The following is a 144,179-nucleotide window of genomic DNA, read 5'->3' as shown; positions in this document are numbered from 1 at the left end:
GCTGCGCTTCCGCAAAATTAATGAACATGCTGTGGATTTATGAGCGCTGCAGAAACGCTGTGGAAAAATCTGCAGCATGTGCATTGACATTGCGGAATGCCATTGGGGACCATGGGGTGCGGATTACCAATGCGTTTTTGATGCGTTTCCGTTGCGGAAATTCCGCAGCGGAAACGCATGAAAAACGCATCGTGGGCACGCAGCCTTAGTGGGTGAGTATCCTGTATGGAGCATTATATGGTGCCCATAATACTGTATGGAGGACTATACTGTCCGGTCTGCACTGTGCGCTGTGAGGATTCGCCGGTTTCTGAGCTATTGTAGAATTTACAATAGATATCGCTCATGTAATGTAGTAAGTGAAATCCTTGGCCTTGTACTATATATATATATTTCTCTGCGGTATCTGTGCATCATGAATCGTGGTATGTGTTAAAGGGGCCCACTGAAACTCTGTCGCCCAGGGCCCACAAAAACCTGGAGCTGGCCCTGGGGGTAAGTATAACAAGTTTTATTTTTTTTAAATACAATTAATTAACTAGGAGTGGGGGGAATCAGAGATGCACAGGAGGATGAGAGATGCACGGGGGGGGGGGCCTTCATGCCCCCTATGAAGGGCAGGGGGGGGGGGCCCCCAAAAAATTCTTGCACAGGGGCCCACTACAGTCTGTGTCCGCTCCTGGGCAAGACGCAATGTAGTTTTCTGCTGAGCCCTGACCCTGGCTGGGGTGGGGAGAACCCAAAGTTAGGGGGAACCAGTAGTGGGTGTGGGTGGAGGAAGTAGTTCATGGGAGCACTCATACAGTAAAGATATAAAATAGGGAAGACATCTTAGGGTGGCAGTCTAGTGGTTGGAGAACAGTCTGGGGGCAGAGTCTCCTTAGGAGCTCTGCTCCACTACACGGGCCAAGGACTGAGGCCCAGGAGGGGAGCAGGGAGTAGGCTCCATTCTTCAGAGGGGATCCTAGGGGGTACGGTGAGTGCGGGTCTCACCCGTACACCCCGAACCTGCCAAGTGTCAGGAGGATCTAGGCCGCCAGAAGGGGACCGGCCACTGGCCCAGTCGTGCAGCTTCAAGCCTCGGCTGGAAAAACCGGAGGCTTCTGGCTTTTATACCCAGAAGCCAAACTCTCACTTCAATCCAAAAGTAAGGTCAAGCAGGTCTGTGCAACTCCGACGGACAGGGGGGACCTCGCAGCACCCGAACAGGATTCACAGTGGGAAGCGCAGGGCAGGAGGGAGTAAAGACCCAGCGTGAAGTCGGTCTAGGAAGGTACACAGGAAAGTGGGGTTCTGCCAGTACACCCGAACTGCCTGAGGAAGGACTGAACCCCTGCCTGATGAACGCAGCGCGACGTGGGAGGTTTGCACCAGTACAGTGCACCTGTGGACTGTCTATGAACTGTGAGTAAATCTTGGATGACTGCACTGAACTGCCTTCGCTCCTTTATTTCACCGTTGTCATTTCCCTCCCTGCACCACAACGCCCAGCGCACCTCAATCTATTCTACACTGCCCTGAGGCCTGCTCCACCTGTGGGGAGCCGTTCCATCCCAAGCTGCCCTATCATCTGCCTCAGTGGACTGTTGCAGCGCTGGTGATCCTCACCAGACACCACAGGTGGCATCACGAAAAATCCCAAAAACCCCATATAGAAGTTCCCTTTTTCACTGACCGCCCTGGGTCACGGACCGGGCCAGCCACAGTGATATACCCTGGCAACCAGAGGCCCGGCTGCCGAGTACCCCACGGCCGTGGGGGGCGAGTCACTTACATCCCCGGTCTTCTTCAGCACATCCCGACACGATGCCCTTAAAGATAGCAGTGTCATTATAATGCTCCTGAATAAAAATATCTGCCATACGCTGATCCCTTGAATAAATGATTGCCCCTCACTATATTCCCAGAACAAAATATAACCCCCACACTGTCCCTCCTATGGTACATGCTCCCTACACTGCCCCCCTCCTTTCCATTCTGGGCCCCCTCTTCACACTGTTCTCTCACACTGGGTCTCCCATATAGGGCCCACTCTCTATACTGTGCCCCCTCATCACACTCCCCCTCCTTGGCATACTGTTCCCTCCTGGCTGTGCCCTTACACTGTTCCCCCATGCTACCCCCCACTACTCAGTCTCTAATCTGTGCCCAGTCACACTCCCCCCGCATACTGTCTCCTCGCACTATTCCCCCAAATAGTCTTCTCACACGTTTCCCCCACCCTCCTCATACATTTACCCTCTCACTTTCCATACTGCCTCTCCACACAGGACAGGGAGTCCCTCTGACCCCCCCATACAGTGTCCGCACCCATCCCATCACCCCTTCCTATACATTTTTCCCTTGCTCCTCATACTGTCCGCAGCCATACCCCCACTCACCATACTGTATCTGCAGCCATCTCCCCATACATGCCCCCATCTCACCCCTTCCTCCTCATATTGTGTCTTCAAATTTCTCCCCAGACACACAGTAAATACCCCCCACACCTGGTAAATACCCCACACACACAGTAAATACCCCACACACAGTAAATACCCCCCATACACAGTAAATACCCACACACAGTAAATACCCACACACACAGTAAATACACCCCCCACACAGTAAATATTCTCACACACACAGTAAATACCCCCCACAGTAAATAACCCCACATGCAGTAAATACCCCCCCAGAAAGTAAATACCCCCCAAGCAGTAAATACACCCCAGCCCCATTACACCAAATCCCCCCCATCTTCGGTGTCTTCAGCTCCATTAATGTGGAGCACTTACCATCAATGCTCTCCGTGCCAGCAAGTGACGTCAGCAGCGTGATAACATGACTTGATCGTGCTGCTGACGACACTCTAACCTGGCAGTCAGAGCTTCCATTGTTCTTGCATCTTAAGACACGAGTACAATTGATCACAGGGAGCGGGTGCGCTGCAGCTTCTGTGAGCCGGATGTTAGCTTGACAGCCAGCTCAAAGAACTGCCGACTCCCAGTCCAGGGGGCGGCAGAATGCAGCCGCCGGGGGAGACACTTCGGACCACCGCATTAGGCGGCCCGACTGCGCCCCCATGCTGGCTGCGTCCAGGGAACATGCCCCGGCTGCCCTTCTCCTAGATATGCCTCTGGGTGATGGCAGTGATGGCTTAGGAGTGTAGTGATCTGGAGTCAGCCTGGTGGAGGTGTGACATGGTCCATGTAGTGAGTAATAAATTCAGGTGTTAGACTTGAGTTCTTTGTCAAAGACATGAACTTTCTTATCAGCTTGAATACCGAAATTATTCTCCATTTTTCTTAAAATGTCTTTTCAGGATTATCACTTTATATCTGTCATACTGCAGAGCAGTAGAAATGTGGCAAGGTTGGGGGAGATTGGTGTGGAAGAACCTGACGAGCCGCACCGAGTCCGGACTTTAACCCCATCCAACACCTTTGAGATGAACTAGAATGGAGATTGCTAGCCAGGACGAAACACTCTTCTGAATGAAGGGGCTAAAATTCCCACAGACGCCTCCAAAATCTTGTACAAAGAGACCAACTCCAAATTATTGCCTATGAATTCAGAATGGGATGTCATAAAATTCTGTATCCCTATACTTATGTCCCTATGGTGTATATGTATAGTAACAATACTGTAGAAGAAAACAATTTGATTATAAGACCCTTCTGCGTATATGTGTTCATGGGTCTGTATGTGATGTGTTGCTGTTTCTTATCATTTGTAACCATGTACTGTATCAGATTATTTACATACAATTATAAACCCTGCATAGACTTTATTATTATACATAGTTATATTGGATCTCATTGGCTGCAGGGCTTGTTCTAGAATGTTATGACATCACAGGATGGGCACCATGGTCACCTCTGCCTGGACATTATGACATCAGGACTATATAAGCAACTGCTCACCCAGAATTCCGTTGAGGGTTATAGTAGGAGATTTACAGTGAGTATCTGTGTCTTATACTCCTGTCCTGTCCTTATTATTTCCCATTTCCTATAGATATAAGTTTCTGATTTCTTATGACAAGCTTCCTCTACTTCCCAATTCTCATATCCCAGACATTTTTCATTAGAAAACCTTATATTTGTTAATTAGCTCGTTATGGCAATATGTACAATTGATACAATTGGTATTTAACATTAGGTTATTTATAAGGAAACCTCTCTCTTTATCCAATTCAGGTTTCTGTGATTATTTATTTTTGAAAAATGTCGAGCGCACACTGGACAAAGATTTTTGTAAGTCTGAAATAAGAAAAGTCATGTAATTCAGAATAGTGAATGTAATGATGTCTCTATACGGATATATAAAAATTAATTTCTGTTGTCTGATGTCCATTCTTTATTCACGGCCAAATGCCTGGACCAATCAGATCAGTACGATTACAACGATACCAAACTTGCATTGTTTTTTTTAATTTAAAGGAAATCTGTCAGCTGGTTTTTGCTATGTAAACTGAAAAGTGCATGCTGTAGGGGTAAACACAGATTTCAGCGATGCCTCTCTTATCAAGCCCCATGTTGTTTGCTTACAAGGATTGTGACTACCTAGTCCCATGAGCCCTGGTCCAACACGCCCCTTCCTGTGACAGGCAGCTCACTATCTATTGACATTGTAAATACAGAGCCTGGTGTGGGCGGGGATAGCTGTGGTGTGGGCGGGGTTAGCTTTCTCAGCTCTGCTTCGTTGCTAAATCTAAAAACTTTGATTGGTGTGAGAACTGCTGCACCCAGTAATCTATGTGATACACAGTTGGATTCAGCTTCTCTTTGCCTACATCAGGCTGCTCTCAGATGAGGTAGAAAAAAAACTGCTGACAGATTCCCTTTAAATGCTAAATAAAAAAATATGAATTTTGTAAAAAAAAAAAAGAAAACAAGAATTAACTTGAGTCGTCATTTTTGAATAGCAGTAAAATTAAAATTTTTAGGTGGATGGAGCTGTGTGAGGGCTTCTTTTTTTTGCATGGTGACCTGATGTTTTTATTGATACTATTTTGGGATAGTTATGAAGCTTTGATCCCTTCTTAATTCATTTTTTTTAGTTGTAGCATCCAAAAACCCGCAATTTTGGCATTTTGATTTTTTTTTTGCTTTACAGTTTTTACAGATTGGGTCAATTACTTTTATATTTTCATAGATTGCACTTTTCTGAACACATTGAAACCAAATATGTGTATTTTTTTATTTATTTTTTCCTTTAAATTTAACTGGGTAATTCGATTACATTTTTTTAAAAAAATGTCTTTACTGTTTACTTTATTTGTTAGGTCCATTACAGGACTTGAACCTGCGATTATCTGATCACTTGTGCAACATACAGTAATACAGCAGTATTGCGGTATATAGTAAAAATCACTGTGTTCTCTGACGCTCAACCACAGGATGGACATCACAGGAGAGATCACATACCAGGCACAGGGGAGTTTAGCCGGCCCCTGACTGTCACAGCAACCCATCCGCCCCCTGCGATCACGTCACGTCAGAAACTGACAGCGGCATTAAACAGGTTAACAGCAGCAGTCAGGGGTCACGCCAATTGCTGCTTTTAGAGGATGATGCTGTCTATATAATATAGCGACATCTGCCCAGTGTGGAGTGGACTCTGCTTCTGAGACCGCTCCAAAGTCCCTGACACGCTCCATGAGGAATATATTTCTCATGGGGCATTAAAGGGTTAATCTATGTAGTATACAGCACCCGGAATACACATAACTCTTACATTCATGCAGATTTACCAATGCAGCTCTGCCAGTCTGACCCCATCTATTAACACAAATGTGGAAAAATAGACACAGCTTCAGAGACTCATAACACACAGCTCATTTATAGATATTGTGGCAAAGCTGCTTGCTTGGCTGTACACGGAGGTAGACACAAGACACTGTCTCTTTAAAATTTTGGGTTAGTTTATTAAGCGTCATAAACTAACCTGGAGTCCATAAAGTAAACACAGCCCATTTGGCAAAAAATACAAAGTTGCAGCACAGTCCATATATCGGCCGAGGTCTGGCCACTCAGGGTTAATCACACAGGGTTCAGCACAATCCCTGCCAGCTGCTCTCTGGTGCAAGTCTCTCCAGATACTGAACAACACCTGAGTCAAAAGGCTGGCTATTTAAAGCCCAGAAGACTCCCTGGATTGGAGGTATGGTGGATGGCCTCCCACCTTGCACTTAGCAATCCACCAATAAAACATGCCCTTGTAAACCTGACTCATTAACCCTCTTTGCACCTAATATGCAGAAGCAATTTCCATGTTTTACATCACTGAAGCTAATAGCCTCAGTGAAACATATCTCCCCTCCCTCCAGTATTCCACCACTGTCACAATATATTCCACATATTTTATATTTGAATAAGTGGACAATAAAGTCAGATGTCACTGAGTTGTCAGCAGTTTCCGGGGTCACTTACCGGGCGTGCGGTTTATGGACTATATGAATGCTGCATGGGGCACGGACTGGCTCTCTGCTCATAGACTGCGCTAGTATTAATAAATCTATCTTGTGCGATAACTTAAAAACCCATTGATTATCCAGTGTAATAGGAAACCATGTACTTTATATATTTCTCTGTTTTACTATTACAGACGGCAATTTCCAACATGAGATGTAAGTACTGACATTCTCACACACAATTATAGCATTTATACCTCGCCGTGTTCCCCAGCGCCCTGCTCCGGGCTGTGCAGTGTGGGGACTGAGGCTTTGCACAGCAGGCGCCATCCAGTGACGTAATCGTGCCTGCTGAGCTGAGTCTCAGACGCACAGGGGCAGGCTGAATGGTGGAACATGAGCAGTAATATAGTGATGACGGTTGGGTGATGGGGGTACAGAGCCAGCGCTCCCCAGGACTCACGGCCGTGTGGTCTGCCGCTATGGATGTAACACCCCCGCACTGCAGTAGTTACAGTACAGCCGAAACCTGAATGCCAGATCAGATCCGATATTGTGTAAAGAAGTCTCTGTACAATAATGATGGAGAGGAAGGGTTCATTCACATGGTTGTGTCTGTACCAGGTGTATGGTGTGCAGTTTTCACTGGCCATTATATTCTATGGAGCTAGTAACATGTCAGCTCTGGGGAGAATTGTGGATCACACTCACCCATTGACTGACTACTAAGAAAAACTTCCAGCAGCTTTTTTCCTTTTTTTGCATATAAGAGAAATGGATGACATACTGATGGTAAAAATGGGCACGGACCCCAAAAAAAAAAGATGAAACTCGGATGCAGTATAATAGTGACAACTAGTTGTTTTGGTTTTATGCAGATGAGAATAAAATGAAGTTTGAATACGGCCTAAAAATAAGTCATTGACTGCAGCTGAGTGACTTTTATTATATAATTCAGTAAATCTAATTCTAACCTGTTGTTTGTCTTTCAGCCACAGACCTGATTTACAGGTAAGAGTCTTTCTTCTCATTGTATAGTGGTGGGGTGCGCAGGCGTCACCGCGGCTCCATCCTACAAGGGCATCTCAGAGCTGGAGGGTCCGGCAGATGGATCCCAGCAATCAGCAGCTTATTCCCTGTACTGTGGAGAGGGGAGAAATAAGCTAGGACATCTTTTTTAATAGTTCAAATCAATTACCAGTGTTAGGCTATGTGCCCACGATGCAGAAATGCTCCGGATTTTTCCTGAGCGTTTCTGCATCTCCCTGGCAGAAAAAACGCATGCGGAATTTACATGCGGATTTTACATGCGGATTTTACATGCGTTTTTCCTGCCAGGGACAAGCGTAAGTGAAGCGTTTTGATCATGCGATTTAGCATGTGGGTTATCAAGCGCTTTCCAAGTGATTTTAGCATCACTTGGAAAGTGCTTGACAACTTGGTCACACTATATAAATCCATGCAACCGGCATGGATTTTATATAGTGTGACCAAGTTAGTTAAAAAAAAGAATAAAAATGTTAAAAAAACACAAAAAACTTTATACTCACCTTCCGATGGCCCCCGGTCTCCTTATCCGATGCATCCGGTCTTCCCGGTGTCTCGCGGTTGTGTAAAATGATCTGCCATGACGTAATTTAGTCATGTGACGGGTCAAGCGGCAGCCGACATCAACGGTCGCGTGACCCGTCACATGACTAAATGACGTCATGGCCGGTCCTTTTAGACCATTGCGAGCAGCCGGGGAGCCAGGACGCATCGCTATGGAGACTGGGGGCATCAGAAGGTGAGTATAATGTATATTTTGTATTTTAATTCTATTTTTTTACAGGTACTATGGTACCCGGGTCTGGAGGAGAGTCTCCTCTTCTCCAGACCCGGGTACCATCCGCACATTGAATCGCTTAATATCCGCATGTGCACATGTAGTCATGCTGATATTAAGCACATTGATATGTTTTCCTCGTACTATAGGGTGGACCCCCTGAAAAAAATTCTTCAGGATCTCAGTAAAGACATTAAAAAGAAGTTCACAACAACGTAAGTGAAAAATGTAACAATTTAATACAAGTAAACCTTATAGATTATATAGTGATATAGATGTTTCCTTATCTCAGACGACTGATTCTTTTATTTAGGTAGAGAAGTTACATGTAAACCATTGTGAAAATTAAAAATTTGGGGCTCAAACAACATTTTAGCAGAAGAAAACATCATTTTCATTTTCACATCCACATTTTAAAAAGTTTTGTGAAGAACCTATGAGTTCAACATGGTCAACACAGAACACAGAATTTTTTGATGAGATAGTTTCCAAAAATGGGGTCACTTGTGGGGATTTCTGCTGTTTTGATACCCCAGGGGCCCTGCAAATGAGACATGGTGTCTGCGATCTATTCCAGCCAAATGTCGCTACTTCCGTTCCGTCCAAACAGAACTTTTGACTACATGTGGGGTGTCAGCACACTCAGAAGATAGTTGGTAAATTGCTGTGTCCACTATTTCATGTTACCTCTTGCAAGAGTGAAAAATTGGGGGCAAAAAGAACATTATGAAAAAAATGTAAGTTTTCAAAATGACAATCTAATGTTATCTATATCTGTGCAGTACCTTTGGGTTCAATACGCTCCAGATACCTCTGGATAATATCTTTGAGGGCTGTAGTTTCCAAAAATGGGGTCACTTGTGGGAGTTTTCTGCTGTTTAAGCACCTCAGGGGCCCTGCAAATGTGACATGGTGCCTGCAATCTATTTCATCCAAATTTGTGTTTCAAAATTCAAATGGTGCTTCTACCCTTCCTGGCCTGACATTTGTCCAAACTAAGGTTTCTGACCACACGTGGGTATCAGCCCCCTCAGAAGAAACTGGGTAACAAAGTTGTGAGGTCCATTTTCTTGTATTATCAGTTGTAAAAGTGAAAAAATTGGGTCTAAAGGGGAAAAATTAAAAGTTTTTTTACATTCCACTTTGCATTAATTCCTGTGTAGCACCTGAAGGGTTAAAAAAAAAATCTTGACAGCTGTTTTGAAGTATTTGAATTGTGCAGTTTTTAATATGGTATCACTTTTGGGGAGTTTCCAAAATATAAAAACCTCAAAGTCCATTCAAATCTGAATAGGTCCCTATAGAAACTGGTTTTGTTAATTTCTTGCAAAAAATGAAAATTTGCTGCTAAACTTTTAACCCTTCTAACACCCAAACAAAATCAAATGATGTTTTAAAAATTATGCAGATGTAAAGTAGACATATGTGAAGTGTTTTTTATTAATTATTTTGTGCCGCATGACTAATTGGTGTAAGGATACCAAAATGGAAAGTTTGAAAAAAGTGAATTTCTCTACGTCTTTACCGAAATTCAGATATTTTTACAAATAAAAGGAAAAAATTATTGACCTAAATTTACCACAATGTACAACATGTCACGAAAAAAAACGTCTCAGAATCACTAGGATACATTGAAGCGTTCCAGAGTTATTACCACAAAGTGACACTGGTCAGATTTCAAAAATGTGTCCTGGTCATTAAGCTATGTGCCCACGTAGCGATTTTGTAGCGTTTTTGTAGCGTTTTGCGGCGTTTTTACGGCCACGAAAACGCTTGTAAAACAGTCTGCCATGCAAAGCAATGTGAATTCGGATGTGCTGTGCACATGATGTGCTAATTTGCGTGCCGAATTCGCATTGCTTTGCAAAACGCAGCATGACCATTTCTACTGCGATTACGCTGCAGCGTAATCACGGTGCGTGTGGTACCTGGGATGAAGACGAGACTATAATTCCTCTTCATCCCGGCTACCACGCGGTGAAAAAAAGAAATAAAAAGTTAAAAATAAACAAAACCTATATATTCACCTCTCCGGCGGCCCCCGGTCTCCTCCGGTCTGCTCCCGGCCACGTCTTCTCTCTTCAGCGTCCCGCAGTGTACTGTCAGGACCTACGGTGACGTCATTTAGTCACCTGATGGTCATGCGACCGCTGACGTCGGCGGTCAGGTGATGGTCGCGTGACTATCAGCTGACTAAATGACGTCACCGCAGGTCCTGACACTACACTGCGGGATGCTGAAGAGAGAAGACGCGGCCGGGAGCAGACCGGAGGAGACCGGAGAGCAGACCGGGGGCCGCCGGAGAGGCGAGTATACAGGTTTTTTTTTTTTTAAACTTTTTAATTCTTTTTTTTTTTACTATAGATGCTGCATTTAAAACATCTAAGTTGTTCACACATTATAAATCCATGCCGGTTGCATGGATTTATATTGTGTGATCAACTTATCAAGCACTTTTCCAAGTGATGCTCTCAGGCTGTGTGCCCACGTAGCGTTTTTCAAGCATTTATGCTGCGGAATTTCCGCAGCATAAACGCTTGTAAAACGCTAGGTAATCCGCACCCCATGGTCCCCAAGGGGATTCCGCATGTTCTATGCACATGCTGTGGATTTTTCCGCAGCGTTTATGCTGCGTACAAAAATCCGCAGCATGTCATTTAATTTTGCGGAAGCGCAGCGGAACTCCCGCCATTGACTTGCATTGAGACGCACAGAAACCGCGACTGTACATTTTTACAAGCGGCTTCTATGCGTCTCTATGTGCGGATGGTACCCAGTTCTGAAGGAGACGAGACTCTCCTCCAGACCTGGGTACCATTGTACCTGTAAAAAAAGAATAAAATAACAAATAAAGTTTATATTCACCTGTCCGGCGGCTTCTCTCTGAATGCCAGCAGCGCTGAAGGACCTGCGGTGACGTCACAGTCATGTGACCGCAGGCCCTTCACCGCTCTGTCTCGCGATATGCCGGCAGCCGGGAACCAGCGCTGCAGCCACGCCGGGGCCTCCGGGGTGAGTATAGCTTTATTTGTTTTAATTTTTACGGTTCACACTGTATAAATCCATGCTGTTTGCATGTGTGACCTAGTTGTCAAGCACTTTCCAAGTGATGCTATCGCCTGGAAAGTGCTTGTCAATCTGCATGCGGAAACACATGTATTCTGCAGGAAAAACGCATGCACAATCTGCATGCGTTTTTTTCTGCCAGGGAGATGCAGAAATGCTGCAGAAATTTTCTGCTTCATTTCTGCATCGTGGGCACATAGCCAAAATCTCTTGGAAAAGTGCTTGAAAAAACTCATGCGAAAACGCATGTAATAACACTGAAAAAACGCTTCTCTCTGGCAGAAAAAATTCATGTAAATCTGCATGCGTTTTTTTCTGCCAGGGAGAGGCAAAAACGCTCTGCATCAAATCTGCTAAGTGGGCACATAGCCTTAAAGTCAAAATTGACTCAGTCACTAAGGATAATGGAAACCAGGAGAAAACACACACAAGCCACTATTGTAGTATGACTTCTTTAGAAAGAAAGGACGTATACTGCAGTGAACTGTATACAAGCTCATCTGACAGTGAACAGGATTGAGCAGCCTTAAATGTATTAGAATGTATGGAGGCTGCAGAAGACAAAATGCAAAACAACTGCAATATTGCTATTTTTTGCGATTAATATTTACAATATTCACTTTGTGGGGCATAGTTAGGAAATCACCAGTAAATTAAATATGTCTGGTATAATTGACTCGCCCCCTGGGCCTAGTGTGGACGCGTGTGGGTTACCCGGAGCCGGGTCTCTGGGGGTTGTAGTCTCCGTGGCGGCGACCCGGACCCGTGGCTCAGGGTGGTCAGGCTGATGGTGGTCTTTTATGGGGTTTTTGTGGTTTAATGTCCGACTACGCCACCCGTGGATTGCGGTCAGTGCGGACCGCCGCTGCAAGGCTGACCGCTGGGGCTGATGGTGTATGCAGCTTAGGTAGTGTGACTCCCCACGGGAAGAGTGCGGCCCCAGGGCAGTGTAGTTGATGGTGAGGGTGATAGTGCACGGGAGTCCCAGCACTAATAGTGCTGGTGCGGCGATGAAGCAGGAACGACTCAGAGTCTTAGCAGTGCAGTTTAGGGTCTTTACTGGTGATATTAATGCAGACCCTCCCGGGAGTGCTGGCTAGCATAAGGGGCCTGGTCAGTCTGCGAGCAAACAGGAGTTCCCCTGGCCAGGTGGAGTTGTAGGCCTCCCCTTCTATCTGCACTCTTTCTGGCTACCTTGCTGTAAGCGGGTAGAAGTAGCCCACGTCCCTGAGTATACCGTGTGGTCCTCACCCGTATGGCTGGTGACTTGGGGCCTTCTGTTAGCCTCCGCTCCTGGATGGCGGTGCTGGTCCCTTCCTTGTGACTGAGCCTCCGGGCTTCTAAGGCCAGAGGACCTGGAATCCCCTGTCGGCTGGTTTCTGCTGCTGGGTGGATATCAGTCCCCACAGCCTCGGACTCTGGTGTCCGGTTATCAGATTCTTCTGCCAGGGCGAGCTATATCTCTGCTTAGCTTCCAGCCCCTGGTCTTCTGCTCCTAGCTCCTACAGAGCTCCTGCTGTAACTTTCCCTCTCCAGGCTCTGACTCTCTGATCCTGCCCCAGACCCAGTTTATAAGGGCAGACTCCTCCCCTCCCAGGTCTGGGCAGGAGATGTTGCATGCTTAAGGGCTCCTGACCAGAGAAACCTCCCACTTGCCCTCAGACGTAATATTCCTATTACTGTGGCAACCAGACCCCTGGGGTGCCACATAATCATCTATTGTAAATTTAAAAAAGGGAAATAATATGGACAAGATGGACCACGGAGTCTTTTTCTGCCAATTATCTTCTAGGTCCTGGCAGCAACTGGCAGACAGAATTTTAGTAATTAGGGCGGCACCATCGTATACATTGGACGAGCTCTATCCGATTTTTTTATTGCATAGCATTCATACCAATGTTATTGAATAGGGCAGTGGTGATGACTGATTGCAGGATCTGGCAGTGAAAAAAATCACAGCATGCTGCGATTCATTCTGAAATCAGATGCCACTCACCCATTCAAGCCTATGGGTGCGTGGAAAACATCAGACTGCACTCGGTGACAACTAAGTGCAGTCTAATTTCCACGGACTCACAAAATTGAAAAAAGGGAGAAATTTTGTTCTCCATCTTCTACTCACGGATCACACTATGCCGACACCCTGAGCAAACTCTGATCAGATTGTCATTAACATAATGGACCTAATTCTCTTGGATGAGAGAATCTACGGTTGTCTGACCCTGGACTTAATGGAAATCTGTCACCAGGTTTCCCATCTAAAAGCACCGATTCCAGCAATGTGTCACTTACTGGGCTGCTTGCTGTAGTTTAATAAAATCACTGTTTTCTCTGCTGTAGATCTAGCTGAGCTCTGAATGCTGAGCTCTGTATAGCACCACTCATAGGGCCATAATTATCATTAGGCACTGGAGGGCTGGTGCCTAGGGCGGCATATTGTAGGGGGTGGTGCCACCTAGTGGTGATTTTTTCCCCACTCCCCTTTTTCTCCTTCCAGACTTGTAAGTTATTTTGGTGTTTTTCTGAGGGGGGAGGGAAGGGGTGTGTTTTTTTGCGGAGACGAGGGCAGACAGAAAGCAGCAGAATAATGTAGTGAAAAATAGAACGCTCAGCGCTGATTGGTGGAACGGAAGTCAGCAGGGGCTGCTGTGCGATGCTCCACCAATCAGAAGACAGATTACATCCAAGGACACTGTGCATAGGGAAGACTGATCCCCGGCTGCGCCATCAGATCATCCTGCATCAGGACAGTGTAAGTACATCGGTTCAGGGATGAGCAGGTCTGTTACTCCGCCCCCTGGACACTCCGCCCCCTGGACACTCCGCCCCCAGATCCTTTTTTTTTTTTTTTTGTTCACTGGGTAAGAGAAGCTTGGAGATTTTTTTTGTCTTGCTTACCTGGATAACAGATATGTAAAAAAAACTAGAGTGCATTAAAAATCACAGTGCCTAGAGCAGCATGAGCGCTAAATCTAGCCCTGACCGCCCACACCACTGATTGGGGAAATTGTACATTGACAGAAAGCTGCTGATCAGTGGTGGGGACGAGGTTATACAGAGCAGGAGAGAACTAGTCCTCTAGTGATCATCTCCTGCTGATAAATCACTGATTTTATTGAACCTACAGCAAGCAGCCCAGTAATTGACATCTTGATGGAATCAAGGTGTCCGCCCCTACATCATGCTGTTCTCAGATTAAATAGTAAAAACCTGCTGACGGATTCCCTTTAACTGTGGAATGTAGTCAGTGTAAAATGTTGGCAATGAAAGTACCTGGTCACTAGTGTATATCGTAATAAATAATGGCATTTGTATATTTCAATATGAGATATATTTTCCATGTACAATAGGAAGAGGAACATACAGCTTCTAGAAATGAAAATTGAAGAAGAGAACATGGCCCTGAAGAACATTAGCCTGACTCTGTAAGTGCTGAGATTTATTGAGCTAATAAAATCTAACGTTATAAATAACATAATGATTTATATTCTAAGGCTATGTTCACATGTTGCATTTTTGCTGCGTTTTTTTCTCTGCAGCCAAACCTGCTCTCTTGGCAGTAAAGAAGCTGCTTACAAATAGCAGGTTTTGCTGCGTTTTTCAGGATCCCAAAGTTCAGCTTTGTTTCCACCAAAGAAGCATTAACACAGGTCACCAATTCAAGACATAGGTGAAACCATAAAACCATTTTTGGGAAAAAGGGCAATTTGATCAAAATATTTAGTGGAAAAAGATTTTTATGCCTCAAAAAATAGTGACTATTCTGAAGAAAGAAGTTAATGAAAAATTACACAATTACAAATGTAACAGTGGGGTGAATTGGTCGGGAATAGTTTACCTAAGACATTGGCAGATTGTTGAGTTTGTAGGATATTGTTTACGTTCACACTTTGCTCAGCCTTTGAGTTGACCAAGTATTGTTCAATTTCACACCTTGGTCAGCCAATTTTTACTTTCTACATATCACTAATTTAATTAAACTGCACTAATCCTAAACTGGCATTATCAGGTGATGAATCATAGAATGTTAGCGTTTGAAGGGACCTCCAGGGTCATCGTGTCCAACCCCCGTGACCAAGATATTATGGTTTAAACTTGGGAAAATCACAAAAATAGATGGGTTTCACATCCTGCTGTACCTGCTTTTTTCACAAAAATGCAGCAAAACCTGATACCTGCGTTTTGCTGCATTTTTGCACTCACTCATTGCTTTCTATGGGTGAAAAAACGCTGAAAGAAGTGACATGCTGCAGTTTTCCAATTCAGTCAGGAAAAAAAACAATGTGTGTACATGAGATTTCTGAAATCTCATAGCTTTTGCTGGTACTGTAAAACACAGCTTACATTTTGCATAAATTCGTGTAAAAACACAGCAAAAACAGAACGTGTGAACATAGCCTTACAGGTTTTCCTCTACCCCCCCACACTGTAACTTAGTGTAAAGTTTAACTAAGCACCACACTAAGTTACATGGAAACTATGAGAATGTGACCGGGTGACACAATAGTTACCAGCAAGATTCAATGAAAATCCACCTACTATGCAGGAGCCACAGCACAGCTCTATGGAGGTGATGGGGGCAGCGCTGCACCTAATACAGACATGGCTGAGAGCACAGCGGTACATGGAATAACAGAGGGGAAGCGACACTAACCAGCACTGCGGACCCTTCACTCTCAGGATCTGTAGCACTGGTAGTCGGACCCCCACCAGGTTAGAAAGCGGAGACGTCCCCAGATTTGGTCCTAGAGTAAAATTATATAATAATGAATATTAATATTACCCAGTTATAAGGTGGTTATAAGACACACACAGGACTGGTGAATGCCTAGATGTAAACACATTAAAAGTGAATCTGCCACCAGGTTATTGCTGTCCCATCTCAGAGCAGCAAATGTAGGGGCAGAGATCCTGATTCCTGAGATGTATCACTTACTGGGTTATTTGCAGCAGTTTTGATAAAGTCACTGTTTTATCTGCTGCAGATCTACCAATTCTCTGAATACTGAGCTCAGAATAACCCTGTCCCCACCACTGGCAGTTTTCTGTGTACACTGTGCATAGGCAGAAAGCTGCCGATCAGTAGTGGGGGTGGGATTATACAGAGATTATGAGTATGGAGGACTAAATGGCAGCAGGATTACTAATCCTCTACTGATAATCTACTGCTGATAAAACAGCAAGCAGCCCAGTAAGTGACACATCACTGGATTTAGAGTAAAAAACCTGGTGACAGTTTCCCTTTACATCAGATGTATGTATTGTAATCTAGTGTATAATGAATGAGTCGTGATACGAGGCCTCATGGATGAAAACTGTTTTCTGTTACAGTCCTGAATAAGAGATGGCTTTGCTGGTGCCAAGCCATCAAATACGCACCGAATTTTTCAGATTATAAAACGCACTTTTTCCCCCCTATATTTCGGGGGGAAAATGGGGGTGTGCCTTTTAATCTGAATATAGCTTACAGTGGAGCAGGGTCCTAGAAGAAGCAGGGTCGCTGCTGCAGGAAGCTGGCTGCGGTGTCAGGAGTGGGGCGATGCTGTGGGCCCCGGGTTGGGAGGAGGGAGCTTTCGGTGGTGTGAGGGTTTGCTGCGAGCACGGGGCGTTCCTAAAATATCGGCGGAGTCCCTGCACTATCCATCCTTTTCACTGCGATGAGTTTGGGGAAAATGGCCGCTAGAGGCGGCAAATGCTCTGATTAAAATCTCGTGCCGATTCAGCATGAGAAAATAACAGCAGCAAGCTGTGAATGCATTCGGGAATCGGATTCCAATCACCCATACAAGTCTATGGGTGCAAAACATCGGACTGCAGTCGGATGTCATCCAAGTGCCGTGCGATTATTGAAAATGCCGGCAATTGAGGAGCCACCAGCTTTCAGTCATAGAGGAGTGTCCGGCACAGCTTCAGTCACCACTACGTACACAGTGAGGGCGGCTGTAACCGGACCCCGCCACTGACTGACAGCCGGCTCTGCACTGATGCACTTCTGAGCGACCAGTCAGTGTCGGGGTGTGGTTACATCCGCCGCTCTCAGTGCTGTGAGCCGTGACTGTAATTCCTCCGGGCACGCCTGAACGATTGAAAGCCGGCAGCTCCCAGAAGAAATGACATTTTCTCCCAGGTGCGGCACTTTCAGTGCAGCTGCCCGGCACCTTCATAACGCTAGTAACCTGCAGATTAACCCAATATCTGCAGGTAACAGCATTATAGGACCTGACAGGTTCACCTTAAACTGTTTTTTTAATTATTTTTTTGGATGGTGAGTTCAAGACGCTGGTGGGAGTAGAAGTGGCTCATAAGTGGAGAAGGAAGCATATTTCTCTGATAACCTATATTACAAAGCTTCTTACATTTGCTCGTACTATTGGGTTTGTGACCATTTAACATAAATTGATGGATCTTCCTTGTACAATAGTAAGGACACCCCTAAGAAAGAGGGAAAGAAGAAAATAAAATTGATCAAGAAGAGGATCATTACTATGTAAGTGCAGAGAATTACTGATGTAATAGAAGCAAACCTTATAGATCCCAATGATATAGATGTTTCCTTATCTCCAATGTGTGACTCATTGTCTCCAGGTACAGATGATATAAAACCTGTCTGCACATGATACACCGTATATCTACTACACAGATACAGTAAAGTCAACCTAAATATAGCCAAATAGATCCTATGGCACTTCCATATAAATAATAACCACCTACAAAGAATGGGAAGTCAAAGCAATCATACCAGAAAAACATCAATCTTTATTGTCAAAAATTATTTCTTTAAAAGCAAGTAAAAAATGGTGAAAAATACTAGCAGAAATAAATTCATTCAGTGGTCATACCAGGTTCCTCCACAAGAGGGAGCTCACACTCCATTTCATAGTGATAGATGTAAACTCTCATCATGATATATCAAATTCAGCAAGTTTGAAAGACAATTAATGACAAAAATAATTTGTATCTAGGTCAAGCAAGTAAAGTGAACTTGTGCTTAATAGGTACAAAGAGGAAGAAAAATATACCCCTCACAGGTCTAACTCCGGTGTTAATGTCAGATATGAAGATGATAATTAAAACATGTAGCAGTCCACCTCAAAGTGATTATATTACCAATTCAAATCATAGAAAATCCAAATCACGTAGTGGCCAAAAGGCCTAACATAGTGTAGGTGTATATTAGATAGAATTAGGATCACATAGTAGCAGAAAGTGCTTAAAATAGTGCAAACACGCAGAAAATATGCAGATCAAGTAGGCAGGTATAAAGGGTTAAGAGGTAGATAAGCATAAAGTGCTGGTAGTGAGAGATAAATAAATAGGAGTAGCGTATATGACCTGAGAGATGAATCACTAGCCCCGACGCGCGTTTCGTGATGTGCTTCTTCCTGGGGATAAGCCTGATACACAGATACAGTAGTTGCCATTTACTGGGTGTGGCTCATTTCTCATATTTTATTGTAGAAAGATGGCAGTGTTTTTTATGGGATACAAATATTAGTGGAATTGTTACTTGAATTGTGAGAAGAAAAGAAAAATGAGGCAATATCTTGATATGGCTTCTGTAGAAATATATCAGATATTATAGATGTTAAACCTATAGATAAAGTCATCTCACCGCTGGAGGGCTGAGGACTCCCAGATCACAGTAACATCTGCCAGGAGACACAGACTTCTCAATCCAAAATTTCAGTCCAGCAAAGCAGATCCCATAAGATTTAACATTTATTCCATCCTGGATAAAATATGGTATAAAATACAGGCGATAATGGATTATTCCACTAGGTACAGTAGGTCAGTGATTTTCAACCTTTTTTGAGCCGCGGCACACTTTTTATACTTAGAAAATCCTGGGGCACACCACCAACCAAAATAGCACAAAATGACACTAAAACAGTCATATTATACATATAGTTAATAATATAGATTCTAAATTTATTTTACTCACTCAGTGTGAAACCTGGGCCTGTTTCGATAAACACAAAAGGGATATCCTGGCAGGAATGGTGGAAAGACACACACGAAGCTCTTCCTCAACAGTTCTCAGTTTCTCCCTGTTTTTAGTTTTTATCGCAGTCAAGCTTGAGAAGCCCAGCTCACATAGATATGTGGTTGAAAATGGGAGCAATGTCAAAATAGCTTTGTTGGCCAGAATGGGGAACTCCTTGGCAACAGATAACCAAAAACTGTCCAAAGGAAGATCAGCAAACTTTAGCTTTAAACCACGATCTTGCTTCAGTTCAACGAGTTCCTCTTGCTCCTTTAAAGTCATGTCCTTTCCAGCAACGGATAATGAGCTGTATGGGTCCCTAACCCAGTCAAGGCATTCTGTGAAGGCTGAAGAGAAATAGAACGATAACTTCTCCTCAAGAGTTTTCAAATGTCTGCCAATCGCTTCGCACATTGCAGCAGTATTGTCATCATGCAGTTTCTCGGTGAGTGGGAACATCTGAAGGTTGCCACCCTGCACATGTTGTTGCCAGAGCTGCACCTTTAAACGGAATCCGTTCATTTTATCAGTGCTTGTAAGCAGGTTTTCATTTCGACCTTGCATCCGTGTGTTTAGTTCATTCAGATATTGAAATATATCAGCCAGGTATGCCAGCTTTGCACACCACTCATCACTTGCAAGCAGCTTTGAATAATCGGACCTCTCGTTTGTAAGAAATATTTTAAGTTCCTCTCGCAACTCATACACACGGGCCAGCACTTTGCCGCGTGACAGCCACCTGACCTCCGTGTGGAGCAATAAGATTTTATGTTCCCATTTCTGTACACAAAGACGCAAATAAGCGACATCTCAAAGGTCGCGTCTTCACAAAGTTCACTATGCGCACAACATCATCCAACACAGGAGCTAGATCTGCTGGTAAGGTCTTTGCAACGAGGGCCTCACGGTGCAAGAAACAGTGGGTAGCAAGAACATCTGGGTTTCTTTCTTTAACCCTACTTACAAAGCCTTTGATGCGCCCGACCATGGCTGCGGCTCCATCAGTGCAGACACCTGTGCAGTTTTCCCATGTAAGTCCACTTTTATCAAGATATTCCGATGTGACTTGGAATATTGCCTCTCCTGTTGATTTTTCTGTCAGTGCCTTGCAAAATAGGAAGTTTTCTCTAATGGCTTCACCATCCACAAAACGCACATTGGCCAACAACTGACAATGTCCACTGATATCCGTCGACTCATCAAGTTGCAAGGCAAATTTCTTACTGATGCGCACCTTTTCCAAAACAACTGTTTCAATGTCCGCAGACAAGTCATCAATCCGTCTGGCAATTGTGTTATCAGAGAGAGGCACTTTAGCTATCTCTTTAGCTGCTTCAGGGCCAAGCATCTCATTTACAATAGCTTTACAAGCTGGTAGTATTAATGTTTCTGCCACAGTGTGGGACTTTTTTGATTTAGCTTGGTTCAGCAACAAGGTAGCTAGCTTTGAGGGCTCTCTCATTTACCTTTGTGCTTTTTCTCAAAAAAAGTTGCCCCTTTCTCATTGTTTGTACGTAAGCGTACAAAATACTCCATCGGTTTATTTTGAACGGAAGGGTGTTTCGTTTGGAGATGGCGTTTAAGTTTGCTTGGCACCATAGCGCTATTGGAAAGCTTCTCACCACACACCAAGCACAGTGGTGTTGGTGCTGTCGCATCCCCAGTGGAAGTAAATCCAAATGAAAGATAGCTTTCACTGTATTGCCTTGAGCTCACCGTCTTGTCTTTTTTCTTTTGTCGAACTCTCATACTAGGGCCTTCATTTGGGTTAGAATTGTGTCCGGGGTCCTGTTCGGCATTTGCCTTTTCCATTCTCAAATACTTCTCCATCACTGCTGAAATAGTGTGCGCAGCCACACACTAAAATAGAAGAGTATTACATTATCTGCCACACTTAAAGGACCTCTGCTAGGCATATTTCATTCCTGAGGGCTTAAAAAGCAGCTCTCGTGGTGACAAGAAGCTGATTTAAACCCCCCAAGAGTGAACTTCGCGAGAGCTGTATGTGTGTGATAATAACTTATATTACTACGGTCTGCATTTCCTGCTTGAATTGACACTAGTGACGTAGAACTCAGCTTTCTCTCAGGATGACGCGCCGGCCTCGGTGACGTCATTAAGTCGCGCGAGGTTCAAAGCTTGCACATGTGTTATTGTACACGTCTCCTACATTGTAAGAAGGCGTGACTGCGCATCGAGCGCATTGCCGGGAAACAAAACACAGGGGGCACCATAGTTTGGGGAACTTTCCCCGCGGCGCACCCGACCATGTGTCGCGGCACACTAGTGTGCCGCGGAACACTGGTTGGAAATCACTGCAGTAGGTGACAAAACATTTTAGCATTTTGATTTCATTACAAATTTTGCACCATTTGCCTTTCACAGGCGCTTTGTTTCCCTCCACATTCAACTTTGATGTGGTCTGTGATTATAAATTGGCTGAGAGGAACTAAAAAAGACAGATAAAGTTACAAACTCTATCATTGGACCATTAGAACAAGTTCACTGACAGATTTTCGGTTAACTCGTCATGCAGCCAGCAATAGATATTGCAACACAGAAGCTATAGAAGGCAAACGGTGCAAATGAAGATTCCAAAATGGAAAATTTCCCAGTTATTAAAGCTTTAAATAAGTCTGGGATAGACATATATCAAAAGTATATAACAACCATGAGGTCTTTTTATGCCGCCAGCCTTCTAGGTTTCTTCCGTCCCTACACAGTGAGCGCCCTCTAGTGATCACTCCATGTAGACAAAATTGTATCATTTGTATGATGTAGATGGAAAATGTTGGGAATGTATTTGGGATGGAGGCCAAGGGGTGGAATGTGTTCACTACTCATCTTCAAATTGCTGATATTTATACATTTACATATGAGATGATGATATATGTTCCATCTACAACAGGAAAGAAATCAAACAAATCTTACAAGAGAGATTGGAAAAAGAAGAGGAAGAGATGAAGACAATGGAGAAAACTTTGTAAGTACTTTTTTTTTCAGGTAGAAATTATATAAAACCTGTCGACACATATTATATATATCTGTCTACGCTTATAGTTCTATTCTATTCATGACCCAGCATTTTTCTATGGCTCCTTTAGAAAGACACGAGTAATAATTAGAAGTATGTATACTTTCTATAGCATACCTCCTGTCTAGGGTGCTGGATTGGGGAAGCTGTCTCAGGAGGTCGGCACATGTCCAGTCTGTATCCTCATAGATATGGTTGTATATAGTAGTGGAGCAGGGAGCCGTCAGCTCCCTGCACCACCACACAGTCTATGCTCTCCGCACTGTATAAGGTTTGGTGCAGAAGACATAATGATGTCACTAGATCATGTCTGCAGCGTCCAGCCACACGACATAGAATAGAGCAAGCCTGTAGATTCATACTTATCATGGGAACAAGACTTTGTGAGGTTTTTTTTAGCCATTGCACTATTCTGCGTGCCGTGGGGTGGGCACTGGGGAGGGCATTTTGAGACATTGTACTGAGTGTGAAGGAGCACCTTGGGGCATTATACTGTGGGGGCATCATAGAGCGAGGGGGTTGCCTTGGGGCAACATACTGTGTGGTGGTGCAACTTTTTGGGGCATTATGTGTAGGTGCATAGTAATGTGTGTGTTAGGGGTATTATCCTATGGGTGGGAATACATCTCTGGGCTATCATACTATATGGAGGGGCATCGTGGGGGTGTCATACTGTGAAGGTTTTATACTGTGGGGCATATACGGGGGTATTCTACTGTCATAGAAGACTAAGTGCCCTCATAACACATCACCTTTTCTGTCTTTTAAAGTGCTGAAAAATATTTGTGCAACTCCAAGTTGTGCTAAAATTTAGCAATTTATCCCAGAATTCTGGTTAAATTACTTGGATAAATTCGGGTCTTAGACTATAAAAAATTAAAGGGTCCAGTAAAAAAACACATTACTTAACCCCCCATCATCCTGAGCTGATGAAAGAAGCTGTAGGGAAAGGAAGCTGCTGTTAGATAGTGGCGCCCCCTGCAGTCACACTACACCCTGAGTGGTGCGATCTCTCCGATATGTCACCTTTGTCGGATCATTGTGGCTCTGAGGTCGCTGTCATACATTTGCTGCTGTTAAATCTTTGTCATTACTTTTCTTTTACAACAGAAAGTTCCACAAAATCGCAAATGCAAGACTGATCTGGACGTCTGCATACGAATATAGTATGGAGAATTCATCTCTTGAAAACATCCCGTACGTATATTATTTCTGAAAATATACTATATGACCAGTCTGATATATTATACAAGGTTGCGTTTCCGCTTGACCCCCTGGTGGAGTACAGTACTTGTAGTGATCCTGCTATCTATTTCTCGCACCCGCTGGTCCAGTGCTTTCTATTACTCCCTAGTTATCCAGTAGATGTTTTACCACCACAGGCGATCCACCTGGCTGACTAGTGTCTCATCTTAATAATAGCATACCTGCTTTCTCAGGATTTATATTAAAGGGCCTGCATTGTAAAAAACACTTCCAGCTGTGGGTAGAGATACCTGGATATGGCATTCACATGGGATATATACTCTTCTACATCAATCGTTTAGATTCCTTTATCCCAGGGGTGGACAGTTACATTCCCCGAGGGTCCACATGAGAGACCGTTCACTGTTGTGGAGGGTCATATTGATGACATCACTTCCGGTTGCGCAAGTGCAGTAACCAGATGCATTCCCGAGTGGACTGCGTAGCCATCTTATATTACGTCACTCTAAGGCGCAGTGACCATGAAATAGTATTTTGTATGGCAGGGGTCTCAAACTCAGCTGGGCATATGGGCCGCACACGGAAAAACATTTAATTTGCATGACAAACTGACATTTTTAGTGATACCATTTTATTTTCTATACACCTTTTGAACTGGTCCTCATCTTGCAGACATGGTCTCCCCTCCAGGTCCCCCATATTGCAGACATGGCCTCCCCTCCAGGTCCCCCATATTTCAGACATGGTCTCCCATCCAGGTCTCCCATATTGCAGACATGGTCTCCCATCCAGGTCCCACATATTGCAGACATGGTCTCCCATCCAGGTCCCCCATATTGCAGACATGGTCTCCCATCCTGGTCCTCCATATTGCAGACATGGTCTCCCATCCAGGTCCCCCATATTGCAGACATGGTCTCCCATCCAGGTCCCCCATATTGCAGACATGGTCTCCCATCCAGGTCCCCCATATTGCAGACATGGTCCCCCATCCAGGTCCCCCATATTGCAGACATGGTCCCTCATCCAGGTCCCCCATATTGCAGACATGGTCCCCATCCAGGTCCCCCATATTGCAGACATGGTCCCCCATCCTGGTCCTTATCTTACAGACATGTCCCCCATCCAGGTCCCCATGTTGCAGACATGTCCCCCATCTAGGTCCCCCCCCATACTGCGCACAGGGCCGCCCCCCATACTGTGCACAGGGTCCCCGTCCCCCCATACTGCGCACAGGGTCCCCGTCCCCTCATACTGCGCACAGGGTCCCCGTCCCCCCCCCATACTTCGCACGGGGTCCTCATCCCCGTCCCATACTGCGCTCAGGGTGCCCGTCCCCCCCATACTGCGCTCGGGGTCCCCCCCCCCATACTGCGCTCAGGGTCCCCGTCCCCCCATACTGCGCACAGGGTCCCCGTCCCCCCCATATACTGCGCTCAGGGTGCCCGTCCCCCACCATACTGCGCTCAGGGTGCCCGTCCCCCACCATACTGCGCTCAGGGTCTCCCGTTCCCCCATACTGCGCTCAGGGTCCCCGTCGACCCCCCCATACTGCGCTCAGGGTCCCCGTCGACCCCCCCATACTGCGCTCAGGGTCCCCGTCGACCCCCCCATACTGCGCTCAGGGTCCCCGTCACCCCCCATACAGCACTCAGGGTCCCCGTCGCCCCCGTACACTACGCTCAGGGTCCCCATCGCCTCCCCATACTGCGCTCAGGGTCCCCGTCCCCCCCCATACTGCACTCAGGGTCCCCGTCCCCCCCATACTGCGCTCAGGGTCCCCGTTCCCCCCATACTGCGCTCAGGGTCCTCGTCCCCCCATACTGCGCATAGGGTCCCCGTCCCACCATACTGCGCTCAGGGTCCCTGTCCCCCCATACTGCGCTCAGGGTCCCTGTCCCCCCATACTGCGCACAGTGTCCCCCCTCATACTGAGCACAGGTCCCCTGTGGTGTATTTCACACGATAGAGAAAAAAAAAACCATAATGATCTTGGCTTTCTCCAGCAGCCGCCGACATCAGCGCTGTAATGTAGTGTATTGCCGCGCAGAGACCATCTCTCTGCACAGCAATAGCAGTGCCAGCCGCCGGCCTATCAGAGGCCAGCCGCTGACATCTGCGCATGGCAGTGACGTCATACGCCGCTGTGCTGGGACGCCAATGTCAGCTGCTGGCCTCTGATAGGCCGGCGGCTGGCACTGGTATTGCTGTGCAGAGAGATGGTCTCTGCGCGGCAATACACTACATTACAGCGCTGATGTCGGCGGCTGCTGGAGAGAGCCGCGATAGTTACGGGGTCTATGTGCCTGCGGGCCGCAAGAAGCAGCCGGAGGGGGCCGTGTGTTTGAGACCCCTGCCCTAGATTATGTATAGGATGTGGTAGATGATGGATTGATATCCCACCAAATATCATCGGCAATACTGATGCTCGGTCCAGCGGTGAAGCAGCGGATATACATGTTTGTTTATTCAATCATGCTGACGTCGCCCCCTGCAGTCTGCCGACCTAGACACCCGCTCTAAGGTGCCATGGGGTAAATACAGCCTTGTGTTACGCCCCATTTCCTTAATCTGTGACCCCGTATCCCTCGTGCAGCGACCTGTCCTGTCAGGATGATGTTCCGGTCTATCACATGGCTGCAGATGCAGCATTCCACAGCCAGCCAATCAGAGCGCTCGCTCACCGACATATGCAAATGAGCTGGTGGCAAAACCAACAACTTTTCAACAAATTTGCCCTAAATATTCAGCAGGGGCGGGACATTTTGCCGGCAGGGGCGGGGTCACTGTCAGCAGGGGCGGGGTCACTGTCAGCAGGTCACTTTAGATATGAGGTTTACCTGTATAATCGGGTGCAGTGCAGAGATCATGGTAGTGTTATAAAGAAAGCATCTGCCAGCGAGCCAGATATCTATCAGAAGATAGATAGGATAGATAGGCAGCAGATCAGAGAGTTCTCCTATGTGGCTTGCCCACCACATATGTAGCTGGCAGGACATTGCCAGGGACTCCAAGACATGAAGTGGTCTCGGCCAAAGCACAATTTTTTCCTACAGGTTTGGTGGCTCAGAGCTTAGTGACGGCGCGGCTCTGGGTTGTGGGTTCAAATCCCACCGTGGCCCCATCCACACAGTATTATAGGCTCGTGCTGCTTTTCTCCCATCTGTTGAATATTAATTCACAGGCTTAATAAATTCAAAGCAGGATTCGGTCATATGCGCTGACAGTGACATTGACTATAATGGTGAAGGTAGAGTCAATGGTCCTATCTGCACCATTATAGTAAATGGCCCTGTCGGCGCATATGCACGAATCCTGTTTTGCGGGGGGTTCGGACTCAAGCTCCGAGTGAACGTGGTGAAGAACGCAGTGTGAAACGGCTCTAAGGCTATATGGACCGTGATTTCCAGTCCGACTGTGAATCTCCGGACCCCACACTCCACATCCTCAGGCACATATGAAGCTGTTGGGTTCGGGTGAGGAGACTCGCAGCCAGTCCGGAAAATGCATTATGTACCCAGACCATAAAACACAGGCTTGGAATGAATCCTCAGTATAATTACTACTCTCTTTCATTACATGGTTGTTCTTGTTTTTGAAAAGGATCGTCCTGGTAGTATGTGTGAGGGAATAGGCCCCGACAGTCCCTCAGGTATAGACATCCATGCTGTGGACAGAAAACTACCTTGTGATATTACAAAATGTATCAACAGAGACAATTGGTGTATACACGGCACCACCCCGGAAGAGTAAATGCGGTACCCGTTATAACCTAACCGGGTGTCCTTGCAAAACACATGGAGACAGGTCTGTTTTTTCTGGCAGCACGGATGACAATGGCCAATACAAGTCTATGGGTCCGTGATAAACACGTACAGCTCATGGATGGAGTTAGTGTACCATCAGTGTGCTGTACGGGTTTAACCCCTTTATGACGTCTGCCGTAATAGTACAACACACATCACAACCCCCTGTTTATCGCGGGCTCTGGTGCTGAGCCCGCACCTTTCCGGGCACATGTCAGCTGATCTATACAGCTGACATATGCCCGCAACAGCCACGGGTGGAATCTCGATCCACCCACAGCTGTTAACTTGTTAAATGCCGCTGTCAATCTCTGACAGCGGATTTAACTCGCACTTATTGGAAACGCAACGTTGGCTCCGCCCATCGGTGACCCCATCACATGACTGCGGATCGCCGATGGTTTGGCATGACAAACCGGGGTCTGCAGGAGACCCCTGCGGTTGTCATTGCCAGATTGCTATGAGTGCCACCCAGCAGTCGGCGCTCATAGCCAGTGAGCAATTCTGCTGCACACAGTTGATCTGATGATCGCCTGTGTGTAGTAAAGGAGAACAGACAACTGCAGCTTCTAGTCTCCCATGGAGACATTGAATCGTGCAAAAGGTAAAAAAAAATGTTATTGAAAAAAAAGTATAAAAGTTTAAATTTTGAATTTCACCCCATTCAAAATAAAACAATAAAAAAAACAAATATATGACGCGCCCCCCTGGGCCTGTGTTGTGCAGGGAGTACCCGGAGCCGGATCGCTGGGGGTTGTAGTCTCCGTGGCGCTGACCCGGTCCGTGCCCAGGGTGGTCAATTCAGTGGCAGTCTTAGTGTAATAACAAGTGTCCGACTACGCCACCCGTGGATGGCGGTCAGTGGGGACCGCCGCTGCGCTGCAGACCGCTGAGGCTGATGCTGTATGCGCAGCCAAGTATGGGATGACTCCCCACGGGAGAAGTATTGCCTCAGGGCAGCTAGTGTGGATGATGAGAGTGATGGTGTGAGCATCCCAGTACTGATGGTGCGGCGATGAAACACAGAGACGTGTGGTTGCAGTTTCCAATGCTTAACTCACAGTTCTTTACTGGTCCTAGTCACCTCGGTACCGGCGGTGACTGCCCAAGCCGTGCTGCGTCCACCAGGCAAGGGGCTCGACCAACTCCCAGGCAATTCCAGAGCGTGGCACAGGGCTCCCTTCTCTTCCTTTCTCTGGCCATCCCCACCAGTGACCCACCTTTGTCCAGCTTCCTCGGGCCTTCTCTTGGCAAAACTTATCTCCGGTTTCCCTGACCCTATGTGGTATGCTTTCCTGGTGGATGTAGTGAGGGGTCGCACCAAGTTGTGGTCACAACCTCCGCTCTTTGGCTGAGGAATTTATTGCCTCCACCAATTTGGGTTCCGGTACCCTGTTCTGCCAACCCATCACCCGCAATCTCCTGGGCCTATGGGGTTCCTTCTTCTCTCGTGTCTCTGGGCCTCTCTTAAAGTTCCTTTTCTTCTTTCCTTTCTGTTCCTTTCTGTTCCCGTTCTCTCTCTCTCTGGCTCCGGCCTTCACCCTAGGCCTGCCTCGTGGAGCTGGGCCCAGACTGAGCCACAGCTCCCTGTCAGCCCTCTCTGGCTGAACTCCTTCTCTCCTCTGACTGTCTGTCTGAACAGAACCCCGTTCTAAGATGGTGCCCACCTTATATACTTCCCTCTATGTGTGAGCCCAGGTGACTAGCAACCAATGGGCTCCTACCTATGCCCAGAGACCCAACCCCTATCTGCTCCTACATCACTGGGTGTACTTTCCCCTCCCCACTCCAGCCAGGGACAGATGCTGTCGTGCCCGCACTTCTGTGGGAGCACCGTTGAGCTGTCCCTCGGAAATGGGGTGTGTGTGGTGCATGTGACGCGCCCCCTGGGCCATGTTCAAGGGATACCCGGAGCCGGATCTGGATAGGGGTAGTAGTCCTTGTGGCGGTGACCCGGTCCGTGCCCAGGGTGTCAGACTAAGTGGCGATGTATTAGCAGTAGATGTAGGACGACTACGCCACCCGTTGAATGCAACTATGGAGCTGCCGCTGCAGGGCAGACCGCTGAGGCCGGTGGAAGGATGGTGCAGCGTGGATGGTATAACCCCCAACGGGAGGGGTATGGCCTCAGGGCAGCCGACGTGGATGATGGGGGTAGCAGGAACCACTCAGAGACGATGCGGTGTAGTTCAGGGTCTTTACTGGTGGCAAAGATAGACCCTCCCGGAGTACTGGCTAGCGGTCGGGGCCTGGTCAGTCCTTGAGCAGATGGGATCCCCCTTGGCCAGGCGGAGTTGTAGGCCTCCCCAACTAACTGTACTCTTCTTGGCTACCTTGCTAGAAGCGGGTAAAAGTAGCCCACGTCCCTGAGTGTACCGTGTGGTGCTCACCCGTATGGCCGGTGACTCGGGGCCTTCTAGTGGCTTCCGCTCCACGACGGCGGTGCTGGTCCCATGCGTGTGACCGTGCCTTCGGGTTTCTTGGCCAGAGGACCTGAAATCCCCTGCCGGTCGGTTTCTGCTGCTGGGTCAAGGTTAATCCCCACAGCCTCGGACTCCGGGTCCGGTGGTAACTGTTCAATCAGGGCGAGCTCTTCAGCTGCCAGCCCCTGATTCCTTTTAGCACTGCTCCACAGAGCTCCTGATCTTTATTTCCTAAGCTGCTCCTCTTCTTCTCTACTCTTCTTCTCTCTAACCCTGCCTCAGCCCCAGTTTTATATAGGGGAAGTTCTTCCCCTCCCAGGACTGGGCAGGAGGTGTGGCATGCATAGGATTCCTGACCAAGAGACCTCCCACCTGCTCTCAGACATAACATTGCTATTACTGTGGAGACCAGACCCCTGGGGTGCCACATTCCCCCCTAGTGAAAGTTAGTACTCCGGGACTAAACATATTTTTGTAAAACATAACAGGTAAAAACAGAAACGGTACAATAAAGAAAAACACATTAGGTGGTCACGGCATGTCCGCAACCGGGTGTAACTTTTGAGGAAAACAAGGGTGTCCATTTCACCAACACAGGGAGACGTAACCAGGTAGGGGTCTGTCCTGCCCCGAGTCCTTAACAGTCTTTCAGTCCTTTCCTGGGTTATGCTCCAACTATATGCACAAAGGATTCCCGGTAAATCCACCAAAGACTCCTATAAATAACTAGAAACACATAATTATACACAAGCAACAATAAACAGGTAAACATTAATAAAATAGCTTGAACATTTAGATCCTCCACCGTATGGGCAGCTGGCCTCTAGTGACCCTAGTGGACCTACGGAGCTGGTTGATTGGTCCTGAGCTACAGGGTATAGGAGCTGTCAAGGGTAAACTGGGCAGCCGTCTACGGACTCTTTGGCTCACTAGGGGTATGGCAGGCTCACTATAAGCAGAGGGTTGATTTTCCTGGTCTGCTTGTGTGGGGCCTTCTGCCTCCTGGACCGGCTGTTCTTCCAGTTCTACCTGTGTCTCCGTAGGCACTTGGGATGCTGGTTGGAGGAACGTGAGGACGGGTACCACAACAGCACCATTGACTTGAGTCCAAGACCGAGGGAAGTCTCCGAGCACAGTACTAACCATATCTTCCCTTTCCTCTACGGGTCGAGGGTCCTCTTGTTCCTCTTCAGGGTTCCGTAGCTGTTCGGGACACTTCTTTAGGTGATCCCGGGATACAATGGCTGTGGTTTCCCCTCCGTCTTTACTGATTGTACAGATCTTTGGGTTGTCGTGGCTTGAGGGCAGTACGGTGTACGGGTCCTTCTCCCATTGGTCGTCCAACTTGTGGAGCCGTCTTTTCCTCTTCAAGACCTGCTCTCCGGGCACCAGGGGAACAGCGGGAGCATACTGGTTGTAAGTTTTCTCTTGTCTTTCCCTAGCTTGACAGAGACTACGCTCCACGCTCTCCTGTACTTTTCGGTATTGCTGCTGCCTCTCTGTGTCCCAGTCTGCTTCTGGTGAAGTGTCCTCGGGTGTCAGGACTCCCATCTCCAGATCAACAGGAAGCTTACCAGGTCTTGCCCTCATTAGGTAAGCCGGGGTACAGTTGGTGGAACCTACAGGGATGTGGTTGTATAGGTCCACCAGGTCGGGCAGCTTCTCAGGCCACAGACTACGTTCTTCCAGGGGCAAAGTTTTCAGAAGATCTATCACCACCTGGTTCATTTTCTCACAAAGTCCATTAGTTTGCGGGTGATAGGGTGTTGTTCTAATCTTCCGGGAGCCATACAGGGTGCAGAACTCCTGGAAGACCTCCGCTTCAAAGGCAGGCCCCTGGTCCGTCAGCACCTGCTCCGGGTATCCATGCGGACGGCAGAAGTGCTGCTGGAAGGCTCTAGCTGCTGTGTGAGCCGTTAAGTCCTTGACGGGGACGACAACCAAGAACCGGGAGTAGTGATCCACGATGGTTAACGCGTAGACGTAGCCACTTCTGCTTGGGGTCAGTTTTACATGATCCAAGGCTACCAGTTCCAACGGCTGTCTGGTGATGATGGACAGCAGGGGAGTCTTCTGGCTGGCACGGTCCCTCCTTCTTAGGTTGCATGGGCCACAGTCTCTGCACCACCTCTCGATGGTTCCTCTCATGCCTACCCAATGGAACCGCCCGCGCAGCAGGAACTCCAGCTTCTTCCATCCGAAGTGCCCAGCTCCGTCGTGGTATGCCTCCATCACCATAGCTGCGTCTCTTCTTGGCACCACTACTTGCCAGATTAGTTCATGCGTCCGGGAGTTAACCATTCTGCGGCACAACTTCCCCTTGTAAAGGAACAGTCGACTCTTCTCAGCCCACAGTTGCTTGGCTTCCTCCGGAGCGTCTGGGTCAAGGCATGCATCTGGCCGAGTCAGCATCTCCTTTACCAGACGGACGGCAGGGTCACTGTCTTGCGTCTCCACCCAGTTGTAATGAGGTAAGGGGTTGAACGTAGCGGTTTGCTTACTTCTTACACGGTGGGAATACTGGATAGTCCCATGACGGTGGAACGCGGGGAGCTCAACTTCTTCCAGTTCCTCTGAATCTTCCCCCTACGTCCGGTAGGTTTGGCATCCTGGACAGGGCGTCTGCGTTGGTATTGAAGCGTCCTGCCCGGTATTTGATTGTAAACTCATAGTTGGACAAGCGGGCCATCCATCTCTGCTCTAGGGCACCGAGTCTTGCAGTGTCCAGGTGTGTCAACGGGTTGTTATCCGTGTACACGGTGAACCGGGAAGAAGCGAGGTAGTGCTTAAAGCGTTCGGTGACTGCCCACACCACTGCCAGGAACTCTAGCTTAAATGAGCTGTAATTCTCAGGGTTTCTTTCGGTGGGTCGCAGTTTTCGGCTGGCGTAAGCAATTACCCGTTCTTTCCCCTGCTGGATCTGGGACAGTACGGCTCCTAGCCCGATGTTACTTGCGTCGGTGTAGAGGATAAAGGGCTGGCTGTAATCAGGGTACGCCAGGATTTCATCCCCCGTGAGGGCCATCTTCAGCTGGCGGAAGGACTCTTCTTCCAGCTTCTCCCATCTGAAGGGTGGCTTCTGGTTCTTGGCCTTCCTGGACTGGCCTATCAGGAGGTCCTGCATAGGAGCTGCCTTTTTGGTGAAACCGGGAATGAACCTTCGGTAGTAGCCTACCAACCCGAGGAACTGCCTCACTTCCTTTACGCTGGAGGGGCTTGGCCATTCCTTAATTGCGGTGATCTTATCAGAGTCGGGAGCCACTCCGTCAGCACTCACCACGTGTCCCAGGTACTGCACCTTTGGCTTCAGGAGGTGACATTTGGAAGGTTTCACCTTTAGGCCGTAACTTGCCAGAGCTTCAAACACTTCCGCCAGGTGCTTCAGGTGGTCCTCGTAGGTCTTGGAGTCGACGATGACATCGTCCAGGTATAACAGGACCGTCTGAAAGTTCCGGTGTCCCAGACAGCACTCCATCAATCGCTGGAAGGTTCCTGGTGCATTGCAGAGACCAAACGGCATGCAGGTAAACTCGCTAAGTCCCATCGGGGTGGTGAATGCGGTCTTCTCCCGATCCGCCTCTGCTACAGGAACCTGCCAGTACCCGCTAGTGAGATCCAAGGTGGAGAAGAAGTTAGCAGATTTTAAAGCAGCCAAAGACTCCTCTATTCTTGGTAAGGGGTACGCATCTTTGTGTGTGATACGGTTAATTTTCCGGTAATCTACACACATTCTCATGGTGTTGTCTTTCTTTTTGACCAAGACTAGTGGAGCTGCCCATGGGCTACAGCTATCCCTGATTACCCCAGCCTCCTTCATGTCTCTAAGCATCCCCTTGGCGTGTTGGTAGTGTGCAGGGGGTACGGGCCGATACCTCTCTTTTATGGGAGGATGGTCTCCCGTGGGGATGTGGTGTTCTACCCCCTTGACTCGCCCGAAGTCTAACGGGTGTTTACTAAACACTCTCTCGTACTCTTGAACCACCCGGTAGACTCCCTGTTTCTGGTGGGAGGGAGTAGAGTCAGTACCCAAATGTAGTTGCTGACACCAACCCTCCATTGTTTTCTCAGAGCCGTTACCTTCCTCCGGATGAGATGGAGGCAAGGGTTCCACAGACTGTATAGAATTTTGGTTGATAGTATATAATTTGGCTAGCGTAGCATACCGGGGCAGGTATACTTCCCTTTTCCCAATATTTATTATGCGAACGGGTACCCTCCCATGGCATACATCAACTACCCCCCGGGCTGTCAAAATGGTGGGCCTACTGTCTGAGTAGACTGGCTCTACCATGGCCTGGTAATCTCTACCTCTCAGACCAATAGCTGCCCGGCACCAAATCATCATTTCACTTTTCGGGGGTATGGCAATAGGGAAAGGGTCACACATTCTTACGCTACCAATCTCACCGCCGGAGAGTTCCACTTGTTGCCGTCGCATCAGTGCCCGGATCTCTTTCTGGAGCACTCGCTGCTGGCAGGAGCTGGCGTTCTTGGCAACCTGCTGTAAAATGAAAATCACCTCTGCAAGACAATTTTCAATCACATTAGTTCTTAGAGTTATCTTTTGGTGACTCTCGCGCTTGTCAATGTCCACAATGATCAGTCCCTGTGCTGCCAGTTCAACTCTACCGATTTTAATGGTCATCTCTTTAAATCCGATCTGCGGCACGGGTTGACCATTGCTGGCAATGATACTCAAGTCGTCGTCAGGGTAGCGGGTTATATCCGAGTCATTCCAGTACTGCTTGAAGAGCACGTACGGGATGGTGGTGACCTGTGACCCGGTGTCCAGTAGGGCACTCATAGGAATGCCATCCAGTACCACAGGCAAGACTGGACGTCCTCCCACATATTTGTCGCGCCAGTTCGATGGGCCTGGTGATCTTTTTCCTGGGGGTTGGCCCTCTACCCCAGGTTGTGCCAGTTTAAAGGACAGTACCTTGCCATATGTCCGGGTTGATTCCAGCGGCGGCAGATGGGTTGTCCGTCCTCGTTGTATCGGTCGCTGGGTCTTCCTCTGGCCGGTGGGGTCCTCCTTGGTCGACGCCACGGGATGTCCTCCGGTCCGGATGCCAGCTGGATCTTCCCTGGAGTGGAAACCTGTAAAGACTGCACAGTTCGGGTTAGCGCAGCAACGCTTTTAGCTAGCTCTTGGACCTGATGGTGCAGGTCTGGAGCCGGGTCATTGTTCAAAGCCTGCGCATCAGCCCCCACAGGCCCTGCCGACAAGGGCGCCGCCTCCTGGTGGTAAGTGATAGCTGGGCGCCTGTGGGTCACAACGCCACCCGGTGCCGGTTCTCGGAGCACCCGGATGGCTCTGTCCTTGAACTGTGCAAAGTCCAGATGAGGATCCTGTAAGGCTATGGCCCGCAACTGGGTTCGGTGGACATTGCAATATAGTCCCTCTATAAATTGTTCGGTCAACAGCCTGTCCTCGTTTCCCACGCTGTCGGGGTCGGTCTGCTTAATGGCTCTCAGGGCCTCTTGTAGGTTTAGTGCATAGTCCCTTATACTCTCATGTGCTCACTGCTTGCACCCATAGAATTTAAGCTTAATCTCGGCTGAGGTGCGGGTATCAAAGGTGTCCCTCAGCCGGGTTAGTATCCCCGCGACAGTCCTCCTCCCAGGTGGCCAGGACTTTACCTCCCTTTGGGCTGCCCCGGTTAGTTGGGCCACCAGGATGCTCACTTTTTGCTCTTCTGTGAGGGGGTACACCTGGAAGAGGCTATCCAGCTTTTCTCTAAAGTCATTCAGGGTATGTGACTCCCCTGAGTATTGGGGTAGCCAGTCTGCTCCCGGGATATAGGGCATGGTAAAAGGCATGACTGCAGCAGCGCTGGCGCTGGCGGGGGTTGAGGCAGTGAAGCTCTCCTCTGTATCCGACATCTTCCTCCCCCCTAGTGGACCGTGGCCTACCTTGCGATGATCCTCTTCCGTAGGCCGCGGCTCCGCAGTGGATCGTCAGGGTTGAGGACCTTCCGTCGCGCTCCTGTGACGTCAGCGTCTGCTGGGCTCCTTCCAGGACCTTACGCGACGTCTGGACGTGAGGCGGGGCTTCAGTTCTCGCGCGCTTTTGGAATCCACGCCCCTCTTCTTCCCGCGCGGCGTCTTCAAGATGGCGTCCAACGGCGGGAAAACTCCACGGAAGGCGGGAAGAAGGCTGAAAATGGCGCCGGATGGCGGGAATCTTCACCGATGGCGGGAAGAAGGCTGAAGATGGCGGGAATCTTCACCACAGGTAAGTTTAAAAGTCTCTTTTTTCAGGCACGCAGTACCCGGCGGTTGCGGGCACGAAATCCTGCCGACTACGCCAAAAGCTGACGCGCCCCGTGGGCCATGTTCAAGGGATACCCGGAGCCGGATCTAGATAGGGGTAGTAATCCTTGTGGCGGTGACCCGGTCCGTGCCCAGGGTGTCAGACTAAGTGGCGATGTATTAGCAGTAGATGTAGGACGACTACGCCACCCGTTGAATGCAGCTATGGAGCTGCCGCTGCAGGGCAGACCGCTGAGGCCGGTGGAAGGATGGTGCAGCGTGGATGGTATAACCCCCAACGGGAGGGGTATGGCCTCAGGGCAGCCGACGTGGATGATGGGGGTAGCAGGAACCACTCAGAGACGATGCGGTGTAGTTCAGGGTCTTTACTGGTGGCAAAGATAGACCCTCCCGGAGTACTGGCTAGCGGTCGGGGCCTGGTCAGTCCTTGAGCAGATGGGATCCCCCTTGGCCAGGCGGAGTTGTAGGCCTCCCCAACTAACTGTACTCTTCTTGGCTACCTTGCTAGAAGCGGGTAAAAGTAGCCCACGTCCCTGAGTGTACCGTGTGGTGCTCACCCGTATGGCCGGTGACTCGGGGCCTTCTAGTGGCTTCCGCTCCACGACGGCGGTGCTGGTCCCATGCGTGTGACCGTGCCTTCGGGTTTCTTGGCCAGAGGACCTGAAATCCCCTGCCGGTCGGTTTCTGCTGCTGGGTCAAGGTTAATCCCCACAGCCTCGGACTCCGGGTCCGGTGGTAACTGTTCAATCAGGGCGAGCTCTTCAGCTGCCAGCCCCTGATTCCTTTTAGCACTGCTCCACAGAGCTCCTGATCTTTATTTCCTAAGCTGCTCCTCTTCTTCTCTACTCTTCTTCTCTCTAACCCTGCCTCAGCCCCAGTTTTATATAGGGGAAGTTCTTCCCCTCCCAGGACTGGGCAGGAGGTGTGGCATGCATAGGATTCCTGACCAAGAGACCTCCCACCTGCTCTCAGACATAACATTGCTATTACTGTGGAGACCAGACCCCTGGGGTGCCACACATGCAGCCTACCGAGTCCTGGTCCATACTCCATCCTTACCCGGGAGTGGAATATCACACCTCTGGTTTGAGGTGCAATACCCCTGTAGCAGCCGAGCCCTCGGGGTGCTACATATACACATATTTGTTATTGCCGCGTTCAGAACCGCCCGATCTATCAATGTAAAAAAAGAATTAATCCGATCGGTAAACGGCGTAACAAGAAAAAAATTAAAAACCCCAGAATTAAGTTTTTTTGGTCACCGCAACATTTAAATGACATGCAATAACGGGTGATCAAAACATCGGATCTACCCCAAAATAGTATCAATAAAAACGTCAGCTCGGTGGGAAAAAACTAAGCTCACTCTGCCCCAGATCCTGAAAAATGGAGACGCTACGCGTCTCGGAAAATGGCGCCATTTTTCTGTTAACAAACTTTGGATTTTTTTTCACCACTTACATAAAAAATAACCTATATATGTTTGGTGTCTACGAACTAATGACCTGGAGAATTATAATGGCAGGTCAGTTTTAGCATTTAGTGAACATGGAAAAAATAACCCAAAAAAACAACTGTGGAATTCCACTTTTTTTTGCAATTTCACCGCATTTGGAATTTTTTCCCGTTTTAAAGTACACGATATGGTAAAACCAATGGTGTCATTCAAAAGTACAACTAGTCCCTCAAAAAATAAGCCCTCATACGGCCATATTGACCGAAAAACAAAATAAGTTTGGCTCTGGGAAGAAGGGGAGCAAAAAAACTAAAAAATGCTAAATCGGAAAATGGCCTGGTCAGTAAGGGGATAACATTGTGAAGTATAGGAGAAGCTTTGTCATTTCTTTATCCATACTGGAAAAACACTGATGACTACAATGATGGTAAAAACGGAGACACGGATGAATAACACGGATGGCACCAATCCAGTTATTTCACGTACGTGTTTAAACACTGATGTGTGAAGGGGGTCTAGCGCCAATATATATATATATATATATAAATATATATATATATATATATATATTATTGCCTAAGGCCTCCTTCACACATCAGAGTTTAAACACGGACGTGAATTAACGGGACTGGTGTCATTCGAGAAGTCTATACACACACGGGCCCCTGTGCTTTTATCGGTGGAAGTGGCCCTTGTGATCACCAATGATATGTCTGCCCCTGTGTATATTATATACCCTAGATCAGGGGTCTCAAACTCAGCTGGTCACACGGAAAAACATTTAATTTGGGGGGCCGCATTATTTGCATGACAAAGTGACATTTTTAGTGATACCATTTTATTTTCTATACGCCTTTTGAACTGGTCATCTTGCAGACATTGTCTCCCCTCCAGGCCCCAATCTTGCAGACATGGTCTCCCCTCCAGGTCCCCCATCTTGCAGACATGGTCTCCCTTCCAGGCCCCCCATCTTGCAGACATGGTCTCCCCTCCAGGTCCCCCATCTTGCAGGCATGGTCTCCCCTCCAGGTCCTTCATCTTGCAGACATGGTCTCCCCTCCAGGTCCCCCATATTGCAGACATGGTCTCCCATCCAGGTCCCCAATATTGCAGACATGGTCTCCCATCCAGGTCCCCCATATTGAAGACATGGTCTCCCATCCAGGTCCCCAATATTGCAGACATGGTCTCCCATCCAGGTCCCCCATATTGCAGACATGGTCCCCCATCCAGGTCCCCCATATTGCAGACATGGTCCCCCATCCAGATCCCCCATATTGCAGACATGGTCCCCCATCCAGATCCCCCATATTGCTGACATGGTCCCCCACCCAGGTCCCCCATATTGCAGACATGGTCCCCCATCCAGGTCCCCTATATTGCAGACATGGTCCCCCATCCAGGTCCCCCATATTGCAGACATGGTCCCCCATCCTGATCCTTATCTCACAGACATGTCCCCCATCCAGGTCCTCATGTTGCAGACATGTCCCCCATCTAGGTCCCCCCCCATACTGCGCACAGGGTCCCCGTCCCCCCCCATACTGCGCACAGGGTCCCCGTCCCCCCCCCATACTGCGCTCAGGGTGCCCATCCCCCACCATACTGCGCTCTGGGTCTCCCGTGCTCCCCATACTGCGCTCAGGGTCCCCATTGCCCCCCCATACTGCGCTCAGGGTCCCCGTCGCCCCCCCATACTGCGCTCAGGGTCCCCGTCGCCCCCCCCATACTGCGCTCAGGGTCCCCGTCGCCCCCCCATACTGCGCTCAGGGTCCCCGCCCCCCCCCATACTGCGCTCAGGGTCCTCATCTCCCCCATACTGCGCTCAGGGTCCCCGCCCCCCCATACTGTGCTCAGGGTCCCCATCCCCACCATACTGCGCTCAGGGTCCCCGACCCATCCCCATACTGCGCTCAGGGTCCCCGTCCCCCCCCATACTGCGCTCAGGATCCCCGTCCCCCCCCATACTGCGCTCAGGGTCCCCGTCCCCCCCCATACTGCGCTCAGGATCCCCGTCCAGTCCCCCATACTGCGCTCAGGGTCCCCGTCCCCCCCCCATACTGCGCTCAGTGTCCCCCCCCCCATACTGCGCTCAGGGTCCCCGTCCCCCCCCATACTGCGCTCAGGGTCCCCGTCCCCCCCCATACTGCGCTCAGGGTCCGTCCCCCCCCATACTGCGCTCAGGGTGCTCGTCCCCCCATACTGCGCTCAGGGTCCCCGTCCCACCATACTGCGCTCAGGGTCCCTGTCCCCCCATACTGCGCACAATGTCCCCCCCCATACTGAGCACAGGTCCCCTGTGGTGTATTTCACACGACAGAGAAAAAAAAAAAAAGATTCTCACCTGTCCTCCGTTCCCTCTGCGTCCTTTCTTCACCTGTGGCCCGCAGGCACAGACCCCATAATGATCTTGGCTTTCTCCAGCAGCCGCCGACATCAGCGCTGTAATGCAGTGTATTGCCGCGCAGAGACCATCTCTCTGCACAGCAATAGCAGTGCCAGCCGCCGGCCTATCAGAGGCCAGCCGCTGACATCTGCGCATGGCAGTGACGTCATACGCCGCTGTGCTGGGACGCCAATGTCAGCTGCTGGCCTCTGATAGGCCGGCGGCTGGCACTGCTATTGCTGTGCAGAGAGATGGTCTCTGCGCGGCAATACACTGCATTACAGCGCTGATGTCGGTGGCTGCTGGAGAGAGCCGCGATAGTTACGGGGTCTATGTGCCTGCGGGCCGCAAGAAGCAGCCGGAGGGGGCCGTGTGTTTGAGACCCCTGCCCTAGATTATGTATAGGATGTGGTAGATGATGGATTGATATCCCACCAAATATCATCGGCAATACTGACGCTCGGTCCAGCGGTGAAGCAGCGGAAATACATGTTTGTTTATTCAATCATGCTGACGTCGCCCCCTGCAGTCTGCCGACCTAGACACCCGCTCTAAGGTGCCATGGGGTAAATACAGCCTTGTGTTACGCCCCATTGCCTTAATCTGTGACCCCGTATCCCTCGTGCAGCGACCTGTCCTGTCAGGGTGATGTTCCAGTCTATCACATGGCTGCAGATGCAGCATTCCACAGCCAGCCAATCAGAGCGCTCGCTCACCGACATATGCAAATGAGCTGGTGGCAAAACCAACAACTTTTCAACAAATTTGCCCTAAATATTCAGCAGGGGCGGGACATTTTGCCGGCAGGGGCGGGGTCACTGTCAGCAGGGGCGGGGTCACTGTCAGCAGGTCACTTTAGATATATTTTTTTTTAAGTCTCCCTAAGTTAAAAGTTTCTGCCATCACGGGCACATAAATAGAGCTGAGGTTTACCTGTATAATCGGGTGCAGTGCAGAGATCATGGTAGTGTCATAAAGAAAGCATCTGCCAGCGAGCCAGATATCTATCAGAAGATAGATAGGATAGATAGGCGGCAGATCAGAGAGTTCTCCTATGTGGCTTGCCCACCACATATGTAGCTGGCAGGACATTGCCAGGGACTCCAAGACATGAAGTGGTTTCGGCCAAAGCACAACTTTTTCCTACAGGTTTGGTGGCTCAGAGCTTAGTGACGGCACGGCTCTGGGTTGTGGGTTCAAATCCCACCGTGGCCCCATCCACACAGCATTATAGGCTCGTGCTGCTTTTCTCCCATCTGTTGAATATTAATTCACAGGCTTAATAAATTCAAAGCAGGATTCTGTCATATGCGCTGACAGTGACATTGACTATAATGGTGAAGGTAGAGTCAATGGTCCTATCTGCACCATTATAGTAAATGGCCCTGTCGGCGCATATGCACGAATCCTGTTTTGCGGGGGGTTCGGACTCAAGCTCCGAGTGAACGTGGTGAAGAACGCAGTGTGAAACGGCCCTAAGGCTATATGGACCGTGATTTCCAGTCCGACTGTGAATCTCCGGACCCCACACTCCACATCCTCAGGCACATATGAAGCTGTTGGGTTCGGGTGAGGAGACTCGCAGCCAGTCCGGAAAATGCATTATGTACCCAGACCATAAAACACAGGCTTGGAATGAATCCTCAGTATAATTACTACTCTCTTTCATTACATGGTTGTTCTTGTTTTTGAAAAGGATCGTCCTGGTAGTATGTGTGAGGGAATAGGCCCCGACAGTCCCTCAGGTATAGACATCCATGCTGTGGACAGAAAACTACCTTGTGATATTACAAAATGTATCAACAGAGACAATTGGTGTATACACGGCACCACCCCGGAAGAGTAAATGCGGTACCCGTTATAACCTAACCGGGTGTCCTTGCAAAACACATGGAGACAGGTCTGTTTTTTCTGGCAGCACGGATGACAATGGCCAATACAAGTCTATGGGTCCGTGATAAACACGTACAGCTCATGGATGGAGTTAGTGTACCATCAGTGTGCTGTACGGGTTTAACCCCTTTATGACGTCTGCCGTAATAGTACAACACACATCACAACCCCCTGTTTAGGGCGGGCTCTGGTGCTGAGCCCGCACCTTTCCGGGCACATGTTAGCTGATCTATACAGCTGACATATGCCCGCAACAGCCCCGGTTGAATCTCGATCCACCCGCGGCTGTTAACTTGTTAAATGCCGCTGTCAATCTCTGACAGCGGATTTAACTCGCACTTATTGGAAACGCAACGTTGGCTCCGCCCATCGGTGACCCCATCACATGACTGCGGATCGCCGATGGTTTGGCATGACAAACCGGGGTCTGCAGGAGACCCCTGCGGTTGTCATTGCCAGATTGCTATGAGTGCCACCCAGCAGTCGGCGCTCATAGCCAGTGAGCAATTCTGCTGCACACAGTTGATCTGATGATCGCCTGTGTGTAGTGAAGGAGAACAGACAACTGCAGCTTCTAGTCTCCCATGGAGACATTGAATCATGCAAAAGGTAAAAAAAAATGTTATTGAAAAAAAAGTATAAAAGTTTAAATTTTGAATTTCACCCCATTCAAAATAAAACAATAAAAAAAACAAATATATGACGCGCCCCCCTGGGCCTGTGTTGTGCAGGGAGTACCCGGAGCCGGATCGCTGGGGGTTGTAGTCTCCGTGGCGCTGACCCGGTCCGTGCCCAGGGTGGTCAATTCAGTGGCAGTCTTAGTGTAATAACAAGTGTCCGACTACGCCACCCGTGGATGGCGGTCAGTGGGGACCGCCGCTGCGCTGCAGACCGCTGAGGCTGATGCTGTATGCGCAGCCAAGTATGGGATAACTCCCCACGGGAGAAGTATTGCCTCAGGGCAGCTAGTGTGGATGATGAGAGTGATGGTGTGAGCATCCCAGTACTGATGGTGCTGGTGCGGCGATGAAACACAGAGACGTGTGGTTGCAGTTTCCAATGCTTTACTCACAGTTCTTTACTGGTCCTAGTCACCTCGGTACCGGCGGTGACTGCCCAAGCCGTGCTGCGTCCACCAGGCAAGGGGCTCGACCAACTCCCAGGCAATTCCAGAGCGTGGCACAGGGCTCCCTTCTCTTCCTTTCTCTGGCCATCCCCACCAGTGACCCACCTTTGTCCAGCTTCCTCGGGCCTTCTCTTGGAGAAACCTATCTCCGGTTTCCCTGACCCTATGTGGTATGCTTTCCTGGTGGATGTAGTGAGGGGTCGCACCAAGTTGTGGTCACAACCTCCGCTCTTTGGCTGAGGAATTTATTGCCTCCACCAATTTGGGTTCCGGTACCCTGTTCTGCCAACCCGTCACCCGCAATCTCCTGGGCCTATGGGGTTCCTTCTTCTCTCGTGTCTCTGGGCCTCTCTTAAAGTTCCTTTTCTTCTTTCCTTTCTGTTCCTTTCTGTTCCCGTTTTCTCTCTCTCTGGCTCCGGCCTTCACCCTAGGCCTGCCTCGTGGAGCTGGGCCCAGACTGAGCCACAGCTCCCTGTCAGCCCTCTTTGGCTGAACTCCTTCTCTCCTCTGACTGTCTGTCTGAACAGAACCCCGTTCTAAGATGGTGCCCACCTTATATACTTCCCTCTATGTGTGAGCCCAGGTGTCTAGCAACCAATGGGCTCCTACCTATGCCCAGAGACCCAACCCCTATCTGCTCCTACATCACTGGGTGTACTTTCCCCTCCCCACTCCAGCCAGGGACAGATGCTGTCGTGCCTGCACTTCTGTGGGAGCACCGTTGAGCTGTCCCGCGGAAATGGGGTGTGTGTGGTGCATGCAGCTAACTGAGCCCTGGTCCACACTCCATCCTTACCCGGGAGTGGAATATCACACCTCTGGTTTGAGGTGCAATACCCCTGTAGCAGCCGAGCCCTCGGGCTGCTACATATACACATATTTGTTATTGTCGCGTTCAGAACCGCCCGATCTATCAATGTAAAAAATAATTAATCCGATCGGTAAACGGCGTAACAAGAAAAAAATTAAAAACCCCAGAATCAAGTTTTTTTGGTCACCGCAACATTTAAATGAAATGCAATAACGGGCGATCAAAACATCGGATCTACCCCAAAATAGTATCAATAAAAACGTCAGCTCGGTGGGAAAAAACTAAGCTCACTCTGCCCCAGATCCTGAAAAATGGAGACGCTACACGTCTCGGAAAATGGCGCCATTTTTTTGTTAACAAACTTTGGATTTTTTTTCACCAATTACATAAAAAATAACCTATATATGTTTGGTGTCTACGAACTAATGACCTGGAGAATTATAATGGCAGGTCAGTTTTAGCATTTAGTGAACATGGAAAAAATAACCCAAAAAAACAACTGTGGAATTGCGCTTTTTTTGCAATTTCACCGCACTTGGAATTTTTTTCCTGTTTTAAAGTACACGATATGGTAAAACCAATGGTGTCATTCAAAAGTACAACTCGTCCCTCAAAAAATAAGCCCTCATACGGCCATATTGACCGAAAAACAAAATAAGTTTGGCTCTGGGAAGAAGGGGAGCAAAAAAACAAAAAAACGCAAACTCGGAAAATGGCCTGGTCAGTAAGGGGATAACATTGTGAAGTATAGGAGAAGCTTTGTCATTTCTTTATCCATACTGGAAAAACACTGATGACTACAATGATGGTAAAAACGGAGACACGGATGAATAACACGGATGGCACCAGTCCAGTTATTTCACGTACGTGTTTAAACACTGATGTGTGAAGGGGGTCTAGCGCCAATATATATATATATATATATATATATATATATATATATATATATAAATATATTATTATTGCCTAAGGCCTCCTTCACACATCAGAGTTTAAACACGGACGTGAATTAACGGGACTGGTGCCATTCGAGAAGTCTATACACACACGGGCCCCTGTGCTTTTATCGGTGGAAGTGGCCCCTGTGATCACCAATGATATGTCTGCCCCTGTGTATATTATATACCCTAGATCAGGGGTCTCAAACTCAGCTGGTCACACGGAAAAACATTTAATTTGGGGGGCCGCATTATTTGCATGACAAAGTGCCATTTTTAGTGATACCATTTTATTTTCTATACGCCTTTTGAACTGGTCATCTTGCAGACATTGTCTCCCCTCCAGGCCCCCATTTTGCAGACATGGTCTCCCCTCCAGGTCCCCCATTTTGCAGACATGGTCTCCCCTCCAGGCCCCCCATCTTGCAGACATGGTCTTCCCTCCAGGTCCCCCATCTTGCAGGAATGGTCTCCCCTCCAGGTCCTTCATCTTGCAGACATGGTCTCCCCTCCAGGTCCCCCATATTGCAGACATGGTCTCCCATCCTGGTCCCCCATATTGCAGACATGGTCTCCCATCCAGGTCCCCAATATTGCAGACATGGTCTCCCATCCAGGTCCCCCATATTGCAGACATGGTCTCCCATCCAGGTCCCCCATATTGCAGACATGCTCTCCCATCCATGTCCCCAATATTGCAGACATGGTCTCCCCTCCAGGCCCCCCATCTTGCAGACATTGTCTCCCCTCCAGGCCCCCATCTTGCAGACATGGTCTCCCCTCCAGGTCCCCCATCTTGCAGACATGGTCTCCCCTCCAGGCCCCCCATCTTGTAGACATGGTCTCCCCTCTAGGTCCCCCATCTTGCAGGCATGGTCTCCCCTCCAGGTCCTTCATCTTGCAGACATGGTCTCCCCTCCAGGTCCCCCATATTGCAGACATGGTCTCCCATCCTGGTCCCCCATATTGCAGACATGGTCTCCCATCCAGGTCCCCAATATTGCAGACATGGTCTCCCATCCAGGTCCCCCATATTGCAGACATGGTCTCCCATCCAGGTCCCCAATATTGCAGACATGGTCTCCCATCCAGGTCCCCCATATTGCAGACATGGTCTCCCATTCAGGTCCCCCATATTGCAGACATGGTCCCCCATCCAGGTCCCCCATATTGCAGACATGGTCCCCCATCCAGATCCCCCATATAGCAGACATTGTCCCCCATCCAGGTCCCCCATATTGCAGACATGGTCCCCCATCCAGGTCCCCCATATTGCAGACATGGTTCCCCATCCAGGTCCCCCATATTGCAGACATGGTCCCCCATCCTGATCCTTATCTCACAGACATGTCCCCCATCCAGGTCCCCATGTTGCAGACATGTCCCCCATCTAGGTCCCCCCCCCCATAGTGCACACAGGGCTGCCCCCCCCTACTGCGCACAGGGTCCCCGTCCCCCCATACTGCGCACAGGGTCCCCGTCCCCCCCCCCACTGCGCTCAGGGTGCCCGTCCCCCATCATACTGCGCTCAGGGTGCCTGTCCCCCCCCATACTGCGCTCAGGGTCTCCCGTCCCCAGCATACTGAACTCAGGGTCCCCATCGCCCCCCCATACTGCGCTCAGGGTCCCCGTCGCCCCCCCATACTGCGCTCAGGGTCCCCATCGCCCCCCCATACTGCGCTCAGGGTGCCCGTCCCCCCCATACTGCGCTCAGGGTGCCCGTCCCCCCCCATACTGCGCTCAGGGTCTCCCGTCCCCAGCATACTGAGCTCAGGGTCCCCATCGCCCCCCCATACTGCGCTCAGGGTCCCCGTCGCCCCCCCATACTGCGCTCAGGGTCCCCGTCGCCCCCCCATACTGCGCTCAGGGTCCCCATCGCCCCCCCATACTGCGCTCAGGGTCCCCGTCGCCACCCCATACTGCGTTCAGGGTCCCCGTCGCCCCCCCATACTGCACTCAGGGTCCTCGTCGCCCCCCACACTACGCTCAGGGTCCCTATCGCCTCCCCATACTGCGCTCAGGGTCCCCGCCCCCCCCCATACTGCGCTCAGGGTCCTCATCTCCCCCATACTGCGCTCAGGGTCCCCGTCCCCCCCCATACTGCGCTCAGGGTCCCCGTCCCCCCCCATACTGCGCTCAGGGTCCCCGTCCCCCCCCATACTGCGCTCAGGGTCCCCGTCCCCCCCCATACTGCGCTCAGGGTCCCCGTCCCCCCCCATACTGCGCTCAGGGTCCCCATCCCGTCCCCCATACTGCGCTCAGGGTCCCCGTCCCCCCCCTTACTGCGCTCCGGGTCCGTCCCCCCCCATACTGAGCTCAGGGTCCCCGTCCCACCATACTGCGCTCAGGGTCCCTGTCCCCCCATACTGCGCTCAGGGTCCCTGTCCCCCCATACTGCGCTCAGGGTCCTCGTCCCCCCATACTGCGCTCAGGGTCCGTACCCCACCATACTGCGCTCAGGGTCCTCGTCCCCCCATACTGCGCTCAGGGTCCCTGTCCCCCCATACTGCGCTCAGGGTCCTCGTCCCCCCATACTGCGCTCAGGGACCCTGTCCCCCCATACTGCGCACAGTGTCCCCCCCCATACTGCGCACAGTGTCCCCCCCCATACTGCGCACAGTGTCCCCCCCATACTGAGCACAGGTCCCCTGTGGTGTATTTCACACGACAGAGAAAAAAAAAAAAAAGATTCTCACCTGTCCTCCGTTCCCTCGGCGTCCTTTCTTCACCTGTGGCCCGCAGGCACAGACCCCATAACGATCTTGGATTTCTCCAGCAGCCGCCGACATCAGCGCTGTAATGTAGTGTATTGCCGCGCAGAGACCATCTCTCTGCACAGCAATAGCAGTGCCAGCCGCCGGCCTATCAGAGGCCAGCCGCTGACATCTGCGCATGGCAGTGACGTCATACGCCGCTGTGCTGGGACGCCAATGTCAGCTGCTGGTCTCTGATAGGCCGGCGGCTGGCACTGGTATTGCTGTGCAGAGAGATGGTCTCTGCGCGGCAATACACTGCATTACAGCGCTGATGTCGGTGGCTGCTGGAGAGAGCCGCGATAGTTACGGGGTCTATGTGCCTGCGGGCCGCAAGAAGCAGCCGGAGGGGGCCGTGTGTTTGAGACCCCTGCCCTAGATTATGTATAGGATGTGGTAGATGATGGATTGATATCCCACCAAATATCATCGGCAATACTGACGCTCGGTCCAGCGGTGAAGCAGCGGAAATACATGTTTGTTTATTCAATCATGCTGACGTCGCCCCCTGCAGTCTGCCGACCTAGACACCCGCTCTAAGGTGCCATGGGGTAAATACAGCCTTGTGTTACGCCCCATTTCCTTAATCTGTGACCCCGTATCCCTCGTGCAGCGACCTGTCCTGTCAGGGTGATGTTCCGGTCTATCACATGGCTGCAGATGCAGCATTCCACAGCCAGCCAATCAGAGCGCTCGCTCACCGACATATGCAAATGAGCTGGTGGCAAAACCAACAACTTTTCAACAAATTTGCCCTAAATATTCAGCAGGGGCGGGACATTTTGCCGGCAGGGGCGGGATCACGGTCAGCAGGGGCGGGGTCACTGTCAGCAGGTCACTTTAGATATATATTTTTTTAAGTCTCCCTAAGTTAAAAGTTTCTGCCATCACGGGCACATAAATAGAGCTGAGGTTTACCTGTATAATCAGGTGCAGTGCAGAGATCATGGTAGTGTCATAAAGAAAGCATCTGCCAGCGAGCCAGATATCTATCAGAAGATAGATAGGATAGATAAGCGGCAGATCGGAGAGTTCTCCTATGTGGCTTGCCCACCACATATGTAGCTGGCAGGACATTGCCAGGGACTCGAAGACATGAAGTGGTCTCAGCCAAAGCACAATTTTTTCCTACAGGTTTGGTGGCTCAGAGCTTAGTGACGGCACGGCTCTGGGTTGTGGGTTCAAATCCCACCGTGGCCCCATCCACACAGTATTATAGGCTCGTGCTGCTTTTCTCCCATCTGTTGAATATTAATTCACAGGCTTAATAAATTCAAAGCAGGATTCGGTCATATGCGCTGACAGTGACATTGACTATAATGGTGAAGGTAGAGTCAATGGTCCTATCTGCACCATTATAGTAAATGGCCCTGTCGGCGCATATGCACGAATCCTGTTTTGCGGGGGGTTCGGACTCAAGCCCCGAGTGAACGTGGTGAAGAACGCAGTGTGAAACGGCCCTAAGGCTATATGGACCGTGATTTCCAGTCCGACTGTGAATCTCCGGACCCCACACTCCACATCCTCAGGCACATATGAAGCTGTTGGGTTCGGGTGAGGAGACTCGCAGCCAGTCCGGAAAATGCATTATGTACCCAGACCATAAAACACAGGCTTGGAGTGAATCCTCAGTATAATTACTACTCTCTTTCATTACATGGTTGTTCTTGTTTTTGAAAAGGATCGTCCTGGTAGTATGTGTGAGGGAATAGGCCCCGACAGTCCCTCAGGTATAGACATCCATGCTGTGGACAGAAAACTACCTTGTGATATTACAAAATGTATCAACACAGACAATTGGTGTATACATGGCACCACCCCGGAAGAGTAAATGCGGTACCCGTTATAACCTAACCGGGTGTCCTTGCAAAACACATGGAGACAGGTCTGTTTTTTCTGGCAGCACGGATGACAATGGCCAATACAAGTCTATGGGTCCGTGATAAACACGTACAGCTCATGGATGGAGTTAGTGTACCATCAGTGTGCTGTACGGGTTTAACCCCTTTATGACGTCTGCCGTAATAGTACAACACACATCACAACCCCCTGTTTAGCGCGGGCTCTGGTGCTGAGCCCGCACCTTTCCGGGCACATGTTAGCTGATCTATACAGCTGACATATGCCCGCAACGGCCCCGGTTGAATCTCGATCCACCCGCGGCTGTTAACTTGTTAAATGCCGCTGTCAATCTCTGACAGCGGATTTAACTCGCACTTATTGGAAACGCAACGTTGGCTCCGCCCATCGGTGACCCCATCACATGACTGCGGATCGCCGATGGTTTGGCATGACAAACCGGGGTCTGCAGGAGACCCCTGCGGTTGTCATTGCCAGAATGCTATGAGTGCCACCCAGCAGTCGGTGCTCATAGCCAGTGAGCAATTCTGCTGCACACAGTTGATCTGATGATCGCCTGTGTGTAGTAAAGGAGAACAGACAACTGCAGCTTCTAGTCTCCCATGGAGACATTGAATCATGCAAAAGGTAAAAAAAAATGTTATTGAAAAAAAAGTATAAAAGTTTAAATTTTGAATTTCACCCCATTCAAAATAAAACAATAAAAAAAACAAATATATGACGCGCCCCCCTGGGCCTGTGTTGTGCAGGGAGTACCCGGAGCCGGATCGCTGGGGGTTGTAGTCTCCGTGGCGCTGACCCGGTCCGTGCCCAGGGTGGTCAATTCAGTGGCAGTCTTAGTGTAATAACAAGTGTCCGACTACGCCACCCGTGGATGGCGGTCAGTGGGGACCGCCGCTGCGCTGCAGACCGCTGAGGCTGATGCTGTATGCGCAGCCAAGTATTGGGATGACTCCCCACGGGAGAAGTATTGCCTCAGGGCAGCTAGTGTGGATGATGAGAGTGATGGTGTGAGCGACCCAGTACTGATGGTGCTGGTGCGGCGATGAAACACAAAGACGTGTGGTTGTGTGACACCCCAGGGGTCTGGTTGCCACAGTGATAGAGATATTACGTCTGAGAGCAGGTGGGAGGTCCTTTGGTCAGGGATCCTGTGCATGCCACACCTCCTGCCCAGTCTTGGGAGGGGAAGAACTTCCCCTGTATAAACCCTGGGCTGAGGCAGGGTTGGTCAGTCAAGGAGAGTAGAGACAGAGAAGCAGCATAGGAAGAAACAGCAGAAGCTCAGTGGGAGCAATATTACTACGAGTCAGGGGCTGGCAGCTGCAGAGCTCGCCCTGACTGAGAAGCTTTCTTACCGGACCCGGCGTCCGAGGCTGTGGGGACTAACTCTTACCCAGCAGCAGAAGCCGACCGGCAGGGGATTTCAGGTCCTCAGGCCCAGAAACCCGAAGGCACGGTCACACGCGTGGGACCAGCACCGCCATCGTGGAGCGGAAGCCATTAGAAGGCCCCGAGTCACCGGCCATACGGGTGAGCACCACACGGTACACTCAGGGACGTGGGCTACTTATATCCGCTTCTAGCAAGGTAGCCAGAAGAGTACAGTCAGTTTGGGAGGCCTACAACTCCGCCTGGCCAGGGGAGATCCCATCTGCTCAAGGACTGACCAGGCCCCGTTCACTAGCAAGTACTCCGGGAGGGTCTATCGTTGTTACCAGTAAAGACCCTGAATTACACCGCACCGTCTCTGAGTGGTTCCTGCTACCCCCATCATCCACATCTGCTGCCCTGAGGCCATACCCCTCCCGTTGGGGGTTATACCATCTACGCTGCACCATCCATCCACCGGCCTCAGCGGACTGTCCTGCAGCGGCAGCTCCATAGCTGCATTCAACGGGTGGCGTAGTCGTCCTGCATCTACCGCTGTTACATCGCCGCTCAGTTTGACTCCCTGGGCACGGACCGGGTCACCGCCACGAGACTACAACCCTCAACGCAGCGCGACACAGGCCCAGGGGCGTGTCAACTTTGGCGTAGTCGGCAGGATTTCGTGCCCGCAACCACCGGGTACTGCGTGCCTGAAAAAGAGACTTTTAAAACTTACCATCCGTGAAGTTTTCCCGCCATTGGACGCCATCTTGAGGACGCCGCGCGGGAAGAAGAGGGGCGTGGACTCCGAAAGCGCGCGAGAACTGAAGCCCCGCCTCAAGTCCGGACGTTGCGTAAGGTCCTGGAAGGAGCCCAGCAGACGCCGACGTCACAGGAGCGCGACGGAAGGTCCTCAACCCTGACGATCCACTGCGGAGCCGCGGCCTACGGAAGAGGATCATCGCAAGGTAGGCCACGGTCCACTAGGGGGGAGGAAGATGTCGGTTACGGAGGAGAGCTTCACTGCCTCAACCCCCGCCAGCGCTACCGCTGCTGCAGTTATGCCCTTCACCATGCCCTATATCCCGGGAGCAGCTTGGCTACCCCAGTACTCAGGGGAGTCACATACCCTGCATGACTTTAGAGAAAAGCTGGATAGCCTCTTCCAGGTGTACCCCCTCACAGAAGAGCAAAAAGTGAGCATCCTGGTGGCCCAACTAACCGGGGCAGCCAAAAGGGAAGTAAAATCCTGGCCACCTGGGAGGAAGACTGTCGCAGGGATACTAACCCGGCTGAAGGACACCTTTGATACCCGCACCTCAGCCGAGATTAAGCTTAGATTCTACGGGTGCAAGCAGCGAGCGCATGAGAGTATAAGGGACTATGCACTAAACCTACAAGAGGCCCTGAGGGCCATTAAGCAGACCGACCCTGATGGAGTGGGAAACGAGGACAGGCTGTTGACCGAACAGTTTATAGAGGGACTGTATTGTAATACCCACCGAACCCAGTTGCGGGCAATGGCCTTACAGGATCCCCATCTGGGCTTTGCACAGTTCAAGGACAGAGCCATCCGGGTGCTCCGAGAACCGGCACCGGGTGGCGTTGTGACCCACAGGCGCCCTGCTATCACTTACCACCAGGAGGCGGTGCCCTTGTCGGCAGGGCCTGTGGGAGCTGATGCGCAGGCTTTGGACAATGACCCGGCTCCAGACCTACACCATCAGGTCCAAGAGCTAGCTAAGAGCGTTGCTGCGTTAACCCGAACTGTGCAGTCTTTACAGGCTTCCATCCCAGGGAAGATCCAGCTGGCATCCGGACCGGAGGACATCCCGTGGCGTCGACCAAGGAGGACCCCACCGGCCAGAGGAAGACCCAGTGACCGATACAGCGAGGACGGACGACCCATCTGCCGCCGCTGCAATCAACCCGGACATATGGCAAGGTACTGTTCTTTAAACGGGCATAACCTGGGGTAGAGGGCCAACCCCCAGGAAAAAGATCACCAGGCCCATCGAACTGGCGCGACAGATATGTGGGAGGACGTCCAGTCTTGCCTGTGGTACTGGATGGCATTCCTATGAGTGCCCTACTGGACACCGGGTCACAGGTCACCACCATCCCGTACGTGCTCTTTAAGCAGTACTGGAATGACTCGGATATTACCCGCTACCCTAACGACGACTTGAGTATCATCGCCAGCAATGGCCAGCCCGTGCCACAGATCGGATTTAAAGAGGTGACCATCAAAATCGGTAGAGTCGAACTGGCAGCACAGGGACTGATCATTGTAGATATTGACAAGCATGAGAGTCACCCAAAAATAACTCTAGGAACTAATGTAATTGAAAATTGTCTTGCAGAGGTGATTTTCCTTTTACAGCAGGTTGCGAAGAACGCCAGCTCCGGCGAGCAGCGGGTGCTCCAGAAAGAGATCCGGGCACTGATGCGACGGCAACAGGTGGAACTCTCCGGCGGTGAGATTGGTAGCGTAAGAATGTGTGACCCTTTTCCTATTGCCATGCCCCCAAAAAGTGAAATGATGATTTGGTGCCGGGCAGCTATTGGTCTGAGAGGTAGAGATTACCAGGCAATGGTAGAACCAGTTTACTCGGACAGTAGGCCCACCATTTTGACAGCACGGGGGGTGGTTGATGTACGCCATGGGAGGGTGCCCGTTCGCATAATAAATATCGGGGAGAGGGAAGTGTACCTGCCCCGGTATGCCACGCTAGCCAAATTATATACCATTAACCAAAATTCTATACAATCTGTGGAACCCTTGCCTCCATCTCACCCGGAGGAAGGTAACGGCTCTAAGAAAAACATGGAGGACTGGTGTCAGCAACTACATCTGGGTACTGACTCCACTCCCGCACACCAGAAACAAGGAGTCTATCGGGTGGTTCAGGAGTACGAGAGAGTGTTCAGTAAACACCCGTTAGACTTCGGGCGAGTGAAGGGGGTAGAACACCACATCCCCACGGGAGACCATCCTCCTATAAAAGAGAGGTATCGACCCGTACCCCCTGCCCACTACCAACACGCCAAGGGGATGCTTAGAGACATGAAGGAGGCTGGGGTGATCAGGGATAGCTGTAGCCCCTGGGCAGCTCCACTAGTCTTAGTCCGAAAGAAAGACAACACCATGAGGATGTGTGTAGATTACCGGAAAATCAATCGTATCACACACAAGGATGCGTACCCCTTACCAAGGATAGAGGAGTCATTGGCTGCTTTAAGATCTGCTAACTTCTTCTCTACCTTGGATATCACTAGCGGGTACTGGCAGGTTCCTGTAGCAGAGGCGGACCGGGAGAAGACCGCATTCACCACCCCGATGGGACTTAGCGAGTTCACCTGCATGCCGTTCGGACTCTGCAACGCACCGGGAACCTTCCAACGACTAATGGAGTGTTGTCTGGGCCACAGAAACTTCGAGACGGTCCTGTTGTACCTGGACGATGTCATCGTATATTCCAAGACGTATGAGGACCACCTGAAACACCTGGCGGAAGTGTTCGAAGCTCTGGCAAGTTACGGCCTAAAGGTGAAACCCTCCAAGTGTCACCTCCTGAAACCAAAGGTGCAGTACCTGGGACACGTGGTGAGCGCTGACGGAGTGGCTCCCGACCCTGATAAGATCACCGCAATTAAGGAATGGCCAAGCCCCTCCAGCGTAAAAGAAGTGCGGCAGTTCCTCGGGTTGGTAGGCTACTACCGAAGGTTTATTCCCGGTTTCACCAAAAAGGCAGCACCTATGCAGAACCTCCTGATAGGCCAGTCCCGGAAGGCCAAGAACCAGAAGCCGCCCTTCAAATGGGAGGAGCTGGAAGAAGAGTCCTTCCGCCAGCTGAAGATGGCCCTCACGGGGTACGAAATCCTGGCGTACCCGGATTATAGCCAGCCCTTTATCCTCTACACCGACGCCAGTAACATCGGGCTAGGAGCCGTACTGTCCCAGATCCAGCAGGGGAAGGAACGAGTAATCGCTTACGCCAGCCGAAAACTGCGACCCACCGAAAGGAACCCCGAGAATTACAGCTCATTTAAGTTAGAGTTCCTGGCCGTAGTATGGGCAGTCACCGAGCGCTTTAAGCATTACCTCGCTTCTTCCCGGTTCACCGTGTACACGGATAACAACCCGTTGACACACCTGGACACGGCAAGACTCGGTGCCCTGGAGCAGAGGTGGATGGCCCGTCTGTCCAACTACGAGTTCACAATCAAATACCGGGCAGGACGCTCCAATACCAACGCGGACGCCCTGTCCAGGATGCCCAACCTGCCGGACGGAGGAGAAGATCCGGAGGGACTGGAAGAAGTTGAACTCCCTGCGTTCCACCGTCATGGGACTATCCAGTATTCCCACCGGGTAAGGAGTAAGCAGGCTGCTACGTTGAACCCCTTACCCCACTACAACTGGGCGGAAACGCAAGACAGCGACCCTGCCGTCCGACTGGTGAAGGAGATGCTGACTCGGCCGGAGGCTCGCCTTGAACCAGACGCTCCGGAGGAAGCCAAACAACTATGGGCAGAGAAGAGTCGACTGTTCCTTTACAAAGGGAAGTTGTGCCGCAGAATGGTTAACTCCCGGACGCATGAATTACTCTGGCAAGTAGTGGTGCCACGAAGAGACGCAGCCATGGTGATGGAGGCATACCACGACGGAGCTGGACACTTCGGGTGGAAGAAGCTGGAGTTCCTGCTGCGCGAGCGGTTCCACTGGGTAGGCATGAGGGGAACCATCGAGAAGTGGTGCAGAGACTGTGGCCCGTGCAACCTGAGAAGGAAGGACCGTGCCAGCCAGAAGACTCCCCTGCAGTCTATCGTCACCCGGCAACCGTTGGAACTGGTAGCCTTGGATCATGTAAAACTGACCCCAAGCAGAAGTGGCTACGTCTACGCGTTAACCATCGTGGATCATTACTCCCGATTTCTGGTTGTCGTCCCCGTCAAGGACTTAACGGCTCAAACAGCAGCTAGAGCCTTCCAGCAGCACTTTTGCCGTCCACACGGGTACCCGGACCAAGTGCTGACGGACCAGGGACCTGCCTTTGAAGCGGAGGTCTTCCAGGAATTCTGCAATCTGTATGGCTGCCGGAAGATAAGGACGACACCCTACCATCCGCAAACTAATGGACTTTGTGAGAAAATGAACCAGGTGGTAATGGATCTTCTAAAAACGTTGCCCCTGGAAGAACGCAGTCTGTGGCCTGAGAAGTTGCCCGATCTGGTGGACCTATACAACCACATCCCGGTAGGTTCCACCAACTGTACCCCGGCTTACCTAATGAGGGCAAGACCTGGTAAGTTACCTGTTGACCTGGAAATGGGAGTCCTGACACCCGAGGACACTTCACCAGAAACAGACTGGGACACAGAGAGGCAGCAGCAGTACCGGAGAGTACAGGAGAGCGTGGAGCGAAGTCTCTGTCAGGCTAGGGAAAGACAAGAGAAAACTTACAACCAGTATGCTCCCGCTGTTCCCCTGGTACCCGGAGAGCAGGTCTTGAAGAGGAAGAGACGGCTCCACAAGTTGGATGACCAGTGGGAGAAGGACCCGTACACCGTACTGCCCTCAAGCCACGAGAACCCGAAGGTTTGTACCATCAGTAAAGACGGAGGGGAAACCACAGCCATTGTATCCCGGGACCACCTGAAGAAGTGTCCCGAACAACTGAGGAACCCTGAAGAGGAACAAGAAGACCATCGACCCGTAGAGGAAAGGGAAGATATGGTTAGTACTGTGCTCGGGGACTTCCCTCGGTCTTGGACTCAAGTCAATGGTGCAGTTGTGGTACCCGTACTCACCTTCCTCCAACCAGCATCCCAAGCACCTACGGAGCAACAGGTAGAGCTGGAAGAACAGCCGGTCCAGGAGGCAGAAGACTCCACACAAGCAGAACAGGAGGATCAACCCTCTGCTTATAGTGAGCCTGCCGTACCCCTAGTGAGACAAAAAGCCGGTAGACAGCTGCCCAGTTTACCCTTGACAGCTCCTACACCCTGTAGTTCAGGGCCAGACAGTCAGCTCCGTAGGTCCACTAGGGCCACTAGAGGCCAGTTACCCGCACGCTGGAGGATTTGAAGTGTATAAATTGTTTTATTTATGTTTATCTGTGTATTGTTGCTTGTGTATAATTTTGTGTTTCCAGTTATTTTTAGGAATCCTTGGTGGATCTACCGGGAATCCTTGTACAATTAGTTGGAGCGTAACCCAGGATGGACTAGAGACTGTTAAGGACTCGGGGTAGGACAGACCCCTACCTGGTTACGTCTCCCTGTTTTGGTGAAATGGACACCTTGCTTTCTTCAAAAACTGCACCCGGTTGCGGACACGCCGTAACCATCTTTATGTGTTTTCTTGTTGTATTGTTATTGTTATACCTTGTTATGTTTTTTCAAAAAAAAAAAAAAATATGTTTAGTCCCGGAGTACTAAATTTCACTAGGGGGGAATGTGACACCCCAGGGGTCTGGTTGCCACAGTGATAGAGATATTACGTCTGAGAGCAGGTGGGAGGTCCTTTGGTCAGGGATCCTGTGCATGCCACACCTCCTGCCCAGTCTTGGGAGGGGAAGAACTTCCCCTGTATAAACCCTGGGCTGAGGCAGGGTTGGTCAGTCAAGGAGAGTAGAGACAGAGAAGCAGCATAGGAAGAAACAACAGAAGCTCAGTGGGAGCAATATTACTACGAGTCAGGGGCTGGCAGCTGCAGAGCTCGCCCTGACTGAGAAGCTTTCTTACCGGACCCGGCGTCCGAGGCTGTGGGGACTAACTCTTACCCAGCAGCAGAAGCCGACCGGCAGGGGATTTCAGGTCCTCAGGCCCAGAAACCCGAAGGCACGGTCTCACGCGTGGGACCAGCACCGCCATCGTGGAGCGGAAGCCATTAGAAGGCCCCGAGTCACCGGCCATACGGGTGAGCACCACACGGTAAACTCAGGGACGTGGGCTACTTATATCCGCTTCTAGCAAGGTAGCCAGAAGAGTACAGTCAGTTTGGGAGGCCTACAACTCCGCCTGGCCAGGGGAGATCCCATCTGCTCAAGGACTGACCAGGCCCCGTTCACTAGCAAGTACTCCGGGAGGGTCTATCGTTGTTACCAGTAAAGACCCTGAATTACACCGCACCGTCTCTGAGTGGTTCCTGCTACCCCCATCATCCACATCTGCTGCCCTGAGGCCATACCCCTCCCGTTGGGGGTTATACCATCTACGCTGCACCATCCATCCACCGGCCTCAGCGGACTGTCCTGCAGCGGCAGCTCCATAGCTGCATTCAACGGGTGGCGTAGTCGTCCTGCATCTACCGCTGTTACATCGCCGCTCAGTTTGACTCCCTGGGCACGGACCGGGTCACCGCCACGAGACTACAACCCTCAAGAGATCCGGCTCCGGGTAAGCTCCCGCGTGCGCAACGCAGCGCGACACAGGCCCAGGGGCGCGTCAGTTGCAGTTTCCAATGCTTTACTCACAGTTCTTTACTGGTCCTAGTCACTTCGGTACCGGCGGTGACTGCCCAAGCCGTGCTGCGTCCACCAGGCAAGGGGCTCGACCAACTCCCAGGCAATTCCAGAGCGTGGCACAGGGCTCCCTTCTCTTCCTTTCTCTGGCCATCCCCACCAGTGACCCACCTTTGTCCAGCTTCCTCGGGCCTTCTCTTGGCAAAACTTATCTCCGGTTTCCCTGACCCTATGTGGTATGCTTTCCTGGTGGATGTAGTGAGGGGTCGCACCAAGTTGTGGTCACAACCTCCGGTCTTTGGCTGAGGAATTTATTGCCTCCACCAATTTGGGTTCCGGTACCCTGTTCTGCCAACCCGTCACCCGCAATCTCCTGGGCCTATGGGGTTCCTTCTTCTCTCGTGTCTCTGGGCCTCTCTTAAAGTTCCTTTTCTTCTTTCCTTTCTGTTCCTTTCTGTTCCCGTTCTCTCTCTCTCTGGCTCCGGCCTTCACCCTAGGCCTGCCTCGTGGAGCTGGGCCCAGACTGAGCCACAGCTCCCTGTCAGCCCTCTCTGGCTGAACTCCTTCTCTCCTCTGACTGTCTGTCTGAACAGAACCCCGTTCTAAGATGGTGCCCACCTTATATACTTCCCTCTATGTGTGAGCCCAGGTGACTAGCAACCAATGGGCTCCTACCTATGCCCAGAGACCCAACCCCTATCTGCTCCTACATCACTGGGTGTACTTTCCCCTCCCCACTCCAGCCAGGGACAGATGCTGTCGTGCCTGCACTTCTGTGGGAGCACCGTTGAGCTGTCCCTCGGAAATGGGGTGTGTGTGGTGCATGCAGCCTACCGAGTCCTGGTCCACACTCCATCCTTACCCGGGAGTGGAATATCACACCTCTGGTTTGAGGTGCAATACCCCTGTAGCAGCCGAGCCCTCGGGGTGCTACATATACACATATTTGTTATTGCCGCGTTCAGAACCGCCCGATCTATCAATGTAAAAAAAGAATTAATCCGATCGGTAAACGGCGTAACAAGAAAAAAATTAAAACCCCAGAATTAAGTTTTTTTTGGTCACCGCAACATTTAAATGAAATGCAATAACGGGCGATCAAAACATCGGATCTACCCCAAAATAGTATCAATAAAAACGTCAGCTCGGTGGGAAAAAACTAAGCTCACTCTGCCCCAGATCCTGAAAAATGGAGACGCTACGCGTCTCGGAAAATGGCGCCATTTTTCTGTTAACAAACTTTGGATTTTTTTTCACCACTTACATAAAAAATAACCTATATATGTTTGGTGTCTACGAACTAATGACCTGGAGAATTATAATGGCAGGTCAGTTTTAGCATTTAGTGAACATGGAAAAAATAACCCAAAAAAACAACTGTGGAATTCCACTTTTTTTTGCAATTTCACCGCATTTGGAATTTTTTCCCGTTTTAAAGTACACGATATGGTAAAACCAATGGTTTCATTCAAAAGTACAACTAGTCCCTCAAAAAATAAGCCCTCATACGGCCATATTGACTGAAAAACAAAATAAGTTTGGCTCTGGGAAGAAGGGGAGCAAAAAAACGAAAAAATGCGAAATCGGAAAATGGCCTGGTCAGTAAGGGGATAACATTGTGAAGTATAGGAGAAGCTTTGTCATTTCTTTATCCATACTGGAAAAACACTGATGACTACAATGATGGTAAAAACGGAGACACGGATGAATAACACGGATGGCACCAGTCCAGTTATTTCACGTACGTGTTTAAACACTGATGTGTGAAGGGGGTCTAGCGCCAATATATATATATATATATATATATATATATATATATATATATATATAAATATATATTATTATTGCCTAAGGCCTCCTTCACACATCAGAGTTTAAACACGGACGTGAATTAACGGGACTGGTGTCATTCGAGAAGTCTATACACACACGGGCCCCTGTGCTTTTATCGGTGGAAGTGGCCCCTGTGATCACCAATGATATGTCTGCCCCTGTGTATATTATATACCCTAGATCAGGGGTCTCAAACTCAGCTGGTCACACGGAAAAACATTTAATTTGGGGGGCCGCATTATTTGCATGACAAAGTGACATTTTTAGTGATACCATTTTATTTTCTATACGCCTTTTGAACTGGTCATCTTCCAGACATTGTCTCCCCTCCAGGCCCCAATCTTGCAGACATGGTCTCCCCTCCAGGTCCCCCATCTTGCAGACATGGTCTCCCTTCCAGGCCCCCCATCTTGCAGACATGGTCTCCCCTCCAGGTCCCCCATCTTGCAGGCATGGTCTCCCCTCCAGGTCCTTCATCTTGCAGACATGGTCTCCCCTCCAGGTCCCCCATATTGAAGACATGGTCTCCCATCCAGGTCCCCAATATTGCAGACATGGTCTCCCATCCAGGTCCCCCATATTGCAGACATGGTCTCCCATCCAGGTCCCCAATATTGCAGACATGGTCTCCCATCCAGGTCCCCCATATTGCAGACATGGTCCCCCATCCAGGTCCCCCATATTGCAGACATGGTCCCCCATCCTGATCCTTATCTCACAGACATGTCCCCCATCCAGGTCCTCATGTTGCAGACATGTCCCCCATCTAGGTCCCCCCCATAGTGCGCACAGGGCTGCCCCCCCTACTGCACACAGGGTCCCTGTCCCCCCCCATACTGCGCACAGGGTCCCCGTCCCCCCCCATACTGCGCACAGGGTCCCCGTCCCCCCCCCATACTGCGCTCAGGGTGCCCATCCCCCACCATACTGCGCTCAGGGTCTCCAGTCCTCCCCATACTGCGCTCAGGGTCCCCATCGCCCCCCCATACTGCGCTCAGGGTCCCCGTCGCCCCCCCATACTGCGCTCAGGGTCCCCGTCGCCCCCCCATACTGCGCTCAGGGTCCCCGTCGCCCCCCCATACTGCGCTCAGGGTCCCCGTCGCCCCCCCATACTGCGCTCAGGGTCCCCGTCGCCCCCCCATACTGCGCTCAGGGTCCCCGCCCCCCCCCCATACTGCGCTCAGGGTCCTCATCTCCCCCATACTGCGCTCAGGGTCCCCGCCCCCCCCATACTGTGCTCAGGGTCCCCGTCCCCCCCATACTGCGCTCAGGGTCCCCGACCCCCCCCCCATACTGCGCTCAGGGTCCCCGTCCCCCCCCATACTGCGCTCAGGGTCCCCGTCCCCCCCCATACTGCGCTCAGGGTCCCCGTCCAGTCCCCCATACTGCGCTCAGGGTCCCCGTCCCCCCCCATACTGCGCTCAGTGTCCCCCCCCATACTGCGCTCAGGGTCCCCGTCCCCCCCCATACTGCGCTCAGGGTCCGTCCCCCCCATACTGCGCTCAGGGTGCTCGTCCCCCCATACTGCGCTCAGGGTCCGTCCCCCCCATACTGCGCTCAGGGTGCTCGTCCCCCCATACTGCGCTCAGGGTCCCCGTCCCCCCATACTGCGCTCAGGGTCCCCGTCCCCCCATACTGCGCTCAGGGTCCCTGTCCCCCCATACTGTGCACAGTGTCCCCCCCCATACTGAGCACAGGTCCCCTGTGGTGTATTTCACACGACAGAGAAAAAAAAAAAAAGATTCTCACCTGTCCTCCGTTCCCTCGGCGTCCTTTCTTCACCTGTGGCCCGCAGGCACAGACCCCATAATGATCTTGGCTTTCTCCAGCAGCCGCCGACATCAGCGCTGTAATGCAGTGTATTGCCGCGCAGAGACCGGCTCTCTGCACAGCAATAGCAGTGCCAGCCGCCGGCCTATCAGAGGCCAGCCGCTGACATCTGCGCATGGCAGTGACGTCATACGCCGCTGTGCTGGGACGCCAATGTCAGCTGCTGGCCTCTGATAGGCCGGCGGCTGGCACTGCTATTGCTGTGCAGAGAGATGGTCTCTGCGCGGCAATACACTGCATTACAGCGCTGATGTCGGTGGCTGCTGGAGAGAGCCGCGATAGTTACGGGGTCTATGTGCCTGCGGGCCGCAAGAAGCAGCCGGAGGAGGCCGTGTGTTTGAGACCCCTGCCCTAGATTATGTATAGGATGTGGTAGATGATGGATTGATATCCCACCAAATATCATCGGCAATACTGACGCTCGGTCCAGCGGTGAAGCAGCGGAAATACATGTTTGTTTATTCAATCATGCTGACGTCGCCCCCTGCAGTCTGCCGACCTAGACACCCGCTCTAAGGTGCCATGGGGTAAATACAGTCTTGTGTTACGCCCCATTTCCTTAATCTGTGACCCCGTATCCCTCGTGCAGCGACCTGTCCTGTCAGGGTGATGTTCCGGTCTATCACATGGCTGCAGATGCAGCATTCCACAGCCAGCCAATCAGAGCGCTCGCTCACCGACATATGCAAATGAGCTGGTGGCAAAACCAACAACTTTTCAACAAATTTGCCCTAAATATTCAGCAGGGGCGGGACATTTTGCCGGCAGGGGCGGGGTCACTGTCAGCAGGTCACTTTAGATATATATTTTTTTAAGTCTCCCTAAGTTAAAAGTTTCTGCCATCACGGGCACATAAATAGAGCTGAGGTTTACCTGTATAATCGGGTGCAGTGCAGAGATCATGGTAGTGTCATAAAGAAAGCATCTGCCAGCAAGCCAGATATCTATCAGAAGATAGATAGGATAGGCAGCAGATCAGAGAGTTCTCCTATGTGGCTTGCCCACCACATATGCAGCTGGCAGGACATTGCCAGGGACTCCAAGACATGAAGTGGTCTCGGCCAAAGCACAATTTTTTCCTACAGGTTTGGTGGCTCAGAGCTTAGTGACGGCGCGGCTCTGGGTTGTGGGTTCAAATCCCACCGTGGCCCCATCCACACAGTATTATAGGCTCGTGCTGCTTTTCTCCCATCTGTTGAATATTAATTCACAGGCTTAATAAATTCAAAGCAGGATTGGGTCTTATGCGCTGACAGTGACATTGACTATAATGGTGAAGGTAGAGTCAATGGTCCTATCTGCACCATTATAGTAAATGGCCCTGTCGGCGCATATGCACGAATCCTGTTTTGCGGGGGGTTCGGACTCAAGCCCCGAGTGAACGTGGTGAAGAACGCAGTGTGAAACGGCCCTAAGGCTATATGGACCGTGATTTCCAGTCCGACTGTGAATCTCCGGACCCCACACTCCACATCCTCAGGCACATATGAAGCTGTTGGGTTCGGGTGAGGAGACTCGCAGCCAGTCCGGAAAATGCATTATGTACCCAGACCATAAAACACAGGCTTGGAATGAATCCTCAGTATAATTACTACTCTCTTTCATTACATGGTTGTTCTTGTTTTTGAAAAGGATCGTCCTGGTAGTATGTGTGAGGGAATAGGCCCCGACAGTCCCTCAGGTATAGACATCCATGCTGTGGACAGAAAACTACCTTGTGATATTACAAAATGTATCAACAGAGACAATTGGTGTATACACGCCACCACCCCGGAAGAGTAAATGCGGTACCCGTTATAACCTAACCGGGTGTCCTTGCAAAACACATGGAGACAGGTCTGTTTTTTCTGGCAGCACGGATGACAATGGCCAATACAAGTCTATGGGTCCGTGATAAACACGTACAGCTCATGGATGGAGTTAGTGTACCATCAGTGTGCTGTACGGGTTTAACCCCTTTATGACGTCTGCCGTAATAGTACAACACACATCACAACCCCCTGTTTAGCGCAGGCTCTGGTGCTGAGCCCGCACCTTTCCGGGCACATGTCAGCTGATCTATACAGCTGACATATGCCCGCAACAGCCACGGGTGGAATCTCGATCCACCCGCGGCTGTTTACCTGTTAACTCGCACTTATCGGAAACGCAAGGTTGGCTCCGCCCATCGGTGATCCCATCACATGACTGCGGGTCGCCGATGGTTTGGCATGACAAACCGGGGTCTGCAGGAGACCCCTGCGGTTGTCATTGCCAGATTGCTATGAGTGCCACCCAGCAGTCGGCGCTCATAGCCAGTGAGCAATTCTGCTACACACAGTTGATCTGATGATCGCCTGTGTGTAGTAAAGGAGAACAGACAACTGACCATGTCTGCAATATGGGGGACCTGGATGGGGGACCATGTCTGAAATATGGGGGACCTGGATTGGGGACCATGTCTGCAATATGGGGGACCTGGATGGGGGACCATGTCTGCAATATGGGGGACCTGGATGGGGGACCATGTCTGCAATATGGGGGATCTGGATGGGGGACCATGTCTGCAATATGGCTGGCACTGGTATTGCTGTGCAGAGAGCCGGTCTCTGCGCGGCAATACACTGCATCACAGCGCTGATGTCGGCGGCAGCTGGAGAGAGCCGCGATAGTTACGGAGTCTGTGCCTGCGGGCCACAAGAAGCAGCCAGAGGGGCAGCATGCAGCCCGCGGGCCGCGTGTTTGAGACCCCTGTTGTATGGTATCCAGTCTCCCTCTATGAGATATGAGGGAGAGACCCCCTTCTCCAGGGTAAGGGGGCTCACCACATCCGGTCCTGGACACACTTAAGGAACAGAGCTCCACAGTTGTGGCACACACTTCCTATGGGGCCATTCACCTTCGGAGGATATATTCTTTGATATGTGCTTCTATGAGGAGCCCACTCTCCATTGGACCTGTGGTTACTGAAATCCATTGAAATAAGTGAAGTCCTTTGGCCTTTATATCTCTACCTATTTTTGCTGCAGATCTGTTTCTGTGTTCTCTCCTGAAGATCCTCTGATGCTGGAGGGGAAACGCGTTGAGTGATTTGGTTACAATATGTTTAGTGCTGATTGGGGCTTTGTCATTTAGGCTACAATAATTTTTAATGCCATATATGAGAACTTGCTCTATACTGTTTGGATTTGCACAAATCAATCTAGTTCACCTTTATATTTAATGAGGATGTGACTCCATGTTAGTTTGCAGCTATCAGCATATCTGTCTGCCTGTGTGGGTAATATACCTGTATCCTGATATCACCCTTCTGTATTTTGACTTAACAACTGTGACCTGTTCCCCTTTGGGCCATTAGGGATTATTGGGGCCAGTCTTTGAGCAGGAGCGCCATTTGCGTTTTCTAGGGTGCCAACCCCCGTGGTTAGGTAGGATACATAATAGGGTCAGTTTGGGACCCCACATCGTCAGATGTTACACTTGTAGTTTTCCATTAGGGATCACCACCCGGCCCCTGGAGCATTTCTTGTTTGAGTACTGTGTTGGTTTTAAGTATTGCTCTTTTTAGTGCATATCTTATAAAGTATGATTTTATTGGTATATTTTCACTGTGAATATTGACCCTAATCCGCACCGTTACCTGCACATTTACATGAGATGTTTTATGTACTGTAGATATGAGATCACCGAAAATGATGATCAGGAGAAGACCACCACCCTGATCATGTAAGAGCAGAGATTTACTGAGCAAATGATGACATAATGATATAGATGATTCTTTACTACTGTATATTTCTGACTGCACATCTTATATACCTGATTTTTAAGAGGTTTTGGAAGAGGTTTTTTTCCTGAAGCGTTCAAAGTGGATTTTCCATAGAAATGAACTGGAATTGTTTTCCAAGAGTTTCTGGAATAATTTTTGAGGTGAATTTTGGAGAAGATCTGCTTGAAAAAAAAAACCTAAAAAAATATTTATGAGCACATACTCTCCGTGATGTAACCAATGTTTAGCTTTAGGGAGTGTTCACATTGATTTTTTTTTACTGAGTTTTTGGAACAGAAATTTCAAAATCCTCTTCAAAAATTCACAACTCCTCAAAAACTAGGAATTTCTGCTGTTTCCCCTCCAAGGACTGAGGAAAAAGACTCAGTATGAACATACTCTTAAAAAGAACCTGTCAGCAGGATTTTGCTAAATAAAATACACACATGGCCATATTGGCGCTGTGATACTGATTGAAACGATACCTGTGGTGAAGAAATCAGTTTTGTGGATTTTCCGCATAAAGGGTTTGAAGTTTGTTTTGTGCATCGGGGCAGGACTGGGAGTAGGGTCTTCGGCTCTGCCACGGCCCCTCCGCTACTCCTGTTGTCTTTATTGTCCTTTTGGTTTAGACTTTGCGCCAGTGCTGTCCTAGCCGCGGGCGTCACTTGTGCACATTGATCTCCTGCCAGTCTTCAGGGAAATGGTCCCGGTGGTGGCTCACTGGCAGATTTAGATCTCGGCTCAATGACTAGCCAAGATCTTAATCTGCGCATGTGCCACCACTGGCGCCATTTTACTGAAGACCACCGGGAGGTCAATTTTGCGCATGTGATACCACCAGCGCCATTTTCCTAAAAACTGCAAAGAGATCAATGTGCACCAGCACCACTTGTGGCTAGGACAGCACCGACGCGAAGTCTAAACCAGGAGGACGATAAAGACAACAAGAGCAGCGGAGGGGCTGTGGCAGAGCCGAAGACCCTACCCACAGTTCCATCTCACTGTCCCGCCCCGACGCACAAAGCTATGATTAGAAAAAAACTTCCACCGCTTCAAACACAAAATCCACAAAACAGATTTCTGCACCACAGGTATCGTTTTAATCAGTGTCACAGCCCCAGTATAGCCATGTGTGTACTTTACTTAGCATAAAAAAAGCAATTCTAACTTACAGTACAGACTAAAAGTTTGGACACACCTTCTCATTTAAAGATTTTTCTGTATTTTCATGTCTACGAAAATTGTACATTCACACTGAAGGCATCAAAACTATGAATTAACACATGTGGAATTATATACTTAACAAAAAAGTGTGAAACAGCTGAAAATATGTCTTATATTCTAGGTTCTTCAAAGTAGCCTCCTTTTGCTTTGATGACTGCTTTGCACACTCTTGTCATTCTCTTGATGAGAATCAAGAGGTTGTCACCGGAAATGGTCTTCCAACAATCTTGAAGGAGTTCCCAGAGATGCTTAGCACTTGTTGGCCCTTTTGCCTTCACTTTGCGGTCCAGCTCACCCCAAACCATCTCGATTGGGTTCAGGTCTGGTGACTGTGGAGGCCAGGTCATCTGGCGTAGCACCCCATCACTCTCCTTCTTGGTCAAATAGCCCTTACACAGCCTGGAGGTGTGTTTGGGGTCATTGTCCTGTTGAAAAATAAATGATGGTCCAACTAAAGGCAAACCAGATGGAATAGCATGCCGCTGCAAGACGCTGTGGTAGCCATGCTGGTTCAGTATGCCTTCAATTTTGAATAAATCCCCAACAGTGTCACCAGCAAAGCACCCCCACACCATCACATCTCCTCCTCCATGCTTCACGGTGGGAACCAGGCACGTAGAGTCCATCCGTTCACCTTTTCTGCGTCGCACAAAGACACGGTGGTTGGAACCAAAGATCTCAAATTTGGACTCATCAGACCAAAGCACAGATTTCCACTGGTCTAATGTCCATTTCTTATGTTCTTTATCCCAAACAAGTCTCTTTTGCTTGTTGCCTGTCCTTAGCAGTGGTTTCCTAGCAGCTATTTTACCATGAAGGCCTGCTGCACAAAGTCTCCTCTTAACACTTGTTGTAGAGATGTGTCTGCTGCTAGAACTCTGTGTGGCATTGATCTGGTCTCTAATCTGAGCTGCTGTTAACCTGCGATTTCTGAGGCTGGTGACTCGGATAAACTTATCCTCAGAAGCAGAGGTGACTCTTGGTCTTCATTTCCTGGGGCGGTCCTCATGTGAGCCAGTTTCTTTGAAGCGCTTGATGGTTTTTGCAACTGCACTTGGGGACACTTTCCCAATTTTTCGCACTGACTGACCTTCATTTCTTAAAGTAATGATGGCCATTGGTTTTTCTTTACTTAGCTGCTTTTTTCTTGCCATAATACAAATTCTAACAGTCTATTCAGTAGGACTATCAGCTGTGTATCCACCTGACTTCTGCACAACACAACTGATGGTCCCAACCCTATTTATAAGGCAAGAAATCCTACTTATTAAACCTGACAGGGCACACCTGTGAAGTGAAAACCATTTCCGGTGACTACCTCTTGAAGCCCATCAAGAGAATGCCAAGAGTGTGCAAAGCAGTCATCAAAGCAAAAGGTGGCTACTTTGAAGAACCTAGAATATAAGACATATTTTCAGTTGTTTCACACTTTTTTGTTAAGTATATAATTCCACATGTGTTAATTCATAGTTTTGATGCCTTCAGTGTGAATGTACAGTTTTCACAGTCATGAAAATACAGAAAAATCTTTAAATGAGAAGGTGTGTCCAAACTTTTGGTCTGTACTGTATATTGGGAATTATATTTATGGCAAACATTGTGTGGTAAGAAATGACCTGCCAATGTGATTCTCCTCATCAGTATGATTACGGCGATACCAAACTAGTAGTTTTTTCATTATTTTAGTGGTGAAAACAAAAACAGATTTTTGAAAAAAAAATAATTGGGGGGGATTGTGTCTCCATTTCCCAAAACTAATAATGTTTTCATTTTTGGGACTATAGAGCTGTGTGAGGACTTATTTTTTGCGGGGTGAGACAAAGTTTTTATCAATATAATTTATTGACAGATATGACATTTTTATTACTTGCAACATTTTTTTACAGTGTTGCTGCACACAAAAAAACACATTTTTTATCATTTTGAATTTTTTTCTGTTTATGATGTTTCCAAACGGGTTAATTATTTTTATGCTTTGACTGGACACTTATGGATGTAGCGATACCACAGATGTATATTTTTATTTTCTTTATTATTCACTGGGGGATAAAGGAGGTGATTCCAACTTTTATGCTTTTTTTATTCATTTTTTCATATTTTAACCCATTTCCGACCTGGTCAGTAATATTATGCACCAGCTCGGAAAGGCCGGTTCAGCGGGGGCTCCGGCGCTGAGCCCGCACTGAACCGGGCACATGTCAGCTGATTTGTACAGCTGACATGTGCCCGCAACAGCCACGGGTCGAATCGCGATCCACCCGCGGCTGTTAACCAGTCAAATGCCGCTGTCAATCTCTGACAGCGGCATTTAACTCGCGCTTCCGGGAAGTGCGTCTTAAGCCCCGCCCATCGGTGACCCCGTCACGTGATCGCGGGTCACCAATGGGTGGGCATGACAACCCAGGGTCTGCAGCAGACCCCTGTGGTTGTCATGTCTCAATTGCTATGAGCGCCACCTAGTGGTCGGCGCTCATAGCAAGTGAGCATTTCTGCTGCATACAAGCGATCTGCTTATCGCCTGTATGTAGTAGAAGCTATCAGACAACTGCTGCTTCTAGTCTCCTATGGAGACTATTGAAGCATGCAGAAAGTGTAAAAAAATGGTTTTATCTTGTGAATTGAATGCACTTTAACATTATTTCTTATATCTCCACTCTATATAGCAAAGAAACATCCGTCTAGCAACAGCAACCACCAGCCAATTCCACCTGGCGACCACCACCACCAGCAGCAGCCAATTCCACCTGGCGACCACCACCACCAGCAGCAGCCAATTTCACCTGGCGACTACCAGCAATAGCAAATTCCATCTGGCGACCACCACCACCAGCAGCAGCCAATTCCACCTTGCAACAACCAGCAGCACCCAATTCCACCTGGCGACCACAACCACCACCGGCAGCAGCCAATTTCACCTAGCGACCACCAGCAGCAGCCAATTCCACCTGGCGACCACCACCACCACCTGAAGTAGCTAATTCCACCTGGCAACCACCACCAGCAGCAGCCAATTCCACCTGGCGACCACCACCACCTGCAGCAGCCAATTCCACCTGGCGACCACCACCACCACCAGAAGCCAATTCCACCTGGCGACCACCACCACCGGCAGCAGCCAATTTCACCTAGCGACCACCAGCAGCAGCCAATTCCACCTGGCAACCACCACCACCACCTGAAGCAGCTAATTCCACCTGGCAACCACCACCACCACCACCAGCAGCCAATTCCACCTGGCGACCACCACCACCAGAAGCAGCCAATTCCATCTGGCACCAATTTAAGAAGGTTGTCAGACCGAAAAATAAAACTTTTAAGATAATCTGTGCTCTATTATAATTTATAACTCCCCTATAAATTTTGTGGTTTCTAACTTTCGTTCCTCCTGAATTTCACTACATTGCCTGCACCTGGTTTGTTTACATGCTGCTCTCCAGACTGGGAAACTCCCTGTGCTTTTTTCTAAACTCACAGCCAGAGCTCGCACTGCCCGGCCTAAGTGTCCAGCACTGCCCTCTGCCCATCAGACTCTGTATGACGCTCGTGAGTAGGGTCACATTGCGACCTCTGCGGTGATGTGACAAGTTATGATTTTTTTTAGTTGCTTGTTGTGGTACCTAGAGGATGTAATGTGACCCTATTCACTTTATTTCTGCTGCTATGTAATGTAGCAGGAGATTGCAATGATTTTGTGCTGCACAAACTGTGCCATGGCCAAAATCACTGTGTAAGCCATCATCAATATATAATACAGTGTACTGTAGAGCTGAATAAAAAGATCCACAGGACTCCATGGTTATCAGGTCAGGGTCATGCAAAATAATTAGGCCGGTCAGGAAATAGTGCACCCTTGTAAATGCCACATACATCCAGGATGCCGGGGTCCCAATACCAGCCGAAGACGTTTGTGGGACCTTGGTCCCACTACAATAGATCCTGTGATCGATTGGCTCGAGTCTGTAGATTATACATTTCATATACATGAGGACATCTGTGCAGTTATTGCTTTACATATAAAAAAGTAACCACATGATTAGAGATTGATACAGATACATATTTATTTATAGTGATATACGGCAAAAAATGTCAGCACTCCAGACTTGATAGTAAAAGAAACTGTGGCCTTTATTCCCCATGTACGGGCGACGTTTCGGCCCTTCTAACTGTGAGTTTATCTCAAACCATGAACATTCACAGTGCAGAAACAAGGTATATATAGGTAACACGCCATAATCAGTGATTAATATACATCAGGAAAGGATAGTGCACAAGTATACAGTGCAAGAATATCAATCTCCCCATGTGTCATTATAACAAGAATTCATTTCTATTCTGTGCCAGTTCACACGTATTCTGCATATAATACAAAAAAATACCTTAATTGCATCAATGATAATATGGTAACACTTATGTTGTAATTATATACTGCTCACACAACTGCTGATGTTAGTAGTATATAGAGATGGGCGACCCCGCGGATGTCGGCCATACAGAAGTTCAAATGGCGAGAGCCCAGTAGAGGCCTGTGGAACCTCTCGGATAGAGAACAACAGGTACGGCAGGAGACAGTCCCAGTCTCTATCGTCCTTTTCTATGGTCTTCCTCAGCATAATCTTCAGAGTTTTATTGAATCTTTCCACAAGGCCATCTGTCTGAGGATGATATACTGATGTCTTTAGTTGGGTGATTTGCAGGCCCTTACACACCTTACACATTTCCCTCATCACCTTTCTCCTAAAGGGTGTTCCTTGGTCAGTCAGGACCTCCCTTGGTAATCCTATCCGGGAAAAAAAGTGGACTAATTCGCAAGCTATACTTTTTGCCGAGGAGTTTCTCTGTGGATCCTCTTCAGGATAGTGTGTGGCATAGTCCAGGATTACCAATATATAGTGCTGCTCACGAGCAGATTTAACCAGGGGACCGACCAAGACCATGGCAATTCTCTCAAACGGCACTTCAATGATGGGCAATGGCATGAGGGGACTTCGAAAGTGAGAGGTGGGGGCTGTTAACTGGTACGTAGGACATCACCTGCAATACTTTAAGATTTCCCGGTGACATCCGGGCCAATAGAACCGCTGCATGATCCATTTCTGAGTTTTTTTCCACTCCCAAATGGCCACCCAAGACATTAAATGTGTCATGTCCAACATCCTCCATCTATAGGCTCCTGGTACCAATAACTGTTCCACAAGTTTAACCCTCATTTTCGTAACCTGGTACAATAACTCCCCACTCAACATAAAATAGGGAAATCTCGTGTCAGCCACCGGCGCAATAACATTTATGACTGTTACATTGTTCAATGCTTTCCTTAGAGTTAAGTCCCTATGTTGAGTGGACACAAAATTTTCGCTGGTCACCCCTAACTCAGGAAGTCAGTCCCAGGGGACACTACCTCCTCATCCCCCACAAGGACACAGAAGGGAAACCTGTCAGATTCTGGGTGTGGTGATACTTCTTTAGGTCCAACCGGCTTTTTATTCGAGCAACTAAGCCTTGATCTCTTCCCCCACAGATCCCAAAACAAACAAAAGTCCCGCTCTATAGTAATGGGGTGCAATAAGTCCTGGACGAAGCCTGGATGCTACATCCATTTGCTTGGAGGTCAGGGGACAACGGGCGGCTATATGACCTGGGCCGTGCCATCTCCAGCATATAATATAGCCAGCAGGGACCTTTGGCATGACCTTGGACGCCCCACCCTTTTTTGGGCCTCCGCCCCTGTTGGGAACCCCAGTATGGAGTGGGCTGCCTTCCCAAGGAACCCTCAACCCCCTGATACCTCTCGAACAATCCGATCAGTTCATCAGCGTTCCAGAGATCACCCTGGGCAACCCAAATCTGTATTGGCCTCAGAAGGGAGTGCACAAACCGGTCCATCATCACTCGCTCTACCATCTGCGCAGGGGAAGAGGATCCGGCTGCAACCATTTTTGGACCAGGTGCAGTAGGTCAAACAATTGGGAGTAAGGGGGTTTGTCACGATGATACGCCCAGCGGTGGACCTGCTGCGCCTTGACAGTCATCGTTACCCCCAAGCACGCCAAAATTTCAGTTTTTAGCTTGCCATATTCCTTGGCGTCTTGCAAATCCAAGTCACAGTAAGTCTTCTGGGGCTCCCCCGTCAAGTATGGCGCCAGCACCTCTGAGGTTGCTCTGGCGGAAGTTACCCCCTCTTGGAGACCCTTTCAAAAACAGGCAAAAAGGCCTCTGTATCATCCCCTGAGGTCATTTTCTGCAGGGCTCTGCTTACCGCCTCCCGGATGGAAAAATCATCCACTGACCTTGTCGGAGCTGTCGCCATGCCACGAATCGCCTCTGCGAGCAAATCAATTTGCTGCTGCTATTGACGGTGCTGGTCCTGTCGCTGCTGCTGCATAAGCAGTTTACTTGTCTCCAGTTGCGCCATTTGTTGCTGCTGCTCCCTGTGCTGCTGTAACAATTGCAGATGCTGCTGGTGCAGTGCCTGCTGTGCTTGCACGAGATGTTTAAGAATGTCCTCCATTTTGTCTGGTGTCACTTGCTGGCTTATGGCAAACTTCGCCCAGGACATGCAGTACGTCTTGTAGCAGTCACACGTACTGTATTTGCTGGTAACGCTGCCTGCACTTCTAACACCAATTGTGGGATTTCTATTCACTTGGGTGCGTCGGGAGGCAAAAAAAGAAGCGTTTCTGTTTAAATGTCCATGTCGGTTTATTGCTTCATAAATCATCCACAAGCAAAAGGAAAACAAACAGCCTTCAGTGCAGGCAAAATAAAGAAAACAGTCCTTTAGCCAAAGTCTCTGGTTAGCCAGTCCTGTGAGCACACAGGCTGGAGAGCATCTAGTACCCTGCCTCCGTCTTGATATCACACCGGAGGCCTTTTCCCTCCACACACAGTGTCCAATAACAATGTGTCAAATAACAGACTCCATTTTACCTTGTTAACCACACCCAGAGGTGAGGTATGTGGGTAACCAAATCCACCCATCTCTCCAGCTACCCGTAAAATCTGGGCCCGGACGCACCAAACAAACCTCTTAGCGCTATGTGCACTAGAGCAACACTTCAGGATTACATCACAGATGGCAACCATCTCGGTTATACATACCTCCCATCAACTATGTGTCCGTTAGCTTCCTTACAAGCGTTAGAAAGGTGCCTGACCGCTGTACTGAAAGTGCAGCTCATGGGGAAAAAATTGACTTTATTCATCCCAGGAACCATTGGCTTTCGGTCAATGATGCACTGCACTGGGAGCTGTCAATCAAAGTGCCAGGGCGTAATTACAGGCTGTAAGCTATGTGGGGGCTCATACTGTATATTGGGGACTATGTGAGGACTCATGCTCTATATAGGGGGTTGTGTGAGGGCTTATATTGTATGTAAGGGGCTATGTGGGGGCATAGTGTCTAGGCCTGTGAGCTGTTATCCTCATTGCAGTACGGCTGATGGTCTCTTTTTCTTGTCCTGATTGAAGGAATTGCCTGATGAACCCCTGAATTACTAAAAGAGGAGGGAAATGTGTCAGAAGAAGATGCCATTAAGCTAAGTGCACAACTGTTCAGCCATATAGGGTATATATATACTGTATACAGTATATATATATATATATATATATATATATATATACACTGCTCGAAAAAAAAGTGGAAAACACACTACAGGCTGATCCAACTTTGATGTAATGTCCTTAAAACAAGTCATAATGAGGCTCAGTATTGTGTGTGGCCTCCACGTGCCTGTATGACCTCCCTACAACGCCTGGGCATGCTACTGATGAGGTTGCGGATGGTCTCCTGTGGGATCTCCTCCCAGACCTACCTGGACTAAAGCATCCGCCAACTCCTGGACAGTCTGTGGTGCAACGTCACGTTGGTGGATGGAGCGAGACATGATGTCCCAGATGTGCTCAATCGGATTCAGGTCTGGCGAACGGGCGGGCCAGTCCATAGCTTCAATGCCTTCATCTTGCAGGAACGGCTGACACACTCCAGCCACATGAGGTCTGGCATTGTCCTGCATTAGGAGGAACCCAGGGCCAACCGCACCAGCATATGGTCTCACAAGGGGTCTGAGGATCTCATCTCGGTACCTCTGGCGAGCACATGGAGGGCTGTGCAGCCCTCTAAAGAAATGCCACCCCACACTATTACTGACCCACTGCCAAACCGGTCATGCTGAAGGAAGTTGCAGGCAGCAGATCGCTCTGCACGCGTCTCCCGACTCTGTCACGTCTGTCACATGTGCTCAGTGTGAACCTGCTTTCATCTGTGAAGAGCACAGGGCGCCAGTGGCGACTTTGCCAATCCTGGTGTTCTGTGGCAAATGCCAAGTGTCCTGCACGGTGTTGGGCTGTGAACACAACCCCCATCTGTGGACATCAGGCCCTCATACCACCCTCATAGAGTCGGTTTCTAACAGTTTGTGCAGACACATGCACATTTGTGGCCTGCTGGAGGTCATTTTGCAGGGCTCTGGCAGTGCTCCTCCTGTTCCTCCTTGCACAAAGGTGGAGGTAGCGGTCCTGCTGCTGGGTTGTTGCCCTCCTACGGCCCCCTCCACGTCTCCTGGTGTATTGGCCTGTCTCCTGGTAGCACCTCCAGCCTCTGGACACTACGCTGACAGACACAGCAAACCTTCTTGCCACAGCTCGCATTGATGTGCCATCCTGGATGAGCTGCACTACCTGAGCAACTTCTGTGGGTTGTAGAGTCCGTCTCATGCTACCATGAGTGTGAAAGCACAACCAACATTCAAAAGTGACCAAAACAACAGCCAGAAAGCATTGGTACTGAGATGTGGTCTGTGGTCCCCATCTGAAGAACCACTCTTTTATTGAGGGTGTCTTGATAATTGCCAATAATTTCCATCTATTGTCTACTCCATTTGCACAACAGCATGACAAATTGATTGTCAATCAGTGTTGCTTCCTAAGTGGACAGTTTGATTTCACAGAAGTTTGATTTACTTGGAGTTATATTCTGTTAAGTGTTCCCTTTATTTTTTTGAGCAGTGTATATATATATATATATATATATACATAGTTAGTCCATGTCCATAGAAACGTGATATGAGGTATATGGATGTTTTGTGGTTTAATTGCACTGCTAATTGACTGGCCATTTATGATCTGAAGGGTTATTGTTTGTTTGACAAGGACATCATATGTGTTTCTTTTGGACTTTGTTAGGGTTTTTCTGGCCAGATTGTTGAACAGTATTGATGATCGATCCCTCAGCCCACTAGTATCTATATTTTATATATTTATACATGTTCATTACATATTATCTGATTGAGGATGCCTGATCAGTTAGAGTATTGGTAAGGCCACATAGGGGTAGTCAACGAGGAGTGGGGGCGCCATACCGTTTCAAGTTAGTGTGCCAACCTCCACTGTCAGGAAGGGAATTGTAAAAGGTAAAACTAGTCCCTATATCCCCTCATTTCTGCTCTTTTTTTTAAATCCCTGTTTTTCTGTGCAAATGTATGTGCATTTATGTTTTTATGTAATGGGTTTTTAAAAGAAATAATGAAAGGGAGAATTTTTAAGGTGTCTTTTTTTGCTATGGTTTACATGTATAAGAGCCCCATAGGTTGATGGCTTTGTTTGTTGATTGAGGGGGCTATTTGGGGGCTCATATTGCATGTAGGGGGCTCTGTGGGGACTCATACTGTAGATAGGGTGGTGTGAGCATACTTAATTCTGCTCAATATTAAGTGATACAATTAATATAAAAAATAATTCTAATCAATATGTTAATATTAATATTGATCAGAATTACCAAAGTTAATTTCAGCATAATGGTTCGGCGTCCTCAACAGTCACGGTCTCTCATGTGGCTCCTCATGAAAATTATTCTCCCACCCCTGCTCTATTATGTATATCGCTATGTTATGTATAGTGCTGTATGTAAGAGATAAATTTGCGTGCCGCTATCTCTGCCGTTTTCCATCCACAGATCTGCACCAGAGCACCGCGTTTTACTCACATGACCTATCACATGATCTATCAAAGGGGATCATGTGGCATGTCACGTGATACATCAGGTACCTGGGGGAACCCACACCTTTTAAACTGCCTGGACCCTGGCTACTCCTAATCCACCCCTGCAGGTAATACAGTGATCACCAGTGACATTATACACAGGAGCTCTGTATATAGTATATAGTGTACAGGTAATACAGAGATCACCAGTGACTTTATACACAGGAGCCCTGTCAGGGCCGGCTCCAGGTTTTTCTGGGCCCCGGGCGAAAGAGTCTCAGTGGGCCCCTTTAACACATACCACGATTCATGATGCACAGATACCGCAGAGAAATATATATATGCAGTACAATGCAAAGATTTCACTTCTTACATTACATGAGCGATATCTATTGTAAATTCCATAATAGCTCAGAAACCAGCAAATTGCTCCACACAGTATACTGGCCCCCATATAACGCTCCATACAGAATACTGACCCCCATAAAACGCTCTGTATAAGATACTGGCCCTCATATAACGCTCCATACAGAATACTGGCCCCCATAAAACGCTCCGTACAGGATACTGGTCCCCATATAATGCTCCATGCAGGTTGTTCCCCCCACATAATGCCCTATGCAGACTGTCCCCCCCTTATAATTCCCCATGCAGGATGTCACCCCCCATATAATGCCCCATGCAGGATGTCACCCCCCCATATAATGCCCCATGTGGGATGTCACTTCCCCCATATATTGCCCCATGCGGGATGTCACTCCCCTCATATAATGCGCCATGCAGGATATCACTTCTCCCCCCCATATAATGCCCCATGCAGGATGTCACCCCACATATACTGTCCCATGCAGGATGTCACCCCCCTCCCCATATAATGTCCCATGCAGGATGTCACCCCCTCATGTAATGCTCCATGCAGGATGTCACCACCCCATATAATGCCCCACGCAGGATGTCACCCCCCCCATATAATGCCCCATGCAGGATGTCACCCCCTCATATAATGCTCCATGCCTCCATACATTAAAAAAAAAAAATACTCACCTCACTCCTCCTCACCTGCTGCCACTGTTCAGGTCCTGACTCCAGCATTGCCGGCGTCTTCCCGCTCTGCGCTGCCTGTGAAGGCTCAGGAGAGGGCGTGGTGGAAAGACGTCACCGCACCCTCTGACCTGAGACGTCACAGGGAACGCACAGCAGGAAGACAGCGCATCTGCAGTGGCACGGGGAGAGGTAAGTATCCGGCTGCCGGGGCTCTGAGCAAGCGGGGGAGAAGGGCAGGTGCTGGCACCGCTCTCCTCCGCCCATAGCCCGGCGGGGAGCCTGACCGCGAGTGGGCCCTCCTCCTGCTCAGGGCCCCGGCACTTGCCTGGGTGCACCGGGTGCTGACGCCGGCCCTGAGCCCTGTATATAGTATATAGTGTAAGTGTACAGGTAACACACTGACTCACCAGTGACGTCTCTAGTTGAAGTCCTTCATCTTCGCTTCTCTTCTTCATCCAGCACAGACCGCCATCACTTCTTCCAGCCAGGACTCGTCTCTGCAGAAAATAACAGTTATCTAGAGAACATTCCTCAATTTTTCCCTAACTTGTACACTACGCCAGATGAAGAAAAAGGCGACATAGTGCCGGCCTGCATCGTAACAGGACCCCCCTCACTGAAAACCGTATCCTCAAAAATAAAATACATCACAGCCGTAATAATGTTTCACATCCTGGCCCTTCCTGTAATGACGTGTCTCATTCCTGGCCCCCATTGTGTCTCATTCCTGGCCCCCATTGTGTCTCATTCCTGGCCCCCATTGTGTCTCATTTCTGGCCCCATGTTTTCCCATCCAGGCCCCATGTGTCTCCATGTGTCTCCATGCTGCCCCCAGGCTGCATATGATGTCCCATCCCGGCCCCAGGCCATATATGTTCTCCCATCCTGCCCCCAGGCCCCATATGATTTCCCATCCTGGCCCCATACAAAAAACCAAAAAAAATTTCTCCTTACCTGGCGGTACAGCGGCGTCCTCTCATCCATTTGAGGCGCGGACACGCTGGCGCATGGCAGTGACGTCGTTGCCGGCGATGTGCGTGCCGATGTCAGCTGCTAGCCTCTGATTGGCTGGAGGCTGTTAACTGTTGCTATCAGGGCCGACTCCAGATTTTCGTGAGCCTCAGGCGAAAGAGTCTCAGTGGGCCCCTTTAACACATACCACGATTCATGATGCACGGATAAAAAATATAGATGCAGTACAATGCGAAAGATTTCACTGACTAGTTGAAGTCCTTCATCCAGCGCAGACTGCCATCACTTCTTCCAGCCAGGACTCTTCTCTGCATAAAATATCACAGTTATCTAAAGCACATTCCCCAACTTCTACACTACGCAGCTGAATACAGACATGCACCCACCATTAATATATAAGTAGCTATTATGTAACCCACCATTCCAAATATAAATTGTAATCCACCACTTTGCCCCCACTGACTGTAAATAGCCACTTTCCCCACCTAATAAATATATCAATTAATTAGAACCTGTACTCTTTCCCCCAATTCATTACTAGTCACACTCTGTCACCCTCAATGCCCCCTCTCCCAATTAATTATATTTACATGCCCCTCTCCGCCCCAATTCATTTTTTCATGTCCTCTCTCTCCTACCCCCACTGCATCATCATTTATTCTCCCCCACCCTCAATTCATTATAATTTGCTCTCCCCACCCCCACGCTCAATTCATCATTATTTGAGCTACCCCACCCTCAATTCATTATTTACTAGCCCCATCCCCACTCCTAATTAATTTGCTTTCCCCACCCCCACACCCAATTCATAATTTGCTCTCCCTACCCCCATTCTTTATTTGCTCCCCCACTCCTAATTCATCATTAGCTCTCCCCACTCCCAGTTCATCATATGCTCTGCCCACTCCCCAGTCCATCATATGCTCTGCCCACTCCCCAGTCCATAATATGCTCTACCCACTCCCCAGTCCATCATGTGCTCTCCCCACCCCCCACTCCCAGTTCATCATATGCTCTGCCCACTCCCCAGTCCCAGTTCATCATATGCTCTGCCCACTCCCCAGTCCCAGTTCATCATATGCTCTGCCCACTCCCCAGTCCCAGTTCATCATATGCTCTGCCCACTCCCCAGTCCCAGTCCATCATATGCTCTCCCTACCCCCCAGTCCCAGTCCATCATATGCTCTCAGCACCAGCACGTGATAACCCGGGGCCCGGTGACCAGAAGCACAAGAGGGGGGCCCCGGCCCCTGCTCTTTACAGCTGTTCACCTGGCCCCATACAGCAGTAAGGGCAGTAATGACCTGATGGCGCCCCTGCCGCAAATAACAATGGCAAGAAAGATGCTTCAGGAGAAACTGCGCCAGCATTTTCCTGAAATATTTAACTTGACGCTGGTGTCTAAAAAATGCCATGTGTTCATACTCTTAAGACTATAAATAACACCTACTAAATTAGTTGTTATGAAAAGTATTCAAACTCATTGCAAATTAGGTTTATTAGTAAAATTTACAAACTTTCTGCTGTTTACAAGATTTTTGATCGCTTGTTACAGCATTTTTTGTGATATTGCAGCACCCAAACAATATAATTTTGTCGTTTTTAAAAAAATTTCTGTTTACAATGTTTGCAAATCTGGCTAATAATTTTCATATTTTGATAGATTGGGCTTTTCTGAACACGGCGATGCCACATATGCTTATTTCTTTTACTTTTTTTATTATCTTTATTTTTAACTTTCATGTTTTGTTTTTTTTCATATATTTTAAATATTTTTTTTTTTCTGACAGAGCCACTTTAAAGCATACATGTCAAACTCTGGCCCATGGAGTAAATCTGGCCCGCAGGGTGGTTTTATTTGGCCCGTGACACCAGAACAGCCACCCCTATGTGGGGCCATTATTCTGTATGGAGGATTATGTGGGGCCATTATTCATAGTTTTTACATAGTTACATAGTTTATAAGGCCGAAAAAAGACAAGCGTCCATCCAGTTCAGCCTATTTCTTGTGCACTGCAGCTATTCCGCAGCGTTGATCCAGGGGAAGGCAACAAAAAACCATGCGGTATAGGCCAATTTACATCATTGAGGAAAAATTCACTTCCCGACACCAATCTGGCAGTCAGATTAAATCCCTGGATTAATTAACTAAGCATAAAATGTAATTTTATTGTTCTCAAGAAAAGCGTCCAGGCCTCTCTTGAACTCATTAAGTGAGTTGGACATCACCACTTCCTCTCCCAGAGAGTTCCAGAGTCTCACGGCTCTGACCGTAAAGAATCCCCTTCTATGCTGGTGCAGGAACCTCCTTTCCTCCAGACGCATAGTGTGCCCCCTCGTCTTTGTCACCATCCTTGGTATAAACAGGTCATGGGAGAGATCTCTGTATTGCCCCCTGATGTATTTATACATGTTTATGAGGTCTCCCCTAAGCCTTCTCTTTTCCAAAGTAAATAGGCCTAATTTTGACAACCTCTCTGGGTATTCTAGTCCCTCCATTCCCTTTATTACCTTAGTCGCCCTCCTTTGTACCCTCTCTAGCTCCAATATGTCTTTCCTGAGCACCGGAGCCCAGAACTGTGCACAATATTCTAAGTGCGGCCTTACCAGCGCTTTATACAGAGGAAGAACAATGTTCTCATCATATGCCCCTATTCCTCTTCTGATGCATGCCATGACTCTATTTGCCTTCGCAGCTGCTGCCTGACACTGGGCACTCCAATTTAATTTGCTATTAACCAAGACGCCCAGGTCCTTCTCCATGTCAGATTTCCCCAACGGTTTCCCATTTAATATGTATGGGTGACTGCTGTTTTTCTTTCCCATGTGCATGACCTTACATTTATCGGCATTGAACCCCATTTGCCATTTTTTGGCCCAACTCCCCAATTTATCTAAATCCTCCTGTAGCTGTGCCCTATCCTCATCTGTATTAACTACTTTACAAAGTTTAGTATCATCTGCAAATATTGCTATTTTACTATGCAACCCTTCCACTAGATCATTAATAAATATATTAAATAATATAGGGCCCAAGACAGACCCTTGAGGCACCCCGCTAGTAACCCTGACACACCCTGAGCTTACTCCATTGATAACCACCCTCTGCTTTCTATCACTCAGCCAGCTATTTACCCACTTGCACACATTATCCCCCAGACCAAGCATTCTCATTTTATATACCAACCTTTTGTGTGGCACGGTATCAAACGCTTTGGAGAAGTCAAGGTATACAACATCCACTGACTCTCCCCGGTCCAGCTGTGAGCTCACCTCCTCGTAGAAGGCGATCAGGTTTGTTTGGCAGGAGCGATCCCTCATGAATCCATGTTGATATGGAGTTAGACAGTTATTATCATTAAGATATTCTACAATAGCATCTCTAAGAAATCCTTCAAACAATTTACCCACAACAGACGTTAAGCTGACTGGTCTATAGTTCCCAGGGTCACTTTTAGACCCCTTTTTGAATATTGGTACCACATTTGCTTGGCGCCAGTCTAGTGGGACAGTCCCTGTCCATAAAGAGTGCTTGAATATAAGATACAGCGGTCTGTCTATCACATTACTTAATTCTTTTAGTACCCGGGGGTGTATGCCATCTGGGCCTGGTGACTTGTCTATTTTGATATTATTTAGGCGTTTCTGAACTTCCTCCTGGGTTAGGTGGGTGATATTTAGCGGAGGGTTTACTTTATCACTCTGCATTTCCTCCGATAAATTGTTTTCTTTTGTGAAAACAGTGGAGAAGAAGCTATTGAGTAGGTTTGCTTTACCCTCATCGCCCTCCATGATTTTACCCAGGTTATTTTTCAATGGGCCAACTCCATCAGTTTTAATCCTTTTACTGTTTATATAGTTAAAGAACAGTTTGGGATTCGTTTTACTTTCCTTGGCAATTAGTCTCTCTGTCTCCTCTTTTGCTATTCTTATTTGTTTCTTACAGATTTTGTTTTTTTCCCTATAAGATATTAGCGCTTCCTCGCTGCCTTCTTGTTTAAGTTTACCGAAAGCCCTTTTTTTGTTTTTCATTGGCCTCTTGACTTCCTTATTCTGTATGGAGGACTATGTGGGGCATATTATACGGTATGGAGGAATATGTGGGGCCCATTATTCTGTATGGAGGACTATGTGGGGCCCATTATACTGTATGGAGGACTATGTGAGGCCCATTATTCTGTATGGAGGATTATGTGGGGCCATTATTCCGTATGGAGGACTATGTGGGCCCCATTATACTGTATGGAGGACTATGTGTGGCCCATTATTCTGTATGGAGGACTATGTGGGGCCCATTATTCTGTATGGAGGACTATGTGGGGCCATTATTCTGTAAGGAGGACTATGTGGGGCCATTATTCTGTATGGAGAACTATGTGGGACCCATTATTCTGTATGGAGGATTATGTGGGGCCTTTATTCTGTATGGAGGACTATGTGGTGCCCATTATTCTGTATGGAGGACTATGTGGGGCCCATTATACTGTATGGAGGACTATGTGGGGCCCATTATACTGTATGGAGGGCTATGTGGGCCATAATTCTGCATGGAGGACTATGTGGGGCCCATTATTCTGTAAGGAGGACAATGTGGGGCCCATTATTCTGTATGGAGGACTATGTGGCGCCCATTACACTGTATGGAGGTCTATGTGGGGCCCATTACACTGTATGGAGGACTATGTGGGGCCCATTATACTGTATGGAGGACTATGTGGGGCCATTATACTGTATGGAGGACTATGTGGCGCCCATTACACTGTATGGAGGACTATGTGGGGCCCATTATACTGTATGGAGGACTATGTGGGGCCCATTATACTGTATGGAGGACTATGTGGGGCCATTATACTGTATGGAGGACTATGTGGGGCTCATTATTCTGTATGGAGGATATGTAGGCACATTATGCTCTATGGAGAACTATGTGGGGCCCATTATTCCCCCAGCGGGCGATTTTCCTCTTATGGTTATGAATAATCGATGGGAGCCCACGATTTTTTAAAATTTAATTCTTGATTTTACACACAAAGTACACTGCGGGTACTGAATACAACTTCCATCATTGTCGCCTGATCACAGGGAGAGCAGACGACAATTATGTGAGCTGCATTCAGCACCTGGCGCCGGGGAACAGCGCAAACTGCAGTGTCCGGTAAGTGTCACACTGATGACACACGGATGTCATCAGTGTGCACGTGTGCGGGACATTTTGCGGCCTATACTGCGTTCACACGTACTGGAGACACGGACGTGGGAATGAGATCTTAGATGGTGTTAGGCGTTCCAGCTCCTCAACTAAGGATTATCTTGCTTGATAAAGCCCAGCTGCTTTTCCTGCGGTCTGACTGTGAGTTCTCCTTCCCGTACCCTTCCCTTTCTTTTATGTTTGGGGGATTGGGAGGTTTTTCGCTTAGTCCATTTATTTTTTTGCTTCTAGATATATATCCCTGTCTATCCTGTGTGAACGTGTTTAGTTTCTTACCCTGACTTCTTCTGTCTCCCTGCCTTTCCCTTTTGCAGCATTTGTGTTGCGGCCTCCCATCGGGTTCCTTAGGAGGTACAAGAAACCCCTCAACAGCCTTTTAGGGAGCCAGGAAGTGTTTTTGAGTTATGTGGTTAATGATTTTTCTAGTCTGTACAGGGACCAGTTGGGTGCAGGTACAGCGTCTCTCTTTCCTTTTTTTCAACCGTTACCTGTGTTAGAGTGTGAACATGGTCATAACAATGCAGTTGAGCATTACCAAAGAAGAGTTCTTGTTTGTACGTGAAAGTGGTATATAGTAGTTATTGCTATGAAAATACTCGATAACGCCGCTCGCAGATGTACTTTACTTATGGACATATATATTATTATTACACCAAAAATTAATGACAACAGAAAGCCGCCTATGTTACAACACTGGCCTTGCCCTTAATAGGAACATGCTTACAGAATGGTGACATCAATTATAAGTCATGATTGCTTTGTCTAAAATGACTGAAATATCAGCCATGTATATGAACTCTGAATAACAGCTGTTATAGATGTCTGTATCAAGTCTCCTCTGATGCAAGGTTTAACTGAGCCAACCTCACAAGGACTAAAATTCAAGACACCAATGTATTTTTTTAGTTTTCTTTTATTACTTACATCCCTAAGACATCACAGAGTCAGAAGACATGGAAGACACCGGAGCTGCGGTGGAACAGGGAGAAGTAGTTATTGCAAGGGCTGGGACCCTAAGCAAGCGGGGGGGCCCACTCGGGGGTGCTGGCACTGGGCTCCCCCAACTCAAGGGCCCCATAGCGTGATAGAGTTCCCGGTGGCGAGTGGGCCCCCCGCTTTCTCAGGGCCCTGGCACTTGCCTGGGTGCGCGGGGTGGTGACCCGGCCCAGTGTCTCCAGTGATCTATATGCCCCAGCCCAGCGTCTCAAATGATGTACAGGTACAGCTCACAAAATTAGAATATCATCAAAAATGTAATTTCTTTCAGTTCTTCAATCCAAAAAGTGAAACTCATATTATATAGTCATTACAAACGGAGTGATCTATTTCAAGTGTCTATGTCTGTTAATGCTGATGATTATGGCTTACAGCCAATGAAAACACAAAAGTCATTATCTCAGTAAAATACAATAATTACCAAAGAACACCTGCAAAGGCTTCCTAAGCCTATAAAAAGGTCCCTTACTCTGTTTCAGTAGGCTCCACAATCATGGGGAAGACTGCTGACTTGACAGATGTCCAGAAGGCAGTCATTGACACACTCCACAAGGTCTCAGAGTTCCAATATTCATTTGGAAATCAAGGCCCCAGAGTCTGGAGGAAGAGTGGAGAGGACACAATCTAAGCTGCTTGAGGTCTAGTGTGAAGTTTCCACAATCAGTGATGGTTTGGGGAGCCATGTCATCTGCTGGTGTAGGTCCACTGTGTTTTATCAAGACCAAAGTCAGCGCAGCCATCTACCAGGAAATTTTAGAGCACTTCATGCTTCCCTCTGCCGACAAGCTTTTTGGAGATGAAAATTTCATTCTCCAGCAGGACTTGGCGCCTGTCCACACTGCCAAAAGTACCAATACCTGGTTTACAAACAACAGTATCACTGTGCTTGATTGGCCAGCAAACTCGCCTGACCTTAACCCCATAGAGAATCTATGGGGTATTGTCAAGAGGAAGATGAGAGACACCAGATCCAACAATGCAGACGAGCTGAAGGCTGCTATCAAAGCAACCTGGGCTTCCATAACACCTCAGCAGTGCCACAGGCTGATCGCCTCCATGCCACGCCGCATTGATGCAGTAATTGATGCAATAGGAGCCCCGACCAAGTATTGAGTGCATTTACTGAACATACATTTCAGTAGGCGAACATTTCGGATTTTAAAAACATTTTTCAAGCTGTTGTTATAAAGAATTCTAATTTACTGAGATAATGACTTTTGTGTTTTCATTGGCTGTAAGCCATAATCATCAACATTAACAGAAATAAACACTTGAAATAGATCACTCTGTTTGTAATGACTCCATATAATATATGAGTTTCACTTTTTATATTGAAGAACTGATATAAATTAACTTTTTGATGATATTTTAATTTAGTGAGATGCACCTGTATATGCCCCAGCCCAGTGTCTTCAGTAATGTATATGCCCCAGCCCAGCGTCTCCAGTAATGTATATGCCCCAGCCCAGTGTCTCCAGTAATGTATATGCCCCAGCCCAGTGTCTCCAGTAAAGTATATGCCCCAGCCCAGTGTCTCCAGTGAAATATATGCTCTAACCCAGCATCTTTAGTGATATATATGCCTCAGTCAAGTCTCTCCAGTGATGTATATGCCTCAGCCCAGTGTCTCCAGTGATGTATATGCCTCAGCCCAGTGTCTCCAGTAATGGATATGCCCCAGCCCAGTGTCTCCAGTGAAATATATGCTCTAACCCAGCATCTTTAGTGATATATATGCCTCAGTCAAGTCTCTCCAGTAATGTATATGCCCCAGCACAGTGTCTCCAGTAATGTATATGCCCCAGCCCAGTGTCTCCAGTAAAGTATATGCCTCAGCCAAGTCTCTCCAGTGAAATATATGCTCTAACCCAGCATCTTTAGTGATATATATGCCTCAGTCAAGTCTCTCCAGTGATGTATATGCCTCAGCCCAGTGTCTCCAGTGATGTATATGCCTCAGCCCAGGGTCTCCAGTAATGTATATGCCCCAGCCCAGTGTCTCCAGTAATGTATATGCACCAGCCCAGTGTCTCCAGTAATGTATATGCCCCAGCCCAGTGTCTCCAGTGATGTATATGCCTCAGCCATGTCTCTCCAGTGAAATATATGCTCTAACCCAGCATCTTTAGTGAGATATATGCCTCAGTCAAGTCTCTCCAGTAATGTATATTCCCCAGCCCAGGGTCTCCAGTAATGTATATGCCCCAGCCCAGTGTCTCCAGTAATGTATATGCACCAGCCCAGTGTCTCCAGTAATGTATATGCCTCAGTCAAGTCTCTCCAGTAATGTATATGCCTCAGCCCAGTGTCTCCAGTGATGTATATGCCCCAGCCCAGTCTCTCCAGTGATGTATATGCCTCAGTCAAGTCTCTCTAGTAATGTATATGCCCCAGCCCAGTGTCTCCAGTAATGTATATGCCCCAGCCCAGTGTCTCCAGTAATGTATATGCCCCACCCTAGTGTCTCCAGTAATGTATATGCCTCAGCCCAGTGTCTCCAGTGATGTATATACCCCAGCCCAGTGTCTCCAGTGATGTATATGCCCCAGCCCAGTCTCTCCAGTGATGTATATGCCTCAGTCAAGTCTCTCTAGTAATGTATATGCCCCAGCCCAGTGTCTCCAGTAATGTATATGCCCCAGCCCAGTGTCTCCAGTAATGTATATGCCCCAGCCCAGTGTCTCCAGTAATGTATATGCCCCACCCTAGTGTCTCCAGTAATGTATATACCCCAGCCCAGTGTCTCCAGTGATGTATATACCCCAGCCCAGTGTCTCCAGTAATGTATATACCCCAGCCCAGTGTCTCCAGTGATGTATATGCACCAGCCCTGATGTTTTATAGTATAAGTGATCAAACAAATGCAGCTTCAAGTCTCTTAAGGGGACTAAAAAATAAAGTAAAAGTAGAAAACCGTTAAATAAATATAAAAATTTTAATCATTCAAACATTTTTGGTATCAGAAATAGCTCATCTACATTCTTATTCATAGGAGCCAGTATTCTAGTATACTAATTAAATATTGTTTCCTATGTAAAAGAAAAAAAATATTTTCTATGAAAAAAAAAAATTATTACTTGAATTATAAATGAAACACACAACTCAATATCACTGATATGAAGATTGTCTGGTACAGTATATTTTCTCTCACCCTAACAACAGTTAACTCTGTGACCACTAGGTGTCAGTGTATGGTTAATAATAATAATAATAATAATACAGAAATTCACCATTTATACTATGTTCTGATACTAAGAGCTTAGAGTATTTTTGAAAAACTCTTTCTGGATAACCCCTGCTATTATGTGATTGTAACATCAGCAATATATCTGTGGAAAACCAACAGAGAAAAGTAGATGTTCCCAATAATATTTAAATTGTGATAAAATGTCACACTTAAAGAGAACCTGTCAGCAGTTTTTTTTGCTATGTAATGTGAGGATAGCATAATGTAGGTGTTAAAACACTGAATTAAGCAATGTGTCAATTATCAGCTTGTGTACTGTTGCTTATTTACAATGAAGGTTCTATCACCAGGATATTATCATTGCTAGACTAGGTCTCACACAACTGCTAGTCTGACCACGCCCCCCTCCTGTGATAATCAGCTCACTGTCAATAGACTAGGTACATACAGAGGCTGGTGTGGGCGGGGTTAGCTTTCTAAGCTCTGCTACATTCTACATCTAAGAACTCTGATTGTGTCACAACTGCTGCACCCAGGAAACTAAGTGATACATCATTGGAATCAGGGTCTATTTTTCCACATTATGCTGCTCTCAGATGAGGTAACAAAAACCTGGTGACAGATTCACTTTAATAAATTTTACGTCTTTTGCCTTAAAGAAAGCAATATTCCTGTGGAATTAGGTCTCATTTATACAAACAGCCACTTCTGAGACATGCAGGGAAGTGGCTGATTCCCGTTTTGTCATCTCTATGAGTCTGGCAATTTTAGATCACGTGAGAATAAGCGGGTTCAGTGTTGTCACCTTGTGAGAATTTTATCTCATCACGATTACTGAGAAAATTTGTAAACTTTGGGAGTCAGACAGATTCTCCCTTTTAATGGCAATGAATTCTGAGAAATAATACATTATTGTAATCCAATGTTAATCTACGTTTATATTTTATTGTTTTTCCTACTATCCCCAAAAAATAACACTTCACCTGTCAAACGTCTGCCTGGGTTGGTGCTTTCTGACATGGCAATTTTTTTTTTAATCTCCACATTTTAAAGCTCATAACTTTGGAATACAAATAATATTTAACATAGTATTATTAGGAGGTGTTAAAGAATGCTGGTGTTCGGAGTTAAGAGGTTAAACCACTATCCCTAAAAAATAGTTGAGCACCTTATCGGGTATATGACCCATTAGGTTACCAACAATGTCGGACTGTGGTGTCTGGGGTCCACAGGAGGAATTGATCCTAAGGGCCCACCCTACAGCTATATGCAAATACCCGTTAGCTGTTATCCCCGTTATAGTGGAGTGTCGACTGTAAATCACAGGCGGCTCCTGCACAACTACTGTGCGCCACCATAACTGGGATGTACAATTACGATAGTTTGCATTAAAGGGGTTCTTTGGTTAAAACAAGTTATCATCGATCCATGGGCTCCACAGGATTAGTGACAACTTATTGATTGTTTGTGTTCAAACATTGGAAAACGCACTGATCGGAAGAATGGGGACATTTTATCCCTGACAGGATATTCATTCTCTTTGTGGCTTCCAGAAAAAGACAAGAACAGCCACTGAGGGAATGAATGGATCAGTGGTCAAGTCGCACATGAGCTCCAGTCTAATGGGATAAAAACTCCACATTCTACCAATCGGTGTGGGTCCCAGCAGTCAGACCCCCACTAGTCACTAATTTATCACTTATCCTGTGGAGAGGTGATTACTTGTTTTCCCTGGAGAACCCCTGTGAGTGCATCTTGTTCCAAGTATTTAATCACTAATGGAAACAAAGAATCTTCTAATTAATATCAGAGAGAACAAATGACCGCCATACACAACACAATCCACTATACCAACACCAATAGTACCACGTACAAGGGAGAAATACTGCCACACCGTGACCAGACCACATATTACCACCACATAGTGACCGAATAATACTACATACAAGGGAGAAATACAGTAACCCCGTGGCCAGACAACATATTACCACCACATAGTGACCAAATAATACTACATACAAGGGAGAAATACCACCACACCATGACCAGACCACATATTAACAGTATATAGCGTCCAAATAATCCCCCATCATTGCTCTCCCCTATCCCCATCATTGCTCTCCCCCATCCCCATGATTGCTCTCCCCACCTCCTCCATCATTGTTCTCCCCCACCTCCTCCATCATTTTCATATCTCCTCCACCTCCTCCATCATCATTGCCATATCTCCCCCATCATCATTGTCATATCCTCCCCACCTCCTCCATCAATGCCATATCTCCCCCCCACCTCCTCCATCATTGCCATATCTCCCCCACCTCCTCCATCATCATTGCCATATCTCCCCCCCACCTCCTCCATCATTGCCATATCTCCTCCACCTCCTCCATCATCATTGCCATATCTCCCCATCATCATTGTCATATCCTCCCCACCTCCTCGATCATTGCCATATCTCCCCCACCTCCTCCATCATCATTGCAATATCGCCCCGCACCTCCTCAATCATTGCCATATCTTCCCCCACCTCAATCATCGTTGCCATATCTTCCCCACCTCCTCCATCAACATTGCCATATCTCCCCCACCTCCTCCATCATCATTGCCATATCTCCCCCATCTCCTCCATCATCATTGCCATATCTCCCCCACCTCCTCCATCATCATTGCCATATCTCCCCCACACCTCCTCCATCATTGCCATTTCTCCCCCACACCTCCTCCATCATTGCCATATCTCCCCACCTCCTCCATCAACATTGCCATATCTCCCCCACACCTCCTCCATCATTGCCATAGCTCCCCCACCTCCTCCATTATAATTGCCATGCTATATCTCCCCCACCTCCTCCATCATCATTGCCATATCTTCCCCACCTCCTCCATCATCATTGCCATATCTCCCCGCACCTATCAATCATCATTGCCATATCTTCCCCCACCTCATTCATCGTTGCCATATCTCCCCCACCTCCTCCATCATCATTGCCATATCTCCCCATCTCCTCCATCATCATTGGCATATCTCCCCCACCTCCTCCATCATCATTGCTATATCTCCCCCACACCTCCTCCATCATTGCCATTTCTCCCCCACACCTCCTCCATCATTACCATATCTCCCCCACCTCCTCCATCATCATTGCCACATCTCCCCCACCTCCTCCATCATTGCCATATCTCCCCCACCTCCTTCATCATCATTGCCATATCTCCCCCACCTCCTCCATCATTGCCATATCTCCCCCACCTCCTCCATCATCATTGCCATATCTCCTCCACACCTCCTCCATCATGGCCATATCTCCCCCACACTTCCTCCATCATCATTGCCATATCTCCCCCACACCTCTTCCATCATTGCCATATCTCCCCCACCTCCTCCACCATCATTGCCATATCTCCCCCACCTCCTCCATCATCATAGCCATATCTCCCCCACCTCCTGCATCATCATTGCCATATCTCCCCGCACCTATCAATCATCATTGCCATATCTTCCCCCAACTCATCCATCGTTGCCATATCTCCCCCACCTCCTCCATCATCATTGCCATATCTCCCCCATCTCCTCCATCATCATTGCCATATCTCCCCCACCTCCTCCATCATCATTGCCATATCTCCCCCACACCTTCTCCATCATTGCCATTTCTCCCCCACACCTCCTCCATCATTGCCATATCTCCCCCACACATCCTCCATCATTGCCATATCCCCCCCACCTCCTCTATCATCATTGCCATATCTCCCCCACCTCCTCCATTATAATTGCCATGCTATATCTCCCCCACCTCCTCCATCATCATTGCCATATCTCCCCCACCTCCTCCATCATCATTGCCATATCTCCCCCACCTTATCCATCATTGCCATATCTCCCCCACCTCCTCCATCATCATTGCCATATCTCCTCCACCTTATCCATCATTGCCATATCTCCCCCACTTCCTCCATCATAATTGCCATATCTCCCCCACCTCCTCCATCACAATGCCATACATATCTCCCCCCACCTCCTCCATCACCATTCCCATATCTCCCCCACACCTCCTCCATCACCATTGCTCTACCTCATCTCCCTCCATCTCCTCCATAATTGTTGCTCTCCCTCATCTCCTCTCCACCTCCTCCATCATCACTGTATTAGTAAAAAAAAAAAAACACTTACCCTCTCTGCTCATTCCCCCGCAGCATCATCCTCGGCTTCCTGCCCGCCATCTTTCTCCCTGACACAGGCTCGCGCTGCATGGTGACGTCATCAAGCAGCGCGAGTCTGTGTCAGGGAGAAAGTGGCAGGCAGGAAGCACAGGACGGATCCCTCCGCTCCGCTGTTATTTTCCTCCCGTCAACAACGGAGCGGGAGGGATCACATCGCTCCCTGCCTGCCGCACACTATGAGGCCTGGGGGTCCACGAAGCAGGCCAGATTGCCCTCATCAACCGCACTGCAAGGGCCCCCCCTCCACCTTCGGGCCCCGGTGCAGGAGCACCAGCGGCCATGTTAACCAGCGGGCCCCATGAGTGCTGCTCAGGGGCCCGCCAAGGACGCGGGCCCACCGGAGAATTCTCCTGTGTCCCGGTGCTACTGTGTCCTTGGTTACCAATGTTATTTATTATTAACCTAAACCCAGGACCAGTTTTAGACAAACCTAACCGGGGCCCTAAATGCTAACAGATTGCACCATCACACTCAATTATTAAGGTTGCAATTACATGGGCTGAGTTTAGGCCGTTAAATGAGCGTGAATGACAATATTGAAGTCAGTCAGCGCTTCTTTCCCGGCCACTTTACACAGGTTTATGAAGAATGATGGGAACAGAATGGTCCCTGATAGATCAATCTGTCCCTATACAGTATCGTGTTATCAGCAGCACATCTACAGTTTTCACTGGGCGATGTGCTGCTGAGAACAATGTTTTCTATTCCAGCATAAACAATCCAATCACCCAATGAATGAGCGGCATTTTGATCGTTCGTTGGGAGATTGCAAACATGTTGGCCAGGACCAGATGTTGTAGAGTCTTTTAATGAGAGCACCACTCAAACATAAACTGTCTTTTACTGGACAATAACGTAGGGAGAAGTATATACTGTCCAAAAATCAGATGCGAGACCTCCAACGCCAGTCCCGCATCTGATTTTTCCTCAGGGGACCCAGTGGTCTTCTCTGTTTAGACCACCCGGCCTTAGCGCACCCTCAGGCTGCAGGCCTCGGGTTCTTCTTCCTCCATCGCAGTCTGTGAAAGAGGCTGACACGGCCCGCGATTATGTTCCCCGTGCGATCCTACCATTCTTCCCTTTAAGTGGGCGACCACCCCCTCCATTGTGTTATCCTCCCATCTCTGCTCCACCAATTCCATCAACTGCCACAGCCGGCCACATCCTCTTTCACCACCCGACTGTACGCTGCACGTGAGGCCTACTTCTACCATAATGGACTTTCGTTCAGTCACTACACGGTACTGCTCACTCCTTGACTTCCAGCAGACTAATGGTAGACAAGTCCCAACAGGTCACACATAAAATACAATGCAACAATACACGTGTCTTCAAGGGGAAATGTTGGCAATACTTCCATCTTCTTATACACTGTATGTTACACACATACATACAGTCATGGCCAAGAGTGTTAGCAGCCTTGAAATTGTTCCAGAAAATGAAGTATTTCTCCCAGGAAATTATTGCAACTCCACATGTTTTATTATACACGTTTATTTCCTTTGTGAGTATTGGAACAACACAAAAAAAAACAGAGAAATAAAGGCAAATTGGACATAATGTCACACAAAACCCATAAATGGGCTGAACAGAATTTGCTGGCACCTTTCCAAAATTGTGAGTAAACAACTCACCTGTGGCAAGTAACAGCTGAGGGCAAAATGAAAATCACACCTGAAACCAGATAAAAAGGGGATAAATTGACTCAATCTTTGCATTTTATGTCTGTGTGCAACACTAAGCATGGAGAGCAGAGAGAGGAGAAGAGAACTGTCTGGAGACTTGAGAACCAAAATTGTTGAAAAATATCAACAATCTCAAGCTTACAAGTCCATCTCCAGAGATCTTGATGTTCCTTTGTCCACAGTGCGAAACATAATGAAAAAGTTTACAACCCATGGCACTGTAGCTAATCTCCCTGGACATGGACGGCAGAGAAAAATTGGTGAAAGGTTGCAACGCAGGATGGCCTGGATGGTGAATAAGCTGCCCCAATCAATTTCCAAAGAAATTCAACCTGTCCTGCAGGCTCAGAGTGCATCAGTGTCAGCGCAAGCTATCTGTCGACATTTGAATAAAATGAAACACTATGGTAGGAGACCCAGGAGGACCCCACTGCTGACACGGAGACATAAAAAAGATAGACTGCAGTTTGCCAAATTGTATGTTAGTAAGCCAAAATCCTTCTTAAAAAGTGTCTTCTGGATAGATGAGCTGTTTGATAAAGCACATCATTCTGCTGTACCACAGTACCAACAGTCAAATATGGTGGAGGTTCAAATATGTTTTGGGGTTGTTTTGCTGCCTCTGGCACTGGGTGCCTTGACTTTGTGCAAAGTATTATGAAATCTGTGCTTTTTGGTAAAGCACATCATTCTACTGCTTAGCAAATAAAAAAGGAGGTGCCAAGATGTTTTGGGTTTGTTTTGTTGGCTTTGGCACTAGGTGCCTTGACTGTGAACAAGGCATCATGAAATCTGAACATTACCTATGGATTTTGGGTTGCAATGTAGTGCGCAGTGTCAGAAAGCTGGGTTTGCTTCCTAGGTTATGGGTATTTCAGCTGGAAAATGACTCCAAACATACTTCAAGAAGCACCCAGAAATGGATGGAAACAAAGCGCTGAAGAGTTCTGAAGTGGCAGTAATGAGTCCGGATCTAAATCTCATTGAATACCTTTTGAGATATCTGAAAATTGCTGTTGGGAGAAGGCGCCTTCAAATATGAGAGACCTGGAGCAGTTTGCAAAAGAAGAGTGGTTCAAAATTCCGGTTGAGAGTTGTAAGAAGCTTGTTGATGGTTGATGTTGATGGAAGCGATTGATTGCAGTTATTTATTCCAAAGGGTGTGCAACTAAATATTAAGTTGAAGGTGCCAAGAATTTTGTCCGGTCAATTTTTGGGATTTTGTGTAAAATGATGTCCAATTTGCCATTTTTTCTCTGTTTTTTTTGTGTTGTTATAATACACACAAAGGAAATAAACTTGTGTGTAACAAAACATGTGTAATTGCAATAATTTTCTGGCAGAAATACTTCATTTTCTGAAAAAATTTCAAGGGTGCCAACACTTTCGACCATGGCTATATGTATCACACTCATAGTGCACACACTCATGTACGCATGTATACACTGAGCACACACACACCTATATGTATACACAGAGCACATACATACAGACACATAAATGCACATACATACATATAGACATGTGTATACACAGTAAACCTTCATACAAACTCATAAATACTTACGAGGAGCCCATGCATTCTAATGTCTTTTCTAATATATACCTACCAGGAGCCCATACATTCTGATATCTTCATTAATATATATCACCAGGACCTCGTACATTTTGATGTCTTCACTAATATATATCCAACAGGATCCCATACATTCTGATGTCCTCACTAATATATACCACCAGGACTCTATACATTGTAATGTCCTCACTAATATATACCACCAGGACCCCATACATTCTGATGTCTTCATTATTATATACCCACCAGGACTCCATACATTCTGATGTTGTCACTAACATATACCCACCAGGCATGGCCGGCTCCAGGTTTTCGTGGGCCCCGGAGAATGAGGCTCAGTGAGCTCCTTTAGCACATACCACCATTCATGATGCACAGATACGGCGGAGAAATATAGTTATAGTACACGGGGCCCAGCCTGTCCCCTCATCCTTCACATATGCAGACATGCACACATGCACAGTAGGCAGACATGCACACACACACGGTTTGCAGACATGCACATGGTACACAGATATACACACATACAATACGCAGACACGCACAGATACATACACATACATATTTTAACAGATTCTTAAAAGCATATAAAACAGACATAAATATATATATACAGTCATACACACTGACATACACAGACATTCACATCATACATGCACACACACATTAGAAATATTTTTTATATGAGGATTGGGGAAGCCTCGCTCACCTGCCCCCTGGCATGTGTCCCGTCCAGCTCCTCAGTCATGTGGCAGTGCAGGACCTCCGGCGTGTCACATGCCCTGGACCATCAGGGGGACCCATTCACCGTCGGGGCCCGGGACGCTTACCCGTCATGTGTACAGGGTCCTGCTCTGCTTCATGCAGCAGTTAGTGTGCTGCTGCTCCACCAATTAGGCCCAGTGCTGTCACTTTCCAGACATGGCCGCGCGCTGTGCGCCTGTGTCTGGTAGTAATGATGCGGCAGGGGTGACACTACGCCTTTAATTTTGCTTGTGTGTCTCCCCTGCCGCATCATTACTACCAGACACAGCCACACAGCGCACTGCGTGTGTGTGACGCTGGAAGCCCTACCCTGGGAGATGGGGGACTCGGAGCCGGGTCCTGTGTTGTAGATGGGGTGCAGCCGTGGCCCGGACCCGCTCCATGCCCAGGGCCGTCACACTAAAAAGGGGTGGTATGGGCTTATCCGGGTTGAGTGGCTGATCTCGACTACGCCACCTGTGGCACCTGGTGAAGGCCACCAGCGCTGCTGCAGGCCGCTGAGGCAGGATGTTATGGCACCCGTCATTGTTACTACTCCCCACAGGCGGAGCAGGGCCTCAGGGCAGAGAGAGCCAGGATGGAGGGGGTTGTAGTCTAGGAGGTCTGGTGCTGCGTAGTGCGGTGTAATGCAGAATAAAGAGTCTGGAGGCCATAGGGGTTAACTTCCAGGGTTTTTACTCACGGTGGAGATTGCAGTTGAAAGGCTTCTCCCTGCTCATCGCAGAGTTTTGCGGTCACCAGAGGTGGGGGGGGGTCCGACAACCTCCGAGTAAGTCCAGTGTTCAATCAGGACCCCGCACCAGAGTGTTCCTGGACTTCAGACCGGGTCCTTTCCTGTCTGTGTGTGTGTAGATAGGCCGGGTCTCCCTCTGAACTTCACTCAGAAAAAGGGTACGGGTGGAAGCTCCGCTCCTTCCGTTACCCGGTGGGATCCTCAGGGAAGATTAGCATACTGACAGGGCAGCTAACTGGCGCAGCCCAGCGGGAGGTAAAGTCATGGCCCGCTGAGGAGAAAAGGACTGTAAAGGACATTGTGGCCCGGCTGCGAGGTACCTTTGATACCCGTACCTCCGCTGAAATTAAAATGCGGTTCTATGGATGTAAGCAGCGGGCACAGGACAGCATTAGAGACTATGCCCTAAATTTGCAGGAAGCCTTGAGGGCCATCAAACAAGCTGACCCTGGCAGCATGCAGGATACGGATAAGCTACTAACAGAACAGTTCATAGAAGGTCTGCTGTCTAGCGCCCACAGGACTCAGCTGCGCCTCAAGTTCTTTCAGAACCCTGATCTGACCTTTGCCCAATTCAAGGACAGGGCCATAAGGGTGCTCCGTGAACCCGCAACAAGTGGCGCTATAAACCCCCGGCGCCCTGCTCTCACCTACCACCAGGAGGCGGCGCCCTCCTCTATGGACTCTGTGGGGGCCGATGCACAGGCCCTGAACCAAGCCCCGTCGAAAGATCTGCATCACCAAGTCCAGGAGCTGACCAGGAGCGTCGCGGCGTTGACCAGGACCGTCCAGGCGTTACAAGTGGACCCGTCAAGACTCATCAAGTTGGCTTCAAGTCCGGAGGATGTCCCGGGGCGTCGACAGAGGAGGACCCTGTCGTTTCGAGGGAGGCCTACAGACCGCTACGCAGAGGATGGACAGCCCATTTGCCGTCGATGCAACCAGCCCGGACACATTTCCAGGTACTGTAATTTAAACGGGTCCAACCTGGGGCAGAGGGCCAACCCCCAGGCATAAGATCACCAGGCCCTTACAATTGGCGTAATAAGTACGTTGGGGGGCGCCCGGTTTTACCCGTGGTGCTGGACGGTATCCCCATGAGTGTTAGAACCTTGCTCTTAGGTTTTTTCCTTTGCTGGTCACATGACCTTGTTGGCCTATTTAATCCTGCTCCGCCCTTCTGGCTTTGCTGGACTTCATTGTTTAACTACTTTCTAGCTAGCCTGTGCTCTGTATCTAACTCTGTTAGTTTGCTTGGTCTACGGACCTCTATGTTCTATATATTTTGTTTGTTCGTCTGTCTGCTACTATTTCTGTTAGGAGGTGTCCCATTTTCCTCCCAGTCCTTAGTACTTGTAGGGATTCCTTCCCCACATCTATAGGTCTCCGTACAGACTAGCTTAGGACTTTAGCAGGTCTGATCGCAGGATCAGGTCCCCTGTTACATCGTAGGGATTAAGCTGAGTTCTATCGTAGGGACAGATCTCCTCTCTTTCCTTAGCTCTGGTAGCAGAACATAACAGTAAGTCCAGCCCAGCAAATGCTCTAAGGAAAGATTTTTTTCTGTTCCATCATGGTGTCGGTTCTGGATTTGGCTAAACACCTGCAGGGACTCTCTTTGGAGGTGACTGAGCTCCGTCAACACGTGAGTAACTGTCCTGGAGCACATTTCTTGGAGCCTAAGGTACGTTTGCCGGATTTATTTTTTGGTGAACACCGAGAATTTTTTTCATTTAAAAATGCTTGCTTATTGTATTTTCGTTTGAGACCCAAGTCCTCTGGGGGTGATTCCCAGCGCATAGGGTTTATAATGTCACTTTTGTGCAAAGAGCCTCAGGAGTGGGCCTTTTCTTTGCAACCTAGTGATACATGCTTCAGTTCAGTGGATAGTTTTTTTTCTGCCTTGGGACTATTATATGATGATCCTGACCGTGTCGCATCAGCTGAGACTGAGTTGAGACATTTGAAACAGGGATCAGGTAATGTGGAAAAATATTGTACTCATTTCCGTCGATGGTCTACTCAAACAGGGTGGAACGATTCTGCTCTGAAAAGTCTATTTCTTGCTGGGCTCAGTGAAAGGGTTAAAGACCTGCTAATTGCTTATCCTACACCTGAAGATTTGCAACAGGCTATGCAATTAGCTATACGGGTGGATAGGAGACTGCGTGCAAGGGTTAATGAGAGCAAATCCTCTGCTATCTCAGTTTCTGGTTATGAGAATGTGTGGTGAATCGATGGAGATTGGAGCGATGGCACCTCGCTCTCAAGAAAAAGATCGCAGATTTTCTGAAGGCTTGTGTTTCTATTGCGGAAAATCTGGTCATTTAATTAAAGACTGTGAGCTTCGTATCAAGAAAGAAAAAAAAATGGTCAGTCATGCCCGTATTGCCTGTTTAAATTCCAAGGGTGTATTTTTAGCTGCTTCCACGATTGCTCAGGAAAAATTAATGGAATTTCGGGTGTTTGTTGATTGTGTGTCTACTCTGAATGTTATTGATGGGAGATTCTTGGAAAGACTCAATTTAAAACCCGAACCTTTATCATCCCCCATTGCTGTGGTTTCTGTGGATGGTTCCCCTTTGAAGAATATTACTCTCAAGGTCTGTGAATTTCCTCTCACTATTAATGGTGTTCACCATGAGAAATTGGATTTGGTAGTGTTGAATAACTTGCCTTCTCCAGTAATATTGGGATTGCCCTGGTTAAAATTTCACAATCCTGTACTGGATTGGTCTACCAGTGAAATTAAATCCTGGAGCCATAAATGTTATGACAAGTGTTGTAACGGGCGTATTGCAGCTTTGGATAGGGGAGAATTGCCTGTTCCTATTCAGGATTTTTGGAGAGTTTTTTCTGAGAAGGAATCGCAGGTTTTGCCTCCCCATAGAGACTATGATTGTTCTATTGAATTTGTCCCTGGAGCGACTCTTCCTAAAAGTCGTTTATTTAACCTTACTATTCCTGAGAGAAAGGCTTTGGAGGAATACATACAGACAAGCTTGGCCGCCGGTCACATTAGGCCCTCTAAGTCTCCTGTGGCGGTTGGATTTTTTTTTGTAAAAAAAAAGGACGGCGGTTTACGTCCTTGTCTAGATTTTCGTGAGATTAACAAAATTACTGTACGCAATCCTTACCCACTGCCATTGATTCCTGATCTGTTTAACCAGTTAATGGGGGCAAGTGGTTCTCTAAAATCGACCTTAAGGGGGCATACAATCTGTTGCGCATGAAGGAGGGTGACGAATGGAAGACTGCTTTTAACACTCCTGTGGGTCATTTTGAGAATCTGGTTATGCCTTTTGGTCTTACTAGTGCTCCTGCATTTTTTCAGAATCTTATTAATGACATCCTTAGACCTTTGATCGGCAAAAATGTGGTTGTGTATTTGGATGACATTTTGATTTATTCGCCGGATCTGGAGTCTCATTGGCGGAGCGTACGTGAGGTATTACAGTTATTGATGGACAATTCGCTTTTTGCTAAACTGGAGAAATGTGAGTTCGCTGTACAGAGAATTAGTTTTTTGGGCTACATTATCTCCAGCGAAGGTTTTGAGATGGACCCGGTTAAAGTTCAAGCTGTACAGGAATGGCCTAGGCCTATTGGTTTGAAATCGATACAGAGGTTTTTGGGTTTCGCCAATTATTACAGAAAATTCATTAAAAAATTTTCTAGTATTGTCAAACCTCTGACCGATCTCACCAGGAAAGGTGCTGATGCGGTTCAGTGGTCTTCTGAGGCCATTGAAGCTTTTGTGTATCTCAAGGAGAGGTTCACCTCTGCTCCCATCCTTATGCAGCCTGATGTGACTAAGCCGTTTTTGGTTGAGGTTGATGCTTCCTCTGTGGGGGTTGGCGCAGTATTGTCTCAGGATAACGGGGATGGATTACATCCCTGTGCCTTTTTTTCAAAAAAAATTTCGGAGACTGAACTGAATTACGATATTGGTAATCGGGAATTATTGGCTATTAAACTCGCATTTGAACACTGGCGCCACTTCTTGGAAGGTGCGGAATTTCCCGTTCAGGTTCTTACGGATCATAAAAATCTGATATATCTTGATACTGCCAAGCGCCTGAATGCCCGTCAGGCTAGGTGGGCACTGTTTTTCTCGCGGTTTAATTTCTCCGTTACTTACATCCCTGGTACTAAGAATGTTAAGGCGGATGCCTTGTCTCGCAGTTTTTCTCCCATAGTCGGTGCTGAGAAAGAGGAGAACATTTTACAAGAAGGTGTTGTGATAGCTGCTTTGGACTCCGTTTTGGAAGATGAGATTCTTAAAGCACAGGAGAATGCCCCATCTAACACTCCTCATGGGAGGTTGTTTGTGCCTGGGACCTTTAGGAGAGATTTGTTTGTTGAGTGTCACGAATCTCGGTTGGCAGGTCATCCCGGAATCTCTGAGACCAAGAGACTGGTGGGTCGCAGTTTTTGGTGGCCTGGATGGCAGAAGGAAGTCATTAAGTGGGTGCGCCAATGTACTATATGTGCTAGATCTAAGTCCTCACATACTCCTGCTGCGGGGTTGCTTTGTCCTTTGGAGGTTCCCAGTGCTCCTTGGACACATTTGGCTATGGACTTTATAACTGACCTTCCCCCCTCTGAGGGTTTTACTGTCATCTGGGTGGTCGTGGACCATTTTAGCAAGATGTGTCACTTGGTTCCCTTCGTCAAACTGCCCTGCGCTAAAACTCTCGCTAAGGCCTTTGTCAAGGAAATTGTCAGACTTCATGGCGTTCCTACTGACATTGTTTCTGATAGAGGTCCTCAGTTCGTGGCTCGTTTTTGGCGTGCCTTTTGTGACAGGTTGGGAGTTCATTTGTCGTTCTCGTCAGGATATCATCCTGAATCTAATGGCCAGACAGAAAGGAAAAACCAGGATGTTGAGCAGTTCTTGCGTTGTTTTGTGGCAGACAATCAAGAGGGGTGGTCTGAGTTTCTGCCACTTGCTGAATTTGCTCTGAACAATCATACATCTTCTTCTGCTGGTTGTTCGCCTTTTTTTTGTTGTTCTGGGAGACATCCGTCGTTTGGGTCGTTCTCCAAGTTGGGATCTGCCGTGCCTGAGGAGGAGAATTTTTCCGGTGATTTGGAGAGAGTTTGGACGGATGTGCGTGGTAATCTTCAGGAGGCCAACAGAAAATCTAAAGACTACTTTGATAGGAAACGACAGGAGGTTATGTTCGCTGTTGGTGACATGGTTTGGTTGTCCTCTAGGAATCTGCGGTTGAGGATTCCTTCTAAGAAATTGGGTCCCAAGTTTGTAGGGCCCTTTAAGGTGCTTCAGGTTGTCAACCAATCTGCTGTTAGTGTTGGAGGTTCCTACCTCCTGGAGAATTAATCCGGTATTTCATGTCTCTCTGTTGAAAAAAGCTGTTGTATCGGATTGTGACGCCTCTGCCTCTGTTCCCCCGGTGGTGGAGGACGGGGAATATGAAATTTCTCGCATCCTTAACTCTAGACGGTAAAGAGGTAGTTTGCAGTATCTTGTGGCCTGGAAAGGTTTCGGACCCGAGGATAACTCTTGGGTGAGGTCGGATGATGTTTCCGCGTCCAGACTTATCAGAGCATTTCACAGGAGATTTCCTGATAAGCCTGGTCCTAGGGGATCCGGAGGATCCTCTTAGAAGGGGGGGTACTGTTAGAACCTTGCTCTTAGGTTTTTTCCTTTGCTGGTCACATGACCTTGTTGGCCTATTTAATCCTGCTCCGCCCTTCTGGCTTTGCTGGACTTCATTGTTTAACTACTTTCTAGCTAGCCTGTGCTCTGTATCTAACTCTGTTAGTTTGCTTGGTCTACGGACCTCTATGTTCTATATATTTTGTTTGTTCGTCTGTCTGCTACTATTTCTGTTAGGAGGTGTCCCATTTTCCTCCCAGTCCTTAGTACTTGTAGGGATTCCTTCCCCACATCTATAGGTCTCCGTACAGACTAGCTTAGGACTTTAGCAGGTCTGATCGCAGGATCAGGTCCCCTGTTACATCGTAGGGGTTAAGCTGAGTTGTATCGTAGGGACAGATCTCCTCTCTTTCCTTAGCTCTGGTAGCAGAACATAACAATGAGCGCCTTGCTGGATACCGGGTCGCAAGTAACCACTATCCCTTATGTACTTTTTAAGCAGTATTGGACTGATGCTGATATAACACGGTATCCAGACAGTGACTTGAGCATCATCGCCAGTAATGGCTTCCCGTGCCGCAGATGGGGTTCAAAGAGATGACCATTAAGATTGGTAAAGTTGAACTGCCGGCACAGGGAGTGATTATTGTGGACATTGACCGTCGTGAAAGTCACCCTAAAATAACTGTGGGTACTAACGTGATTGAAAATTGTCTTTCAGAGGTAATTGTAATTCTACAACAGGTGGCAGTGAATGCTAGTTCCAGCCAACAGAGAGTCCTCAACAAAGAGATAAAAGCCCTGATGAGACGGCAGCAGGTAGAACTGTCTGGTGGTGAGATCGGTAGCGTAAGAATGAGTGACCCATTCCCTATTTCCATGCCTCCCAAAAGTGAAATGATGATCTGGTGTCAGACTGCAATCGGGTTGAGAGGTAGAGACTACCAAGCCATGGTAGAACCCGTGTACTCAGACAGCAGGCCCACCATTTTGACAGCCCAGGGGGTGGTTGATGTCCGTCATGGGAGGGTGCCTGTTCGCATTCTCAACATCGGAGAGAGGGAGGTACACTTACCCAGGTACGATACACTTGCCAAACTGTTTGCTGTCGAACACAAAGCTATCAGGGCCGTGGAGCCTTTGCCTCCATCTCCACAGGCGGAGGGTAATGGCTCCCAGAAACAAAAGGAGGACTGGTGCCAGAAACTCCATGTGGGTGCTGACTCCACTCCCCTGCACCAAAAACAAGGAGTCTACCGGGTGGTCCAGGAGTACCAGAGAATTTTTAGTAAGCACCCGCTAGACTTCGGCAGAGTAAAAGGGATAGATCCATACGCCCACGGGGAGCCACCCACCAATAAAAGAGAGACACAGGCCTGTACCCCCTGCACATTATCAGAACGCCAAGGGCATGCTAAGAGAAATGAAAGAAGCTGGGGTCATTAGAGATAGCTGTAGCCCCTGGGCAGCCCCCCTGGTTCTGGTAAAAAAGAAAGATGGCACCATGAGAATGTGCGTGGACTATAGACAAATCAACCGTATCACCCACAAAGACGCATATCCGCTGCCTAGAATAGAGGAGTCTTTAGCCGCACTAAAATCAGCTAACTTCTTTTCTACTTTGGACCTTACTAGCGGGTACTGGCAGGTTCCTGTGGCAGAGGCTGACAAGGAGAAGACCGCCTTCACCACCCCGATGGGACTGAGCGAGTTCAACTGTATGCCCTTCGGGCTCTGCAACGCACCAGGGACCTTCCAGAGGCTGATGGAATGCTGTCTAGGGCACCGAAACTTCGAGACGGTCCTCCTTTACCTGGACGACGTGATCGTCTATTCGAAGACTTACGAGGACCATCTAAAGCACCAGGCCGAGGTGTTCGAAGCCCTGGCAGGCTATGGCCTGAAGGTGAAACCATCGAAGTGTCACCTGTTGAAACCGAAGGTCCAGTACCTAGGGCACGTGGTAAGTGCGGAAGGAGTAGCCCCCGACCCTGACAAGGTCACGGAAATCAAGAGCTGGCCAAGCCCCTCGAACATCAAAGAAGTGATGCCGTTCCTAGGGTTGGTAGGCTACTACCAAGGTTCATCCCCGGGTTCACTAAGATGGCAGCTCCTATGCAGGACCTCCTGATAGGACAGTCTAAGTCCAGAAGCCAAAAGCCACCCTTCAAGTGGGATAAACCGGAAGAGGAGTCCTTCCGCCAGTTGAAGATGGCCCTCACAGGGGATGAGATCCTGGCCTACCCTGATTATGGCCAGCCTTTTACTCTCCACACAGACGCCAGTAATGTGGGACTGGGAGCCGTACTGTCACAAAACCAACAGGGCAGAGAAAGGGTGATCGCGTACGCCAGCCGGAAGCTGAGACCCACCGAGAGGAACCCGGAGAATTACAGCTCCTTCAAGCTAGAATTCTTGGCGGTGGTGTGGGCCGTAACGGAACGCTTCAAGCATTACTTGGCCTCTGCAAAGTTCACTGTGTACACGGACAACAACCCGTTAACACACCTAGACAGTGCAAGACTTGGTGCCCTGGAACAGCGGTGGATGGCCCGTCTCTCCAATTATGACTTTGTGATCAAGTACCGGGCAGGCAAAACCAATGCCAATGCTGACGCCCTGTCGAGAATGCCTCACTTACCTGAAGGTGACGAAGACTCAGAAGAGCTGGAGGAGGTAGAACTCCCCGCGTTCCACCGGTATGGGGCCGCTCAATACTCCCACCGCGTGAAAGAGGAAGATTTAACAACTGTTATGATCAATCCCCTACCTCACCACAGTTGGGCCGAGACCCAAGATAGTGACCCTGCAATCCGCCTGGTGAAAGATCTGCTGACCCGCTTAGATCCGGATGCTCCAGAGGAAGCCAAGCAGCTATGGAAAGAGAAGAGCAAGCTGTTCCTCTATGAAGGCAAGCTGTGCAGAAGACTTGTCAACCACCGGACACACGAGCTGACCTGGCAAGTCATGGTCCCAAGGCGGGATGCAGCTATGGTCCTGGGGGCTTACCATGACAGAGCGGGGCACTTTGGTTGGAAGAAACTGGAGTTCCAGCTAAGAGGACGGTTCTTTTGGGTCGGCATGAGAGGGGCTGTAGAGAAGTGGTGCAGGGACTGTGGCCCTTGTAACTTAAGGAGAAAAGACCGCACCAGCCAGAAGACACCCTTGAAGCCCATCGTCACCCAGCAGCCTCTTGAGCTGGTAGCTCTGGCCACATCAAATTGGCTCCAAGCCGGTCAGGATACATCTACGCCCTGACAATCGTGGACCACTATTCCCGTTTTCTAGTGGTGGTCCCGGTGAAAGACTTGACAGCCCAAACGGCGGCCAGAGCCTTCCAGCAATACTTCTGCCGTCCACACGGGTATCCAGAAGAGGTCCTGACAGACCAGGGTCCAGCGTTCGAAGCCGAAATCTTCCAAGAGTTCTGCAACCTCTATGGCTGTAAGAAGATTCGTACAACGCCTTACCACCCACAAACCAACGGGATGTGTGAGAAAATGAACAATATAGTCATTGATCTCTAGAAGACGTTGCCCCTGGAGGAACGCAGCCTGTGGCCAGAAAAACTGCCGGACCTAATAGACCTGTACAACCATATCCCGGTGAATGCTACAAACTGCACCCCGGCTTACCTGATGCGAGCCAGACCAGGTAAGCTGCCCATGGACCTGGAGATGGGAGTCCTAACACCTGAGGACACCTCCCTGGATGCGGACTGGGATACGGAAAGGCGACTGCAGTACAAGAAGGTACAGGAGAGTGTGGAGAAGAGCCTGGCCCAGGTGAGAGAAAGGCAAGAAAGACTCTTCAACCAACACGCCCCTGCTGGTCCCCTAGAACCTGGTGAGCAGGTCCTGAAGCGAAAGAGAAGGCTACATAAGTTGGACGACCAGTGGGAAAGGGAACCCTACACCGTACTGCAGTCTGACCACGACAACTCAAAGGTGTGCGTGATCACCAAGGATGGAGGAGAAACCACTAGTACCGTCTCCAGAGACCACCTAAACAGGTGCCCCGAGCAACTCCGTAGTGCAGAAGAGGATCAAAGTGACCTTGAACCCGCAGAGGACAAGGAAGAAATGATCAGCACCGTTCTCGGAGAGTTTCCTCAGTCCTGGACTCGAATAAACGATGCCATAGTGGTACCCGTCCTGCATTTCCTGCAACCGGCTCAGCAACAACCTACACCAGAGCCGGAAGGTGAAGAAGAGCAAGCAGTTCCAGAGGCAGAAGAGCCTGTACCAGCAGCCCAGGAGAATCAACCCTCTGCTGACAGTGAGCCTGCCATGCCTGCGGTAAGCCAAAGGACCCGCAGACAGCTGCCTGCCCTACCTGTACACCAAGCTGGTAGCTGTACCCCTAACGCTAGTGGGGAAAGCCAGGTCGGTCCACCACCAGGCAGTGGATTAAGTAGGTCAACCAGGAGCACAAAGGGGCAGATACCCGCTCGCTGGAGAATATAGGGTGCACTAAACTGTAAATAACCCTGTTGCCAAGTGTTGAAATGTTTGCAAAGTTACATGCATGATTGGTAATTGTGTGTTTCAGTTTCTTGCAGTTACCGTACAGACTCAAAGGTTATGGACTTTTAATAACCGGAACTTTGTATGGACTGCGTTCGGAGCCTGACCAAGGAATGAACTAAGACTGTAAAGGACTTGGGGCTAGGACAGACCCCCACCTGGTTAAGGCTCACCGTTGTGTTGGTGATATGGACACCCGGTCACAGACCACACTGTGACCTTAAGAACTCGACTTGTGCGTCGTTTGTCTACTAATGTTTTATGGTCATGCATGTTATTCTTGTTTCTCGTTTAGTCCCGGAGTACTAAATTTCACTAGGGGGGAATGTGTCACCCTGGCCTGGATGCCACAAATATAATAAAGCTGTGTCTGAGAGCAAGGGGGAGGTCCTCTAGTCAGGGATCATTAGCATGCAGCACCTCCTGTCCCAGACCAGTAGGGGGAGCAGGCTGCCCCTATAAAAGCTGGAGCTGGGGGCAGGGTTAGGGAGAACTGGACGACCTGTCTCTGGATTGAGAGGTGTCCCAGAGCAGAGAGAGACAGTTGTGTTGCAGCCTAAGAGGACGTGTGGCAGTAGGAGAGCCATGAGCCAGGGACAAGAGGCGAAGTGCGCCTGTCCTGGCAGACGAAGAGACTAATCTACCAGACTTTGGTGTCTGAGGCTGTGAGGATTCCACGTCCTACAGCAGATAACCAGTCCGCAGGGGACTGTATGTTCCTTGGCCTAAGAAGCCCGGAGGCTCCGCCACAGCGGAAGGGACCAGCAAAGCCGTACCAGGCCGGGAGTAGAAAGGGACCCAAGTTGCAAGCCATACGGGCACGGTGAGCTCGGGAACGTGGGCTGTTACACTACAAGGAGGGAAATAGCCAGAAGGAGCACAGAGAGCACGGTAGGCCTACACCCTCACCCTGACCAGGGCCAGCCTCCCACTTGTTCTCAGACATCCAGGCCCCCCTCCTAGCCGGGCCTTTTTCTGGGTCATATTACCTGTTCTAATAAAGACCCTGAACTGTTTAAGAGGCCTCCGTTTCCTGGCTATCGCGGTCGGAATCATCCCCCCCATCATCCATTATATATTCTGCCCTGGGGCCATACTCCTCCAGTGGGGAGTTGAACTATTCAGTGCTGCACATTTATATTAGCCCCAGCGGTCTGCACTGCAGAGGCGGTTAGCCCTGACCGCAATCCACGGGTGGCGTAGTCGGACATTACTTACAGCACATAGCAGACTACCACTGGTCTTACCACCCTGAGCCACGGAACCGGGTCGCCACTACTACTCCCAGCATTGCCCTGAAGCCCGGTTCCGAGTGCCCCACGGCCCAGGGGGCGAGTCATATACATAAGGCCAGACAGAGATTGGTAATCAGATAAAGCAATCATTCCATTACTCTAGTTACTGTCTCAGGGGCCACAATTAAGCCATTTTTCTCCCAGTCACTAGTCCCATTATGTGGATGGAGATATTAGACCCAGTGGAGCCGCCACCACAGGGAATCTTACATGCAGTCCCAGGTGAGGGGCTCAGCCCGAGAAAAATACCTTCACCAATGCACAACTTTGGGGAAGTGAAGGGGAGGTGCACTACAATACTTGGGATTTAAAGGGGTTGTATGGTCTTTTGCTAAGGCTTCGTGCCCACGATCAGGAAGAGCAGAGTTTTGGACGCAGCCCATCTGCGCTGCGTCCAGAACGATGCATTCTACATTACAAGCACAGTGGATGGGATTTATAGAAATCCCATGCCCACTGTGCTTCTGTTTAACGCTGCGTAAACTCACCTGCGGTGTGGGTTTACAAGCTGCAGCATGTCAATTTCTGTAGTGGAGATAGCGTCTTAGTGCGGATTTTGACCAATTGAATGTCATTACATGCCGTCCGTTGTTCTCATCCTATTACTGTCTTTTGGGTTCATCCCCAGGGATGTATCCCACTGTTCAGTGAGCTCACCCTGGGAACCCTTAGCAGATTTAGCTCAGGGGGAAATCTGGCTATGATGAAGATTCCTTTCTCTGTCCACTCTGCTCATCCCCAGGGACCCATATTCCACTGTCCACTGAGTCCACCCCAGTGACCTCTTTGACAAAACACATTGCCATGTAATAGAAAAAATAAAAAAAATACATCTCTCCAAAACTCCAGGGACTCATTTCATCATCTGAAACTGAGCTGAGCTTGCACAGAGACCCATATACAGCACACTGAGCTTATCCCAGGAACTCCCAGGAACAGTCATAGGGCTCGCTCTCACTTTCGATTACATTGGAAAAATGCAATCGAATAAAAAATCAGATTGCATTCAGTCCAATGTTAATCTATGAATTGGATCACGATCGGACTGAAAAAAAAACCGCAATCTGCAATTGCATACGGAGTTTGGATCGCACGCACCCATATAAGTCAATGGGTGAGTGTGAAACATAGCACTGCACTCAGATGTCACCCGAGTGCAGTGTGATTCCCTCTGATGCCAGCAACAGGGGAGATGGAGAAATTAATTTCTACGTCTCCTCCGCAGCTGTGCTGTGATTCTCACATGCTAGAGGATTGGAGCACAGAGCACTGACACTCGGCTCACGCTCGCTGCAGAGCAGGAGCCGAGTGTCATTAGCATATCGAACACTGGAGGATAAAAAGAAAAATGCCAACACCAGAAAACACTTCACGCTGACACAATCAAGCCTACTCTGGACAGGTGGATCACACTATGGCTCTGGGAACTTGGGTGCTCACCATGAAGAAAAGTGCAAATAGCATAGTCCATGAAAAATAAAAAAAAAGGTGGCACTCACCGTCCTCTTAAAAAACCTTTATTTCATGTCCCTAAAACATTGGACGTTGATGCGCAGCTAGCAGAAAACGGCCGTCGTCCGTCCAGCATCCAAATGATGACATCGCTGCAATATTTTAAGGACATTATATGCATTTTTTTAAGAGGACGGTGAGCGCCACGTTTTTACTATTTTTCATGGACTAAGTCATTAGCATATTGCATCCGATGCTCTCACATTGAATGTGATACGCTGGTGGGACCCCAGCCTTAATCACATGCCAACAAGCTGCTCTCGGTAGTTCTCTCAATGTTCAGTGAAAAAAAGAGAAGCGGGAAGAGAAGCTCGTCATGTGACCGTAACACTGAAAATCACATATGAGTGAAGTGGCCATGAGATGACTGCTGGAACCAGAGCTGTTAGGATCGGCTACAGGGCTTCATTTTATAATTAAGGGCTCGTCCAGGCTTGAGATGAAAGTCTGCAGTCACTCTATGTGACTGCAGGCTTCTGAATTCTCCCAGCGCATGCACTATACACTTTTAGGATTCTCCCTTGCACAACACAAGTATGCGATTTGTATAATTCTGGCCACATTCCATCTAGATGTGTCCGGCCTCGCTCAATTCATTTTCATTGAGTGAGGCCACGCATGTCTAGTCGGCTCGTGACCACATGTATGCAAATTGCTGGCACGAGAGAATCCTGACAGCGTGCAGTCACATAGAATGACTGCAGACTCATCACAAACTTGGACAACCCCTTTAATGCTCTGAACATAAATAAAAATATGAGAATTAGTTAGTATCAAAAGAAAACATTTACATCCAGGTACCTTATAGATGACATTATCTCTGGAGTCGTTCTCTTTCTTTTCTTCTTCATATTGTCCAGTCTCCATGATGAGTTTTCTCATCCACAGCTCATCTCTACAGACTTATGTGGCGCCCCTGAGGGTTCGGTCGCCACAGAGGTACTGCACCTCTCCCAGAGGTGTGGTGTCTCCCTTCTCTCAGGTAAGGAGGGAGTGCTGCACGGAACCCCAAACACCTACATCCAACACTACACTACCCCAGGCCAGCAGGAGGGGCAAGACAAGGGGCGGACCTACCGCCCGTGCAGCCGGTTCATTGAACGGGGCCCCCGAAGGAGAGGGCGCCCCTCCAGCCGTTAGCAGGGCCGCCATCAGGGCATGACTGCCCTGACTCCAGCATGGGGCCCGGCCGGTCGGGGCCCCCTCGGAGCCCCCCTCTTGTGCGTCTCCTCGTGGGGCCCCCCGGCAGGACCCCCCTCCGTCACATGACCGGAGATGTCCCTGCGCTCGACATGGGCCCCCGACCCCATGCTGAGCGCAGGGACATCTCCGGTCATGTGACGGCGCCGGCACAATACTTACCCTCCCCGTGCCTCCACAGCGTCTTCCGCGTCCTCTGACTGTGATGTCTCAGGTCAGAGGGCGCGGTGATATGTTTACACCGCGCGCGATCTCCCGTGAGCTGTCACAGCGCGAAGACGCGGGCGATGCTGGAGTCCGGATCAGCATCAGGTGAGAAGTGAGGTGAGCATTTGATTTTTTTTTTTTATGTATGGGGGCATGGGGCATTATATGGAGGGGGGAGAGTGGGTTTGACATCCTGCATGGGGCATTATATGGGGGGGTGACATACTGCATGGGGCATTATAAGAGGTGGAGGGGGGAATTGACATCCTGCATGGGGCATTATATGGGGGAGGGGGGAATTGACATCCTGCATGGGGGCATTATATGGGGGTGGGAGGGGGTGTGACATCCTGCATGGGGCATTAGAAGAGGGGAAGGGGGGAAGTGACATCCTGCATGGGGCATTATAAGAGGGGAAGAGGGGAAGTGACATCCTGCATGGGGCATTATAAGGGAGGGGGGGTGACATCCTGCATGGGGCATTATAAGGGAGGGGGTGTGACATCCTGCATGGGGCATTATAAGAGAGGGAGGGGGGAAGTGACATCCTGCATGGGGCATTATAAGGGAGGGGGTGTGACATCCTGCATGGGGCATTATAAGAGGGCGAGGGGGGAATTGACATCCTGCATGGGGCATTATAAGGGAGGGGGTGTGTGTCATCCTGCATGGGGCATTATAAGGAGGGTGGATGTGTGATATACTGCATGGGGCATTATAAGGAGGGGGGGTGTGACCTCCTGCATGGGGCATTATAAGGGAGGGGGTGGTCTGACATACTGCATGGGGCATTGAAAAGGGGGGAAGTGACATCCTGCAAGGGGCATTATATGGGGGGGAGAGGTGACATCCTGCATAGGGCATTAAAAGGGGGTGTCATCCTGCATGGGGCATTATAAGGGGGAAACAGCCTGCATGGAGCGTTACATGGGGGCCAATATTCTGTATGGAGTGTTATATGGGGGTCAGTATTCTGTATGGAGCGTTATATGGGGGACAGTATTCTGTATGGAGCGTTATATGGGGGCCAGTATTCTGTATGCAGTGTTATATGGGGACCAGTATCCTGTATGGAGCGTTATATGGGGACCAGTATCCTGTATGGAGCATTATATGGGGACCAGTATCCTGTATGGCGCATTATAAGGGGGTCAGTATCCTGTACGGAGCATTATATGGTGCCCATAATACTGTATGGAGGACTATACTGTCCAGTCTGCACTGTGCGCTGCGAGGTTTTGCCGGTTTCTGAGCTATTGTAGAATTTACAATAGATATCGCTCGTGTAATGGGGCATTATAAGGGGGGAACAGCCTGCATGGAGCGTTATATGGGGGCCAATATTCTGTATGGAGCGTTATATGGGGGTCAGTATTCTGTATGGAGCGTTATATGGGGGACAGTATTCTGTATGGAGCGTTATATGGGGGACAGTATTCTGTATGGAGCGTTATATGGGGGACAGTATTCTGTATGCAGTGTTATATGGGGACCAGTATCCTGTATGGAGCGTTATATGGGGACCAGTATCCTGTATGGAGCATTATATGGGGACCAGTATCCTGTATGGAGCAGTATAAGGCTATGTGCCCACGATGCAGAAATGAAGCAGAAAATTTCTGCAGCATTTCCGCATCTCCCTGGCAGAAAAAACGCATGCAGATTGTGCATGCGTTTTTCCTGCAGAATACATGCGGATTCACATGCGTATCCACATGCGTTAACGCATGTGTTTCCGTATGCGGACTGACAAGCAGTTTCCAGGCGATAGCATCACTTGGAAAGTGCTTGACAACTAGGTCACACTATATAAATCCATGCAAAAGGCATGGATTTATACAGTGTGACCGTAAAAATAAAAAAATAAAGCTATACTTACCCCCGATCCCTCGCCGCGTGTGCTGTCGCACTCGTCCTGGCTTCTTCCGGGTTGCCGGCACATCGCGAGACAGCCTGCGGTCACATGACCGCGACGTCATCTCAGGTCCTGGAAGGAGAAGCGCTGCAGGGGCCGCCGGACAGATGAATATAAACTTTTTTATTATTTTATTCTTTTTTTCACAGGTACAATGGTACCCAGGTCTGGATGAGAGTCTCCTCTCCTCCAGACCTGGGTACCATCCGCAAATGTACAGACACGGATTATGTGCGTCTCAATGCAAGTCAATGGCGGCCATTCCGCTGCGCTTCCGCAAAATTAATGAACATGCTGTGGATTTATGAGCGCTGCAGAAACGCTGCGGAAAAATCTGCAGCATGTGCATTGACATTGCGGAATGCCATTGGGGACCATGGGGTGCGGATTACCAATGCGTTTTGATGCGTTTCCGTTGCGGAAATTCCGCAGCGGAAACGCATGAAAAACGCATTGTGGGCACGCAGCCTTAGGGGGTCAGTATCCTGTATGGAGAATTATATGGTGCCCATAATACTGTATGGAGGACTATACTGTCCGGTCTGCACTGTGCGCTGTGAGGATTCGCCGGTTTCTGAGCTATTGTAGAATTTACAATAGATATCGCTCATGTAATGTAGTAAGTGAAATCCTTGGCCTTGTACTATATATATATATTTCTCTGCGGTATCTGTGCATCATGAATCGTGGTATGTGTTAAAGGGGCCCACTGAAACTCTGTCGCCCAGGGCCCACAAAAACCTGGAGCTGGCCCTGGGGGTAAGTATAACAAGTTTTATTTTTTTTAAATACAATTAATTAACTAGGAGTGGGGGGAATCAGAGATGCACAGGGGGATGAGAGATGCACGGGGGGGGCCTTCATGCCCCCTATGAAGGGCAGGGGGGGGGCCCCCCAAAAAATTCTTGCACAGGGGCCCACTACAGTCTGTGTCCGCTCCTGGGCAAGACGCAATGTAGTTTTCTGCTGAGCCCTGACCCTGGCTGGGGTGGGGAGAACCCAAAGTTAGGGGGAACCAGTAGTGGGTGTGGGTGGAGGAAGTAGTTCATGGGAGCACTCATACAGTAAAGATATAAAATAGGGAAGACATCTTAGGGTGGCAGTCTAGTGGTTGGAGAACAGTCTGGGGGCAGAGTCTCCTTAGGAGCTCTGCTCCACTACACGGGCCAAGGACTGAGGCCCAGGAGGGGAGCAGGGAGTAGGCTCCATTCTTCAGAGGGGATCCTAGGGGGTACGGCGAGTGCAGGTGGCACCCGTACACCCGAACCTGCCAAGTGTCAGGAGGATCTAGGCCGCAAGAAGGGGACCGGCCACTGGCCCAGTCGTGCAGCTTCAAGCCTCGGCTGGAAAAACCGGAGGCTTCTGGCTTTTATACCCAGAAGCCAAACTCTCACTTCAATCCAAAAGTAAGGTCAAGCAGGTCTGTGCAACTCCGACGGACAGGGGGGACCTCGCAGCACCCGAACAGGATTCACAGTGGGAAGCGCAGAGCAGGAGGGAGTAAAGACCCAGCGTGAAGTCGGTCTAGGAAGGTACACAGGAAAGTGGGGTTCTGCCAGTACACCCGAACTGCCTGAGGAAGGACTGAACCCCTGCCTGATGAACGCAGCACAGTGCACCTGTGGACTGTCTATGAACTGTGAGTAAATCTTGGATGACTGCACTGAACTGCCTTCGCTCCTTTATTTCACCGTTGTCATTTCCCTCCCTGCACCACAACGCCCAGCGCACCTCAATCTATTCTACACTGCCCTGAGGCCTGCTCCACCTGTGGGGAGCCGTTCCATCCCAAGCTGCCCTATCATCTGCCTCAGTGGACTGTTGCAGCGCTGGTGATCCTCACCAGACACCACAGGTGGCATCACGAAAAATCCCAAAAACCCCATATAGAAGTTCCCTTTTTCACTGACCGCCCTGGGTCACGGACCGGGCCAGCCACAGTGATATACCCTGGCAACCAGAGGCCCGGCTGCCGAGTACCCCACGGCCGTGGGGGGCGAGTCACTTACATCCCCGGTCTTCTTCAGCACATCCCGACACGATGCCCTTAAAGATAGCAGTGTCATTATAATGCTCCTGAATAAAAATATCTGCCATACGCTGATCCCTTGAATAAATGATTGCCCCTCACTATATTCCCAGAGCAAAATATAACCCCCACACTCTCCCTCCTATGGTACATGCTCCCTACACTGCCCCCCTCCTTTCCATTCTGGGCCCCCTCTTCACACTGTTCTCTCACACTGGGTCTCCCATATAGGGCCCACTCTCTATACTGTGCCCCCTCATCACACTCCCCCTCCTTGGCATACTGTTCCCTCCTGGCTGTGCCCTTACACTGTTCCCCCATGCTACCCCCCACTACTCAGTCTCTAATCTGTGCCCAGTCACACTCCCCCCCCATACTGTCTCCTCGCACTATTCCCCCAAATAGTCTTCTCACACGTTTCCCCCACCCTCCTCATACATTTACCCTCTCACTTTCCATACTGCCTCTCCACACAGGACAGGGAGTCCCTCTGACCCCCCCATACAGTGTCCGCACCCATCCCATCACCCCTTCCTATACATTTTTCCCTTGCTCCTCATACTGTCCGCAGCCATACCCCCACTCACCATACTGTATTTGCAGCCATCTCCCCATACATGCCCCCATCTCACCCCTTCCTCCTCATATTGTGTCTTCAAATTTCTCCCCAGACACACAGTAAATACCCCCCACACCTGGGAAATACCCCACACACACAGTAAATACCCCACACACAGTAAATACCCCCCATACACAGTAAATACCCACACACAGTAAATACCCACACACACAGTAAATACACCCCCCACACAGTAAATATTCTCACACACACAGTAAATACCCCCCACAGTAAATAACCCCACATGCAGTAAATACCCCCCCAGAAAGTAAATACCCCCCAAGCAGTAAATACACCCCAGCCCCATTACACCAAATCCCCCCCATCTTCGGTGTCTTCAGCTCCATTAATGTGGAGCACTTATGTGGCACCCCAGGGGTCTGGTCTCCACAATAATAGCAATATTATGTCTGAGAGCAGGTGGGAGGTCTCTTGGTCAGGGATCTTATGCATGCCACACCTCCTGCCCAGTCCTGGGAGGGGAAGAACTTCCCCTATATAAACCTGGGGCTGAGGCAGGGTTAGGAGAGAACAAGAGTAGAGAAGAGAAGCAGCATAGGAAGAAACAACAGGAGCTCTGTGGGAGCAGTGCTACAAGGAGTCAGGGGCTGGCAGCTGCAGAGCTCGCCCTGACTGAGAAGTTATCACCGGACCCGGAGTCCGAGGCTGTGGGGACTAATCCTTACCCAGCAGCAGAAACCGACCGGCAGGGGATTGCAGGTCCTCTGGCCCAGAAACCCGAAGGCACGGTCACACACGTGGGACCAGCACCGCCATCGTGGAGCGGAAGCCATTAGAAGGCCCTGAGTCACCGGCCATACGGGTGAGCACCACACGGTACACTCAGGGACGTGGGCTACTTTTACCCGCCTCTAGCAAGGTAGCCAGAAGAGTACAGTTAGCTGGGAAGGCCTACAACTCCGCCTGGCCAGGGGAGATCCCATCTGCTCAAGGACTGACCAGGCCCCGATCGCTAGCAAGTACTCCGGGAGGGTCTATCTTTGTCACCAGTAAAGACCCTGAACTACACGCATCGTCTCTGAGTGGTTCCTGCTACCCCCATCATCCACGTCGGCTGCCCTGAGGCCATACCCCTCCCGTTGGGGGTTATACCATCCCCGCTGCACCATCCTTCCACCGGTCTCAGCGGTCTGCCCTGCAGCGGCAGCTCCAAAGCTGCATTCAACGGGTGGCGTAGTCATCCAACATCCACTGCTATTTTACCGCCACTTAGTCTGACTCCCTGGGCACGGACCGGGTCACCGCCACAAGACTACTACCCCCATCTGATCCGGCTCCGGGTAAGCCCCCGTGTACGCGATGCCGCACGGCACAGAAGGCCCAGGGGTGCGTCACTTACCATCAATGCTCTCCGTGCCAGCAAGTGACGTCAGCAGCGTGATAACATGACTTGATCGTGCTGCTGACGACACTCTAACCTGGCAGTCAGAGCTTCCATTGTTCTTGCATCTTAAAGACACGAGTACAATTGATCACAGGGAGCGGGTGCGCTGCAGCTTCTGTGAGCCGGATGTTAGCTTGACAGCCGGCTCAAAGAACTGCCGACTTCCAGTCCAGGGGGCGGCAGAATGCAGCCGCCGGGGGAGACACTTCGGACCACCGCATTAGGCGGCCCGACTGCGCCCCCATGCTGGCTGCGTCCAGGGAACATGCCCCGGCTGCCCTTCTCCTAGATATGCCTCTGGATGATGGCAGTGATGGCTTAGGAGTGTAGTGATCTGGAGTCAGCCTGGTGGAGGTGTGACATGGCCCATGTAGTGAGTAATAAATTCAGGTGTTAGACTTGAGTTCTTTGTCAAAGACATGAACTTTCTTATCAGCTTGAATACCGAAATTATTCTCCATTTTTCTTAAAATGTCTTTTCAGGATTATCACTTTATATCTGTCATACTGCAGAGCAGTAGAAATGTGGCAAGGTTGGGGGAGATTGGTGTGGAAGAACCTGACTGGCCGCACCGAGTCCGGACTTTAACCCCATCCAACACCTTTGAGATGAACTAGAATGGAGATTGCTAGCCAGGACGAAACACTCTTCTGAATGAAGGGGCTAAAATTCCCACAGACGCCTCCAAAATCTTGTACAAAGAGACCAACTCCAAATTATTGCCTATGAATTCAGAATGGGATGTCATAAAATTCTGTATCCCTATACTTATGTCCCTATGGTGTATATGTATAGTAACAATACGTAGAAGAAAACAATTTGATTATAAGACCCTTCTGCGTATATGTGTTCATGGGTCTGTATGTGATGTGTTGCTGTTTCTTATCATTTGTAACCATTTACTGTGTCAGATTATTTACATACAATTATAAACCCTCCATAGACTTTATTATTATACATAGTTATATTGGATCTCATTGGCTGCAGGGCTTGTTCTAGAATGTTATGACATCACAGGATGGGCACCATGGTCACCTCTGCCTGGACATTATGACATCAGGACTATATAAGCAACTGCTCACCCAGAATTCCGTTGAGGGTTATAGTAGGAGATTTACAGTAAGTATCTGTCTCTTACACTCCTGTCCTGTCCTTATTATTTCCCATTTCCTATAGATATAAGTTTCTGATTTCTTATGACAAGCTTCCTCTACTTCCCAATTCTCATATCCCAGACATTTTTCATTAGAAAACCTTATATTTGTTAATTAGCTCGTTATGGCAATATGTACAATTGATACAATTGGTATTTAACATTAGGTTATTTATAAGGAAACCTCTCTCTTTATCCAATTCAGGTTTCTGTGATTATTTATTTTTGAAAAATGTCGAGCGCACACTGGACAAAGATTTTTGTAAGTCTGAAATAAGAAAAGTCATGTAATTCAGAATAGTGAATGTAATGATGTCTCTATACGGATATATAAAAATTAATTTCTGTTGTCTGATGTCCATTCTTTATTCACGGCCAAATGCCTGGACCAATCAGATCAGTACGATTACAACGATACCAAACTTGCATTGTTTTTTTTAATTTAAAGGAAATCTGTCAGCTGGTTTTTGCTATGTAAACTGAAAAGTGCATGCTGTAGGGGTAAACACAGATTTCAGCGATGCCTCTCTTATCAAGCCCCATGTTGTTTGCTTACAAGGATTGTGACTACCTAGTCCCATGAGCCCTGGTCCAACACGCCCCTTCCTGTGACAGGCAGCTCACTATCTATTGACATTGTACATACAGAGCCTGGTGTGGGCGGGGATAGCGGTGGTGTGGGCGGGGTTAGCTTTCTCAGCTCTGCTTCGTTGCTAAATCTAAAAACTTTGATTGGTGTGAGAACTGCTGCACCCAGTAATCTATGTGATACACAGTTGGATTCAGCTTCTCTTTGCCTACATCAGGCTGCTCTCAGATGAGGTAGAAAAAAAACTGCTGACAGATTCCCTTTAAATGCTAAATAAAAAAATATGAATTTTGTAAAAAAACAAAAGAAAACAAGAATTAACTTGAGTCGTCATTTTTGAATACCAGTAAAATTTAAATTTTTGGGTGGATGGAGCTGTGTGAGGGCTTCTTTTTTTGCATGGTGACCTGATGTTTTTATTGATACTATTTTGGGATAGTTATGAAGCTTTGATCGCTTCTTAATTCATTTTTTTTAGTTGTAGCATCCAAAAACCCGCAATTTTGGCATTTTGATTTTTTTTTTGCTTTACAGTTTTTACAGATTGGGTCAATTACTTTTATATTTTCATAGATTGGACTTTTCTGAACACATTGAAACCAAATATGTGTATTTTTTTATTTATTTTTTCCTTTAAATTTAACTGGGTAATTCGATTACATTTTTTTAAAAAAATGTCTTTACTGTTTACTTTATTTGTTAGGTCCATTACAGGACTTGAACCTGCGATTATCTGATCACTTGTGCAACATACAGTAATACAGCAGTATTGCGGTATATAGTAAAAATCACTGTGTTCTCTGACGCTCAACCACAGGATGGACATCACAGGAGAGATCACATACCAGGCACAGGGGAGTTTAGCCGGCCCCTGACTGTCACAGCAACCCATCCGCCCCCTGCGATCACGTCACGTCAGAAACTGACAGCGGCATTAAACAGGTTAACAGCAGCAGTCAGGGGTCACGCCAATTGCTGCTTTTAGAGGATGATGCTGTCTATATAATATAGCGACATCTGCCCAGTGTGGAGTGGACTCTGCTTCTGAGACCGCTCCAAAGTCCCTGACACGCTCCATGAGGAATATATTTCTCATGGGGCATTAAAGGGTTAATCTATGTAGTATACAGCACCCGGAATACACATAACTCTTACATTCATGCAGATTTACCAATGCAGCTCTGCCAGTCTGACCCCATCTATTAACACAAATGTGGAAAAATAGACACAGCTTCAGAGACTCATAACACACAGCTCATTTATAGATATTGTGGCAAAGCTGCTTGCTTGGCTGTACACGGAGGTAGACACAAGACACTGTCTCTTTAAAATTTTGGGTTAGTTTATTAAGCGTCATAAACTAACCTGGAGTCCATAAAGTAAACACAGCCCATTTGGCAAAAAATCGCAAAACAAATTACAAAGTGAAGCACAGTCCATATATCGGCCGAGGTCTGGCCACTCAGGGTTAATCACACAGGGTTCAGCACAATCCCTGCCAGCCGCTCTCTGGAGCAAGTCTCTCCAGATACTGAACAACACCTGAGTCAAAAGGCTGGCTATTTAAAGCCCAGAAGACTCCCTGGATTGGAGGTATGGTGGATGGCCTCCCACCTTGCACTTAGCAATCCACCAATAAAACATGCCCTTGTAAACCTGACTCATTAACCCTCTCTGCACCTAATATGCAGAAGCAACTTCCATGTTTTACATCACTGAAGCTAATAGCCTCAGTGAAACATATCTCCCCTCCCTCCAGTATTCTGCCACTGTCACAATATATTCCACATATTTTATACTTGAATAAGTGGACAATAAAGTCAGATGTCACTGAGTTGTCAGCAGATTCCGGGGTCACTTACCGGGCGTGCGGTTTATGGACTATATGAATGCTGCATGGGGCACGGACTGGCTCTCTGCTCATAGACTGCGCTAGTATTAATAAATCTATCTTGTGCGATAACTTAAAAACCCATTGATTATCCAGTGTAATAGGAAACCATGAGTATGTGATGTACAATGTAAGAAGCTGAAATATTTCATGGACTTTATATATTTCTCTGTTTTACTATTACAGACGGCAATTTCCAACATGAGATGTAAGTACTGACATTCTCACACAATTATAGCATTTATACCTCGCCGTGTTCCCCAGCGCCCTGCTCCGGTCTGTGCAGTGTGGGGACTGAGGCTTTGCACAGCAGGCGCCATCCAGTGACGTAATCGCGCCTGCTGAGCTGAGTCTCAGACGCACAGGTGCAGGCTGAATGGTGGAACATGAGCAGTAATATAGTGATGACGGTTGGGTGATGGGGGTACAGAGCCAGCGCTCCCCAGGACTCACGGCCGTGTGGTCTGCCGCTATGGATGTAACACCCCCGCACTGCAGTAGTTACAGTACAGCCGAAACCTGAATGCCAGATCAGATCCGATATTGTGTAAGGAAGTCTCTGTACAATAATGATGGAGAGGAAGGGTTCATTCACATGGTTGTGTCTGTACCAGGTGTATGGTCTGCAGTTTTCACTGGCCCTTATATTCTATGGAGCTAGTAACATGTCAGCTCTGGGGAGAATTGTGGATCACACTCACCCATTGACTGACTACTAAGAAAAACTTCCAGCAGCTTTTTTCCTTTTTTTGCATATAAGAGAAATGGATGACATACTGATGGTAAAAATGGGCACGGACCCCCAAAAAAAAGATGAAACTCGGATGCAGCATAATAGTGACAACTAGTTGTTTTGGTTTTATGCAGATGAGAATAAAATGAAGTGTGAATACGGCCTAAAAATAAGTCATTGACTGCAGCTGAGTGACTTTTATTATATAATTCAGTAAATCTAATTCTAACCTGTTGTTTGTCTTTCAGCCACAGACCTGATTTACAGGTAAGAGTCTTTCTTCTCATTGTATAGTGGTGGGGTGCGCAGGCGTCACCGCGGCTCCATCCTACAAGGGCATCTCAGAGCTGGAGGGTCCGGCAGATGGATCGCAGCAATCAGCAGCTTACTCCCTGTACTGTGGAGAGGGGAGAAATAAGCTGGGACATCTTTTTTAATAGTTCAAATCAATTACCAGTGTTAGGCTATGTGCCCACGATGCAGAAATGCTCCGGATTTTTCCTGAGCGTTTCTGCATCTCCCTGGCACAAAAAACGCATGCGGATTGTACATGCGGATTTTACATGCGGATTTTACATGCGTTTTTCCTGCCAGGGACAAGCGTAAGTGAAGCGTTTTGATCATGCGATTTCGCATGTGGGTTATCAAGCGCTTTCCAAGTGATTTTAGCATCACTTGGAAAGTGCTTGACAACTTGGTCACACTATATAAATCCATGCAACCGGCATGGATTTTATATAGTGTGACCAAGTTAGTTAAAAAAAAGAATAAAAATGTTAAAAAAAAAAAAAAAAAAACTTTATACTCACCTTCCGATGGCCCCCGGTCTCCTTATCTGATGCATCCGGTCTTCCCGGTGTCTCGCGGTTGTGTAAAATGATCTGCCATGACGTAATTTAGTCATGTGACGGGTCAAGCGGCAGCCGACATCAACGGTCGCGTGACCCGTCACATGACTAAATGACGTCATGGCCGGTCCTTTTAGACCATTGCGAGCAGCCGGGGAGCCAGGACGCATCGCTATGGAGACTGGGGGCATCAGAAGGTGAGTATAATGTATATTTTGTATTTTAATTCTATTTTTTTACAGGTACTATGGTACCCGGGTCTGGAGGAGAGTCTCCTCTTCTCCAGACCCGGGTACCATCCGCACATTGAATCGCTTAATATCCGCATGTGCACATGTAGTCATGCTGATATTAAGCACATTGATATGTTTTCCTCGTACTATAGGGTGGACCCCCTGAAAAAAATTCTGCAGGATCTCAGTAAAGACATTAAAAAGAAGTTCACAACAACGTAAGTGAAAAATGTAACAATTTAATACAAGTAAACCTTATAGATTATATAGTGATATAGATGTTTCCTTATCTCAGACGACTGATTCTTTTATTTAGGTAGAGAAGTTACATGTAAACCATTGTGAAAATTAAAAATTTGGGGCTAAAACAACATTTTAGCAGAAGGAAACATCATTTTCATTTTCACATCCACATTTTAAAAAGTTTTGTGAAGAACCTATGAGTTCAACATGGTCAACACAGAACACAGAATTTTTTGATGAGATAGTTTCCAAAAATGGGGTCACTTGTGGGGATTTCTGCTGTTTTGATACCCCAGGGGCCCTGCAAATGAGACATGGTGTCTGCGATCTATTCCAGCCAAATGTCGCTACTTCCGTTCCGTCCAAACAGAACTTTTGACTACATGTGGGGTGTCAGCACACTCAGAAGATAGTTGGTAAATTGCTGTGTCCACTATTTCATGTTACCTCTTGCAAGAGTGAAAAATTGGGGGCAAAAAGAACATTATGAAAAAAATGTAAGTTTTCAAAATGACAATCTAATGTTATCTATATCTGTGCAGTACCTTTGGGTTCAAAACGCTCCAGATACCTCTGGATAATATCTTTGAGGGCTGTAGTTTCCAAAAATGGGGTCACTTGTGGGAGTTTTCTGCTGTTTAAGCACCTCAAGGGCCCTGCAAATGTGACATGGTGCCTGCAATCTATTTCATCCAAATTTGTGTTTCAAAATTCAAATGGTGCTTCTACCCTTCCTGGCCTGACATTTGTCCAAACTAAGGTTTCTGACCACACGTGGGTATCAGCCCCCTCAGAAGAAACTGGGTAACAAAGTTGTGAGGTCCATTTTCTTGTATTATCAGTTGTAAAAGTGAAAAAATTGGGTCTAAAGGGGAAAAATTAAAAGTTTTTTTACATTCCACTTTGCATTAATTCCTGTGTAGCACCTGAAGGGTTAAAAAAAAATCTTGACAGCTGTTTTGAAGTATTTGAATTGTGCGGTTTTTAATATGGTATCACTTTTGGGGAGTTTCCAAAATATAAAAACCTCAAAGTCCATTCAAATCTGAATAGGTCCCTATAGAAACTGGTTTTGTTAATTTCTTGCAAAAAATGAAAATTTGCTGCTAAACTTTTAACCCTTCTAACACCCAAACAAAATCAAATGATGTTTTAAAAATTATGCAGATGTAAAGTAGACATATGTGAAGTGTTTTTTATTAATTATTTTGTGCCGCATGACTAATTGGTGTAAGGATACCAAAATGGAAAGTTTGAAAAAAGTGAATTTCTCTACGTCTTTACCGAAATTCAGATATTTTTACAAATAAAAGGAAAAAATTATTGACCTAAATTTACCACAATGTACAACATGTCACGAAAAAAAACGTCTCAGAATCACTAGGATACATTGAAGCGTTCCAGAGTTATTACCACAAAGTGACACTGGTCAGATTTCAAAAATGTGTCCTGGTCATTAAGCTATGTGCCCACGTAGCGATTTTGTAGCGTTTTTGTAGCGTTTTGCGGTGTTTTTACGGCCACGAAAACGCTTGTAAAACAGTCTGCCATGCAAAGCAATGTGAATTCGGATGTGCTAATTTGCGCGCCGAATTCGCATTGCTTTGCAAAACGCAGCATGACCATTTCTACTGCGATTACGCTGCAGCGTAATCACGGTGCGTGTGGTACCTGGGATGAAGACGAGACTATAATTCCTCTTCATCCCGGCTACCACGCGGTGAAAAAAAGAAATAAAAAGTTAAAAATAAACAAAACCTATATATTCACCTCTCCGGCGGCCCCCGGTCTCCTCCGGTCTGCTCCCGGCCACGTCTTCTCTCTTCAGCGTCCCGCAGTGTACTGTCAGGACCTACGGTGACGTCATTTAGTCACCTGATGGTCATGCGACCGCTGACGTCGGCGGTCAGGTGATGGTCGCGTGACTATCAGCTGACTAAATGACGTCACCGCAGGTCCTGACACTACACTGCGGGATGCTGAAGAGAGAAGACGCGGCCGGGAGCAGACCGGAGGAGACCGGAGAGCAGACCGGGGGCCGCCGGAGAGGCGAGTATACAGGTTTTTTTTTTTTTTTAACTTTTTAATTCTTTTTTTTTTACTATAGATGCTGCATTTAAAGCATCTAAGTTGTTCACACATTATAAATCCATGCCGGTTGCATGGATTTATATTGTGTGATCAACTTATCAAGCACTTTTCCAAGTGATGCTCTCAGGCTGTGTGCCCACGTAGCGTTTTTCAAGCGTTTATGCTGCGGAATTTCCGCAGCATAAACGCTTGTAAAATGCTAGGTAATCCGCACCCCATGGTCCCCAAGGGGATTCCGCATGTTCTATGCACATGCTGTGGATTTTTCCGCAGCGTTTATGCTGCGTACAAAAATCCGCAGCATGTCATTTAATTTTGCGGAAGCGCAGCGGAACTCCCGCCATTGACTTGCATTGAGACGCACAGAAACCGCGACTGTACATTTTTACAAGCGGCTTCTATGCGTCTCTATGTGCGGATGGTACCCAGTTCTGGAGGAGACGAGACTCTCCTCCAGACCTGGGTACCATTGTACCTGTAAAAAAAGAATAAAATAACAAATAAAGTTTATATTCACCTGTCCGGCGGCTTCTCTCTGAATGCCAGCAGCGCTGAAGGACCTGCGGTGACGTCACAGTCATGTGACCGCAGGCCCTTCACCGCTCTGTCTCGCGATATGCCGGCAGCCGGGAACCAGCGCTGCAGCCACGCCGGGGCCTCGGGGGTGAGTATAGCTTTATTTGTTTTAATTTTTACGGTTCACACTGTATAAATCCATGCTGTTTGCATGTGTGACCTAGTTGTCAAGCACTTTCCAAGTGATGCTATCGCCTGGAAAGTGCTTGTCAATCTGCATGCGGAAACACATGTATTCTGCAGGAAAAACGCATGCACAATCTGCATGCGTTTTTTTCTGCCAGGGAGATGCAGAAATGCTGCAGAAATTTTCTGCTTCATTTCTGCATCGTGGGCACATAGCCAAAATCTCTTGGAAAAGTGCTTGAAAAAACGCATGCGAAAACGCATGTAATAACACTGAAAAAACGCTTCTCTCTGGCAGAAAAAATTCATGTAAATCTGCATGCGTTTTTTCTGCCAGGGAGAGGCAAAAACGCTCTGCATCAAATCTGCTAAGTGGGCACATAGCCTTAAAGTCAAAATTGACTCAGTCACTAAGGATAATGGAAACCAGGAGAAAACACACACAAGCCACTATTGTAGTATGACTTCTTTAGAAAGAAAGGACGTATACTGCAGTGAACTGTATACAAGCTCATCTGACAGTGAACAGGATTGAGCAGCCTTAAATGTATTAGAATGTATGGAGGCTGCAGAAGACAAAATGCAAAACAACTGCAATATTGCTATTTTTTGCGATTAATATTTACAATATTCACTTTGTGGGGCATAGTTAGGAAATCACCAGTAAATTAAATATGTCTGGTATAATTGACTCGCCCCCTGGGCCTAGTGTGGACGCGTGTGGGTTACCCGGAGCCGGGTCTCTGGGGGTTGTAGTCTCCGTGGCGGCGACCCGGACCCGTGGCTCAGGGTGGTCAGGCTGATGGTGGTCTTTTATGGGGTTTTTGTGGTTTAATGTCCGACTACGCCACCCGTGGATTGCGGTCAGTGCGGACCGCCGCTGCAAGGCTGACCGCTGGGGCTGATGGTGTATGCAGCTTAGGTAGTGTGACTCCCCACGGGAAGAGTGCGGCCCCAGGGCAGTGTAGTTGATGGTGAGGGTGATAGTGCACGGGAGTCCCAGCACTAATAGTGCTGGTGCGGCGATGAAGCAGGAACGACTCAGAGTCTTAGCAGTGCAGTTTAGGGTCTTTACTGGTGATATTAAGGCAGACCCTCCCGGGAGTGCTGGCTAGCATAAGGGGCCTGGTCAGTCTGCGAGCAAACAGGAGTTCCCCTGGCCAGGTGGAGTTGTAGGCCTCCCCTTCTATCTGCACTCTTTCTGGCTACCTTGCTGTAAGCGGGTAGAAGTAGCCCACGTCCCTGAGTATACCGTGTGGTCCTCACCCGTATGGCTGGTGACTTGGGGCCTTCTGTTAGCCTCCGCTCCTGGATGGCGGTGCTGGTCCCTTCCTTGTGACTGAGCCTCCGGGCTTCTAAGGCCAGAAGACCTGGAATCCCCTGCCGGCTGGTTTCTGCTGCTGGGTGGATATCAGTCCCCACAGCCTCGGACTCTGGTGTCCGGTTATCAGATTCTTCTGCCAGGGCGAGCTATATCTCTGCTTAGCTTCCAGCCCCTGGTCTTCTGCTCCTAGCTCCTACAGAGCTCCTGCTGTAACTTTCCCTCTCCAGGCTCTGACTCTCTGATCCTGCCCCAGACCCAGTTTATAAGGGCAGATTCCTCCCCTCCCAGGTCTGGGCAGGAGATGTTGCATGCTTAAGGGCTCCTGACCAGAGAAACCTCCCACTTGCCCTCAGACGTAATATTCCTATTACTGTGGCAACCAGACCCCTGGGGTGCCACATAATCATCTATTGTAAATTTAAAAAAGGGAAATAATATGGACAAGATGGACCACGGAGTCTTTTTCTGCCAATTATCTTCTAGGTCCTGGCAGCAACTGGCAGACAGAATTTTAGTAATTAGGGCGGCACCATCGTATACATTGGACGAGCTCTATCCGATTTTTTTATTGCATAGCATTCATACCAATGTTATTGAATAGGGCAGTGGTGATGACTGATTGCAGGATCTGGCAGTGAAAAAAATCACAGCATGCTGCGATTCATTCTGAAATCAGATGCCACTCACCCATTCAAGCCTATGGGTGCGTGGAAAACATCAGACTGCACTCGGTGACAACTAAGTGCAGTCCAATTTCCACGGACTCACAAAATTGAAAAAAGGGAGAAATTTTGTTCTCCATCTTCTACTCACGGATCACACTATGCCGACACCCTGAGCAAACTCTGATCAGATTGTCATTAACATAATGGACCTAATTCTCTTGGATGAGAGAATCTACGGTTGTCTGACCCTGGACTTAATGGAAATCTGTCACCAGGTTTCCCATCTAAAAGCACCGATTCCAGCAATGTGTCACTTACTGGGCTGCTTGCTGTAGTTTAATAAAATCACTGTTTTCTCTGCTGTAGATCTAGCTGAGCTCTGAATGCTGAGCTCTGTATAGCACCACTCATAGGGCCATAATTATCATTAGGCACTGGAGGGCTGGTGCCTAGGGCGGCATATTGTAGGGGGTGGTGCCACCTAGTGGTGATTTTTTCCCCACTCCCCTTTTTCTCCTTCCAGACTTGTAAGTTATTTTGGTGTTTTTCTGAGGGGGGAGGGAAGGGGTGTGTTTTTTTGCGGAGACGAGGGCAGACAGAAAGCAGCAGAATAATGTAGTGAAAAATAGAACGCTCAGCGCTGATTGGTGGAACGGAAGTCAGCAGGGGCTGCTGTGCGATGCTCCACCAATCAGAAGACAGATTACATCCAAGGACACTGTGCATAGGGAAGACTGATCCCCGGCTGCGCCATCAGATCATCCTGCATCAGGACAGTGTAAGTACATCGGTTCAGGGATGAGCAGGTCTGTTACTCCGCCCCCTGGACACTCCGCCCCTGGACACTCCGCCCCCTGGACACTCCGCCCCCTGGACACCCCGCCCCCTGGACACCCCGCCCCCAGATCCTTTTTTTTTTTTTTTTTGTTCACTGGGTAAGAGAAGCTTGGAGATTTTTTTTGTCTTGCTTACCTGGATAACAGATATGTAAAAAAAAACTAGAGTGCATTAAAAATCACAGTGCCTAGAGCAGCATGAGCGCTAAATCTAGCCCTGACCGCCCACACCACTGATTGGGGAAATTGTACATTGACAGAAAGCTGCTGATCAGTGGTGGGGACGAGGTTATACAGAGCAGGAGAGAACTAGTCCTCTAGTGATCATCTCCTGCTGATAAATCACTGATTTTATTGAACCTACAGCAAGCAGCCCAGTAATTGACATCTTGATGGAATCAAGGTGTCCGCCCCTACATCATGCTGTTCTCAGATTAAATAGTAAAAACCTGCTGACGGATTCCCTTTAACTGTGGAATGTAGTCAGTGTAAAATGTTGGCAATGAAAGTACCTGGTCACTAGTGTATATCGTAATAAATAATGGCATTTGTATATTTCAATATGAGATATATTTTCCATGTACAATAGGAAGAGGAACATACAGCTTCTAGAAATGAAAATTGAAGAAGAGAACATGGCCCTGAAGAACATTAGCCTGACTCTGTGAGTGCTGAGATTTATTGAGCTAATAAAATCTAACGTTATAAATAACATAATGATTTATATTCTAAGGCTATGTTCACATGTTGCATTTTTGCTGCGTTTTTTTCTCTGCAGCCAAACCTGCTCTCTTGGCAGTAAAGAAGCTGCTTACAAATAGCAGGTTTTGCTGCGTTTTTCAGGATCCCAAAGTTCAGCTTTGTTTCCACCAAAGAAGCATTAACACAGGTCACCAATTCAAGACATAGGTGAAACCATAAAACCATTTTTGGGAAAAAGGGCAATTTGATCAAAATATTTAGTGGAAAAAGATTTTTATGCCTCAAAAAATAGTGACTATTCTGAAGAAAGAAGTTAATGAAAAATTACACAATTACAAATGTAACAGTGGGGTGAATTGGTCGGGAATAGTTTACCTAAGACATTGGCAGATTGTTGAGTTTGTAGGATATTGTTTACGTTCACACTTTGCTCAGCCTTTGAGTTGACCAAGTATTGTTCAATTTCACACCTTGGTCAGCCAATTTTTACTTTCTACATATCACTAATTTAATTAAACTGCACTAATCCTAAACTGGCATTATCAGGTGATGAATCATAGAATGTTAGCGTTTGAAGGGACCTCCAGGGTCATCGTGTCCAACCCCCGTGACCAAGATATTATGGTTTAAACTTGGGAAAATCACAAAAATAGATGGGTTTCACATCCTGCTGTACCTGCTTTTTTCACAAAAATGCAGCAAAACCTGATACCTGCGTTTTGCTGCATTTTTGCACTCACTCATTGCTTTCTATGGGTGAAAAAACGCTGAAAGAAGTGACATGCTGCAGTTTTCCAATTCAGTCAGGAAAAAAAACAATGTGTGTACATGAGATTTCTGAAATCTCATAGCTTTTGCTGGTACTGTAAAACACAGCTTACATTTTGCATAAATTAGTGTAAAAACACAGCAAAAACAGAACGTGTGAACATAGCCTTACAGGTTTTCCTCTACCCCCCCACACTGTAACTTAGTGTAAAGTTTAACTAAGCACCACACTAAGTTACATGGAAACTATGAGAATGTGACCGGGTGACACAATAGTTACCAGCAAGATTCAATGAAAATCCACCTACTATGCAGGAGCCACAGCACAGCTCTATGGAGGTGATGGGGGCAGCGCTGCACCTAATACAGACATGGCTGAGAGCACAGCGGTACATGGAATAACAGAGGGGACGCGGCACTAACCAGCACTGCGGACCCTTCACTCTCAGGATCTGTAGCACTGGTAGTCGGACCCCCACCAGGTTAGAAAGCGGAGACGTCCCCAGATTTGGTCCTAGAGTAAAATTATATAATAATGAATATTAATATTACCCAGTTATAAGGTGGTTATAAGACACACACAGGACTGGTGAATGCCTAGATGTAAACACATTAAAAGTGAATCTGCCACCAGGTTATAGCTGCCCCATCTCAGAGCAGCAAATGTAGGGGCAGAGATCCTGATTCCTGAGATGTATCACTTACTGGGTTATTTGCAGCAGTTTTGATAAAGTCACTGTTTTATCTGCTGCAGATCTACCAATTCTCTGAATACTGAGCTCAGAATAACCCTGTCCCCACCACTGGCAGTTTTCTGTGTACACTGTGCATAGGCAGAAAGCTGCCGATCAGTAGTGGGGGTGGGATTATACAGAGATTATGAGTATGGAGGACTAAATGGCAGCAGGATTACTAATCCTCTACTGATAATCTACTGCTGATAAAACAGCAAGCAGCCCAGTAAGTGACACATCACTGGATTTAGAGTAAAAAACCTGGTGACAGTTTCCCTTTACATCAGATGTATGTATTGTAATCTAGTGTATAATGAATGAGTCGTGATACGAGGCCTCATGGATGAAAACTGTTTTCTGTTACAGTCCTGAATAAGAGATGGCTTTGCTGGTGCCGAGCCATCAAATACGTACCGAATTTTTCAGATTATACAACGCACTTTTTTCCCCCTATATTTCGGGGGGAAAATGGGGGTGTGCCTTTTAATCTGAATATAGCTTACAGTGGAGCAGGGTCCTAGAAGAAGCAGGGTCGCTGCTGCAGGAAGCTGGCTGCGGTGTCAGGAGTGGGGCGATGCTGTGGGCCCCGGGTTGGGAGGAGGGAGCTTTCGCTGGTGTGAGGGTTTGCTGCGAGCACGGGGCGTTCCTAAAATATCGGCGGAGTCCCTGCACTATCCATCCTTTTCACTGCGATGAGTTTGGGGAAAATGGCCGCTAGAGGCGGCAAATGCGCAGATTAAAATCTCGTGCCGATTCAGCATGAGAAAATAACAGCAGCAAGCTGTGAATGCATTCGGGAATCGGATTCCAATCACCCATACAAGTCTATGGGTGCAAAACATCGGACTGCACTCGGATGTCATCCAAGTGCAGTGTGATTATTGCAAATGCCGGCAATTGAGCAGCCACCAGCTTTCAGTCATAGAGGAGTGTCCGGCACAGCTTCAGTCACCACTCAGTACACAGTTAGGGCGGCTGTAACCGGACCCCGCCACTGACTGACAGCCGGCTCTGCACTGATGCACTTCTGAGCGACCAGTCAGTGTCGGGGTGTGGTTACATCCGCCGCTCTCAGTGCTGTGAGCCGTGACTGTAATTCCTCCGGGCACGCCTGAACGATTGAAAGCCGGCAGCTCCCAGAAGAAATTACATTTTCTCCCAGGTGCGGCACTTTCAGTGCAGCCGCCCGGCACCTTCATAACGCTAGTAACCTGCAGATTAACCCAATATCTGCAGGTAACAGCATTATAGGACCTGACAGGTTCACCTTAAACTGTTTTTTTAATTATTTTTTTGGATGGTGAGTTCAAGACGCTGGTGGGAGTAGAAGTGGCTCATAAGTGGAGAAGGAAGCATATTTCTCTGATAACCTATATTACAAAGCTTCTTACATTTGCTCGTACTATTGGGTTTGTGACCATTTAACATAAATTGATGGATCTTCCTTGTACAATAGTAAGGACACCCCTAAGAAAGAGGGAAAGAAGAAAATAAAATTGATCAAGAAGAGGATCATTACTATGTAAGTGCAGAGAATTACTGATGTAATAGAAGCAAACCTTATAGATCCCAATGATATAGATGTTTCCTTATCTCCAATGTGTGACTCATTGTCTCCAGGTACAGATGATATAAAACCTGTCTGCACATGATACACCGTATATCTACTACACAGATACAGTAAAGTCAACCTAAATATAGCCAAATAGATCTTATGGCACTTCCATATAAATAATAACCACCTACAAAGAATGGGAAGTCAAAGCAATCATACCAGAAAAACATCAATCTTTATTGTCAAAAATTATTTCTTTAAAAGCAAGTAAAAAATGGTGAAAAATACTAGCAGAAATAAATTCATTCAGTGGTCATACCAGGTTCCTCCACAAGAGGGAGCTCAAACTCCATTTCATAGTGATAGATGTAAACTCTCATCATGATATATCAAATTCAGCAAGTTTGAAAGACAATTAATGACAAAAATAATTTGTATCTAGGTCAAGCAAGTAAAGTGAACTTGTGCTTAATAGGTACAAAGAGGAAGAAAAATATACCCCTCACAGGTCTAACTCCGGTGTTAATGTCAGATATGAAGATGATAATTAAAACATGTAGCAGTCCACCTCAAAGTGATTATATTACCAATTCAAATCATAGAAAATCCAAATCACGTAGTGGCCAAAAGGCCTAACATAGTGTAGGTGTATATTAGATAGAATTAGGATCACATAGTAGCAGAAAGTGCTTAAAATAGTGCAAACACGCAGAAAATATGCAGATCAAGTAGGCAGGTATAAAGGGTTAAGAGGTAGATAAGCATAAAGTGCTGGTAGTGAGAGATAAATAAATAGGAGTAGCGTATATGACCTGAGAGATGAATCACTAGCCCCGACGCGCGTTTCGTGATGTGCTTCTTCCTGGGGATAAGCCTGATACACAGATACAGTAGTTGCCATTTACTGGGTGTGGCTCATTTCTCATATTTTATTGTAGAAAGATGGCAGTGTTTTTTATGGGATACAAATATTAGTGGAATTGTTACTTGAATTGTGAGAAGAAAAGAAAAATGAGGCAATATCTTGATATGGCTTCTGTAGAAATATATCAGATATTATAGATGTTAAACCTATAGATAAAGTCATCTCACCGCTGGAGTGTTGAGGACTCCCAGATCACAGTAACATCTGCCAGGAGACACAGACTTTTCAATCCAAAATTTCAGTCCAGCAAAGCAGATCCCATAAGATTTAACATTTATTCCATCCTGGATAAAATATGGTATAAAATACAGGCGATAATGGATTATTCCAGTAGATACAGTAGGTGACAAAACATTTTAGCATTTTGATTTCATTACAAATTTTGCACCATTTGCCTTTCACAGGCGCTTTGTTTCCCTCCACATTCAACTTTGATGTGGTCTGTGATTATAAATTGGCTGAGAGGAACTAAAAAAGACAGATAAAGTTACAAACTCTATCATTGGACCATTAGAACAAGTTCACTGACAGATTTTCGGTTAACTCGTCATGCAGCCAGCAATAGATATTGCAACACAGAAGCTATAGAAGGCAAACGGTGCAAATGAAGATTCCAAAATGGAAAATTTCCCAGTTATTAAAGCTTTAAATAAGTCTGGGATAGACATATATCAAAAGTATATAACAACCATGAGGTCTTTTTATGCCGCCAGCCTTCTAGGTTTCTTCTGTCCCTACACAGTGAGCGCCCTCTAGTGATCGCTCCATGTAGACAAAATTGTATCATTTGTGTAATGTAGATGGAAAATGTTGGGAATATATTTGGGATGGAGGCCAAGGGGTGGAATGTGTTCACTACTCATCTTCAAATTGCTGATATTTATACATTTACATATGAGATGATGATATATGTTCCATCTACAACAGGAAAGAAATCAAACAAATCTTACAAGAGAGATTGGAAAAAGAAGAGGAAGAGATGAAGACAATGGAGAAAACTTTGTAAGTACTTTTTTTTTTCAGGTAGAAATTATATAAAACCTGTCGACACATATTATATATATCTGTCTACGCTTATAGTTCTATTCTATTCATGACCCAGCATTTTTCTATGGCTACTTTAGAAAGACACGAGTAATAATTAGAAGTATGTATACTTTCTATAGCATACCTCCTGTCTAGGGTGCTGGATTGGGGAAGCTGTCTCAGGAGGTCAGCACATGTCCAGTCTGTATCCTCATAGATATGGTTGTATATAATAGTGGAGCAGGGAGCTGTCAGCTCCCTGCACCACCACACAGTCTATGCTCTCCGCACTGTATAAGGTTTGGTGCAGAAGACATAATGATGTCACTAGATCATGTCTGCAGCGTCCAGCCACACGACATAGAATAGAGCAAGCCTGTAGATTCATACTTATCATGGGAACAAGACTTTGTGAGGTTTTTTTAGCCATTGCACTATTCTGCGTGCCGTGGGGTGGGCACTGGGGAGGGCATTTTGAGACATTGTACTGAGTGTGAAGGAGCACCTTGGGGCATTATACTGTGGGGGCATCATAGAGCGAGGGGGATGCCTTGGGGCAACATACTGTGTGGTGGTGCAACTTTTTGGGGCATTATGTGTAGGTGCATAGTAATGTGTGTGTTAGGGGTATTATCCTATGGGTGGGAATACATCTCTGGGCTATCATACTATATGGAGGGGCATCGTGGGGGTGTCATACTGTGAAGGTTTTATACTGTGGGGCATATACGGGGGTATTCTACTGTCATAGAAGACTAAGTGCCCTCATAACACATCACCTTTTCTGTCTTTCAAAGTGCTGAAAAATATTTGTGCAACTCCAAGTTGTGCTAAAATTTAGCAATTTATCCCAGAATTCTGGTTAAATTACTTGGATAAATTCGGGTCTTAGACTATAAAAAATTAAAGGGTCCAGTAAAAAAACACATTACTTAACCCCCCATCATCCTGAGCTGATGAAAGAAGCTGTAGGGAAAGGAAGCTGCTGTTAGATAGTGGCGCCCCCTGCAGTCACACTACACCCTGAGTGGTGCGATCTCTCCGATATGTCACCTTTGTCGGATCATTGTGGCTCTGAGGTCGCTGTCATACATTTGCTGCTGTTAAATCTTTGTCATTACTTTTCTTTTACAACAGAAAGTTCCACAAAATCGCAAATGCAAGACTGATCAGGACGTCTGCATACGAATATAGTATGGAGAATTCATCTCTTGAAAACATCCCGTACGTATATTATTTCTGAAAATATACTATATGACCAGTCTGATATATTATACAAGGTTGCGTTTCCGCTTGACCCCCTGGTGGAGTACAGTACTTGTAGTGATCCTGCTATCTATTTCTCGCACCCGCTGGTCCAGTGCTTTCTATTACTCCCTAGTTATCCAGTAGTTGTTTTACCACCACAGGCGATCCACCTGGCTGACTAGTGTCTCATCTTAATAATAGCATACCTGCTTTCTCAGGATTTATATTAAAGGGCCTGCATTGTAAAAAACACTTCCAGCTGTGGGTAGAGATACCTGGATATGGCATTCACATGGGATATATACTCTTCTACATCAATCGTTTAGATTCCTTTATCCCAGGGGTGGACAGTTACATTCCCCGAGGGTCCACATGAGAGACCGTTCACTGTTGTGGAGGGTCATATTGATGACATCACTTCCGGTTGCGCAAGTGCAGTAACCAGATGCATTCCCGAGTGGACTGCGTAGCCATCTTATATTACGTCACTCTAAGGCGCAGTGAGCATGAAATAGTATTTTGTATGGCAGGGGTCTCAAACTCAGCTGGGCATATGGGCCGCACACGAAAAAACATTTAATTTGCATGACAAACTGACATTTTTAGTGATACCATTTTATTTTCTATACACCTTTTGAACTGGTCCTCATCTTGCAGACATGGTCTCCCCTCCAGGTCCCCGATATTGCAGACATGGCCTCCCCTCCAGGTCCCCCATATTGCAGACATGGTCTCCCATCCTGGTCCTCCATATTGCAGACATGGTCTCCCCTCCAGGTCCTCCATATTGCAGACATGGTCTCCCATCCAGGTCCCCCATATTGCAGACATGGTCTCCCATCCAGGTCCCCCATATTGCAGACATGGTCTCCCATCCTGGTCCTCCATATTGCAGACATGGTCTCCCATCCAGGTCCCCCATATTGCAGACTTGTCCCCCATCTAGGTCCCCCCCCCATAGTGCGCACAGGGCCGCCCCCCATACTGCGCACAGGGTCCCCGTCCCCTCATACTGCGCACAGGGTCCCCGTCTCGCCATACTGCGCACAGGGTCCCCGTCCCCCCCATGCTTCGCACGGGGTCCCCATCCCCGTCCCATACTGCGCTCAGGGTGCCCGTCCCCCCCATACTGCGCTCGGGGTCCCCCCCCCCCATACTGCGCTCAGGGTCCCCGTCCCCCCATACTGCGCACAGGGTCCCCGTCCCCCCCATATACTGCGCTCAGGGTGCCCGTCCCCCACCATTCTGCGCTCAGGGTGCCCGTCCCCCACCATACTGCGCTCAGGGTCTCCCGTTCCCCCATTCTGCGCTCGGGGTCCCCGCCCCCCCCCATACTGCGCTCAGGGTCCCCCCCCCCCCCATACTGCGCTCAGGGTCCCCATCGCCCCCCCCATACTGCGCTCAGGGTCCCCGTCGACCCCCCATACTGCGCTCAGGGTCCCCGTCGCCCCCCCATACAGCACTCAGGGTCCCCGTCGCCCCCCTACACTACGCTCAGGGTCCCCATCGCCTCCCCATACTGCACTCAGGGTCCCCGTCCCCCCCCATACTGCACTCAGGGTCCCCGTCCCCCCCATACTGCGCTCAGGGTCCTCGTCCCCCCATACTGCGCATAGGGTCCCCATCCCAACATACTGCGCTCAGGGTCCCTGTCCCCCCATACTGCGCTCAGGGTCCCTGTCCCCCCATACTGCGCACAGTGTCCCCCCCCCATACTGAGCACAGGTCCCCTGTGGTGTATTTCACACGATAGAGAAAAAAAAAAAAAAGATTCTCACCTGTCCTCCGTTCCCTCGGCGTCCTTTCTTCACCTGTGGCCCGCAGGCACAGACCCCATAACGATCTTGGCTTTCTCCAGCAGCCGCCGACATCAGCGCTGTAATGTAGTGTATTGCCGCGCAGAGACCATCTCTCTGCACAGCAATAGCAGTGCCAGCCGCCGGCCTATCAGAGGCCAGCCGCTGACATCTGCGCATGGCAGTGACGTCATACGCCGCTGTGCTGGGACGCCAATGTCAGCTGCTGGCCTCTGATAGGCCGGCGGCTGGCACTGGTATTGCTGTGCAGAGAGATGGTCTCTGCGCGGCAATACACTGCATTACAGCGCTGATGTCGGTGGCTGCTGGAGAGAGCCGCGATAGTTACGGGGTCTGTGCCAGCGGGCCGCAAGAAGCAGCCGGAGGGGGCCGTGTGTTTGAGACCCCTGCCCTAGATTATGTATAGGATGTGGTAGATGATGGATTGATATCCCCACCAAATATCATCGGCAATACTGACGCTCGGTCCAGTTATTTCACGTACGTCTCCGGTTTCCCTGACCCTATGTGGTATGCTTTCCTGGTGGATGTAGTGAGGGGTCGCACCAAGTTGTGGTCACAACCTCCGCTCTTTCGCTGAGGAATTTATTGCCTCCACCAATTTGGGTTCCGGTACCCTGTTCTGCCAACCCGTCACCCGCAATCTCCTGGGCCTATGTGGTTCCTTCTTCTCTCGTGTCTCTGGGCCTCTCTTAAAGTTCCTTTTCTTCTTTCCTTTCTGTTCCTTTCTGTTCCCGTTCTATCTCTCTCTGGCTCCGGCCTTCACCCTAGGCCTGCCTCGTGGAGCTGGGCCCAGACTGAGCCACAGCTCCCTGTCAGCCCTCTCTGGCTGAACTCCTTCTCTCCTCTGACTGTCTGTCTGAACAGAACCCCGTTCTAAGATGGTGCCCACCTTATATACTTCCCTCTATGTGTGAGCCCAGGTGTCTAGCAACCAATGGGCTCCTACCTATGCCCAGAGACCCAACCCCTATCTGCTCCTACATCACTGGGTGTACTTTCCCCTCCCCACTCCAGCCAGGGACAGATGCTGTCATGCCTGCACTTCTGTGGGAGCACCGTTGAGCTGTCCCGCGGAAATGGGGTGTGTGTGGTGCATGCAGCTAACCGAGTCCTGGTCCACACTCCATCCTTACCCGGGAGTGGAATATCACACCTCTGGTTTGAGGTGCAATACCCCTGTAGCAGCCGAGCCCTCGGGGTGCTACATATACACATATTTGTTATTGTCGCGTTCAGAACCGCCCGATCTATCAATGTAAAAAAGAATTAATCCGATCGGTAAACGGCGTAACAAGAAAAAAATTAAAAACCCCAGAATTAAGTTTTTTTGGTCACCGCAACATTTAAATGAAATGCAATAACGGGCGATCAAAACATCGGATCTACCCCAAAATAGTATCAATAAAAACGTCAGCTCGGTGGGAAAAAACTAAGCTCACTCTGCCCCAGATCCTGAAAAATGGAGACGCTACGCGTCTCGGAAAATGGCGCCATTTTTTTGTTAACAAACTTTGGATTTTTTTTCACCAATTACATAAAAAATAACCTATATATGTTTGGTGTCTACGAACTAATGACCTGGAGAATTATAATGGCAGGTCAGTTTTAGCATTTAGTGAACATGGAAAAAATAACCCAAAAAAACAACTGTGGAATTGCACTTTTTTTGCAATTTCACCGCACTTGGAATTTTTTTCCTGTTTTAAAGTACACGATATGGTAAAACCAATGGTGTCATTCAAAAGTACAACTCGTCCCTCAAAAAATAAGCCCTCATACGGCCATATTGACCGAAAAACAAAATAAGTTTGGCTCTGGGAAGAAGGGGAGCAAAAAAACAAAAAAACGCAAACTCGGAAAATGGCCTGGTCAGTAAGGGGATAACATTGTGAAGTATAGGAGAAGCTTTGTCATTTCTTTATCCATACTGGAAAAACACTGATGACTACAATGATGGTAAAAACGGAGACACGGATGAATAACACGGATGGCACCAGTCCAGTTATTTCACGTACAGTGCCTACAAGTAGTATTCAACCCCCTGCAGATTTAGCTTGTTTTATAAGATGCAAATAAGTTAGAGCCTTCAAACTGCATTCGAGAGTAGGTTTTATGAACAGAAGCATAAATCTTACAAACCAAAAAGTTATGTTGCTCAGTTGAATTTTATTAAATTTTAAACATAAAAGTGTGGGTCAATTATTATTCAACCCCTATGTTTAATATTTTGTGGAATAACCCTTGTTTGCAATTACAGCTAATAATCGTCTTTTATAAGACCTGATCAGGCTGGCACAGGTCTGTGGAGTTATCTTGGCCCACTCCTCCATGCAGATCTTCTCCAAGTTATCTAGGTTCTTTGGGTGTCTCATGTGGACTTTATTCTTGAGCTCCTTCCACAAGTTTTCAATTGGGTTAAGGTCAGGAGACTGACTAGGCCACTCCAACACCTTGACTTTTTCCCTCTTGAACCAGGCCTTGGTTTTCTTGGCTGTGTGCTTTGGGTCGTTGTCTTGTTGGAAGATGAAATTACGACCCATCTTAAGATCCTTGATGGAGGAGCGGAGGTTCTTGGCCAAAATCTCCAGGTAGGCCGTGCTATCCATCTTCCCATGGATGCGGACCAGATGGCCAGGCCCCTTGGCTGAGAAACAGCCCCACAGCATGATGCTGCCACCACCATGCTTGACTGTAGGGATGGTATTCTTGGGGTCGTATGCAGTGCTATCCAGTCTCCAAACGTCACGTGTGTGGTTGGCACCAAAGATCTCGATCTTGGTCTCATCAGACCATAGAACCTTGAACCAGTCTGTCTCAGAGTCCTCCAAGTGATCATGAGCAAACTGTAGACGAGCCTTGACATGACGCTTTGAAAGTAAAGGTACCATACAGGCTCGTCTGGAACGGAGACCATTGCGGTGGAGTACGTTACTTATGGTATTGACTGAAACCAATGTCCCCACTGCCATGAGATCTTCCCGGAGCTCCTTCCTTGTTGTCCTTGGGTTAGCCTTGACTCTTCGGACAAGCCTGGCCTCGGCACGGGAGGACACTTTCAGAGGCTGTCCAGGCCGTGGAAAGCTAACAGTAGTTCCATAAGCCTTCCACTTACGGATGATGCTCCCAACAGTGGAGACAGGTAGGCCCAACTCCTTGGAAAGGGTTTTGTACCCCTTGCCAGCCTTGTGACCCTCCACGATCTTGTCTCTGATGGCCTTGGAATGCTCCTTTGTCTTTCCCATGTTGACCATGTCTGAGTGCTGTTCACAAGTTTGGGGAGGGTCTTAAATAGTCAGAAAAGGCTGGCAAAAGAGATCTTTAATCCACACATGTGAAGCTCATTATTCTTGGTGCCTGAACTACTTCTTAATACTTTAGGGGGACCAAACAGAATTCTTGTGGTTTGAGGGGTTGAATAATAAATGACACTCTGAATTAACTTTTAAAGTTTTAAAAAAAAATAAATAAAAAAAAAAAAAATTTGCTGCAGTGCATTTCCCACTTCCAGGCTGATCTACAGTACAAATGTCACAATGCCAAGTTAATTCCGCATGTGTCAACCAGCTAAATCTGCAGGGGGTTGAATACTACTTGTAGGCACTGTACGTGTTTAAACACTGATGTGTGAAGGGGGTCTAGCGCCAATATATATATATATATATATATATATATATATATATATAAATATATTATTATTGCCTAAGGCCTCCTTCACACATCAGAGTTTAAACACGGACGTGAATTAACGGGACTGGTGCCATTCGAGAAGTCTATACACACACGGGCCCCTGTGCTTTTATCGGTGGAAGTGGCCCCTGTGATCACCAATGATATGTCTGCCCCTGTGTATATTATATACCCTAGATCAGGGGTCTCAAACTCAGCTGGTCACACGGAAAAACATTTAATTTGGGGGGCCGCATTATTTGCATGACAAAGTGACATTTTTAGTGATACCATTTTATTTTCTATACGCCTTTTGAACTGGTCATCTTGCAGACATTGTCTCCCCTCCAGGCCCCCATTTTGCAGACATGGTTTCCCCTCCAGGTCCCCCATTTTGAAGACATGGTCTCCCCTCCAGGCCCCCCATCTTGCAGACATGGTCTTCCCTCCAGGTCCCCCATCTTGCAGGCATGGTCTCCCCTCCAGGTCCTTCATCTTGCAGACATGGTCTCCCCTCCAGGTCCCCCATATTGCAGACATGGTCTCCCATCCTGGTCCCCCATATTGCAGACATGGTCTCCCATCCAGGTCCCCAATATTGCAGACATGGTCTCCCATCCAGGTCCCCCATATTGCAGACATGGTCTCCCATCCAGGTCCCCCATATTGCAGACATGCTCTCCCATCCATGTCCCCAATATTGCAGACATGGTCTCCCCTCCAGGCCCCCATCTTGCAGACATGGTCTCCCCTCCAGGTCCCCCATCTTGCAGACATGGTCTCCCCTCCAGGCCCCCCATCTTGTAGACATGGTCTCCCCTCTAGGTCCCCCATCTTGCAGGCATGGTCTCCCCTCCAGGTCCTTCATCTTGCAGACATGGTCTCCCCTCCAGGTCCCCCATATTGCAGACATGGTCTCCCATCCTGGTCCCCCATATTGCAGACATGGTCTCCCATCCAGGTCCCCAATATTGCAGACATGGTCTCCCATCCAGGTCCCCCATATTGCAGACATGGTCTCCCATCCAGGTCCCCAATATTGCAGACATGGTCTCCCATCCAGGTCCCCCATATTGCAGACATGGTCTCCCATCCAGGTCCCCCATATTGCAGACATGGTCCCCCATCCAGGTCCCCCATATTGCAGACATGGTCCTGTAGCACCCCGAGGGCTCGGCTGCTACAGGGGTATTGCACCTCGAACCAGAGGTGTGGTATTCCACTCCCGGGTAAGGATGGAGTGTGGACTAGAACTCAGTTAGCTGCATGCACCACATACATCTCATTTCCGGGGGACAGATCAACGGTACTCCCACCAGATAGATGTGCAGGTACGACAGCGTCTGTCCCTGGCTGGAGTGGGAGGGGGGGAGGAATATCCCAGTGGTGCAGGAGCAGAGAGGGGAGGGACTCTGGGCATAGGAAGGAGCCCATTGGTGGCTAGTCACCTGGGCTCGGGTGTCAGAGGGAGTATAAAAAGGTGGGCACCATCTTAGGGGAGAGTTCAGTCAGACAGAAGAAGAGGAGAAGAGTAGTGACAGGGAGCAGCAGCCCTGTCTGGGTGCTGCTCCTGAAGGGAGCAAGAGAGAGAAAGACAAGAGGAAAGGAACAAGGAACAAGGAAGGAATGGAACCTGGAGAAAGGCCCAGAGACATGAAGGAAGAGGGAACCCGAACACGCTAGGAGTCAGCGGGTGAAGGGTTGGCAGATCAGGGTACCGGATCCCGAACTGGTGGAGGCCACTTATCCTCAGCCAGGAACCGGAGGTCGTGGCCACGTCTTGGCGCGACCACTCACTACACTCACCACGAAGGCACGCCACATAGGGTCAGGGAAACCGGAGATAGGTTTCGCCACCAGAAGGCCCGAGGAAGCTGGACGTGGGTGGGTCCCTAGTGGGGACGGCCAGAGAAAGGAACGGAGAAAGGAGTTCAAGGTCACACTCTGGAACTGCCTGGGGGTTGGTCGAGCCCCGTACCTGGTGGACGCAGCACGACTCGGGTCGTCATCACCTGCAGGACTGACACTGATAACATCTGTGAGTAAAGCATTGAAAACTGCAATCAGTCTCTGTGTTCCATCGCACTACCAGCACTAAAGGTACCGGGACGCCCTTTCTATCACTCCCTTCACCCGCACCAGCTGCCCTGAGGCCATACCTCTCCCGTTGGGGGTTATACCACCATTGCTGCACACATACCACCGGCCTCAGCGGACTGTTCTGCAGCGGCGGCCTTGCGACCGCAAATCAACGGGTGGCGTAGTCGACACTTAAACAACATCTACAAAGACTGCCACACACTTAGTTTGACCACCCTGGGCACGGACCGGGTCCCCGCCACTCGGAGACTACTACCCCCATCGGATCCGGCTCCGGGTATTCCCCCGCGCACACGTGCGCCGCAGTACAGCACTGGCCCAGGGGGCGCGTCAGTCCCCCATCCAGATCCCCCATATAGCAGACATTGTCCCCCATCCAGGTCCCCCATATTGCAGACATGGTCCCCCATCCAGGTCCCCCATATTGCAGACATGGTCCCCCATCCAGGTCCCCCATATTGCAGACATGGTCCCCCATCCTGATCCTTATCTCACAGACATGTCCCCCATCCAGGTCCCCATGTTGCAGACATGTCCCCCATCTAGGTCCCCCCCCCATAGTGCACACAGGGCTGCCCCCCCCCTACTGCGCACAGGGTCCCCGTCCCCCCATACTGCGCACAGGGTCCCCGTCCCCCCCCCCACTGCGCTCAGGGTGCCCGTCCCCCACCATACTGCGCTCAGGGTGCCCGTCCCCCCCCCATACTGCGCTCAGGGTCTCCCGTCCCCAGCATACTGAACTCAGGGTCCCCATCGCCCCCCCATACTGCGCTCAGGGTCCCCGTCGCCCCCACATACTGCGCTCAGGGTCCCCGTCGCCCCCCCATACTGCGCTCAGGGTGCCCGTCCCCCACCATACTGCGCTCAGGGTGCCCGTCCCCCCCCATACTGCGCTCAGGGTCTCCCGTCCCCAGCAT

Source organism: Phyllobates terribilis, unplaced genomic scaffold, assembly GCF_046119375.1.
Source record: "Phyllobates terribilis strain yellow unplaced genomic scaffold, ASM4611937v1 Scaffold_5__5_contigs__length_657084704, whole genome shotgun sequence".
Taxonomy (NCBI): Eukaryota; Metazoa; Chordata; class Amphibia; order Anura; family Dendrobatidae; genus Phyllobates; species Phyllobates terribilis.
This window is presented reverse-complemented; position numbering follows the sequence as displayed.